The sequence below is a fragment of the Myotis yumanensis genome, unplaced genomic scaffold (genome assembly GCF_028538775.1).
Source record: "Myotis yumanensis isolate MYYU_CA2020_CCGP unplaced genomic scaffold, mMyoYum1.0.hap1 SCAF_2, whole genome shotgun sequence".
Lineage (NCBI taxonomy): Eukaryota > Metazoa > Chordata > Mammalia > Chiroptera > Vespertilionidae > Myotis > Myotis yumanensis.
Window position 1 is genome coordinate 77,346,037 of NW_027223753.1, and position 144,179 is coordinate 77,490,215.

At 39.5% G+C, this 144,179-nt stretch overlaps 3 pseudogenes; 1 reads left to right on the forward strand and 2 right to left on the reverse strand.

Annotated features, from left to right (window-relative positions):
• Positions 1–14,607: 14,607 nt before the first annotated feature.
• LOC139002458 (small ribosomal subunit protein eS26-like) lies at positions 14,608–25,174 on the reverse strand (annotated as a pseudogene).
• Positions 25,175–33,608: 8,434 nt separating this feature from the next.
• On the forward strand, positions 33,609–109,745 carry LOC139002459 (CREB-binding protein-like; annotated as a pseudogene).
• LOC139004697 (small nucleolar RNA SNORA2/SNORA34 family) lies at positions 65,292–65,405 on the reverse strand (annotated as a pseudogene).
• Positions 109,746–144,179: the final 34,434 nt, after the last annotated feature.

Genomic DNA, 144,179 nt, shown 5'->3' on the forward strand with positions numbered 1-144,179 from the left:
ATTGGGACCAGGGCAAGCATACATGTGCTGTTATCTGACAGGTATAAAGCCGTGGTTTCCAGCTTGAGTATGCTGCAGGCCCTGAGAGCCTTGTTAAAACACAGGTGGCTGGCCCTCGCCCCCAAAGTGCCTGATTGAGTCGTCTGGGCTGGAGCCTGAGAATTTCCATTTCTCACAAGTTGCTGGGGGGGGGGGGGGGGGGTGCTGAAGCCCTCTTTCAGGGCCACATTTCGAGAACCACTAGCCTAAATGAGTCACAGAATTGTGCAATTTTGAAAGAACCCACTATGATAAAAGAGTGTCCTTTTTGCAAGAATAGCTGCAGTGGTTCTCAACCTGTGGGTCACAACCATCAGAAAACACATATAGCATATCAGATATTTACATTACGATTCATAACAGTAGCAAAACTACAGTTACAAAGCAGCAACGAAAATAATTTTATGGTTGGGGGTCACCACAACATGAGGAACTGTATTAAAGGGTCTCGGCATTAGGAAGGTTGAGAACCGCTGGTAGAAAAAAAACAATGGTTACTGATTGAACCATCCACTCTAGGAATTAAGTGAGACTGAGAAACTATTCTTAAATTGAATTATTTCTGTAATATAGCTTTTAAAGATTGTTGGCTTGACCTATTTAGGAGCTCGAAGTGAGTAGCCTTCCTGAGTTACGTAGATGAAGCTTGGACATACTTGTTTTCTGATATTCAGATACATCGAGATCCGCTTCACTGAGTTTTCACCTTGGCCTTCTTAGTAACTGTACCCCTTTCATCACTTACCCTATGCTTTGGTTTCTTCTGGAGTGTTCTCTTTCTCCGAAATTATCAACACGCTCCTTCTCCAAACACAACTCCTGAAACAGAGACATAGAGATTTTCATGAAATCTTAACTGTTAAAAATGAAATCTTAAGACTCCACTTATCTAATCATTTAATATAATCGAACATACATGTATGCCTATGTTTAGAGTCTGTATTTGATCTTTGTGTCATCAATATGTTCATTTTCCCCTGTTCCATTTTCAATTGCATATGCTATGAAGGAGACATTTTTATTTTTTAAATCCTCACCTGAGGATATTTTTCCAATGATTTTTAGAGAGAATGGGAGAGGGAAAAGACAGAGAGAAACATTGATGTGAGAGAGAGACACATTGCCTGGCCAGGGAGGAGCCTGCAACTGAGGTTCGTGCCCTTGACTGGAACCGAACCCAGAAACTTTCAGTCTGTAGACTGACGCTCTACCCACTGAGCTAAACCAGCTAGGGCTGGGGGAAACATTTTAATTCTGACTTTCATAGTGTCTCATATACAGCCACACAGAAATCGATACATAAAAACAAATTATTTTGATGATGATGATGATGATGTCTCATTGTAATGGCTTAACATCAAGTTAGGCTCTGTTTACATGCTGCTAAAATATGTGGATAAAAATATATCTTCTGTATAAAGTCACATATTATGTTAGCCATTTGACCATGGACATCTGCCATGCTAGTTTTGAAACAAGTAGCAACTTAAATTACAGGAGAAATGTTTCTCGTCACATTTTTATATTTAGTACGATAACATGTAGCTAAAAAAATCATATATAAATCATTGTGTAAAATAAAAGAACACTTAACATTGGTCTTTTGCCTCGTAGGCATCTCCTGCTGGAGGGCACTCCTCTAGGGGAGAAGGGAGCTTTCCCAGTAACCAGCTCTGTGACATTGGGTGTTGAGGGTGGAGGGCATTGTTGTTGAAATAGGCTTTCTTAAGTGAGTCATGTTACCCTTCCCTCATTGACAGTATGATGGGTGGATGATCTTTATGGTTCGTTCTGGATTACGTATATAGTATTTGCTTTTGTTTACTTAAGTCACATAATATGTACACATGCAAGAAGGTCAGCATTAGCTTAAACAGGTCACTCTACTAGTATTATGATAATATTGTCAGCACCTTTTAAAATTATTGTGATCTCCTCTACATATGTTGCAGTCTCTTTGGATTTGTGGAAAATGCTATGTTGATTGTTTTTCATTATAAAAGAGTCAATTTCTTTGAGCAACTGCTATGTCTACCTGGGCATTCAAGTCATTGAGGATACATTTAATGTAGGGACAGAGCAGACTTTCTTTACCCTTGCCGTTATCCTATGTCACAGCTGACTGCTTTAGTGCCAATAAAATGCTAAGGGCTCTGGTTTTTACTGGGCAAAGCACTGAGAGGCAAAGTCATTCCTATTAAATATTAACATCATTTACTAAGAATATAATTAGAAATAAAATAAACTAGCATATAAAATTTGTATCTTAATCATCCTCTGCTCTTGTTCAGGTGTTGAGAGATCATTCTCTTGGTCCTAAATATAATTAGGGTTTTAAAGGCATTAAGCTATCATCACGGAGGGGCAGTGGACATTTCCACAGGTATTTAAGAGTCTTGAACTTTTTGGAAGTCAAGTGAAGAGTGTAATAAGAAATGTGTGTGAGTATGTGTGTCCCTGTATTGTGAGCCCAGAAAATGGAAGTGGGAAATCAGATGTAAAACAGAAAGTAGAAAATGAGAATAAATAAGACTCTAGAGTATTTTCTAGTTCTGAAATAAAACCACATTTTGAATCCAATAGGTCAATTATATGTGAATATAGCATAGAGGGCAGATATCCAGATATAACAGATTTTACTCTCCAGAGAGAAGGGGGAATTAACCAGATTAGAGGCCTCTGGAGCAGGGGTATTCATTAGATAACATGGGTAAAGCTTAAATTCATTTATTCTGCTGGACTATTTACCAGTTCTCTGCTGGTATGCATTTGGGCTGTTTCCATTTACTTTTGATATTACAGTGCTGCTGTGATCATTAGTATGCTTGTTTTCTGGTGCGAAGGTGCTAGATTATCTCTAGAGCACCTCCAGATTGTGATGCATTATTAATGTCTACTCTGTCTAGTTTCTAATTTTCATGAACAAAATAATAACCCTAAGCTGATTTCCTGCGTTTGAATAGTAGAATTGTTAGGTGAAGGATATATAGCTCTTCAACTTTGCAAGCTAAATGCCAAAATTGTTTTCCAAAAACTATATAGTCCTATCACAGTTTAAAAGAGTTTCTGTTGCTCTGTATTCTTCCTAACATATTGAATTGCCAGAATTTTAAACTTTGTCAGTTTGAGGATGGCAAAATTATACCTCATTCTGGTTTTTAATACATTTACTATTTTAACCATTTGTAAGTGTACCATCCAGTAGTGTTGAGTATGTTCTCATTCTTGTGGGAAACTGATCTCATGACTTTTTCATCTTGCAACACTGAAACTCTATACCCATTAAGCAACTCTCTATTTCCCTCTCTCCCCAGCCCTTGGCAACCACCATTGTACTTTCCATACCTTATGAATTTGACTACTCTAGGTACCTCATATAAAAGAAATCATACACTATTAAAGCATACTAGTACACATATCAAACAACTCATACATTATCTTTTGTGACTGACTTCATTTCACTTAACATAATGTCCTCAAGGTTCATCCATGTTGCAATGCGTCAAAATTTCTTTCCTTTTTAAAGACAAAATAATATACCATTGTATGTACATACACATTTTTAAAAAATCACTGGACATTTAGATCGTTTCCACCTCTTGGCTATTGTGAATAGCGCTGCTCTGAACCTGGTGGGGCAAATAGGTTTTGTGATCTTGCTTTTAGAAGAGGAATTACTGGATCACATTGCAATTCTATTTTTAATTTTTTGAGGAACAGCCATATTGTTTTTCATAGCAACTGCACCATTTTACATTCTCATAAAGGGTGCACAAGTTTTCCTATTTCTCCATATCCTTGCCAACATTTGTTACTATCTGATTTGCTGATAGTATCAATCCTATAGTGTATCAGATGATATCTCATTGTGGTTTGGATTTACATTTCTCTAATGATTAGTGCTGTTGAGTATCTTTTCGTATGCCTGATGACAATTTTTATATTCTCTTTGAAGATATGTCTACTCAAGTTCTTTGCCCATTGAAAAAATTTAAATTTATTTAAATTAAGTAAAAAGGTTCACCCATTTCTCCCACCCTCCACCCACTACATCTGGCAACCACCAATCTGCTTTGTTTATCTATGAGCTTCTGGGTATTTTTTTTTGTATGTTTGTATTTTTATTTTTTTAGATTCCATATATAATAGAGATTACATGATATTTGTTTTTCTCTAATTTATTTCACTTAGTATAATGCCCTTGAGGTCCACCCATGTTGTCTCAAATATCAAAGATTTCATTCTTACTTTCATGGCTGAAATATATATATATACACAATTTCTTTGTCCATTCAACCATTGATGGACCCTTAAATTGTTTCCATATCTTGATTATTGTATATAATGCTGCAATGAACATAGGGATGCATATATCTTTTAGAGTTAGTGTTTTCCTTTTCTTTGGATAAAGACCCAGAAGTGTAATTGCTAGATAATATGATAGTCCTACTTTTAAAATTTTGAGGAACTTCCACATTGTTTTCCATAGTGGCTGCACCAATCTCTATTCCCACCAACAGTGCACAAGGGTGCCCTTTTCTTCACATCCTCACCCTTTTTGACAGGTGTGAGGGGACTTGCCATTGTGGTTTTGATGTGCATTTACCTGATGATTAATGGTGTTAAGCACCTTTTTCATGTACATGTTGGTCATCTATATATCTTCTTTGGAAAAATGTCTATTCACACCTTCTGCTCATTTTTAAATCAGATTTTCTTTGCTATTGTGTTGTGCAAGTTCTTTACATATTTTGGATATTAGCCCCTTGTCAGATATATGATTAGCAAATATTTTGTCCCACTTATTTTGTTGATGGTTTTATTTGCTATGCAGAAGCTTTTTTGTTTGATGTAGTCCCCTTATTTATTTTTGCTTTTGTTGCTTTCATTTTTGGTGTCAGATTTAAAAAATTATTGCCAAGACTTAGGTCAAGGTTATGGCCTGTGTTTTCTGGTTTCCTTTCATTTGTCTTTAATTCATTTTGAGTTAATTTTTGTGCATTGTGTAAGATAGATACTGAGTTTTATTCTTGTGCATGTGACTGTTCAGTTTTCCCAATGTTTTGAAGAGACTATCCTTTCCTCATTGTATATTCTTGATTCCTTTATCATAAATAAATTGTCCATATATGCTTAAGTATTTTGCTGGGCTCTCTATTTTGTTCCGTAGATCTATGTATCTGTTTTTATGTCAATACCATGCTGTCTTAATTACTATAGCTTTATAATATAGTTTGAAAATCAGGGACCATGATGCCTGAAATATTGTTCTTCTTTCCAAGATTTTTTTGGGTATTTGGGATCTTTTGTGACTCCATACATATTTTAGGATTGTTTGTTCTCTTTCAGTGAAAAAATGCCATTGGAATTTTGATAGGAATTGCATTGCATATGTATATTGCCTTGGCTAGAATGGACATTTTAACTATATCAATTCTTCCAATCCATGAATATAGATTCTTTCTATGTGTCTTCTTTACTTTCTTTCATTAAAGTCTTGTAGCTTTTAATATACATATCTTTCACCTCCTTAGTTAAATTTATTCTTAGGTATTTTGTTCTTTTTGATATAATTATAAATGAGATTGTTTTCTTAAGTTCTCTCTTTTTTTTACTTTGTTATAAATGTACAGAACTGCAACATATTTTTGTGTATTAATTTTGTACCTACACTTTCTTAATTTGTCTATTTGCTCTAACAGTTTTTTGATGGAGTCTTTAAGGTTTTCTAGATATATCATATTATCTGCAAAAAGTAAAAATTGTACTTTTTTCTTTCCAATTTGGATGCCTCTTCTATATTTTTCTCACCTAATTGCTCTGGCTATGACTTCCAATATTATATATATATATATATATATATATATATATATATATATATATATATATATACTAGAGGCCCGGTGCACAAAAATTTGTACACTCGGGGCGGGGGGGGGGAGGGGGGGTCCCCCAGCCCTGCCTGTGCCCTCTCGTAGTCTGGGACCCCTTGGGAGATAACGACCTGCTGGCTTAGGCCTGCTCCCGGGTGGCAGAGGGCACGCCCAATCCCTAGGTGCAGCCCCTGGTCAGGCTCAGAGCAGGGCTGATTGGGGAGTTGAGGTGCCGCCCCCTGTCATGCACAGAGCAGGGTGGATTGGGAGGTTGCGATGCCACCCTCAGTCACGCTCAGGGTAGGGCCGATTGGGGGGTTGGGGCACTGCCCCCTGTCACACTCAAGGCAGGGGAGATGGGGAGGTTGCGGCGCCACCCCCTGTCATGCACAGAGCAGGGCCGATCAAGGGGTTGGGGCGCTGCCCCCTGTCACTCAGAGAGCAGGGCCGATCAGGGGATTGGGGTGCTGCCCCCTGTCACTCACACAGCAGGGCCCATCAGGGGGGTTGGGGCTCCATACCCTGTCAGACACAGAGCAGGGTCGATCAGGGGGTTGGGGAGCTCCCCCCTGTCATGCACAGAGCAGGGCCCATTATGGGGTTGAGGAGCTCCCCCGTGTCATGCACAGAGCAGGGCAGATCAGGGGGTTGAGGAGCTCCCCCCTGTCACTCACAGAGTAGGGCCGATAGGGGAGTTGGGGCACCGCCCCCTGTCACACACAGAGCAGGGCGGATCAGGGGGTTGGGGTGCTGCACCCTGTCACACTCAGGGCAGGGCCAATGGGGAGGTTATGGCTCTACCCTGTCATACACAGAGCAAGGCCCGTGGAGGGGGGTTGGGGCGCCACCCTCTATCACCCACAGAGCAGGGCCCATCAGGGGGTTGGGGTGCTGCCACTGTCACACTCAGGGCAGGGCCGATGGAGAGGTTATGGCTCTACCCTGTCACACACAGAGCAGGGCAGATAGGGAGGTTGTGGCCCCGCCCCCTGTCACACACAGAGCCACAGGGCAATCAGGGGGTTGGGGAGCTCCCCCCTGTCACACACAGAGCTGCAGGGCGATCAGGGGATTGGGGAGCTCCCCCCTATCAGGCACAGAGCAGGGCTGATCAGGGGGTTGGGGCGCCTTCCCCTGTCACAAACAAAGCAGGGCGGATAGGGAGGTTGGGGCGCTGCCCCCTGTCACACACAGCGCTGCAGGGCGATCAGGGGGTTTGGGCGCTGCCCCTGTCATGCTGATCCCGGTGCCGGGAGGCATATTACCCTTTTACTATATAGGATAGAGGCCTGGTGCATGGGTAGGGGCTGGCTGGTTTGCCCTGAAGGGTGTCCTGGATCAGGGTGGGGGTCCCCACTGGGGTGCCTGGCCAGTCTAGGTGAGGGGCTGAGGGCCGTTTTCAGGCTGGCGGGTGACTGAAGCTCCCAACTGCTCCTTTTTTTCTTTTTTCTTTTTCTATTCTGGGCCAGCTTTAGCTCTGAGGCCTCGCTGCTGAAAGCAGGTTTCTGTATTTACCTTCTGTATTTGATACAATGTTGCGGTCTGGCTGGCTGAAGCCCGGCTGACTGAAAGCCGGTTTCTGGGGTTTTGTTTAGTTTCTATATTTGCAACATAGTTGCTTAGAGTTGCAGCTGAGAGGCCGGCAAGTTAGGCGGGGAATGTTGGAGTCTGCCATCACTGGAGCAAGCAAGCCTCCCTGTTCACTTCAGTGCATGGCTGCCGGCCGCCATCTTGGCTGACAGTTAATTTGCATAAGGATATGCTGATTAGCCAATGGGAAGGGTAGCGGTCGTACGCTAATTACCATGTTTCTCTTTTATTAGTGTATATATATATATATATATATGCGCACATACACATACACATTATATATACATATATATATATATATATATATATATATATATATAGTAATGGTCACTTAGGCTTTTATCCTATCTAATAAAAGAGAAACATGGTAATTAGCCGTACAGCTGCTACCCTTCAAATTGGCTAATCAGGGAGATATGCAAATTAACTGCCAGCCAAGATGGCGGCCAGCAGCCAGGCAGCTTGAAGGGAACAGGGAGGCTTGCTTGCTTCAGTGACGGAGGAAGCCAAGCTTCCCCGCCTTCCTTGCCTGCCTCTGAGCTTGCAGTTTGAAACATTGTATCAAATATAGAAGCTAAACAAAACCCCAGAAACCTCCTTTCAGTCAGCCAGGCTTCAGCCAGCCGGACTGCAACATTGTTTCGAATACAGAAGGTAAACAAAGGCCAGAAACCTGCTTTCAGCAGCCGAGCCTCAGAGAGAAAGCCGGCTCTCAGCTCTAGTGACAGGCATAGAAGGTAAATAAATGCCAGAATAAAAAAAAGAAAAAAGGAGCGGTTGGGAGCTTCAGTCACCCGCCAGCCTGAAAACAGCCCTCAGCCCCTCACCCAGACTGGCCAGGCACCCCAGTGGGGACCCCCACCCTGAAGCAACAAGATGGCGGCTAATTTGCATACTGAAGGCAGGCGGCAGCAGGCAAGGCTGTCTGCGGTCTGGGACCTGAATCTGTGACCCTGCCGGGCGGGCGACAGCACTTGAGGCTGTGCACGGTCCTGGGACTCTGATCAGTGAGCCTTCACAGCGGGGACGCAGGCATCAGCGCCCAGGAGTGACTGCACAAGATCCGCCTCCTGGCCCAGAAGGTGCAGGATCGCAGGGACAGCCACCGTGGCGGGCCAGACTGACGTCCTCCTGGCCGCACCACGGGGGTTTGCAGATCTGCAAAGCCAGAGGCCTCCTGTGTGCACATACCCCCCTGGCGTGCGAACATCCCCCAGCACACTGTCACCCTCCCACGCCTGCAACAGTTGCAAACCAAGGCATGCACAAGTTCCCCCCACCTCTCCACCGCACTTCCATCAACCCGGCATGCCTAACACCCCCACAGGATGTGCACACATCCCCTCTTATGTGCTCTCGTCCTTTGGAGAGTGTCTGGGTGTTCTGGGTGCTGAGAGTGGGCGCTTGTGAGATGACAGTGAGAGGGCGGAGTGGTGATGCCCTGTTCCCACAGAGGCCAGTGCAGCTACGAGATCACCTCTGGGGAGTTAATGCAGGTGCTGAGGCAGGAGCAGGTGCAGACAGACACACCTGGTGGGGGCGGGCAGCCCTTGCTGAGGTGCCTTCAGTCAGCGTTCAAGATCAAGAGCCCAGAGGCAGAGAGGAATTCCGTCCTCTCAGTGAAACAGTAGGATAGTCGGGGCGACTGTAGAGGAGGAATGTGCACTTTGGGTGCCAGCACCCATGAGTGAAGGCTGCCCTGACTGAGCCTTGCTTGGGGCCTAGCGCACTCCTGCTGGGCAACGGGTGAGAAGACGTGCTTTTCCGAAGTAATGAGAGAAAACATTGATTCTCCTGCTGCCCACGAAGGTGGAAAGTGAAGTGGGGAGACATGTGGGGAATGAGCAAGGTTCCCTATCTGGGGGTTCCAAATCTGCAGTTGGTTTCTTTCACCACTGACTAGAGATATACAGGGTGTCCCCCCAAAATGTATACACACTTTGAATACCTACTAATTCCAATGGTTTTAAGCATAAGAAAGAAACAACAATGGAGCTGTTATCTGTTAAAAGTGTGGGCACAAACAGGTAGTTGGACATTCCCTGAGGGGTCTCAGATTGGAGAGGGTGAAGGCCAGACTGAGGGGCCCCTTCTCTCCCCCTACCCCAGTGCACGAATTTCGTGCACCGGGCTACTAGTATATATATAAAAGCCTAAGTGACCATTACGACTGAATGACTGAAATGACCAGAATGACTGGTCGAGCAGTTGCTATGACGTGCACTGACCACCAAGGTGCAGATGCTCAATGCAGTAGTCGCCCCCTGGTGGTCAGTGCACTCCCACAGCCAACCTGCTCTGGCCAGCCAACTTCCTGTGGCCTCCCCTGGCAAGCCGCCCCCCTGACGCTGGGCAACCTCCCATGGTCCCTCCCCTCTGCTGGCCGGCCTCCCAGTAGGCCCCAATCAGGGGGCCAGCTGGCCAACCTCCTGGGGCTCCTTCCTGTGGCTGGCTGCCCCCCCCCCCCCCAATAGGCCTTAATCACCTGCCAGGCCAAAGGGACCCCACCTGTGCATGAATTTGTGCCTCTAGTGTTGAATAAGAGTGATGAGAGTGGGCACCCTTGTATTGTTTCTGATTTTAGAGGAAAAGCTTTCAGCTTTTCACCATTTAGCATGATGTTAGCTGTGGGCTTGTAATATATGACCTTTATTATATTGAGGTATGTTTCCTCTATACTTGCTTTGTTGAGAGTTTTTATCATAAATGGATGTTGACAAATGCTTTTTCTGTGTTCTCTTTAAAGATATTTCTATTCAAGCATTTTGCACATTTAAAAAATATATTTTTATTGATTTCAGAGAGGAAGAGAGAGGGAGAGAGAGATAGAAACATCAAAGATGAGAGAGAATTATTATTATTTTTTTTAAATGTATGTTAAATGTTTATTTCTTCATCCATTTAGTTGAAAGCTTATAAATCTTTTTTTTAATCTTTTTTTTTTTGCTAAAAGTATTACAAAGGGTATTTCATATGTGTCCTCCCCCCCCCGCACCCTTGACAATCCCCTGCCCTCCCTTATCCCCCAGTGTCTTATGTCCATTAGTTATGCTTATATGCATGCATACAAGTCCTTCGGTTGATCTCTTACTCCCCTCCCTCCTGCCCTCCAACCCTCCCTGGCCTTCCCACTGCAGTTTGACAATCAGTTTGAGGCAGCTCTGCCTCTGTATCTATTATTGTTCAAAAGTTTGTAATGGTCTTTATTATCCATGAATGAGTGAGATCATGTGGTATTTTTCCTTCATTGACTGGCTTGTTTCACTTAGCATAATGCTCTCCAGTTCCATCCATGCTGTTGCAAATGGTAAGAGTTCCTTCTTTTTTACAGCAGCATAGTATTCCATCGTGTAGATGTACCACAGTTTTCTAATCCATTCATCTACTGATGGGCACTTAGGCTGTTTCCAGATCTTAGCTATGGTGAATTGTGCTGCTATGAACATATGGGTGCACATATCCTTTCTGATTGGTGTTTCTGGTTTCTTGGGATATATTCCTAGAAGTGGGATCACAGGGTCAAATGGGAGTTCCATTTCCAGTTTTTTGAGGAAACTCCATACTGTCTTCCATAGTGGCTGCACCAGTCTGCATTCCCACCAACAGTGCACAAGTGTTCCTTTTTCTCCACATCCTCTCCAGCACTTGTCGTTTGTTGATTTGTTGATGATGGCCATTCTGACAGGTGTGAGATGGTACCTCATTGTTGTTTTGATTTGCATCGAGAGAGAATTATTGATCAACTGCCTACTGCATGCCCCAAACTGGGGTTCAAGCACACAAGCTGGGCATGTTCCCTGACCAGGAATTGAACCATCACCGCCTAGTTCATAGGTCAAGGCTCAGAGACTGAGCAATGCGGGCCAGGAACTTTGCCCATTTTTTAATCAGGTTATTTGTTTAGTTTTTATTGTTGATTTCATTGAGTTGTAGGATTTCTTTGCATATTCTTTATATTAACCTCTTATCAGCTATATGATTTGCAAATATTTCCCCCATTTTATAGGATGCCTTTTCACTTTGTTGATTATTTGATGAAGAAGTTTTTAATTTTGATATAGTCTGATTTATCTATTTTGACATTTTTTTGTCTGTGCATTTGGTGTAAAATGGGCATTTTAAAATTAATGGATTTGTTTTGGTAAGGAATAATATGTATTTGTATTCATGAATGAGATTGGCCTTTACATGTTCTATCTTATGCTTTCCATTCCTGGTTTTGTATCAAAATTATCATAGTATTTTTAAATGACCTGAGGATAGTTTTTTCCTTTCATATTTTCTGAAATATTATGTATAAAATGGGAATCATCTGTCCTTGAATAATGACTAAAACTTACCTGGGCCTGGTGTTTTATTTATGAGAATACTAGAGGCCCAGTGCATGAAAATTCATGCACTCGGGTGTGTGTGTGTGTCTCAGCCTAGCCTGCACGCTTTCACATTCCAGGACCCTTCAGGTAGGGTCCAGTCTAATCACAGTATGACTCTGGTTCCCCAGAGCCTGTGGGCTGCAATAGGGACCAAGGGACCAGTCTGGTCGCAGCATGGCTTCGGTTCCTGGAGCCTGCAGGCGGGGGGAGGGACCCAGAGGCCAGTCCAGTGGCAGCATGACTCTATTCCCACAGCTCCCTTCCACAGCCACGCTGCAGGCAGACGGGGCCCACGGATCCCTCCTGCAGCCACGCCGTGGGCAGCCAGGACCCAGGACTGACACCCACCACGCTGGCCAGGACCCTAGCCTGGTTTGGTTGTCTGTCCAGATGTTTAGGTCATAATGGACCCTCGCTCTTTATATATTAGGATTTTAAACTATTGAGTCATTTTCTTTAATGATTTTATTTATTTATTTTATTTATTTTTTAAATATCTATTTATTTATTTTTATTTAATGATTTAAAAACTATTTAAATGGCCTTTTTCTTTTAGAGTCCATTTAGTAAGATATATATTTTTTTTTCTAAGGATCTATTTCAACATGTTTGGTAAAGTTGCTAATATTCTTTTAGTTTTTTAAAAATGTTTGCTGTATCTATAGTTATGCACTCTTTTTATTTCCATGTTGTTTATTTATATGCTCTCTTTTATTAGTGAAGCTTGCCAGAGGCTGTCAATTTAATTATTCTTTTCTAAAAGGTAAGCTTGTGTCTATGGTCCTTTATTGTATTTTTTCTTCTATTTCATTAATTTCTGCTTTTACTTTTATTACTTCATTCCACATACTTTGTCTGAATTCTTTCTATTCCTTAAAACTCCTTATATTGTCTGCTTAATTCAGTATTTTTCAGTCTTTCCTTCCTTGTAATATAGATATTAAATGAATTAAATTTTCCATGTAAATATTTTACTGAGCTACTGAAAAGCATATTTTTATTTTTAAGCATAAGAGCATTTCAACAAGATTTCTGTTAGTATTGCTTTTTGTAACTACTGATTCCTACATTTTCATGAAAGAACATTTCAGATTTTTGCAAGTGATCCACATGTGGTTTAAGAAAATTAGTATTTACCAGTTATTTGGAATAGTTTTATATAATTTATAATATTGAGACTTTGTGTTCTATATTCTTATTCATTTCTTCACTTGTTTATTAATGAGAAAGGTGTTTTGAAATCTCTTGTTATGATGTTTGTAAACTTACCATTATAATTCTCTAAAGTTTCATTTTATATACTTTGAAACTTTATTTCAGGTACATTGAAGTTTAAATTATATGTTTTGGTGAGTTGAACCTTTTACACTATTGTGTGTGTATCTCTGGAATGTTTTTTGTCTTAAAGTATGTAGTTTCTGACCTTTTTTTCTCTTAAAGTATACAGTTTCTGACCATAAATAAATACAGCCCAATGCATGTTATCTATCTATTATCTATCTATCTATCTATCTATCTATCTATCTATCTATCTATGCTATGTACACTACAAATATCTAGATTTTTTAAAATTTTAGTCTGAAATGCCCTGGCTTTTAACATGAAGTTTATTCTTTTTGAAATGGTTGGAACTAATAATACATTTGGATTTTTGTTCTCATGTATCCTCTGCTTAATTTCTATGCTGGTATTTCTTTTTATTGTAGTGCTTAATAATCTGAAATTAATCTTTTTCTCATCCAACAGTCATATGAGAATATTTGGACTCCTATTACATTTTTATTATCTCAATTGCCATTATTTTCTAGTGGCTTTTTTTTTTTTTATAAACCCCACAAAATAGATATTATAGTTGTACTAGAGGCCCGGTGCACAAAATTCATGCACAAGGGTGGGGGGGTCCCTCAGCTCGGCCTGCACCCTCTCCAATCTGGGACCCCTCGGGGTATGTCTGACTGCCTCTCGCAATCCGGGACAGCAAGCTCCTAACTGCTCACCTGCCTGCCTGCCTGATGACCCCTAACCCCTCTGCCTGCCTGCCTGATTGCCCCTAACCACCTCTGTCTGCCTGCCTGATTGCCCCTAACTGTTCCCCTGCTGGCCTGATCGCCCCTAACCGACTCTGCCTCGCCTGGCACCCACGACCTGGGCTTTCCTCCCTCTGGCTGGCTGCAGGCACCCAGGACCCAGGTCAGATTCGCCTGGGCCGGCTGCAGCTGCAGGGGATCATGGGCCAGTGGCTTTGCCCGGGCCACCGTCACAGGCGCCCAGGACCGCGGGGCGGGTGGCTTGTCCCTCTCCCAGGCCACAGCCTGTCTGGTCTCCATTCCTCTCTTGCGAGCTCATTTGTGCCTGGCTAGTCCCCATTCCTCTCTCCCCAGTGTTAGAGTGTCTGAGCAATTAGGGCATGACAGTGTGAGGGCATGAGGGTGTGAGGGTGTGATGACCATTTGCATATTAGCTTTTTATTATATAGGATATTTTAAGTGTCTTTTTAAAAATTGTCAACCCAAATTTTCTACTTTCTTCTCTCACCTTTCTTGTTTTTCAGACTTCCTTTTTTGCTCATTTTATATTTTCTGAATTAAATCTTACAGGTATGACTTTATTGAGCCTCTATTAATAGTACCTACTCAATATTTATTTTGTCCATGTTCTTTATTTTAAAGGTATAATTTCCATTTTATTTTTTTTCCAGAGAACTTTTCTTCAGTCCTGAAAGACTTAGCTCCTTACAAGGGCTTTGGTGGAGGTCCTGGGGCAGCATCCAGAAGTCTAAATAGAGGTGGGGTGTTCAGTCCTTAGGGGCTACCTGGGAATGATTCCTGACCACCATGCTGTGAATGACACAATTCACCTAGTGGTGGAGTTTCACATGCAGCTTGGGAAGTGCTTAGGGATGAAGACACTAGCTTCGGAAATGTCCCTAATAGCTGAGGCCTCTACTGTGTTTCTAATGATGAACTCCTTAGTGGCCTTGTCCTTGGACACACATCTAGCGCAAGAGAAGCAGTGAACAGGCTGCACATGGCCTCGGCCTTTTTTGGCACAACTGTTGTTCCTTCTTTTCTTGGTCACCTTGGAAGCAGGACATGAGCAAGGCACCCATGTTCTTAAATTATAATAACTTGAGTCTACATCAGTGATTTTCTACTGGTGTGCTGCCAAATTTTAGTAATTAGTTTACGTACCATGAGATGAAAAAGGTTGAAAATCGCTGTTTATATAGAAATCTAGGTTGATGGTTATTTTTCCTTAGCACTTTTGCTATTATTTTGCTCTTTTCTGGCTTCTGTTATTAAAGTCGGCTGCATGTCTAATTTTTATTTTTGTCTCTGTTCTTTTAAGACTTTCTTTTGTCTTTGATGTTGTGCAGATTTTTGTATTATGTCCAGAGATGAATTTTTCTTTATTTATTCTGCTTTAGATATATTAGAAATTTGAGAGTTTGCATTTTTAAATTATAAAACAAACCTTAGCAATATTTAAAAATATTGACTCTCCCCCATTCTTCTAGTTATTTTTTCTAGTATGTCAATTATTGAATGTTAGGTTATTTCTTTTCATTGCCCACTCATTATACTAGCTCTTTCATATTTTTTTCCTCTTTATTCCTCAGGGCTTTTTCTGTATAATTTCTCCAAATTTACCTTCTAGTGCACTAATTTTGGCTTCAGCTTTGTCTTTCCAGCTGTCTTGTTTAGTAAATGTTTAATTTCAGTTACTATATATCTTATTTCTATAGGATATATATATATATATATATATATATATATATATATATAGTTATTTTTCAGATACAGCTCATTTTGATAGTCTTATTCTTTTGAAATAATTCCAATGCTCTCATTGTTTCAACATGCTAAATATAATTAATTTATAGTCAATTCTGTATCTGATAAGTCCGATGTCTGTTGTTTTTGTGGGTTTGCTTTTGTTTGTCCAAGTGTTAGTTCATGGCTGATACAATGTGGTATTTTATTTTTAATTGTGGGTATTTAACTTTTGATTGCAGATGTTCCAGTAGGCCTTAGTTGAAAATGGTTCCTCTAAATATGGATTTATCTTTGTTTAAACCAGGTTCCTGGAGTCACTAACAATGAAGTATTCTTTAAAAATGATTTTTAGCTTGTTCATATAAATAGTATGAATTCTAGTCCAAATGATACATGAGTATTAGTTTATGATTATGAAGTCTTAATGAGGACTTTCCCCCCTCTATCCCAAGTCAAGAAACTAATAGGCAAATTTCAACTCCATCTTCCTATGTGTTTTTTTTCCCTCTTAGTTTACTGTCTTTGCTATCTGTTTATAGGAGGATCTAATCTAGCATCTATTCTGGAAAGCTACAGTGGGCTTGGTCTCCTGATTTCCATGAAAGAATGGAGCTATATGACATAATGGTTGGGCAGATGGCCCTTAAGACCATTGCTAATTTCAGTGCTTGGTTAACTCTGTATTTAATATTTCTAGATGTTTTCAGCCTTTCGGGATAGCCATCAAAAGCATATATGCATAACCCCTAGACACAGACTACTGGGAGGTGATGCCCAGAAGGAAGGGGGTGTGGTGGGGGATAGGTAGAATTGGGGGAGAGGATGGGAACATTTGTAATAGTGTCAACAATAAAAAAGTTATTGAAAGAAAAAAATGGAGCTCAGTTATATAATTATTTAAAATATATATTAAAATAAAACATTTTATAATAATAATTTGAAAATTATTTTCTAAACATATTACTATTGTTTCAATTTAGGAAGATAAAGGGCTAAGAATCTCTAACGAGAGAAAAAATCAAACTTTTCCCAATTTGCTGACCACAGGAGGACAATGCACTTAGAATTATTACCTGGTCAGGAAAACCAAATCAATATTCTAGTTTTGAGAATGAAATTTTTAACTTGAGTATTTTTTTTACCTTATTTCCCTTATAGTGGCTTAGCTTTAGTATACTTAATGCATAGAACAAAGGGAAGGAATGTAAGAAAACCTGAATGTCTTGTTCCCTTAAAACTGACATTAACTAAAAGACTGTATATCATCACACTGGTTTTCAAGTATTTTCAAATGTTTGTGTTTATTTATCTACTTGTGAAAAAAAAAGATTACTTATAAAAGGGATAGTACTTTGGCAGTAAAATAAGAGAAATCAGCTTTCATTCTAGGGAAATGGTGTATATATCTGATTTCCTTTTAAGCAATTTCAGACTACTGGATATATGTATAATGGTGGCAATTTTTAATCATTGAAAATAATAACTTCATGTTTTTATTAGTCCCTTGGCTTTACTAGGACATTTAAATAATGCTTTAGTTAATAGTTTTGTTGTTTTTAGTGAGAAGGAAACAATATTTTTCTATTATTCAATAAAATCATACTGCCTCTTAATGATCTGTTATCAATGTGTTTCTTGTCTTCTTTTATTCTGCATAGTGTCTGCCATTTAGAATTCAGAAGATTAATGATTATTTTTAGAGAATTGATCATAAAATTCTAGTTTGGTTATATAGCTATCATCTAATGCTTTATTCTCTATAGTCTTTTAGAATGAGCATATTTTTAAAATATATTTTATTGACTTTTTACAGAGAGGAAGGGTGAGGGATAGAGAATTAGAAACATTGATGAGAGAGAAACACTGATCAGCTGCCTTCTGCATACCCCCTACTGGGGATGTGCCTGAAACCAAGGTACATGCCCTTGACTGGAATCAAACCTGGGACCCTTCAGTCTGCAGGCCCACACTCTATCCACTGAGCCAAACCGGTTAGGGCTAGAATGACCATATTTTTAAGCTTGTGCTCATTTAATAGAAATACTATTTGGTTTAGAAGATAAAAATATTCATATTTATTATTTACAAAGGTAAAATGCAAAACTGTAGTGAATTATTTTATAGCTTGGATTTAGTGCCTTATTTTTTCTCACTGCTATGAGAAAGCTAGAGGCCCAGTGCATGACATTCGTGCACTTAATGGAGGGGGGGGTGGTCCCTCATCCCTCAGCCTGGCTTGTGCCCTCTCGCAGTCAGGGAGCCCTTGGGGGATGTTTGGCTGATGGCTTAAGCCTGCTCCCAGCAGTCATCATTAGTGCTGCTGGGGAGGTGGGCTGCTGCATTCCCTAGCTGTCAGCCTGGCTTGTGGCTGAGCACACTGGCCACCAGGGATCAGCTCCTGTGTTGAGCATCTACCTTCTGGTGGTCAGTGCACTTCATAGTGATTGGTCATTCCACTGTTTGGTTGATTTGCATATTAGCCCTTTATTATATAGGATAGCTTTGTAAATGTCTGTGTCTCTTAGAGTGTGTACCCTGGGGTCAGTATGGGGATGCCCTTACTTTTGTCTGGGTTGGAAACTGGTCAGTGTGTGTTGTGGGGATTCTCTGAGTCTCAGCTGTTTTGCATAAAATATAGCTTGGATTTTGGTTTTATGTCACTTGATAAGAGTACATATTATCTTATTTAAATATTGATAATCTGCAAGATTGTTAAAATACACAGGTTTTTAAATTCAATTTCTGTTTGTTTCTTTTGTGAATTATCCCACTTTTTAAAAAAATCCTCACTGGAGGATATTTTTCCCATTGATGTTCAGACACCATGGAAGGGAAGGAGGGGGGTAAAGAGAGAGAGAGAGAAAGAGAGAGAGAGAGAGAGAGAGAAATATCGTCATGAGAGAGACACATTGATTGGTTGCCTCTGCCTCCCGTACGCATTCTAACCTAGGCCAGGGATGGAACACAAAACCGAAATACGTGCCTTTGACAGGGAATCGAACCGGAGATCCTTCTGTCTATGGGCTGATGGTCTAACTGAGCAAAACTGGCCAGGGCAACTACCATACTTTTAGTAGAATTCACAATAATATTTTTCTTCAAAGAAAGAGGTACATCAAAATTATGTGGCTTTTAAAAAACTTACACTTGATTAATTTGGTTCCTCAATTCTTTCCTATTTGAAAAAGCATAAATGATGGACATAATGGGGGTACATAGAACAAAATTATCATAAACCAGAACAGCATAATGCATTTAATAATCCCTCAGAAATAAAGTCCTACATAATGTACAAAAGAAAGTGGTCTTAACTAAAATATAGCCATTGTGAACAGAAATTGGGTTCAAGCTGACAAACTCATGGTCATATTTCTTTATGATAGTGGCTGAGAGGTGGAAGGGAGAAAGTGGAAGGAATAATATGAGCATATCATATCATAAACTGATATACTAAATCCAATGTTAATAACCTTTAAAGAGTCTTAAACTTAAGAGATTGGTCCTTTGACATTTGATTTTTTCATCTTCTTCCTCTTTATTTCACTGGTTTTAACATTGGCTAGATTTCAGAGTCACTAGAGTAATTTTTTAAAATTAAATATGACACTCCTCTACTATTGAATCATAATTTTTAGGATATCTGCATTTGTAAAAACTCCCCTAGATGAATATGATTATTATGGAGCACTGGTCCATTTTCTATTAATACCACCTAAAATCTCTTCCTTGTGTTTGTACATGAGTTCATGTCAAAATAGCAATTAATTCACAATATTCCATTTCCCAGTTAACTATTGATATAACCTACACAGGTAAGATCTTGCCAGAGAGGTGAAATACATATTAGTAAATCATCTCCAAAATAAGGAATAAATTGAATTTTTGATGAATTCTGATGTCTAAATAGATGTAGGTGAGGAAAGTCATAGTCCTGACTTTGAAAGCCTGCAAAGCAAATGCTTCATGAAGGACTAAGAGGTATCATTGATTATAGCAAGTTTCTACATCGCTTCCTGTACATTTATTGCTCTTGTCAGTTTTCTAAGTAGAAAATACATTTGTGACCTTCATACAAAGCCCTGATTAACAGGAAGCTTGTGCAGAAAATGCCCTTTTTGGTATAGCTCTGTATATATGGAACTCAGTCATGAGAGAAATACATTCTTGGAAAAATATTAACTCATATTCAAATAGTTTTGTGTTCTTTTTAAAAAATGTATTCATCTGGAACTTGTTAGCATTTCAAAGGAGAGAAGTCACTCACTAATTAGTATTGGAGGTGGTGAGAGAAATAATGTATGTGTGTGTGTGTGTGTGTGTAGGAGGAGATAGAAATTAAGGAAGAGTAGACTTTTTCTTTATTTAATTCCCATGCTCCCACACCACTTTTCTCAGATTTAATTTTCTTTGTGAGGAACTTTCTCAGATACAATAATAAGATTTTACTTTTTTCTACAAAATCTGATGTTCATTTATTTATTTGATTTACATATAATGCAGAACTGCTTTGTTCTCCTATCTAAGTCATAAGTCTACTAAATCTTTGATAAATTTAGTCTATTTTTTCTAGATTTTTGAATGTGTAATAGATCTTCTAGAACTAATGCAGTTTATTATGCAATAAGTTCTAAATTAAGGGACTCTCTAATAGTGCACAGTGACAAGATGGAGGGAGTTTTGGTGCCCTTTAGAGTGGGTTCAGAAAGTCCAATGAGGAATTATCTGTCAAACTATTTTATTTAAAAAGGAAAGGGATGCCAGCCAGACCTGGCAACAAACAAACGAACAAATAAAAACAACACAGCAACATAAGTGCTGTGGTGAAGGTGAAGCAATAAGAACTCTTATGCATTGCTGGTGGGATGGAAACTTTGGAAAACTTTTACCAGTCTCTAGTAAAGCTAAACATGAAAATACCTTATGATCCAGTAATCCCACTCTTACGTATACACCCCCATACATTTCTGCTTATGTATGCAAGAATATGTCTACGACTTTTCAAAGCTGCCTTGTAACGGGTCAGATATATTTCCCAAATGTTCATCAACACATCAACATTCAAATGAATAAGCAATTGTAATATACTCAGGCATTGGAATAGTATGCAACAATAAAAATGAACAAACTACAAATACACAAAAGAATGGATCAATCATAAAATATAATACTGAGCAGAAGACATACATGATGGAATATATTCTATCTGAATTGAATTACATCAATATAAAACAGGCATAATTCAACCATATTTTAGGTATGCATAATTATATAATAAAACCTTAAAGAAAGACAAAGATATAGATATGCATTTCAGGAATATTGGTTACAGATGTAGGAAGGGAGGATTTATATTCAAGAAGGGACAAGTCTGGGATTCTGTTATATTATGTTTTACCATGAGAGTGTGTTGTGTTGCTGTTTATTTCAATAGTTCATTAAAGTGCATATTTGTTTTATGCACTTTTAAATGGACAGTTGACCGTTGAACAACACAGGTGTTAAGGTCACTGACCTCCCACAAGTTGAAAATTTCCCTGTAACTTTTGACTCTATAGTTGGCCCTGTACATCTGTGGATTCAACCAACCATCGATGGAAAACAGTATTTTCCATTACCGTATGAAATCTATGGTTATGAGTCCACAGAGGTTGGGAATCTGCAGTTGGGAATGGGAAAATATTGTTCTCATTAGTATTTGGTTTAATCTACAGATGCAAATCTTGCAGGTATGAAAAGCTGACTATATTTAATCTGCCTGTAAGTGGACCTTCTTAGTTCAAACCCCTGTTGTTCAAGAATGAGCTGTGTTGTATTTGACAATTTAAAATAAAGTACTTGAACTATTTTTAAAAAGGAAATTAAGGGACAACCACAGGTGTTGATGTGAAGAAAGTTTCAGGGTCTGACTTGAATTTACAAAAGAGAGGACAACCTCTGCTAATTGCATTTTGCTCTTTGCCCATCATGCTGGGTCTTATTATCACACATGAGGCCAGCTAAGCACGCTGAGGAGACCCCCTGCTATAATTTCAGGGGTGAAATGAGGTTGGAGAGGAAGCTTTAAGTCTGAATCTCATAATTTGGGCCAGGGTAAGTTAGATGCTATGGTTACTACAGCATCGCTGTGTGTGTGCACGCCTGTGCATGTGTGTGTGTGTGTGTGTGTGTGTGTGTGTGTGTTCATATGTTAATTCTATTCTAGTGTAATGAGGGAAGTGCTGGAATTCAGCACCAGCCAAATACCTAGTGTGCACTTCAACCCCTAAGCATAATGAATGTAAAATGCTGGTAGTAATAGATAGATTGAAAGAAAAACGCCTTCATCTTGGCATGCTAGAGATTTGCAATTACATTTGGATTCTCAAAGTGCTGCTTGATTGGAGATTAATGTGTGGGAGGATTGACCTTTCTTGCAAGAGCCATTGTTTTTGCACTAAATGTGTGAAAAACAAATTTCAAATAGCTGCCCTATTGAACTTCTCTTGTGATTCATATTATCACCCTTTTAGATTTCTCAGCAACAATGGCACTTATTAAACTCATCGGGTCTTTTTTTCTTCATCTCATCTTCTAAGCACTTTTGTTTTTCTTCCAGTGGATAGAATTTTCTACCAACAGAAAGCTTAATTTCTTCACATTTCTCATACTGTCACCGTACGATTTTCTGATTTACTTGTGCTAGAGTCCCAAGCATGTCCTTTTTAGAAAATCAAGGAAGCTTTTGGGATCATTGCTATAGAGGTTGTTCACTAATTCCTAGGGGAGAGGCCAATATTTTATTTTCTCAGCAGTAGAATTGATTGGTTATATATTTTCTAAATAGATCTTTCTCCAGCCTTGTTTTTTTTCCATAATAAATGTTTCCTGTATGGTGCCTTGTATACAATTGTGATGGTTTTTCTTGTTATAATTCTCAAATTGCAACATGGTAGATCTGGGTTTGGGTCAAATTCTTAACCTCTTTAAAATTATTAAGAAAATGAAAGAGAAGTGATCTCACTGAACCTCACTTTGAAGAATCTATGAGGAAAAAATGATCCAAACTACTTTCCACACTATTCTGTAGTTCCAGCGTGGCTCACTGTATTTTAGGTGCTGTTGTGACTTGAGGCTGGGATGGAGTGTGAGGGAGGTAAATAACAGTCTTCCAAATCAGGGTCAAGCAATTACTGCTCTTTATGTTTCTGAGGTTCCTCTGTATTTTATGTAGGCTAGGATGTCAGTAAGCTTCTTTTCCGTTATGTAAGCTGTATTTAATCTTATAACAACCTTGATATGTGTAGCTGATTTGACTTATTTTAAATATTTGGGAGATATTTAGAGCATTGGAAACTTCCTCTTCAATAGTAATGAATGCAAACAGAAAAATCAAACCTTCATAAGAGAACTTTTACCAAATCTAATCAACTAATAAACAATAATATACCCCATAGTATGTTGAGACATTTTGAAGTTAAATGAAATCTTTTTAAAAAATTAATTTTAGAGAGAAAGGGGGAGAAAAATATAGACTGGTTGCCTCCCATACATACTCCAACTGAGGATCAAACCCACAACCTTGGCATATGCCCTGACTGGGTATCAAACCCACCACCTTTTCGTGTACAGGACGATGCTCCAACCAACTGAGCCACACCTGCCAGGGCTAAGTGGTATATTTTTCTGTCTCACAGGACCATTTCTTTTTTGAAGTCTGGAATGGGTAGAAGGAATGTAAAAAAGCTTTAACATGTTTAAATTTTAATTCTGCAGTTTAAGGTTCTTAAAAAGCATTTCTGAAGGCTTTCTGTTTCAGTATTTCATCTGTATTATTCACATAATTTTAAGAGCGCACCAAAAAGTATATTATTCTAATAAGTACATACTCATTTTTTCCCTAGAAGCTTTATCTTTGAAAATCAGTTTTTGTGTGTGTGTTGTTTTCCCTAAGGCTGACTTGTAAAAGCAACATTCTCATAGTCAGTTTCCTTTCTTTTCATAAACCAGTTGGGGAGAGATTTTGTCAGTTACCCTGCATTTAAAAATGGCTCCTTGTTCCTGAAGAAGCACATAGACAAGGGCACATACTGACTTTAAACAATCTTATGAGAAAATTGATGGGACATTTGAACTATTAAAAAATCATCTCACGGGGTGTTTATAGAGACTCTTATTCTGAGAATAGATAGACGTATGCACACCCTTCAGTGTCACTGGGGAGTCTGAGTAACATGCCATCCAACCGGACAGTGATGACTTGTTACCTGGTGGAATATGAGACAAAGTGACCAACTTCCTGTGATACTTTTGCTGCTCTCAAAAAGCTGCCTCCCTGGATGGTGGCCTTTGTCATCTGTTAACTTGTCTTACCTTGGAGAGGAGACAGGGGACCCACCACTGCCATCAGGTTGTAGTTCATCCTGGCTCCATCAAGATGTTTTCCAAGTCAGAAGCTAAATGCTGACCGACACACTTGAAACTTTCTCAGTAAAAACATGAACGATAAAAGGTGGACCACAGAAGAGAGAGAATATTGGGGAGAATTCATGGGCATTTCAGCATCAATTGAACACATTTGAAACCTGTGTGAAAAACGTGACCCCTAGATTGAGTTAAGGACAGACATTGGGGAGATGCAGAGATATACAGCATATGATGTGGGGAGAGCGGTGGGTTATGGGTATGTAGACAGTGAAGGGAGATGAGAAATAGACTCAGAAGAGCATCTTCTAACCTTGCTAACATAAACTTTGTTAATTAAGAATGTAAAGATGCTTGAAATGATGCCTCCCACTCCATGATTCAGTCTGATTTCTCTGGATAATGTGTATACAGTGGTGTGGGTGACAGGGCATGTTACATAGGAATACACAACAACCTCACAATGCTGGCAGGATGAAATTTAGTAGGTAATCTTGTTGGGGCTAGCCCTGTTTCTGTCCCTGTGTGTATGTACATAGAGTTAGATATCATACACACACATCTACACACGTGTACACACAAAGAAACCACTTGGTGGTGACACACAGGAATTTTCCAGATGCTAAAGAAAAGTGGGCAGAACACACATTCATACTATTCATCATATTAGTCAATGGCAGGGTGGCTGAGCCATGGGGTCTGCTCTGTGTCTAGGGCTGAATTTTCACTGGTATGTCTGTGGTGAGAAGCTTAGATTGACTAGTGACCCATCTCAGCCTGTGCAGCTGACTAATAAGTAATTGTCTTATAACCAAGTGTTGAACTCTATCCAGGCCTGTGGATGGCTAGCTTATTTTCCTCTCCAGAAGTTCAAGGCTCAAACAAATTTATCTTTGCTTTCTATGATGCATAGAGGAATTTAAAGACAGCTGCTGAAAGCCTGTTGGCAACTTGATCTGGAAGGAAGCACAGTAGGTCCTTCGAAAGATGCTCACTCTCTCTGTGCCCACTGTGATGTGTGGGTCCTGACTCTGTAGAGGAGCAATTTGGCAATGAAGAAGGAATTTCGGTGAAGAGGGTGCGAATGATTAGATGGAGGTGTGAGTTTTGGTTCTTCTGCCATAGGCCCTGGACCCCTGCTGGCAATTGCAGCACTGATTTCTTGCTGCAATTCTGTGGCTATAAAACTGAGACCTAGGAATAATGAGAGAAGGGAAACCATTCATCCCCTGCTTTGTATGGTAGCAGGCAAAAGTTGTGCTTGACCACTGGGACGCACTGGATACTGTTTTTCCTTAGAGCTACAGAAGATGCTTTATTTTGAGTCATCTTTGAATCTACAATTTTGCCTATTCTAGTGTTGGATCTTTAGAACAATCCAGAGTTAATCAGTCTTAAGCAGAATATTGAAATGAATAACATTTGTTTGGGGGGCTTGTTGCTCCCTTGTATTTACGTTTTAATTTTTAAATGCCTTTTACTCTGTTTGGTGTTACCTTAATTTCTCAGATGACTAATCATTTCATGTAGCTAGGGATCCTTCTTCAAAGTAGCCAAAAACATCAGATAACAAAACCACAGCTCTTTTAGGACACAAAGATAGCTGAATTTCTCTATAAAATCTAGAAGCATTTGCATTTTAAAAATGCGGATCCAGTCGCTGAGAAAGCCAGAGGACCAGACCTGTAATGACAGATTGTTGTATTTATTTTATGTCTGGGTAAAGGAGATATTTGGGGTCAAGGAAAGTTTCCTGGATCACACCATTTTGGCACTGTCTTATTTACTTGTAAGGTCAGTTCCTAGTCATAGATGTGATGTATTCCAATGAAAGACATTGCTCTGCAAATGAAATGAGGGTATCAAAAGTACCTGCAATTTTCCCACGTTCAAATGAAAGTTACTCTTCATCATCTAATTTTGCTTTTCATTTTATCAGCAACCTCTAAAATGCTTTCCAAGGGTTATTTTAAATTATGATTAATTACAGGCAGGCATTAAAGCCATTTAAAACAGCTTGGGCCTCTTTGAGGCTGGTAGTTCTAAATAAGGAGATCTTGAGTGGTTGCCATTGCAGTTATCACCACCACCACCATCATCACCGTCACCATCCATAATAACAGTTTACATGTAAATGGTACCATTTCCCAGAGAGGTCAGCGTCTGATAATTTGATTGCTCTCACAACATCTTATTGATGACAGAGGACAGTTGTGGTTTACGAAATCATGGTAATTATCATGCTTTACATTCTGGCTGTCTATCCTTGCTGATGCCTCAGCTTTCTCTCCTTGCCCATTTTCTCTGTCTACAGTTGTGTAGCCACAGCTCAGTAAATGGAAGGAACCACGCAACCTTGAGTCTATGCAGAGCAGAGCTATCCGTCCTCCATCAGTTGCCACTCAGCCTCATCTTGGGAAACAATACACTTAATCTCAGTTCATCCTCTGTTTGTTGTCTCACCCTTTTTTCTTCAGTAATTTTCCAATTTCTTTTGTTCTCTCTCTTCTCCTAGTATTCCGCTGCCTCCCCCATCTCCATTCTCTGTACGTTTTCTGTTTCACCAGCCAATTCGGATCTCTGTTGTTCCTTAGTCTGTCCTATCTTGGAAGATTATACAAGATAAACTAGTCACAATGGAGATGCATGTAGGAAACAGCTCTTTAACTTTTAAAAGAGGGGAAGGATATACCCTGCTCAGTTTTTAGGGTACATGTTTTTTTTAATTAATTGATATTTTTCTACCTTTGGTGACTATTAGCATGTATTTGGCCACTTAGTTAGGTGGAAGTGACTATTTTACTTTCTAGTTCAGCTTCCTTATCCTCCCTCCATTTAGGTTCCATCAAAATTAGAATAGAAGGGGAGATCTTGAGGGTTTCAAGGCATAGCTTTTGGGGTGGGTAGGTAAGAGGAAGAATTGAAGCCTCTGTGATGGTCAGGTGCATGCATCCAAGCCAGTAGAATAGTAGCCAATAGCCCATGCTGGTTGAGCACATGCTCTATGCCAACCACTATTGAGAGCACATTACTTATACTAACGTAGGAGATAGGCATGGAAAGCTCTTAATTATTAAATTTCCTGTATTCTATGACGTCCTTAGTTTCTGCCTTTTTGTATTTGCTTTATTTCTCCTAAGGTTCTTCATAAAAAAATTTTCCCCCATGTTTTCAAATTCCTCATACCTGAAATATAAGGGTAAGGATTCTCCCACACCTTGGGCAGGGTTGAGAAGGTTGCTATTACAGTGGGATGGCATTCCCATGAAGGGCAGATTAAATTGCAGCATTAAAACATTAAATTGGGTAATAAAATGAGTCTTTCTTGGTTTAAAATGTTCTTTTTAGTCTATCTTTTTTTTTTTTGTATTTCTGAAGATGTTATAAAAAGAATCATTCTTTGGTAAAAATTGAATTTGACTAGATTCTGATAGCCCTGGGGAATTTGGGAAGAATTGGTATCCCTTGAGCAAAGTTTCTGTGGTGCTGGGTGGTTCTGACTGCTGGCTGGTCTTTATTCTGGTCACTCTCAAAACAAAGAACTTCTTCCAGGCATATTTTTTGGGAGATATATTCATTTTTGAGGGAGGAAAACATTTTTTAGATGGTCAGAAGTTTGCAACAACCTCTTGTTTTTTGAGAAATGGTATATCTTAAAACTAAAAGGAAACAAAACTACACACACAAAACCACACAACAAAAACAAACAGAAGCCCAGAGTACTTATAAAATGTAAGAATTTTTTTCACACGATAGAAACTTAATTCTCTTGGCCTTTACTGAGGAGATGTTTTGATGTTCCCCTCTTTTTTCAAAACAACCTTTTATATTCCAGTGCTTGCAAAAAATACCTTTGATTCTCCCTTGGCCTCTTTCACTGAATTGGAAATTTTGGTTCCATTCTCTTAGCAGGTAAATAGCCGTAAAACCATTCATGGTTCTGTAAGGGTAGAGAAGAGCTGAAAAGCATTACATATGTTCCAAGTTACGAGAGGCCACTCTTATGCTGTTTTCAAGTGGTTCCTTCCCCTCCCTCCTTCTATTAAGGGCTCAGCCACAAAAGAGCTTTAATCAGCTTCATTGATTTAAAGCTAATTTGCACTTGGCTTCAAGGTTAAGGTCCACAGCACAGGCTGAAGACCTTTAAAGCAGGAGTCAGAATGAAAAGCCTTAGGTATATCATATTGTCTGCTGTGCATAAGAATGACAGCTCTTGATGGCTGAGAATTAACTATTGGGGAAAAAGGCACAAAGCCAGTTTTTCTTCCGTGTTAATATAACCTCTGCTGGCCAAGTAACACAGCCTTGCTATCAACATTTCTGCCTCATCATGTAAATCGATAGAGCTGGCCGAAAATACTTTGGTATTGTGATGTTTGCAGCCGTCAATTTCTGCTTCGTTTCAGTTGGATTTCAACCTAATTGCCAAACTGATTCCATCTGTAATAACTTTTAACATTTATTTTTCCCAAAGGGAAAAAAAATGTCTTGTCTGTATTCTGCAATTAAGAAGGTGATGAAATATTCAATGTATGTCTACACTCTGACTAAATTCTTTTGTTAACTTTATCAGATAAACTATAAAATATTAACCAGGCTCACTGTTTGAGCATGTGCAGATGGCATGATATTTACCAGACATGTTTTCAATACACATTTAATTTTATAAATTGAATTAACTATTAGATGGCTAATTTTTTCCTCTCTTTTCTAAATTGATGCAACAAGCAACAGCATTGTTGGCTGTATGTACTATACTAGAACATTTGCAGATAATTACATAAACTTAGCTGTGTATATAATAAATAACATTTCCTGCAAACTTAACCACATGAAATCAAATCAAGCAGAAATAATGCTATTTTCTAAGCAAAATTATGCTGACTAGCAATGTGCTGGTTCTTCACAGGCGCTCTCTCTTTCTCTCTTTTTATTTTGACAGTTACGTTTTTCAAATTTTCTGGAACATTTAAATAGGTAAGTTAATTTTACCCACCTCTCTTATCCTTCACACAACTGGCCTTAAATATTCATAGCCATATCCTCTCTGCTATTCCCAAATATACCAATTTAAATGGACACATAATACTTCACTTCAAGCAGATTTTCTCAGAATGTGGTTTGGACTGAATAAAGACCAAATTCTTAATCATGATATAAAGCTATTTTTAATGAAGCACCATGTACCCTCCCTTCTAACTAATGAACAAAAGGCTTGGTTATTGATGAGCTGGTAAAATATCTAAATAGGTCTGCCTAGCTGAGCACAGGTTCTTACAAAGCTATTCTTCACTCAGCGCCATCAAGGATTTCATGATCTATCTAGTAAGGACAAAAACATGAAATGAAACAGTTATAATTCAGTGTGATACATGTTATATGGAAGGTGCCCTGTAGAGATTAGAGAAAGAAGGGAGTACGGCTAATTCTGGGAGTCAGGGAGAAAAGTGATGGAGGCGATAAAGAGTTAGCTGAGATTTAAATGGTTGTCCATGTGGACCAGGGTACAGGAAAGGACACTCTAGACCAGTGGTTCTCAACCTTCTGCCCCTTTAAATACAGTTCTTCATGTTGTGACCCAACCATAAAATTATTTTCCTTGCTACTTCATAACTGTAATGTTGCTACTGTTATGAATCATAATGTAAATATCTGATATGCAGGATGGTCTTAGGTGACCCCTGTGAAAGGGTCGTTCGACTGCCAAAGGGGTTGCGACCCACAGGTTGAGAACCGCTGCTCTAGACAGAGAGAACAGCCTATTTGAAGTGATGAATGTTTGAATACCATGACAGATGTGTGAAAATGCAAAGACTGTAAAGGAGTAGTGGGAGAAGGAGGGTAGAAGAGGAGAAATAGGAGGCTATCTGCAGTCCCGACTCTGCAGGTGGTATGAACAGGTCCTGTTGATGTCATGATTCTGTCTGTGGTCCATGCCACCATAGGAACAGGACTGCTGGAAACTATGTGACATCAGGCAAACAGGGCTCCGTGGCAGCACAGAGGCAGGGATGGGGGTGACTGGATTCCTGAGGTCCCCAGAAATTACTTAGAGAGCTGCATCTCAGGATCAGAATGGAATTCAGCTATGTGCAGGATGGGGAGGACACGATATCCAAAGCAGTTCATTTTGAATATGAGACCTTATTTTGTACATGAGTCGGTGAGTAGTGACTCAACATCTACAGAAATATATATCATATTCAAGTTTATACCAACTCCAAAGCTGTGGAATCATTTAATCATGTTTCACTTTGCACTCACTGCCTCTCCCATTAATTGACTGTGTAAACATAATTACTTGAAGTGTTACATAGTATAAAATGATCACTTCCAGAAAAACAGAAAAGAATTCTACCCATGACCAGGAGTTTGTGGTTAAGCCCAGAGAATTCAAGGGAGAGGTGAATAATGATTTCAATAGCTTTTACTGGAGGTGGGGACACAAAAAATGAATACATCATATTTCAAATAAGAAAAGCATTTTAAATTACTCAAAAGAACACAATTTAGCATTAGAGGGGTTGACTGTAGATGCAAAAAGGGTACTTATAACACTGAGGCAATATCATTGCATGTACTTTTCTTTATAATATATCAGTCCATAGTAAGGTTGACAACCCACTTCAATTTGTTCATGTAAGTTAAACATAAAACACATGTTTCATAGATAAGCTGAGACAATAATGATGGGTTAGCTCAAGGGAGAGAAGGGAGATGAAGCTCAAAAGACACTTGTGTAATAGAAGTGCAACACAAAATTGGGTTGAAGCTAACATTTGTTCACACAAAGGAGCAGCGATGTACACAAGGACTGAATTTTCAAAAAAGCAAAGAATGAGTTTGGGGAAACATTGTTTTAACATCACTGCTTATTTGCAGCATGTTGCATTAAAACAATAGTTTTTAATTCCCAAGGTAACTAATATGATCGCCTACTACCACATTTAATTTACAGAACATTATTGGCACCATCATCATTATCATCCTCAAGGGCAGCCTCAGGCAAGACTGCAGAAGACCAATGCTCAGCACCCCCAGGCTCCCCTTTCAACCCTTCTCTGCTTTAGCCATGGCTGCCAGCCTGCCCACGTGGGCCTCAGAGTTATTACCACCTCCCTCACAATCCCCTGTGGACATCTGCTCTAGGAAAAGCAAACAAATGTATTCACACTGTGGTGCTAAAACATGAGAAGATTAATTTTAACTCTGTGCAGAGCATTCACATTATCACTATGGGCTGAGCCTTTAACTAAAGGAAAGACATTGACTTGCATGTTGAGGCTTAAACTAGTTCAGAGAAGAAACAAGCCTGCAGAGATTGATCTTTCCTTCAGCCCCGAGCTCACATTATGGATATAGTCACCTGCTGTAGCTACTGCCTTTGTCATCTCTTATCTGTATTATGACAACAGTCTTCTGGTTGGTCTTTTTTAAAAAAATGTATTTTATTGATTTCTTACAGAGAGGAAAGGAGAGGGATAGAGAGTTAGAAACATCGACGAGAGAGAAACATCGATCAGCTGCCTCCTGCACACTCCCCACTGGGTATGTGCCCGCAACCAAGGTACATGCCCTTGACCGGAATCGAACCTGGGACCCTTGAGTCCACAGGCCAATGCTCTATCCATTGAGCCAAACTGGTTAGGGCTGGTTGGTCTTTTCATTTTCAAGCTTTTCACCATAACAGGGCCTAGAAAGCTAAAAATTTATAGAAGCATGATGTCAGAATTATATTTTAATTACTAACTCATTCCTGGTGTTTGTAAATTGTTTATCAAGTCAAATTGGAATGTTTAACCTAGTAATAGTTAAAATTTTTTTTTAACCACTGAAAATATACCTTCTCAGTGGGCTAGTCTAACTTATTTCTCAATAATTTCTCTACACTGTCCAAGCCAACACTTACCCACTAAATCTGGAAGTTCTTCTATACAGTCATGCTCTGCATAATGACAAAATGACCAACCATATATATGACAGTGGTTTCATAACATCATAATGTAGCTGAAAAATTCATATTGCCTAGTGACTTCATAGTCATCAGAACTTGGTAGCAGAAGGCATTACTCAAGTGTTTGTGGTGATGCTGGTGTAAACAAACCTATTGAGCTGCCAGTCATATAAAAGTCTAGCATATATAATTATGTATAGTGCATAATACTTGATAATGATAATAAATGACTTGTAGCTGGTTTATATATTTATTATACTGTACTTTTTATCATTACTGTAGAGTGTATTCTTTCTACTTATAAAAAAGCTTGTTTTAAGAGAGTATGTCATGTTTCCTTTTTAGCTTGATTTAGTCTCATGTTGTTTGGTTCATCATGGCCCTTAAGCATACAAAATCCATTGCTAATGTTGCCAATAAGAGGACACATTAAGTGATTGACCTGGAACCAAAATTAAGAGTGAATAAAGACTACAAAGGTGGAAAATCCGTGATGGTACTTGCTCACCAGTCAGGCATGTCCCATTCCACCATAGTTGCAACCTTGAAGAACAAGAGCAAAGTGATAGAAACTATTAAAGGATCTGCTTCATTAAAGACAATGAGAGGAACAAAAATTTGAGAAGGGCCTATATCAGACATGAAGAAACTTTTAATGACCTGGATTGAAGAGCAGACACAGAGCTGTACCCCTCTCAGCATCATGAGGATCATTCTCAAAGCAAAACGTTTGTTAGCGATATTGAAAGAAAAAGCTGGGTGGTTGATTAAGAATTATTATTCATTCCATCATGTGAAAGTGAATGGTGAATCTGCTAATGCTGATGCGAAGGCAGCTGAAGAATTTTTGGAAACTCTAGATAAGCTGATTGTGGAGGAAAATTACTTGCCAGAGCAAATATTCAATATTGATGAAACCTCCCTATTCTGGAAACAGACACCTGAAAGAATTTTCATCCAAAAGGAGGTCAAGTCAATGCTACATTGCAAGGCTTTTAAGGACAAGACAATGGTCTTGCTTTGGGACAGTGTTGCAAGCTACAAATTGAAACCCTTTGTGGTCTGCACAGTGAGAACCCCAGGGCCTTCAAGCACATCAATAAGCACACACGCCAGTGAACTAAAGGAGCAATGAGAGGAGTGTAGAGAGGGGATGACTCAGGTCCTCTTCCAAGGTGCCCTCCTGAATTGCTATGCAAGTGAGATGGAGAAGTACTATTTGGAGAATAACATACTTTTCAAGATTTTGCTTATTGTTGATAATGCTTCCAGGACATCTTCCTTTTATTGGTTATCTTCATCCCAATATCAAAGTGAGGTTTCTCCCTCCAAACACCACCTCTTTGATCCAAGCAATAGCTCAAGGAGGACCTATTTTAAGGTCTATCACCTAAGGAGGACTTGGTTTAGGCTATTGCTTTAACTGAGGAAGACACTGGTGCACTTCTGGAAGGCTTATAACATTGGTGACTGTGTCAAGAACCTTGCGTGGGTGTGGGGTGATGCCAACAAGGAGTCTACTATATATGGAATCTGGAAGGGTACACTCAAGCGGTTCATCTATCACTTCCAAAGATTTTCCAAGGGTGAGGAGATTGCAAAAATGAATAAGACTGTGGTTGAGACAGCAAAAAACTTTAACCTGAGTGTGGATGAGGATGACATTGAAATCCTCCTAGCGGTGATTCCTGAGGAGCTGAGTAAAGAGGAATTGTTGGAGCTAGAACAGGAACACATAGCTAACATAGAGACAAGAGAAAAGGAAACTGCTGGAGAAAAAAAAAGAACCCCAAGTAAATTCACAGTGACTGGGTTAGCAGAAGCTTTTGCAAACCTCAACAAGCTCCTTAAAATGTTTGAAAAACAAGGAACCCAACACCAAAAGGTTTTCATGAATAGAAAGAACTATTCATGGTGCATTAACTGCTTATAAGTATCTAGGATGAAAAAAAGAGACTGCCCAAGCAAAGCACCATGGACATTTTTCTGAAAGAGTCACATTTCTTCAAGAAGGGCCTCAGGCAGGGCCTTCAGGAGATGTTCCAGAAGAAGGCACTGCTCCTACAGGAGAAAAGATGTGGAGGTGGAGACAGTGATATCGATGATCCTGACCCTGTGTAGGCCTAGGCTAATGTGTGTGTTTGTGTCTTAGTTTTTTGCAAAAATGTCTAATAAGTGAAAAAAATAAAATAGTTAAAAATAGATAAACGCTTATAGAATATGGATATAAAGAAAGAATATAACTTTGTACAGTTGTACAATGTGTTTTGTCGTTAAGCTAAGTGTTATTACCAAAGAGTTGAAAGTTAAAATGTAAAGTTTTATAAAGTAAAAAAAGTTACAATAACTAAGGTTAATTTATTATTGAAGAAAGAAATATTTTTAAAAATAAATTTACTGTAGCTTAAGTATTCAATATTTATAATGTCTACAGTAATGTAATGTTCTAGGCCTTCATACTCATTCATCACACACTCACCCAGAGCAACTTCCAGCCCTGCAAGCTTTATTCATAGTAAAAGCTTTATGCAGGTATACAATTTTTAATCATATTTACTGTATTTTTTACTGTACCTTTTTATGTTTAGATACACACACACTTACCAGTGTGTTACCACTGCCTACAATATTAGTACAGTAACATGCTGTACAAGTTGGTAGCCTAGGAGCAATAGGGTATGTCATATGGACTAGGTGTGGGGTAGGCTATCCCATCTAAGTGTGTGTCAGTGCACCCTGACATTGGTAAAATGACGTATTTCTCAGAATGTATCTTATTATGAAGTGACACATGAGTATAGTTTCATGCTTGCCATTCTCTTTCCTCTAACCTGTATCTGTTTTTTCAGAATATAGTCTCAATTTTACTCAGCCATCTTTTCTTCTTAACCATGCCCATCCTGACCACTCACATTTCCTGTACAATTTTATAGCTTTCTGCAAGTTTTAAGGCTTTTTATTAGCTATTTCCTGATGCATTGTTTGGATGAGCTATTGGCTTGCATGCCTTAGTAAATGAGGAATAACTAACATCATCATGACTGCTTCCTTTTATAGAGCCCTTATTACATGCTGATATCTTTTGTACATTGTTAATAATTCTACCAGGTAGCTATCTTTATTCCTGTTTCATAAATGAGAAAACTGAGGAAAAGAGAGGTTAAGAAACTAAATTTAGTTAGTAAGTGCAGAGCAGGGATTTTAGTCCTACTCTCTTTGTTGAAATACTGCCTCTCTATCACTTTCCTATTATTCGCATGGCACTAGTCTATGTAGGGGAAAGGCTTGCTTTTGTTGTCAAGAATTTCTTTTATGAGTCTTGAAAGCCTAGTAAACATGGCTTTCTTAAGACCTGCTCTTTAAAATTAAAAACTTAAGATTTAGATACTATTAATGTGACAGGCATTTGCAAGCACTGCTTAATTCACCTCACATCAGTCTCTGGTCACATGACAGTAATATAATTTCGCCCGATTATAGCCACAGAAGAAACTGACAACCTGATGCCCTGGGAACTGAGTCCTACAGTTAAATTCTCCAGCCCTCATTTTGAAGATTTATGCTATCGTGTTGTTAAAATGTATTCCATAGCATCAAAAATACAAAATCATTCCTGGTAGTTATACATTTCTACTTATTGGCCACATATTTATGTACAAACTTGTCTGGGTAAAGCGTAGAATAGACTAGGAGATAAAATTAAAAGGAATAAAATATACTATAATTGCATTTGTGGCCAAGGGACCTACATTATACAGCAACCAGCGTGTAATAGTGTACTTCATGTTCCATGATTTACCTTGCTGATAATTGCTTTGCACTCCTAATAAATTAACCCACAGAAAATCCATTCATCTGCATTTTCTTTTTATGCAGAGCTAGAGAAAAAAGGACTAGTATAGCAATTTGAGTGGCAATCATGCACTGATTGTAGAAAAGAAAGTAGCATGGTGAGAGTCTTAAGCATTCTGAAAGCATTTCTCTGTAAGAAAAGAGGAAGGGGAAAAAAAAGAGAGGGTTTTTGTTAATTAAGTTCTGTTTTTCTGTATTATTTGTGATGGAGAATGTATTATATTCTAGCTCAAAAATCCTTGTTTAATACAATATATTTCCAGCCAGATATTTTATTTTAATGTTATTAATTTGTTTTCTTTAAATATTCATAGAACGTTCTCATTGTTATGTTTAGGATTCCTGGAAGGAAAGACTGTGTAAATATGCTATTGCATTCCTATGGGATTTCTTCCATAAATATAATTTCATAGCAAATCTCACATTTTAAGCTGCCCATTCTTTTGTTAGATTCTGTAATCAAAATAATTTTAATACTGTTTCTACTTTTATTCTAATATTTTATGAACTTTCAATATTTTATGTTCTGCCTTGTGTCTTGATATCACATAGCTCACTTGATCTTCATGGTACACATGGTAGAGTGGAAAGGACGGGGAAGGAGTGTGAGACAGGATTTCTAGTTTCCCCCGCCACTACATTGGGTATAATATTGGCCTTATCATTTTACTTATCTGGATCTCAGTTTTCTTTATCTTAATATAAGGGGTTTATAGGAGATGACCTGTAGGTTCCTTTACAAATTCCAGGATATGCAAAAAAGCACACTGTGGGTGATTAAGGTTCACAGAGCAAATCACCTTCCCAGCTTCACAAAGGTGGGTCGGTGGGAGGAGGACAAGAGCTAGCTCTGCTTCAGCAATGTGCAAACGTAACACCCTGACTGACCTGACTGCAGGAAACAATTGCAAATGCTCTTTAGTATAGTTTTTGAAAAGGCTGTTTAGATGCATCAATGAACTAGCAAGAAAATAAGAATTCCATTGGTGTAGTATTGTAAGATGAAATACAGGAATTTCAGAAAAACAATGAAAAATTTTTTTTCAGTATGATATTGCATGGGATATCCTTCTACTAAAAAGTTATTTGCTGTTTATCTGAAATTCAAATTTAACTGGACATCCTGTATTTTTATTTGCTAAATTGGACAGTGACAGCAGGAATCTAAAGAAGTAAACTAGAACTGAACCTACTTTTACAATGAAGGTATTTGTTGAATCCAGATGACCTTGAACTTTGACTTCTCTATTGCCACAGAGAGGGGAGGGGAAGGGAATCTAATAGGAGATCCATTGAATAAAAGTAGGACCCCAAAAGGCTACATCCTCACTGTGGAGGTAACTAGAGTCAAACTTGTCCATGTACTGGATTGTATGTGTGAAAGAGGGTAACATTGATATTATAAATTTTTCCCATCTCAAGCCTTAGTGTTGGCTGGAGGAAAGGTAGGCAGTCCATCTTGAGAGTTTATATCCGAATTATATACCTTGATGGTCTCAACAAACTCAAATCAATAATTTAACTTAATTTTAGTTAACAAATGACTAGTCCTCTGGGAGAAGCAATGACAAATCCCTTGGGAAAATATCACATTCAACCTAGTTCTCAAAGAATTCCTATATATTAACATTCAAGGAATATAAGCTCACATACAAACATAATAAAACATACAAGGTAATATGACACTATGAATGAGAGTCAGCAGAAACAAAGGCTGGTAGAATACTAGAGCCATCAAATATTGGAATTATCAGACAGAGATTATGAAATATACACCATCAATATGCATAAGGAGATATAAAGGAGGTTGAAAATGAGCAAGAGTCTTAACAATGATCAAGTAGATTTTTTAAAAAAAATTCAAGTATAATCTTTAGAAATGAAAAATATGTAATTTAAAATTAAATATTCAAGCAAGATTATGTCTATACATAGTAAGATGTATAATTTTATGATATATCTAAAGAGTATTTATAATACAGAAAATGGAAAATAAGAAAGATAGTTTAAAAGAAATTGGAGTTCTTAAGGAAAGGAGAGAGCAAATGAAGGAGAGGCAATCATTGAAAAAATAATGGCTGTGAATTTTCCAGAACCACTTAAGGTCATCAGTCTTCAGTGCCAGAGACCATAACAAATGCTACGGGATACTTAAAAGAAATCCACCCTTTAGAGGGCAAATTCATGACACCAGAGACAAGCATTAGATCTTAAAAGTGGACAGAAAAAGATTATATAAGAAGAAGTAACGAGTAGTTAACAATATCATAATAACTATGTATGGTACCAGGTGGGTACTTGAAATATTGGGGGGAGCACATTGTAAAACTGCTATGCTGTACACCTGAAACTAATCCTATATAATAAAAGGGTACTATGCAAATCGACCAAATGGCAGAACGACTGGTCGCTATGATGTGCACTGACCACCAGGGGGCAGATGCTCAACGCAGGAGCTGCCTCCTGGTGGTCATTGAGCTCCCACAAAGGGAGCGTCTCTCAGCCAGAAGCCCTGAACTGGGCTCAAGGCTGGCAAGTGCAGTGGCAGTGGTGGGAGCCTCTCCTGCCTTCGCAGCAGTGCTGGGACGTCTGGCTGACGTCCTGGGGAGCGGGCCTGGGGAGTGGGCCTAAGCCATCAGTTGGACATTCCCTGAGGGCTCCTGGACTGCTAAAGGCACAGGCAGGGCTGAGAGACCCCCACCCCCAAGTACACAAATGTCATGCACCAGGCCTCTAGTACAAAATAATGTTGAATGCAGACATTACAAAGCATTTTTTATTGAAAAATAAAAAATAACCAGATAAATAATAGTCAAAAGAAAGTTGAGATAGTTCTATTCATGTCATATAAAATGGCCATTAAGTAAAATAGTTAACTGGTGATAAAGGGTGAATATGCAATGACAAAAATGTTTAGTTAGCCAAGCCTATCATTATGGTAGGAGATTTAAAATTATATTACTTAGTAATTATTAGATCAAGCAGATAAAACAATCACTAAAGACAGAGGAGATCTAAAGAGCAGAACTAATAAGTGTTAACCATGAACCCCATATATATCTCAAGTATTCATGGAAAAAAAATTGACTATATATTGGGCCATAAAATAAGGCTCAACAAATTTTAAAGGATTAAGGTAATTCAGATAATTTCATTGATCAGAAAATAACTGCATTAGAAACTGAGAATAAACTACAACCAACCACAGATATTTGAAGATCAGGGGATATAATTAAATCATGGATTAACTGAGACATTATAATAAAATTAGAAAATATTTAGAACAGAACAAAAGCAAAAATACTATACATCATAACTTATGGGATAAAGCAAAATTGATACTTAGAGGGAAGTTAATAGTTCTAAATGCTTACATTAGAAAAGAAAAATACGGAACATTAATGAACAAGAAAAAACTCAATATAACCTAAAAGTGTAAATCAAATGGAAATTATAATAAATGGAAAACAAAAGCATAATAGAATGCATAAAATGAAAGATTTGTTCTTTAAAAAGACTCCAGTGGCCAAATTGACCAAGAAAAAAATAGCACAAAACTAATAATTTAGGAATAAAACAGGCCATTACTGCAGAGTCTGTAAACATTCAAAGAATAATGAACAACATTATTCCAATGTTGAAGACATTAGAATTGGAAAAATTCCCAAAATATAATTTACCATAGTTAATACAATAAGAATAGATAATCATAATTGTACAACTGTGAAAGAAACTGATTCAGTAATTAAAACCTCTCCTCTAAACACACACACACACACACACACACACACACCCCAAACGAAACACTATTCCAGATGGTTTAGCCAATGAAGTTTATATGACATCAAAGGATTTAAGGAATAAATTATTCCAAGTCTATACAAACTAATATGGGGAATAGAAAAAGCCTCATCTTGTTCATAAAGATGAATACTTCCTAAACAAAATATTGAAAAAGTGACTCATATAGTAAATAAATAAGATAATACATAACTAATCTGGCATTCTTTCAACTACAGGGAATGCAAGACTGGTTTTACATGAAAAAATTAACTTGTAATTTATTATATAGTAAATAAGAGAATAATATATTATCATTTCAATAAAAGGAGAAAAAACTTTTGATAGAGTTCAGAATTTATTATACTTATAGCAAACTAAAAGTTGAGAAAGTTTATATTTAATAAATATATACTATCAACAGGTGAATGAATAAACAAGTTGTGCTATATCTATGCAATGGAATGTACTCATAGTAAAAAGTAATGAACTACTGCCCTGGCTGGTTGTTACAAATTGAACATAATTAAAGCATAGTGATTAATCACAAAAACAATATGTAATTATGTATGTGTTTTCTGATGGTCTTAGGCGACCCTTGTGAAAGGGTCATTTGACCCCCAAAGGGGTCGCGACCCACAGGTTGAGAACCACTGCCTTAGACAGACCCTCACATATGGACATCTGATTTATGACCCAGTTGGCATTGCAGGACACCAAGGAAAACAAATTTTTCCACAAGTGACTCTAGAATTACTAGTATATTTGTACTAGAGGCCCAGTGCATGAATTTGTGTATAAGTGGAGTCCAGTCGGCCAGGCCCCAATGAGGCAAGGCCTGTCGAGAGGAGGAGACAGCAGGAGGTTGGCTGGCCAGCCTGCGCCGATCAGGCCCGATCAGGGCCCGGCCAGCTGGGGGGAGGATCTGCGGGTGATTGGCCAGTAGGCCCCACCCCCGATTGGGGTTGGGGGGGGCAATTAGGAGTGGGGCCGGCTGTGGGGAGGGGCTGTGGGTGGTGAGCTGCCAGGCCCCACCCCCGAAAGAGGTGGGGAGGCTGATCGAGGGTCAGCAGCCGGGGGAGGGGCTGCAGGAGGTTAGCCAGCAGGCCCCATCCCCTATTGGGGTAGTGGGGAGTGGTCAGGGGCGGAGCTGGCTGGGGGGAGGGGCTGCGGGCTAATTGGGGTGGTGGGGGCCCATCGGGGGTGGGGTTGGCTGCAAGAGGTTGGCAGGCCGGCTCCACTCCCTATTGGCGTGGGGGGGCAATCAGGGGCAGGGCCAGTTTGGGGGAGGGGCCGAGGAGGTTGGCTGCTGGCCCCACCTCCTGATCAGGCTGGTTTGCTGGCTGCAGTGGGCGTCATAGCAATTGGTTGTTCCGGTCGTTCCGGTGTTCCGGTTGCTGGCTTTATATATATATATAGATATATATATATATAGATATATAGATAGATAGATAGATAGTGATATAATGAAATTAGACTTCATAGTTTAGACCAGGGGTCCTCAAACTTTTTAAACAGGGGGCCAGTTCACTGTCCCTCAGACCGTTGGAGGGCCAGACTATAGTTTAAAAAAAAACTATGAACAAATTCCTATGCACACCGCACATATCTTATTTTGAAGTAAAAAAACAAAACGGGAACAAATACAATATTTGTATTTGCATGTGGCCCGCGGGCTGTAGTTTGAGGACCCCTGGTTTAGACCATACACTGACAGCTATTCCAAGTTGATTAGAGACCTATGTGCAAGGCAAAACTGTGAAACTTTTAGAAGATAATGTTGGAGATGATCTTTACGATCTCATTGTAGGGACAGATTTCTTTAAAAGCAAGCAAAAGCACACCATTGCTTAGTGGTTAGATCATTGGCCCAAGTACCAAAGGGTCGTGGGTTTGATTTGGGGTCAAGGACATGTACTTGGGTTGTAGGTTCTATCCCTGGCCCAGTCAGGGCCCTTGCGGGAGGCAACCAATCAATGTGTCTCTCTCACATCGATGTTTCTCTCTCTCTCTCTCTCTCTCTCTATATATATATATATATATCTTTTCCCCTTCCCTCCCATTCTCTCTAAAAGTCAATTTTAAAAAATCTTTAAAAAAAAGAAGCAAAAGCACAAACTAAAAAAAAATTTGTTTTTGGTGAAATTTGTTCATATAAACATCTCCTAGAGAATGTGAAAATGCAAGCCTCTGAATGAGAGAAGATATTTAGCATAGAGTCAAAAATAGATTAGAATTCAGAATAAAACACAAAAATACATACAAACCTGAATGAAAAAGGTAAACAACCTGGTACAGCAATGTACAAAAGTCTTGAATGGGTATAGAAGAAACTTGAATTGTCTATAAACAAATGAAAATATGATCAATCTTATTAGTTTCAAGGAAATTCAAATTAAAACCACAAAATGAAATACCATTTCATAGTCAGCAGATAGGCAAAAATTAGGAGGTTGACACAAACAATTATTGATTAAGGCTCTGAAGCAACCAGAACATTTATACACACTGTAAGAGCAGTGTACATTTGTACAAGCACTTTAGACAAGCATCACTGGGCATAATCTAGTAAAATTGATGATATGCATATCCTACAAGCCAGCCAGTCTACTTGTAAGTATATATTCTAGAGAAATTCTTTCACCAGAAGAAAGATAGAAAAATATTTAGAGTGGTAATTTTTATACTAGCAAAACACTGAAGCAATATAAATGCCCATTAACATTAGCCTGGATAAATACATTGTGATATAATCATACAAAGGACCAATGTATCCGCATACAGTACATAGGACAATGAAAAAGAATGAGCTGCAACTATAAGCAACAACTTAAAAGTATTTCAGAAATGTAATGTCAAGTGAAAAAAGCAAGTCACATAAGACTACAGATAAATACAAAAAAATCCATGTTCCAGAATATGCACAACTAAGCAATACATTGTTTAGGCGTGCAAAAGGTGTGGGGAAAGTAAAAGAAACCACGAGCATGATCAACATGAAACTCAGGAGAGTAGGTACCTTTGAAGGGAGAGGAAGGGGGGGGGGGGGGGTCCAAAGATAATGGTAATGCTCCAGTTCTATAACTGAATGGTGTATACATAGATCTTAATTTTACTGTGATTCCTTGTACCACAAATATTTATAAACTAGAGGCTCGATGCATGAAATTCGTGCAAGGGGCTCGGCCCCCGCAGCTGTGGTGGCTTGCCTCGGCCCTCGCAGCCCTGGCTTTGTCCAGAAGGTCGTCCAGAAGGACGTCCGGAAGGTCATTCAGCTATCTGGTCTAATTAGCATATTATGCTTTTATTATTATAGATGCTTCCTTGTGTCTAGTCCATATTTAAAAAGATAAAGAGCACATTTCTAATCCCCGTTGCAGTGTTCATACTGGTGCACTGTGCACGTGGTCACTGGCTTTTCTCTACTTTGTGTACAATAGAGTGATTAATCACACACACATATGCTCACATTATTGTCACTGTATGATAGTTGCCTGTCAGTTCTCAATCACCCAGCTAATTTGCCAAATGCCTTCCAAATGCAAACCTTTTTATTACTTTACAAGCCAAGTTTCACTGTGTTCCTTGAGAATTAAAAACATAATTAAAACTGGAGTCACAAAAAAGCCCCCTGTAATACTAAGGGAAAAGGAATCTTATGAAAAATCTGAAAGAGCTAGTTGCTAGGAGAGTACGTGTAATGGTTAGAGGTGCAGGCTGGAGGTGCAACACCTGAGTTCTAATTTTGCCCCACTATGTATTAAATGATTGACTTTTATTTACTTTCTGAGTGTTTGATTCTACATAATGCTAAGGCAGTAGTGAGGATTATGTGGGCTGGTATGGGGACAGCATTTATTTGGATGCCTAGTAAAACTTAGTTATCAGATAATTGATAACTACCTACATTGTTATTATTTTTTAATATGTAGATTTTACATTTACATAATATTTATTAGAGTTATATAAAACTAACTATATTATGCAAGTTAGCATATAGAACTATGGGAAGTAAAATTATACTTTTAAATTAGCTTTTATTACAAGAGTAATAAAAAATTCCAGCTTTCATATGCTTCAAAGGGCATTCTGTTATTTTCTGGGTAGGAAGTCAAATGAATAGACCTCATTTCCCATCATTGCCATGTATTTTCTAGTATCAACTGACTTGACCTTTTATAATCTCACTAGAGGCTGGGTGCACAAATTCGTGCACCAATGGGTTCCTCTGCCTTGCCTGCAGGATAGGGGTGAAACTGGCTCTCTGACATCCCCCAAGGGGTCCCAGATTGCAAGAGGCCACAGGCCAGGCTGAGGGACCCCACTGGTGCACGATTGGGGCTGGGGAGAAACGTGGGAGGTTGGCTAGCTGGGAAGGGACTGCAGGAGGTCTCCAGGGTGTGTCTGGCCCATCTCACTCAGTCCGATCAGCTGAATCTCAGCAGCAAGCTAACCTACCAGTCAGAGCATCTGCCCCCTAGTGGTCAGTGCACATCATAGTGAACAGAGCGGCCTTAGCATATCATTAGCATATTACGCTTTGATTGGTTGAACAGTCGACCAGTTAACCGGACACCTAGCATATTAGGCTTTTATTATATAGGATTTTTCTCACCTGAAATATGATAATTATGATGGTGTTGGTGCTGATACTTTCTCTTAATATTTCACTGTTGCTTTTTTTGTGACTCTCCAATGGGATAAAATAGAAGAAAACTTATTTAACAAATATGTTATTATTATTATTAAATTCTAAAAAACATTTTTGGTACATTCTCTGTGATTTTCCAGGAACAAAAAGGCAAGTGCTCTAGTTTTCAATGTGTGTGATTATGTTTTCATGACCTCTGGTCATTGCCGTTGAAGCTGCATCAAAGTGGTTGTGTAAAATGTCACATAGCAACTGTCCCATCTGCTTAGCAACAGAAAGAGGAGAAGTAACTAAGCATTAAAACAGAAAACTTATAGAAAACTAGAGTTAAAAGAAGCCTCAAACCCTAAACCTATTAAATATTTTTTCCTTAAAAAGCAAAACCAAACCCTGAAATTGTTGCCTAAAAGAAATTATACCAAGCTCCCTAACAGGACTGAATTCATATTTGTTATGGACGTCACCGTGTTATTCCCTTAAATGACAAAACTTTAAGGTGTTACAGTAATTTGACCATTTCCTTAGCCCCTACAAGATCAATGCGAGGAAAGAGGAATAAAACACGCTATAGGAGAAAAATTCCTGTGTGGCAAATTGACTTCCCAGAACATCAGGGGACAACTTAGTGCTCTGTAAGAAGTGATTTATTAAATGGTGTTGAGAAGAGCTCATTTACCTCATAGCAGCAAGTGGTTTGCTACAAGAGAATTACTCACCCACTTTAAATACTATACTTTGGAGTAGATTCATTATAGGCTTAGTCATCTTGGAGCTAAAGTAACAGTCCATGGCTGCTGTAGTGATGGATAATTATGCTATCTAGCCTGGCCAGTGTAGCTCAGTGGCTGAGCATCAATCTATGAACCAGAAGGTCCTGGTTTGATTCCCAGTCAGGGCACATGCGCAGGTTGCAGGCTCCATCCCCAGTGTGGGGTGTGTAGGAGGCAGTCAATCAATGATTCTCTCTCATGATTGATGTTTCAATATCTCTCTCCCTTCCTCTCTGAAATCAATAAACATATTTTTGAAAATTATGTTATATAGTTGCTCTATTAGTCTTCCAGCTGATGGACCACTGTTATTAACAGGTTTGCCATCTCTTTTGATATGGATTAAGGAGTTTTAAAGCATTTAAAGGTATTCTTCAGTTAGTACTTTATTCCATGTCTAAAACAACATTAATTGTAAGGTGTGGAAATAGAAAAAATGTTGTTCATTAAAACCTAACACAAGGTTTACATATTACTTAAGCATTTTTATTTCATACTAGTTGAAAACTCTTTTAGACTTATTCAGATATAGATGTCTTAATTGCATATTACTCTTATACATTCATAAAAAGGAAAGTAGAAGTAAAGTATATTGATTAAGGTATTCCCAAAATATTTTCAAATTTCAAGTTTGACACTTCTGTTATTTTCTAACTCAGAGTCATTTATATCCAGGCTTTCTCACAAAATGTTTTTCTCTGGGCATGAAGAGGCCTGGTCAATCACCATATATTGAAGATTATTTCACTGTTGTCACTGGCATTAAGATTTTTAATCCCTTAGGCACCATTTCCTCTCTAGTTAATGGAAATGGTGTGTACTTTGCAGGGGGGGTTGTAGATAAAAATTTGTATTTAGAGGATCTAACTGAGGGCCTGGCACATAGTAGTTGCTTAAAAATTATAGCAGTTGCCCTAACCGGTTTGGCTCAGTGGATAGAGCGTTGGCCTGCGGACGGTCCCAGGTTCGATTCTAGTCAAAGGCATGTACCTTGGTTGCAGGCACATCCCCAGTAGGGAGTGTGCAGGAGGCAGCTGATTGATGTTTCTCTCTCATCGATGTTTCTAATTCTCTATTCCTCTCCCTTCCTCTCTGTAAAAAAAAATATTTAAAAAAATTATAGCAGTTATTATTATTATTATATAGGCAATTGTGGACCATCAGAGAATTTTTCTTCTAAAACAATGAGAAGAAAAACTGGTCCAGATGAGGGTCATAGGGTATGTAGTATTCCCAATCAAACTCCAAATAACTGATGCTGAATAAAATCAAGTCAATCTTCTGGGGCCACAAATGGTTTTTGTGGTTTTTCGCTTAAAGTTAGGCTTCCTGGGGCAGAACAAACATCCAGGTGATTATTTTTCTTGTGAATTGTCATTTAGGTGTGTCTGGACAGGGTGGTGTCATTCATAAGGTATGTGGCTCCATTAGAAATTTCAGCAGGACTGACTTCTGTTTTCAAATATGGAGGGACTTTGGTGATGGCAAAAATCACCAGTGCTTTAGGGTAATGATTTTCAACTGGTGTGCCACGACACACTGATGTGCTCAAGAATTTTTAAGACATGCAATACCTGACTATTTGGTCAAGGGCACTGATCTCTTTTCCCTTAGATTGTCAAATAAAAAAATAACAAATCAACACAATAGCCATCTGCTGTGAGTGAATCAAATTATATGTGGGGGTTTTTTGGTCAGATAGGCCAAAAATGTATTTTTTGGTGTACTGCAGAATTTTAGTAATTAGTTTATGTGTGCCATGAGAAGTAAAAGGTTAAAAATCACTGCTTTAGGGCCATCAACCCATAGGGCAAATATAAACAGAGAGGAATTTTACAACCATCATCGCTAATCTTTTCGAGTCCTCTGAGGCAAGTAGTATCTTTTTTATCTCATCAGTGAGCCATACAACCATCATCGCTAATCTTTTCGAGTCCTCTGAGGCAAGTAGTATCTTTTTTATCTCATCAGTGAGCCAACTAAAACCTGGAGAGATAAAGAAACTTGTTCTGGTCCTATACTCGGGGGGTGGGGGGACAGAACTAAGTGGGACTAGGATCTTTCGATTGCAGAGTTGGAGGTGGTCCTTTCTGTAGTTTGCCAAGTCTTACTGGTCCCTTTTTATGCACTATTAATTATATAAATGAAAATAAAAGCTTGTTGCTTAATGTGCATTTCATTCATTATAAATGATATTGGTATTTTCATATTGATATGTGTATTTCTTTTATACATTTTCTATTTCTTGTTTTTGCCCATTTTTCAATGGATATATTCATTTGATTATTGATTTGTGAAAGCTTTTCTAAATTAAGGAATTGCAATGCATATTGTATATATTTTCCTAGTTTGTTATTTATTTGTTTTTAAATCATATTTATGTTGCTCTTGGAGTTCCTTTTTTTCTCCTTTTTAAGTTTCAATGTGTGGAATTAAGCAAGAACTTTAGATTATTTTTTCATAGAAATAACTGTCTTTGATAGGTTCCACTGAGTGGCATAAATTAAATATACTACTATAATCTTCAAAATCAAAATTAGTTAATCAAAAGTCTTCTGTCCAGAAATTTTTTTAATGTAGCGTAAGTATTATGACCAGTGTAATATGACAATAGTTTTCTGAAATGACATTGTGATTCAAAATAGTTGTGTTGAGGCATATATATTAGGTTTCTAGGTGGTAGCTATTGAACTTTCCTTATGTAATTTTATCTATTGGCCATGCTCTTCTTCCCCTCTTCATTCAACTTAGAACACAGCTCAGTCTGGGATTGCACTAATAATAGCTTATCCTATATAATAAAGAGCTAATATGCAAATGGTTGTCCTGCCCTTTTGCCCTCGCGCTGGGGCCGGAGGACCTGAGGCCAGGCCAGGGGACCTGAGTCTGTCCCCCTGCCCCCCTGCACCAGGCCAGGGGATCTGAGGCCACACTGGGGGGCCTTAGGCTGCACCCCCTGCCTGGTGGGGCTTGATGGGAGACCTTGAGGTTGTGCCCCCTGCCTGGAGCCCGGCTGGGGGACCTGAGGTTGCACTCCCTGCCCTGCAGGGCTTGACCGGGGTGGAGCCAGCTGGGTCTGGGTCTCACACGATTTTGAGGCGCACACAGGTGGGCGGGGACTTGACTCTGGGTCCAGTGGCATGCCCCAGACTCTGACAGGAGGGAGATTTTCATATACATTTTACTAATTTTCTTTCATCTCTGACACTTCTATTATAGAGAAAGGGAAAATAGCAATATTAAAATATTTCCTCTAATTAATTTCCTTTTAATGTGCACAAATCTCGTGCACCAGGCCACTAGTATTTAATAACATCCTACACTGTACCTAGTATAGTAGCTTATCAAAAATGAACTCTCAGTTTGTGAATAATTCAAAGACCATAAGGTAGTAAAGGAGAAAAATCTTTTGTTTTTAGTTTTAAATAAAAGCAATCTAAACTATCTATATATATAAAAAGCCAGGGTCGTAACATCCAAAACAACCGAAGGCTCAACTGAATGCCAGGCTGCGCGCACAGCAGGTAAGCGGGCTGAACTGCTGACCTCTTGGAGAGAGAGAGGCAGGGCTGATCAGCAGTGGCAGTGGCTGCTGGCAAGGCCCGGAGAGAGAAGCAGGGTGATCAGAAAAGCAGGGTGATCAGACCCTGCTTCTCTCTCCAGGCCTCACCAGCAACCAAGCCTCTCTCTTCCAGAGGTCAGCAGTTCAACCCACTCACCAGCAGCCTGGGTTGGCTGCTGATCAGTCCCACCTCTATGATCAGGCCCGGAGATAGGCCTGGAGATGCTGACTGGCATAGAAACCGACCAATCAGAACCAAATCTGGGTGAACTTTGAAGGCAGAACCTAAGGTGGGGGCTGAGGAGTGGTTTTAAGGGCAACAGATGTTTGGTGTAAGGTGTAAGAAAGTGATTCAATTTTTTAATGACCAGTTTGGCAGGATAGTACATATGGCTGGCTATCAGTCCAGATATAGGGATTATGTGTTTTTGTCTGCCAAGAGCATCTCCTCCTGCTGAAAAAGGCCCCCCCCCCCATTTAAGCAATTCTATCCTATATAATCTATCTATACTAATAAAAGGGTAATATGCTAATTAGACCAGGTTGACCGGCCATCTTCCGGATGTCTGACTTCCTTCCGGACAAAGCCATGGTGGTGGGGGCTGAGGCAGAAGCAGTTAGAGGTGATCAGGTCGGCAGGGGAGGGCAGTTGGGGGCAACCAGGCAGGCACAGGCAGTTAGGGGTAAGATCAGGCTGGCAGGGGAGGGCAGTTAGGGGTGATCAGGCAGGCAGGCAGAGAGGTTAGGGGCCATCAGGCCAGCAGGGGGGCAAGGTAGGGGTAATCAGGCTGGCAGGGGAACAAGGTAGGGGTGATCAAGCTGACAGGCAGAGGAGTTAGGGGCAATCAGGCAGGCAGGCAGGCAGATGAGTTAGGGGTGATCAGGCAGGCAGGCAGGCGAGTGGTTAGGAGCCAGTCATCCTGGATTGCAAGAGGGATCCCAGATTGGAGAGGGTGTAGGTCGGGCTGAGGAACCCCCCTCCATGCATGAATTTTGTGCACTGGGCCTCTAGTGAAAATATAAACCTAACAGCACATCAGGGGTGTATTAAAGGATTAGAGCTCTAAATAAGTTTCAAATTTGGATTATTATTCAGATCAAGACAATGAAACGTGCTGAGCTCAAAACTGCATAGAATTTAATCTCATTTCCTGAACAAGTTTTTAGCAGTTTTGAGAGCAGATTTGACCAACAATGTGACTTGCAGACCTCCAGTTACAGTGGGCAAGACTGACAAGGTCCGAGCTGCTGGGCTCTGAAATCCATTGCCATGTTTGTGCTGAGACCATCTTTCCCCCTGACTTCCCCCGGGTTGAGTGTGGCAGAGAGAGACCAAGGCAGGCTCCTTCCTGTGAGACACAGAACTTCACTGATGGGTAACTTGGCTTAAGAACTTTCCTACTAAGAAGCCTTGCCCAACTTTCTTTAGACCACATGGCAGTCTAGGATGTTTCCTTTTCTCTCTTTTTCTCTTGGGGTCAGACATGTATTCTGGTCTGATAGTTTCCCATCTACTGACGCTCTTGCCCCATTTTCTCTCATTGGGCATTTCCCTTAATTGAATTGTTACATGCTTAATCCTGTTGTTGGCATCTGCTTCCTAGAGGACATAGACTATCACAGAAATTGCTGGACAATTTTCTTATTTATTGAACCAGAGACATGGATACATGGTATAGACTGACAGATTTCAGAGGAGAGGTGGTGGGGTGGACAGGATGAAATAGGTGAAGAGAATAGCTGAAAACATACATGCATAGCCCATGGGCACAGACAAGTGTGGTGAAGGCCAAAGGGAGGGGAAGGTGGGATCTGGGTGGAGGGAGCAAAGATAAGGGGAGGAAATGGGGGACATCTATAATAATGCCAACAGCAAAAATAAATTATAATTTAAAAAATTCTAGATACTTTATTTATGATTCAAAAATGCTCTAAGATTCTTAGACTTCCTTCTTCAGTAAATTACATCAGGGTACATGCACATAAAAGCATGCATGCAATTATAGCAGATACATGAGAACTTTGTAAACCATTCACAGCTCCTTTGAAAGTCCATCACACACCTGGTCATGTATTCTCTCAATACATTCTGAATACTCTGATAGTTGTCATTGATAAACATTAATTATGTTCTAAAGACTTTCATTTTCTCCTTAAAATGCAGGCTGCATACCTGTTCATACCTTGAGGTGATATTCAAATTATTTAACAGTCAATCAGGACAACCACAAGCCTCTACAACATATACAGATTCCCACCCTGTTCATTCTTATCATCTTCTTTCAATGAAACCAACAATAACTCTTAACTTATACACTTTCCTAAATTTTCATTAAGAAATATTTAATAACTTTTACTAAATGTCAACAAGGTATGTGGCCTTGGATAGGGAAAAACATCAGAAAAAACCCCCCACAAAAATGAAAGACAAGAAAACTAGCAGTAAAGAGCTCCTCCTAAGAGTTAAATACAAGCATGTCTTGCATGGTTTAAGTTTGAGCAGTGGTTTGCAAACCACTATTCTTTAAATAGCCAACAAAAGGTTTTCAAGGCAGCCATTTTTAATTGGTCCAGTCCTCATTCATATCTTTTCAAAAACCCTAACAATTTGTGTTGAACTGCATGTCTACCTTCTTGTGTTCCAACTCTTTGGTTCACTTTGTTGTCTTTCCCATATGGTTCAAAAAAGCACTATGCATAATGCTTTTCTCTAGCATGCCCTTTGATTCCCAACATTTTTCAGAGGGCCTTAGCTCTATAACCATTACCTGATCATGGTGCTTTCATCTAGGATTAGGTTTTGCACTTCTATTGATCTTCCTCTATGGGGTTGAATGTAGTAAATGAACCTCCTAGCTCCCAACAAATTTGCATGTAATTGCCTGTCCAGTCCTACCCACTGAATACCGGGCTGGAAGAATACACTAGCATTAACAGAGCCAAAATGTTTTTCTTTCAAAGGCTCCGCTTCTTTGTAAAAGTGGCATATATGGGAAGAATCAGAAAGCTTTCTCAAGATTTGAGAAAATGGTGAGGTTGGGGGATGTCTGGAAATTATTTCCATGCTATCTAAATCATTATAACCTCACATGCACCATTTTGAATAAGTCTAGAGCTGGCATTAGCCTCTTTTTGACCACTGGCATATTTTATCCTACGGTTGTATATCCCCGAAGAGAACTGAAATACTTTAATGTCCCTTCTCATAACATTAGTTTCTTAAGATGGGTTTTACAGAGGAGTGATAAAAATTTTAGTCTTGAACTGTGACTTCGATGGATATAATGATCAATCACATTTAAAGGGTTATTGTTGAATATTTTTGAATCATTTTTTTTTATTTGAATCAGGCTACTGTTTTATTTAATGTGTTATATGCACCCTCAAACTTCTGATCTGTCACAATGAATAAGATAGGGAATTTTAAAAGAAGATATAAAATTTACTGTAGAAAGATGTCTAATTTTCATACTTTTCATCACAGTCAGTTACTAAAATTCAGAACTGCCTTGTGTCAAGGCTTGATTTTTAATTTGTTTTGAAACGATAACTCTGTCACTATTTGTGTGGTATTCTCCTCATTGACTGTCTCTTCCCAATACAACCATTTTATGTAGCACAGACTCTATTTGCTTTTAAAAGTTAGTAATGAATTTAGTAAACATTAAAGGAAATAAAGCTTAACCTTCTCTGTTGTAATTTGAAACCCACTGGGATGTCATAGCTAGGGTCTTGGGACTTCTTTCTTCTAAGTAAACTTTCTTATCCTTTTTTGGAGAACACAGGAGCTCTGCATTCTGATGGAATACTGGTATGTGACTGGGAGAGGGGTCAAGGGTGCTATCTTTTTTTGTCCTGTTAAATCTGATAAGTTGATAAGGGCAGCAGGCTCAAGACATGCCTTGGAATGATCAAGACGATTTATTTGAGAGAAGGTGTTGTTTGTGAGGCAATGTTGAAAGGATTTTTTAATTGTGCTAATAAATGAAGTTGAAGGATATTAGCACTGACAGGAATCCAGCTGTATGTAACATCGTAACATCATAACTTTTTATACCATTCCTATGGAAGCGGCAATACTAATGTTAAACTGAGTTATATTCTTAAGCTTCCTACTCTGGACTAGTTCAAAAGGCAATATATTAACATCATATCACAACATTCTATTAGATATGAAAAGAGATATCTTTAAATTAATTTAGAATGAAGATTTCAGAAAATAGAACAAGTTCTATTGTTTTAGACCATATCATTATCCCAATAATTATTTTTGTCATTGTTACTCTATTAGTCATGTTAAAAGGAGATCATATGACTAATTATAATACTACCAGGCACTGGGCTAAGTGCTATATGTGTCAATTTATTGGATTTTTATAAAAATAGTGAGAATATGAAGTATGGAATAATTCTCCATCATTTTGAAAGGATAAGACAAACATGGCAAGAGGCAGAAAATGCCCAGCTCTTTGAAATGAGTTCCACACAGTGGGGTTTAGATGCATCACAACTGATATGGAAGTAACTAGCAGAATTACTGCTGGAAATATTTTGAGAATTTATGTGGGAGTGAAATACTATAAGATAGAAGATATTGACTAAATCCGTATAAAGGAGACAAAATATATGATTTAAAGTTACTAACAGGAAACCTGGAAACTTTCTGTAGTAGGTCATTAAAGGGGTAGTTTATGGAGGAATAGTTACTAGGAGCCAGCATGGGTTCACCAATAGTAAGTAATATCAAAGCAGCTTACTTTACGTAAAGTAAGGAGAATTTTGGAGATGTAGTATATTTGTATTTCTGGATTTGAGTCAAAATAACAATGCATGCTTAAAATTCTCAGAAGTTTTGCATGTGCTTTGAATCAATTCTTTTCTAATTTTTTGAAGTCTGATTCAGTAAATCTCATCTGGGTCCAGGAATTTGTATTTTTTTAAAATGTATTTATTCAGCTTCACTGAGGTATAATGACAAATAAAATGATAAAATATTTAACGTGTACAATATGATGATTTGGTACATGTATACATCAAAAGGATGCCCTAGCTGGTTTGGCTCAGTGGATAGACCATCGGCCTCAGACTGAAGGGTCCTGGGTTCGATTCTGGTCAAGGGCACATGCCTGGGTTGTGGGCTCGATCCTTAGTAAGAGGCATGCAGGAGGCATCTGGTCAATGATTCTTTCTCATCATTGATGTTTCTATCTCTCTCCCTTTCCCTTCCTCTCTGAAATCAATAAAATGTAAAAAACAAAAACAAACAACAGGATTCCTCCAACTGAGTCAATTAAAACATGTATCACCCACAAATTTACCACCCTTCTTCTTCTTCTTCTTCTTCTTCTTCTTCTTCTTCTTCTTCTTCTTCTTCTTCTTCTCCTCCTCCTTCTCCTTCTCCTTCTCCTTCTCCTTCTCCTTCTCCTTCTCCTTCTCCTTCTCCTTCTCCTTCTCCTTCTCCTTCTCCTTCTCCTTCTCCTTCTCCTTCTCCTTCTCCTTCTCCTTCTCCTTCTCCTTCTCCTTCTCCTTCTCCTTCTCCTCCTCCTCCTCCTCCTCCTCCTCCTCCTCCTCCTTCCCTTTCCCCTTCCCCTTCCCCTTCCCCTTCCCCTTCCCCTTCCCCTTCCCCTTCCCCTTCCCCTTCCCCTTCCCCTTCCCCTTCCCCTTCCCCTTCTTCTTCTTCTTCTTCTTCTTCTTCTTCTTCTTCTTCTTCTTCTTCTTCTTCTTCTTCTTCTTCTTCTTTTTAGACTAGGCAAGTCAGGGGATCCTTTATGTTGAAGGGTCCTACCAGGAGCCCTTGATAAATTTAAAAGTAGGACCGGATAGGGAGGAAATAATATTTCTGGTTGACTCAGGAGACCACCCTTCTTTTTTGATGAGAATAATTAAGTTTTACTCTTTTAAAATGTTCAACTACACAATAATGTTATCAATTATAGACACCATATTTTACATTAGATCCTCAGACTTTATCTTATAACAGAGTTTATACCCTTTTAGCAACCTCTCCCTCTTTCCCCCATCCCTGAGCCCCTGGCAGCCATTTTTTACTTTCTGTTTTGTTTGTTTGTTTGTTTGTTTTATAATTTCTAGCCTTTTCTTTTCTGATTCCACATATAAGTGACATGTGGTTTGCAAATATTTCCTCTGATTCCATAGGTTGCCTTTTCATCTTGTTGATGGTTTCTTTGCTGAGCAGAAGCTTTTTAGTTTGATGTAATGCTGTTTGTTTATTTTTGCTTTTGTTGCCTTTACTTTTAGAGTCAAATAAAAAACTCATTGCTATGATCAATGTCAAGGAGCTTACACCCTGTGTTTTCTTCTAGGAGTTTTATCATTTCAGGTCTAACATTTTAGGTCTCTAATTCACTTTGTGTTGATGTTCGTGAATGATATAATGTGAAGGTCTGGTTTTATTCTTTTACATGTGGCTATTCACTTTATCAACATCATTTATTGAGGAGGCTATTCATTTCCTGTTGTATATTGTTAGCTCCTCTGTCAAAAATTATTATGCATCTATGTGTGGGTTTATTTATGGGCTCTCTATTCTGTTCCATTGATCTATGTGTCTTCTTTATGCCAATATCATACAGCTTTGTGATATAGTTTGAAATCAATAGGTGTGATGCCTCTTACTTTGCTCTCCTTTATCAAGATTGCTTTGGCATGCTTTGCTGGTTTGGCTCAGTAGATAGAGTATTGGCCCCTGGACTAAAGGGCCCTGGGCTCAATTCTGGTCAAGGGCATGTACCTAAGTTGCAGGCTATATTCCCGGCCATGGTTGGGGCATGTGCCGGAGGCAACCAATTGATGTGTTCCTCTCACATCCATGTTTCTCTCTGTGTGTCTCCCCCCCACCCTTCCACTCTCCCCCCCCCTCAAAAATAAATGGGAAAAATATTCTCAGGTGAGGATTAACAAAACAACAACAAAAGATTGCTTTGGCTATTCAGGGTCTTCATACTTTTATACAAATTTAGAATTTTTTTCTTTTATATCTGTGAAAAATACCATTGGAATTTTGATAGAGATTGCACTGAATCTGTAGATCACTGTGGGTAGTATGGAAATTTTAACTATATTAATTCTTCCAGTCCATGAGCATAGAATATCATTCCATTTATTCAAGTCTTCTTCAGTTTTTTTCATCAATGTCTTATAGTTTTCAGTGTGCAGCTCTTTCACCTCCTTGACTCAATATACACCTAGATATTTTATTTTGGTTGATGCAATTGTAAATAGTTGTCCTAGTTTCTCTTTCTGATAGTCCATTGTTAGTGTATAATAATCTATTTTATTTTTCTATTTTGATTTAGTATCCTGAAGCTTACTAAAATTTTTAATGAGTTCTAAATGTTTTTTGGATGATCTTTAGGGTTGTCTATCTACATTAATAAAAGAGAAACATGCAGATTGGTGTCACTCCACTATGCCCACCAGCCAATCAGAGTGACTATGCAAATTAACCCAACAAAGATGGCAGTTAATTTGCATACGCAGGCGTGGGCAAAGACTGAAGACTGAAGAGGCTTGGCATCTCTGCTGCGGCCGGACCAAAGGCCTGGGTCCCAGGTGCCGGAGGAAAACTGGCACCAGCAGCCAGGGGAAGGAAGGCCTATTGTGCGAATCTTCGTGCAACGGGCTTCTAGTATATAATATCATGCCATTTTCAACTAGTGACAATTTTCCTTCTTTCTTTCACAATTGGATGGCTCCTATTTTTTTTTATTGTCTAATTTCTCTTGTCTAAGACTTCAATATTATCTATAATAATCTATAATAATAAAAGCATATTATTATATTATAAGACCTTCCAGATGAAGCCGGGGCTGCGAGGGAAGCTTGGGTCCTGGGTGCCAGAGGGAAGCCGGTGCCAGCAGCTGGGGGATGGAAGGCCTACTCTTGCATAAATTTCGTGCATTGGGCCTCTGGTGTTGAATAAAAGTGGTGAAAGAAAAGACTTTCAGCCTTTTACTCAAATTTCTAATTCAAAGCCTTAAAATATAAAAATTCTAGAGGAAAGCATAATTGTAAATATTCTTAGCTTTGAATTAGGTGATTGGGATTTTTTGTTTGTTTGTTTTTGTGTATGTGTGTATGTGTGTTTTAGATATGACATCATTGAAAGCATTAGCAGCAAAGAAAACAATAGATGAATTGGACTTTATTGACATTTAAAAATATTATGCTTCAAAGAAAATATTAAGAAAGTGGAAAGGCAAGCCACATAATGAGAGAAATTTGCTAATCATGTATGTGGTAAAGGACTTGTTTCCAGAATAAAAAACTCTTACAATTCAATAATAAAAAGACAAGCAACTGAATTAAAAGATAGGTTCATTAAAACATATATATTTTTTCCTAGGCTATACTTACAATAAATTGGTATTTTTAAAAATTTATCTTTATTGTTGAAAGTATTATAAATGTCCTCTTTTTAAATCAGTAACCAGATTTATTATATCACCTCCCTCACACCCCTCCCCAGGCCTTCAACACCCTATTGTCTGTCCATGGGTTATGCATATAAGTTCTTTGGTTAATCTCTTCCCATCCCCTTCCCTCTGAAATAAGTTAGTCTGTGGTTAACACGACAGTCTGTGCACTGGAGGGAGGGTCCCAGGTTCGATCCCAGTCAATGGTCTACACCTGGGCTGCAGGTTCCATCCCAGCCCCTCCCCACCCTCCCCTGTCAGGGCCAGTACAGGAGGCAACCAAGGATGTGTCTCCCTCACCTAGATGTTTCTCTCTCTTGTCTCTCTATCCTTCCTCCACAGTGCCTTCCACCCTCTCTCTAAATTCAATGGAAAAAATATCCTCAATCTTTGGGTAAGGATTAAAAATAATAATAATAATTAATAAATTTGTATTTTGAATGACATTTTCACTTGAAGTGATATAAGATAGATATTATGAGCACTTCAGACTACATATGTTGAGAAACATACTTTCCTCACTTGGTCACAAATTTTAAAGGTGCTATCTCAAGCTTTCTGTGGATGTCTACTAGACTTTCCAGTTAATAAATCTTGTTAAGGTGTTGCTAGTAACAACAGCAGCAGGAAAAACAGTGCCTTTATTTCCCTCTTCTTAAAATTAAACAAACAAAACCCTAGCATTTAAAAGTTAAATAAATTCTAACTCATGACACAATTATCAAATTAATTTCACATAGAAAATTCATTTTTGTTCTTGATTTTTGTGTGGTCCCATTCTGTTAAGAGTTAGTAATTTTCCTTTACTTGCTTTGGAATTGCTAATCCATAGGCACCATGGAAAGCCTAATATAGAGAATCATTTTATTTGTTTCAAACAGGAATTTTTATTACCACAGCATCTGTTACAAATTGACAATAGATGGTAACAGAGGTTTTTGTACAGCTCCTACTCTACTGATCCTGTGCACTGGATTTGGAAAAGACCTATTATAATATACTTCATATGTATAGTACATTCATATTAAAGCTCACAATCAGGAATTTCAAAATAAGCTGACTCCAAGGTAATCAATTAATATACTTTAAACAGTGCACTGAAGAATTTCCAGTAACCAGATTTATTATATCATGTGCATTACAATGAAATCACATAACTGTCAATTATATTGCTTCATTTCATTAGCAGAGAGGCCTGATATTTTTGTATAGCGAACTGAGAATTTATGGCACTTAGTATGCAATTGTACTATAAATTGCTTTATTTTTTAAAATGCCTGCTTGTGTCATGGTATGATTGACATTTTGGCAGGACTATGCAGAACTCTGGAAATAATGTTTATTACTTAACTGGTGCAAAAAAAATGTTTCTTGTGGAAAAAATGGTAATTGCTTTGGAAACATGTATGACTTCATGGTAATGGCTGGGTAGGGGATCATTCTGAACTATCTTTATATATTTTCATTAATTACCAAAAATATGTGCTTGTGCATTCATTCACTGTACAAATATTGTATGAATGCCTATTAAATACCACATACCGGAATAAATACTGTATGTACTGTGGTGAATATAACATACCTGGTTACTGCCATTGGCAAACTAATAGTTCTGTAGAGGAATGAGAAATAAGCAAGAAGGCATGGTTGGTGTGGCTCAGTGGTTGAGCATTGATCCAGGAACCAAAAATCATGGGGTTCGATTGTTTGATTCCCAATCAGGCACTTACCTGGGTTGGGGGCTTGATCCTCTTAGGGGGCATGCAGGAGGCAGCCGATTGATAAAGTTCCTTATCGATTTTTCTATCTCTCTATCTTTTCCCCTTCCTCTCTTTCTTTCTAAAAATCAATAAAAACACATTTTTAAAAAAGAAATAAGCATGAATGTATCTTTATGTACATACACACGTGCAGGTATTGATTACCAAATGGGTTGGTGCTAAACCAAGATTTAAAAGAACATGGCGAATATAATTAATTCAGAAAGACTTTAACTCCCTCTATCAAATAAGGAATATAAAAAGGTACAGGAAAAAGAGAATGGGGAGAAAGAAGGTTTGCACAGACCTTTGTGTGTTCTGTGAGTTCTTCCCCACTTCAACTCAATAAAAGAGACCATTTGAGTTCAGTTCTTCAAGTTAATAAGGCTTTCATTCAGACAATTCTGGGAGTTGGCATATGTTCCTTACAGTGGGGAGACCTAGTGGATGGTCTATTACCTAAGAAATGTAATAGGCATGACATACACCGCTGGCTCCCATGGGACACCTTGAGCGGGAAGTGACTGTAGTATACAGCCTGCATTACCTGGTATTGCTGAGACAAATGTATGTTTCCTTTGGACTAAATTTGAGCCAAGTGAGAGACAATATCAGCCTGGAATCATCTGAAATTCTGTCTAACAGCAGATCATTCCTGAAGAGGCAAACTGACTTCAACAAACAGAATCTATTTAATTTAATCTATATCTTGATTTCAGAGGCAGAGATTATGGGAGTCAATATTAGTACATCACCAGCTTCAAAAGAAACTATAGGTGAAAGTTCTCCCAGTGAGGGGACTTTCCTAAGAACTCAAGAAAGGACCCATGAGAGAGGTACCTCTGACCACCTGCCTGACCCAGAGAGCAGGATGCCAACTCACAATACTACCAATAGAGTGAAAACTTACCTTTCTTCTTTCCTATGTTCAGTGAAGGAGTCGGAAACCACAGATGGGCCAGAAAAAGTAAAAGGGAAAAGTTACTTGAACTTCTTTCTTTGAATTTCCTTGTATTTACAGATGGAGTTAATAGCACCATACCATAGAGTTATTCAGAGGTTAAATGTTAAATGGGATAAATATATAGGAGCTGCTTAAAACAGTGACTGATGTATATTACGTAGTATGCAAGGATTAGGTATCATCTTAAAAAGAAGCAGTAGTACCCAGATACAGTATCAAGGAAACAAAGGAAGGATGGTTTCAAGGAGTGTCAAACATACAAGAAAAATGAGGGAGGTCAACAGATGAAAAAATAATGAGTTAGTCCCAAATTGCTTCTGTTTTGGACTGCAATCTGGACACACAGACCAGGTCTCCAAGGTCAAAGGGAGGTAAAACTGTAAGAAGTAATTCAAACAGGGAAGGAAACATAATAATATACAGTTCTTCAAAAGGTTCATAATTCTGTATTTAATACACGATCTCAATGCTCCACACTGGTTTTCCTCTGGAACTTTAAAAGCAAATTTGGCTTGACACAAAACAAATATTTTCAGCCTTATTCAATTATTTTGCCTAAAATAATTATTTCCCTCTCTTACTGTAAACACTAACTTCCAATGACTAAAGTACAACATTGTTAAAGAGAAAGGGTGCTGCTTGTCTTTGTTAAATGATAAACATAGTAGCAGGAGCACATTGCCTTAAATAAATCCAATATTCACCGCCACGCTTGTTCATCCTTAGAAGCACCCTATTGATGTCATCACGTAGAGTAGTTGTTTAGAATGACTTTTTAGTAGGTGACTCACTCCCATTCCCATTCAGCACTTCCCCATGGAGTTGTGGCTCCTGGTGTAGGAGCGGGGACTGCACAACTGTTGGGAGAAGAGATATGTAGTTTGAAAAACTCCAAAAGGGTTCTGTAATGGGTTACCCACTTCCTCGCACTTCCCATACATCAATCAATGTCCCTCTAATCCCACTGCCATCTCTGTACACACTTGGGAGACAGATGGTGAGTGTCCAAGATGACATAATGAATTAATGTCTTTTTTTAATGTTAAGAGAAATGAGATTACTACAACTCACTTTAATAACATTTTTATTAAGGTATAATTCATGAAGCATACAAGTTACTCATCTAAATAGGACAGTGGCTTTTAGTATAGTCACAGAAATGTGGTACCACTCCCATGGTCAATTTTAGAACGTTTTCACCAGGGTTTCAAAGAGAAACCCTGACCCTGTAGTTATCACCTCCTACCCACTTTATCTCCGTCCCCCACCAGCCTTTAGCAACCACTAATCTACTTTCTGTCTCTGTAGATTGCCTATTTTGGAAATTTCATATAAATGGAATCACATAGTATGTTGCCTTTTCTGACTGGCTTCTTTCTCTTTGTAGAAAGGTTTCAAGTTTCATCCATGCTGTATAATATATCCGTACTTTGTTCTTTTTATTGCTGAAAAATATTACATCATACGGACATTTTTGTTTATCCATTCATCTGTCGATGGACATTTCAGACATCTTTTGTCACTGAATTTCAAATATATGATGTACCAAACCATATCATCAATTTAATTTTGGATGAGATTAATGGATTACTGCTATCTGTACATATACTCAGCTAACTCAAGAGACTGATGCAACTTGGAAAATGTAAACAATGATGGACATGTCAGCATAGCCGTCCCTGAGCTGTAGGGATCATCAGTTCCAATTGCTAAGGAGCGAACATGGAGCAGCCACCCTGGGATGCATTAGCTGTGCGGAGGAAATTTCCAGGGTTCTCGGGCACTGGAGTCAGCTCCCCTGTTCCTACGCTGCTGCTAACTAGCATTGACACTTTATTTGCAGACTGAAGAACAAGCAAGGTTTAAATCATCAAGGATTTTTAAAAGATGGATTATTTACTACTTATATCAATCATTTTAAACTGGAGCAAACATCTCTTTTTAAAAACATAGCATCTTTTAAACCTCTGCTAAAATATTAAGGCAAATAAGACTTTTTTTTTTTTTTTTTGGTCTTGGCAGTGTATACATAAACATGCAATGCCTTGCTTAAATATTCATAGACTCCCAGTTCGCAGTACAATAACTTAATAATAAAATATTTTGAAGAGGGAACGATGCTGTGGCGCTCGCGATACCACTAATGGATTTGAAGAGGATGCTAATGCATTGTAGGAGGAAGTGAATTGCGCTCTCGTGTGTAAAGGAGGATTATAAAATATAATTATGAAAAAGCAATAGTGGCAGGCTTGAGGAAGTTCTGTTGATGTGTGGGTACTACAAACGACATGTTTTGTTGATGCGAAAGAAGGCTTAGATGGATATTTACTGTGCCGGCAATCTTCTCTATCCGGAAACATGGAATGCATTATAGAAACGGCCGTTTTGCAAACTCCAGAGTGAAAATTAAATAGTGTAAGATGGAGGCTGACAAGACCCATGCAGCCTCTCATTTCGAATAACAGTTGTCTAGGAAAGCTAAGCTTTCATATCAAGAGCTTCATGAAGTCACTGGGGGGAAAAAGTGATATAACTGGCAAGGGAGAAGAAAAACTTTTTTTCTGTAAAAAGAAGCTTAAGGAATTGAAGGAAGTTAACTCCTGGTATCTTGCTGGGAGTGGAGGCAGCATGAGGACTTTCTGAGTGCCACTTCCTGGGTGCAGCATTGACAAATTGTGGGTGTCAGTGGGGGCAACGACATGGGGGCACACAGTTAGAACCTTGACTTCTTTTTAAATTTCCAAATCTAACCTATTTTTGAAATATTTTAAAACAGATTTTTATAGAGAGAGGAAGGGAGAGGGAGACAGAGGGAAACATGAGGAGGCAGGGAAACATGGATCAGCTCCTACTGTCTGCCCCCTAGTGGGCATGGAGCCTGCCACCTGGGCTTGTGCCCTGACCAGGAATCAAACTGGCAACCTTTCAGTGCACCGGACGATGCCCCACCAACTGGGCCACACTGGCAAGGGCTCTGACCTATTTTTTTCCCCTAAGGCTCTGCCTCTTCAGGCAAAATAAAGACATGTTCTTAGAATATTGATCTGATACTGAAAAAAAAATGCACAATACCCAATCATCAATATGTGTAAAAACATCAAAAAGAGGGATCTTAATTGATATAGTTTAAGTGTCAAGCCATAACCCCTTCCCTTCATGGGAAATTCTTAACCACATGCTTAAAGCTTGGTGTTTTACTCCAATACTTTTTTTTTTTTTAAATGTATCTTTATTGTTGCAAGTATTACAGATGTCCCCTTTTACCCTAGCCTTTAAACAAGGGGTATATGTGACATAGCAGTAGAGTTCATTTTTCAGAAGCACATTAAGTAAATGAGTGTTGCCCTTTAATGGAGAGATTTGGGAAGATAAATGCGTGTTCAAATAATTTTGACATTGTTTAAAACATTTATGAAATGCCATGTTTCTGTAAAGAAATTGTTTAAAAAGTATGAAAAAATTCAAACACAAACTATACACACACCAAGTTTAAATAGTTGCTAATATTTGCCATAGTTAGTTCAGATCATCCTTTCTCCCTCCCTCCCTCCCTTCCTCCCTCTTTCTCTTTCTCCCTACTCACTTCTTATACAAGGAGAACTCGACTGATACCCAAGTTCTCACCATAATTTCATCTCTCTCCTTCCTCAGAGGAAGCTACTCTTGAGAGACTGGTATGAACATTTTCCATGCATTTTTAAAGAGCAGTTTTAGGTTTACAGCAAAATTGAGAAGAAGGTACAGAGATTTCCCACATCCTCCCTACCCCACATATGCATAGCCTCCCCATTATCCATATCACTCACCAGAGTGGTATTTTTTTTTTTCTTTAAACAAAGATGAACCTGCACTGACACATCATAATCAGCCAAAGTCTCCGGTTTACCTTAGGGTTCACTCTTGGCATTGTACATTCTATGGGTTTGGATAATGTATAAAGATATATATCCATCATTAAAATATCATATGAAGTATTTTTACTGCCCTAGAAATCCCCTTTGCTTTGTCTACCTGTGTCTCACCCTGGAAACCACTGATCTTTTTATCTTTGTAGTTTTGTCTTTCCCAGAATATCATATAGCTGGAATCATACAGTATGAACCTCTTCGGATTATAATATGCATTTAAGGTTCCTCCATGTCTTTTCATGGCTCATTTCTTTTTAGTGCTGAATAATCTTTCATTGTTTGGATGTGCAAAGTTTATTTATCCATTCACCTACTGAAAGACATCTTGCTTACTTCCAAGTTTTGGCAGCTATGAATAAAGCAACTATAAACAGTCTGTGTGCAGGTTTTTATGTGGATGTAAGTTTTTAACTCCTTTGGGTAAATACCAAGGAGAGTGATTTCTGGTTCCTATGGTAAGAATGTGCTTAGTCTTGTCAGAAATGGCTAAACTGTCTTATCAAGCAGTTGGACCATTTTGTACTCTGGATGTTCCTGTGGCTCCACAGCCTCACCAGCACTCGGTGTTTTCAGTGTCCCCCAGTATTTTGAATGCTTTTTAACACTTTTGAATGTATGCATGGATACCTGTATTTACGCTGTGATTTAAAAATGCACATTTTTGGTGTTCCTTTAAAGGTCTTTTACAAGTTGCTTTTTTTTTCTCTCAACACTATGTTTTAGATTTATTTGTATAGAATATTTAAATTGCTATATAGTATGCCATTGTATTAATGAGCCATAGTTTTTAATCAATTTTGCTCCTGAAGGACTAACTATAAATATGAATATACTTCATACGTTAACAGCTATTCAGATTTTTATAACATTTTATTTATATCATTTGTTCACTTTTTGACTAAAATTTTTGTTTCTTGATTTTTTAAAGAGAAATTATGTCTATGTTCTGGATAGTACTAATTTGTCAGTTATGTGTGCTATAAAATCTCCCAATCTGTGGTATTTTTGTTTGTTTCCTTTTTGTTTAAAGAGTTTTATTCACATTGAATTTTTTATTATAATGTTCTCAAATTTAGAATCTTTTATCTCCTGTAGTTTTGTGTTTAGAAATTCTCTTTCACCCTAATATATTGATCTATTCCTTTATATATTAGGTCTAATAATTGCAAAGTTAATAATTCATGTTGAGGTCTTAATTTATTTTTGTGTGTGAATGTGTGTGTATGTGTGTGTGTGCACGCACACACGTGTATGAAATGTGGGGTAAAGATCTAGTTGTATCTCTTACCATGCAAAGCTAATTTCCATCACCATTTTATTAAATAGTCCATCATTTCCCAAGTAATATGTAATGCCGTCTCTGTCATACACTAAGCTCATATTCAGTATAATCAATAGCCTGTTTCTAATTGAGTAAATAAATAGAAATAAATTGCTAAGCGTTATAAGTGTGTATGTTTAACTTTTCAAGAGATTATCAACCAGCTTTTTATGGTGTCTGTATAATTTTTCATTCTTACCACCAATGTATGAGAGTTTCAGTTGCTCAAAATCCTCACCAGCATTTGGTATGATCAGTTACCTATTTATGGATTTTTTTTTTCAGATGTTTCTTTCTAATGAACTGACCATTACATTTCCTAAGTTCTGAAATGGCCAACAGACCTCAGAAAGACATTTCTTTAGGCTCCTGCTTATGGATTTTTAATACTAGCCATTCTCATAGGCAAGTAGTGGTATCTCATTGTGTTTCATGTTTTTGTTTGCCATCTGTATATATTTTTTGATGATGTGTCCAAAAATTTGTCCATTCTTTTATTGTTTTTTTATTATTGTTGAGTTTTGAGAGTTCATAATATATTGTGAATACAAGTATTTTGTGAGATATGTGATTTACAAATATTTTATCTCAGTTGGTTTGCTTTTTATTCTCCTAAAAATATCTTTCATAGATCAAAAATATTTAATTACTAGTGTCCTGGTGCACGGATTTGTGCACATTAAAAGGAAATTAATTAGAAGAAATATTTTAATATCGCTATTTGCCCTTTCTCTATAATAGAAGTGTCAACCAAATTCATGATCAACAATGACAGATCGAAACACACATGTGCGGTTGGCTCCAGTGAGAGCTTTATATGTATTGTGCATGAGTGAGTCAACTTAGCCTTTTATAGATATAGAATAAACTTGCTTAATTAGACATGCTTTCTGATGTAGCTAAACTTTTTCCAGCCCAGTGAAGCACCCCAACTTCTCTTTCAGGTAATTGTCAGCAACACAGCAGTAAATATCAACAAGAAGCAGATAATTATTGTAGATCACGCAGGGAGAACAAAGGATAAAATATTTAACTGCAGCAATGTTTGACTATATTCTGCGCAGTGAGAAAACCTGAAGTCATTGTCAAGGTCCACCATTTCTTACTTCTTTTCAGTCGGGTTTTTTCTAAACTTTCTAAATCTCCGTTTTCCAGTTAATGAAAAGAAAATAGGATTCTACCCAAGTCTCCTATCTACCTACTCCAGGACTTCTGTGAGGATCAAATGAGATGAGGCACATAAAAACACTTCACAAACATTTGGTTAAAGTGTAAAATGTTTGCACTGGCTATAAAGCAAGTCATGTTCCTGGACTGAAGAACTACAAGGAGGCTAGTTGCTAGGGAGAGGAAGCCGCGAGTTGCTATGTAACTTCATTACCTGGCACCTACAGCGACCGTTTCCGGGTTGGGCTGTGGGCTGCATTTTGCATCATGGGGTCTTGGCAGCATTGGCTGCGATTTGGTGGGGTGTCGCTCCAGGGTGGTGGCAGGGCCTGTGTCCCACTTGGGGGAAGCTGAGTGTTGGTTTGTTGGTGCCAGGTTCATGGTGACAGCCAGTGTATGTCATGGCAGCTCTTACGTTGAGCGTCTGCCCCATGGTGGTCAGTTAGCATCATAGCTACCGGTTGGACAGTCGATGGACACTTAGGCTTTTATATATATAGATAATAAAGTTCAATTTACCATTTTTTTTTCTTTTATTGATTGTTTTAATGGTATTATGTCTAAGAATTCCTTGCCTAACTCAAGGTTAAAAGACTCTACCCCCCTCACCCCCTCATGTTATGTTTTTAAACATGATAGTTTTAAATTTTACATTTAGGCCTATGCACCATTCTGATTTAATTTTTATAGTAGGCATATGATAGGAATAGGTAGATGTTCAGGTTTTTTGTTTGTTTGTTTTTAATCCTCACCAGGGGATATTTTTCCCATTGATTTTTTTTAGAGAAAGTAGAAGGGAGAAAGGGGGCAGGGAAAGAGAGAAACATCAACATGAGAGAGACATATTGATTGGCTGCCTCCAGAACTCACCCCAACCAGGGCCCAGGATTGAACCAGCAACCCAGGTATGTGCCTTGACTGGGAATGGAACCCGAAACCCTTTGGTGCATAGGCTGATGCTCTAACCACTGAGTACACCAGCCAGGCCTTTTCAGGTTCTTTAATATAAACTAGAGGCCCAATGCACCTTGAAATTCATGCAAGAGTAAGCCTTCCTCCCCACAACTGCCAGCACCGGCATCGCTCTAGTACCCAGGACCCAGGCTTCCCTCCAGCTGCTGGCAGGCACCTGGGACCCGGGCTTCCCTTGCAGCCCCGGCTTCGTCTGGAAGGTCGTCCAGAGGACTGCTGGTCTAATTAGCATATTACGCTTTTATTATTATAGATGTTTAATTATTTTGAAACACTTGCTGAAAAGACTGACTCTATCCCATTAATTGCCTTTGTACCTTTGTCAAGTTCAATTGGCCATATTTGTGTGGGTCTGTTTTGATATATATTGTTTGATACCTGTAGCTGTATAGTAGGTTGTGAAATTACATAGTATGAGCTCTCCAACTTTTTCTTTGTCATAATTGTTTCAACTATTCTAATTCCCTTGTGTTTCCATATACATTTTAGGTTTACTTATTGATATCTCTAAAATTTCTACTATGATTTTGATTGAGATTATGTTAATTTATAGATCAATTTGAGGAAAAATTTCATACTAACAATACTGAGTCTTCCAATACATGAATATGACATATCTCTTCATTTTAATAGATTTTATTTAATTTATTTCATTAGTATTTCATAGTTTTTAGCATATAGATCCTGCACATATTTTGTTAGATTTATATAAAAGTCTAAATGGCACTGCTTTTTAATTTCCTCTTCCAAATGTCCATATGCAGTGTATAAAAGTGTACTGAATTGCACTGAATCTATGTTTATTTGAACAGAATTATCATCTTTAAGATATTTAAACTTCTAATCAATTAAGTTGGAACATTTCTCTTTTTATCTAGGTATACTTTATGTCTTTCAGTAATTTTTCTCTTAGTTCTTTATAATCTTGTGGCAATTACAAATTGTATCATAATAAGATTTTATTTATAATTGTTTGTTGTTGCATAGAAACACTATTATATTTTGTATTTTAATATTATTCTCAATAGCATTGCTAAACTCTGTAAGTCAGCACTGTTCAATAGATATGAAATATGAACCATATAAGTAATTTAAAATTTTCTGGTAGCTACATTTAAACACACAGAAAAAAAAAGATGAAATTAAGTTTAATAATATATTTTCTTTAATATAATATATACAAAAATTATCATTCTAACATAAATCAATATATAAATTACTAAAATATTTTATTCTTTTTATACTATTTCACCAAATTTGGCATGTATTTCATACAGATCTCAAATTGAATGATTAATTTTCAATGGTTAAAGTAAAATATAGTCTGCTAAAACAATGAGAATTCTACCTAAATAATAATATTTAATAAAATAAAATTTGTATTGCTTCAGTTTTAAATTTTATAGTCAAGTTAATTAAAATTGAATTAAAAATTCTCTTCCATAGTTGCACTAGCCACATTAGACACATGAAGCTAGTGGCTACCTTAATGGACCGTGTAGCTCTAATTAGTTCTAATATTTTTCATTTTTCTTTACAATATTTGGCTTTATTTTAACATTTTCTTTTCTTCTAATTTTCTTGAGTATATTCTATTGTATATTTATTCCAACTGGATGATTATTTTATTATTTTTCCTTTTGCGTTAAGATTATAATTTCCTTCAAAGTACTGCTTTACGTATGTCTCATTGGCATTCATTTTAACATTTGTTCTAATTCTAATTTCATATCTTCTATGACTCATGAATAATTTAGGAGTGCTTTTTCAAATTTCTAAACATATGAGATGTTGTTTATGCTAATTTTTCCTCTTCTACTGGTTTTGAAAATAAATGTTTTGTTTGTATTTTTAGTGATTACCCCTAAAATTTGAATAAGAAAGATTTAAACTAAAATTATTTGTTATCTCAAACTTTTTCAAGATAATAATAGAGGCTAATTTATTTGCAATCACCCACCCCTCAGTGTCTCTTTCAATATGTGGGTAATTGTTGCACAATGTTTTAATTTATACTTCGTCTTTATTACATACCACATTTGATTATTATTTTTATAAAGTAAATGCTTGCTTGCTAATTTATATGTTCACTATTGTTTCTCACATCTCACTCTTTCCATATGGACTCAGTTTATTTTTTCATAAAATATGTCTGTTAGCACTTCTTTCAGTGAACATTTGTAAACAGTAAATTTTCTTAGCCTTTTTTGGGAACAAAATGGTTTAGCTTTCTCTCATTATTGAAAAACTAGAGGCCTGGTGCATGAAAGTTTTGCCCAAGTTGGGCCCCTAGGCCTGACTGGCAATCAGAGCTGACTGGGGTCTTCTGGCTGCCTGCCAGGGCCTTCCTTCATTCTGCACCGTCCCCTGGTGGTCAGCACATGTCATAGCGAGCAATTGAACTCCCAGTCTTCAGATCGAAATCCCATGGGGACACTCTGCATATTAGCCTCTCTCTCTCTCTCTCTCTCTCTATATATATATATATATATATAGATAGATAGATATAGATATAGATAGATATAGATATAGATATAGATATAGATATAGATATCCTATAAAATAAAGAGGCAATATGCAAATTAACCCTCACTCCATCACACCATCACAAGATGGCTGCCTAGGAAATGGAGCTTTTGACGCTGACTGGCATAGAAACTGACCAATCAGAACCAAATCTGTGTGAACTACGAGGAGCCAATGGCTGCCTAGGAAGCGGAGCTTTTGACACTGACTGGCATAGAAACTGACCAATCAGAACCTAATCTGGTTGAACTGTGAAGGCAGAACCTAAGGTGGGGGCTGAGGAAGGGTTTTAAGGGAAACAGCTGTTTGGTGTAAGGTGTAAGAAAGCAGTTCAATTTTTTAATGACCGGTTTGGCAGTATAGTGCATATGACTGGCTATCAGTCCAGATATAGGGATTATGTATTTCTGTTTGCCAAGAGCATCTCCTCCTGCTGAAAAAGCCCCCCCGCCCCCCATTTAAGCAATCCTATCTTATATAATTTTTCTATACTAATAAAAGGGTAATATAAGGGTAATATGCTAATTAGACTGGGTCAACCGGCCATCTTCTGGACGTCTGACTTCCTTCTTGACAAAGTCATGGTGGTGGGGCCGAGGCAGAGGCAGTTAGGGGAGATCAGGCAGGCAGGCAGAGAGGTTAGGGGTGATCAGGCAGGCAGGCAGAGAGGGGTTAGGGGCAATCAGGCAGGCAGGCAGAGGCAGTTAGTGGCGATAAGGCAGGCATGCAGGTGAGTGGTTAGGAGCCAGTGGTCCCAGATTGTGAGAGGGATGTCCAACTGCTGGTTTAGGCCTGATCCCACAGGGGGTCCCCGATTGGAGAGGGTGCAGGCTGGGCTGAGGGAAGCCTCCCCCCCCCCCCCGTGCACGAATTTTGTGCACTGGCCCACTAGAGTGTGTGTGTGTGTGTATATGTGTGTGTGTGTATATATGTGTGTGTGTGTGTATATATATATATATATATATATATATATATATATATCCCACATTCAAAGACTATAAAATCGTGTTGTTTACCCATATCTTCAGAAAAAAAATCACTTCTACTGCTGTGGTAAACAACCTGCTTCCCTATTTATAATGGTCTGGCCCTCTAGCAACTTCAGCATGAAATTATAGCTAATTTGCCTACAAATGTCAGGTGGTCATAATAATCTGGCCATTCAGTGTGTATATGTGTATCTACACTAATAAAAGAGAAACATGGTAATTGGCGTACGACCGCTACCCTTCTCATTGGCTAATCAGCGTATCCTTATGCAAATTAACTATCAGCCAAGATGGCGGCCGGCAGCCATGCACTGAAGCGAGCAGGGAGGCTTGCTTCCTCCAGGGACTGCAGACTCCAACGTTCCCCGCCTCACTTGCCGGACTCTCAACTGCAACTCTAAGCAACTATTACTATGTTGCAAATAAGAAGCTAAACAAAACCGGCTGTCAGTCAGCCCCGGACCGCAACATTGTATCCATGTTTTCAGCAGCGAGGCCTCAGAGCTAAAGCTGGCCCAGAATAAAAAAAAAAAAAGAAAACAAGGAGCGGTTGGAAGCTTTTAGTCAACTGCCAGCGGGAAAACAGCCCTCAGCCCCTCAGCCAGCCTGGCCAGGCACCCCAGTGGGGACCCCCACCCTGATCCAGGACACCCTTCAGGGCAAACCAGCCGGCCCCTACCAGTGCACCAGGCCTCTATTCTATATAGTAAAAGGGTAATATGCCTCCCAGCACCGGGATCAGCGGAGCAGCGAGGCTCCCGGCACCGGGATCAGCGTGACAGGGGGCAGCGCCCAAACCCCCTGATCAGCCCTGCTCTGTGCCTGATAAGGGGGGAGCTCCCCAATCCCCCGATTGCCCTGCGGCTCTGTGTGTGACAGGGTGCAGCACACCAACCCCCTGATCCGCCCTGCTCTGTGTGTGACAGGGTGTGGCGCCCCAACTCCTCCCCCCCCCACGGGCCCTGCTCTATGTGTGACAGGGTAGAGCCATAACCTCCCCATTGGCCCTGCCCTGAGTGTGACAGGGTGCAGCGCCCCAACCCCCTGATCCACCCTGCTCTGTGTGTGACAGGGGGCAATGCCCCAACTCCCCTATCGGCCCTACTCTGTGAGTGACAGGGGGGAGCTCCTTAACCCCCTGATCGGCCCTGCTCTGTGAGTGACAGGGGGCAGTGCCCCAACCCCCCTGATCGGCCCTGCTCTGTGAGTGACAGGGGGCAGCACCCCAACCCCCTGATCGGCCCTGCTCTGTGCGTGACGGGGGTGGCACCGCAACCTCCCCATTGACCCTGCCTTGAGTGTAACGGGGCGGTGCCCCAACCCCCCAATCAGTCTACCCTGAGCGTGACTGAGGGTGGCATTGCAACCTCCCGATCCGCCCTGCTCTGTGCATGATGGGGCTGTGCCCCAACTCCCCAATCAGCCCTGCTCTGAGCCTGACCAGGGGCTGCACCTAGGGATTGGGCCTGCCCTCTGCCACCCGGGAGCAGGCCTAAGCCAGCAGGTCGTTATCTCCCGGGGGGTCCCAGACTGTGAGAGGGCACAGGCTGGGCTGGGGGACCCCCCCCCCCAACGAGTGCACAAATTTTTGTGCACTGGTCCTCTAGTATATATATATATTAGAGGCCCGATGCATGAAATTTGTGCAAGGGTAGGCCTTCCTTCCCCTGGCTGCTGGCATCACAGTCCCAGCTGCTGGTTTTGCAGCCCAGTCCCCCACCTGCACTTACCTTGGCCTGGCACTGCCTGTGTTCACCACCACATACCCCTGGTTCCTCAGTTCCCCAGTTCTGCGGAGCCCCCCCACCCCCGATTGATCGCCCCACAGAGGGTTGCCTGGGCCTCCCTCTGTGGGGCGATTGCGGAGCCCCCGATTGATTGCTCCGCTGGCCAGCGGCCTGGGCCTCCCTCTGCAGAGTGATCATGGGGTGACGGCGGGGCCCCTGATGAATCGCATTGTGCCCACCTTGGCTGACCTGGTTCCAGTGCATGTCATAGTGTGGTCATCTGAAAGGTCATTCTGCTGTTCACCCATTTGGTTGATTTGCATATTACACTTTTATTATTACAGATAGATGGTTAGTTGGATGCAAGTTCATGTGTCACAATTATTTTCTATAAATATTTTCAATGTATTGTTTCATTGTTATGTGTCCTTTAGTATCTATTGTCTATCAAATTTTTGTATCACTATAGATAATCTATTCTTCCTTCTTTTGGCTTTTAAATTTGTTTTCTTTTTAGTATTCTTTGGTTTCACAATAATGTGTCTAGGTGTGCATTTAGTTTTATTTACTCTGCTCTAGAGTTACTAGACATACATCCTCAGTATAAAGATTTATGTCTTTCATCTTTTCTCAAAATAAAATTTCAGCTGTTATCTTCTTGAATATTTCCTCTCTTTATTCTTTTCTTTTGGAACTTATATTAACCAAGTCTTGGAATTCCTTGTTTTATCTATTATGACTCTTCATTGCTTTTCTTTGTGATATTGTCTTTTATCCTATCAATTTCCTCAGATCCATATTTTAGTTCACAAGTTCTCTCAGCTATTTCTAATCTGTTATCTATTGAGTTTTTAACTTCTGATATTATATGTTTTCATTTGTTTAAGTTCTAATTGGATTATTTCCAATGCCTTATTTTTAGCCTAAGTAGCTTGACAATTAGATTTTATGCCTCTAATTATTTTACTTATTTATGTTTGCTTTCTGAATATTGTTCTATAATCTGAAATCCTTGCAGTTTTAATACAGCTTAGTCTTGCACACGTTGGATTGATTTCCCTTGTGTTTGGTAATTTTTCATGGTGACCTTATCTTTTAGGTGGGATTTATTCTTTCCATGAGAATCCCTTGGTCTGACTTTTGGAAGTGTAGGTGCCCTAGGACTACCAGTAGTTCATGATCAAGCTTTGTATTAATTCTGGACCATGTGGTAATATCTGACCATGATGAAAGTATATTTAGGTTTGTATTTTCAAGAAGACTTTTGTTTGTTTGTTTTACCCAATCTGCCCTGGTCTTTCTTGTCCCTTCCCTATGTCTATTGGTATATTTTCCCCCTTGTATACCCTCCAAGGAGTGAACCTTTAGGAGCTACATTCCCCACCTTTTTAAAAAATCATGTGGATACTAAAATCCAAGTGAACAAGATAGAGCACGCCCATGTACTTCCATTTCTATTTTGAGTCTTATTTTTTAAAATAAGTTTTTTAAAATATATTTTTATTGATTTCAGAGAGGAAGAGAGAGGGAGAGAGAGACAGAAACATCAATGATGAGAGAGAATCATTGACGGACTGCCTCCAGCATGCCTCCTACTGGGGATCAAGCCTGCAACATGAGCATGTGCCCTTGACCAGAATTGAACCTGGAACCCTTCAGTCCACAGGCCAATGTTCTAGCCACTGAGCCAAACTGGCTAGGGCTTTAAATAAGTTTTTAATGATTTTTAGAGAGGAAGGGAGAGAGAGAGAAAGAGAGAGAGAGAGAGAGAGAGAGAGAGAGACCAATGGGAGAGAAACATTTATCCTGCACATCTCCCACTGGGGATCGGGCCCTTAACCTGGGCATGTGCCCTGATCAGCAATCGATTTGGTGACCTCCTGGTTCATGAGTCAATACCCAACTATTGAGCAACACCAGCCAGATGTGTCTTTTTTATTTTTGGCTTCTAGAGCTTACCTTCTAATTCTCGAAAGCTCAGTTAAGCACTCAAAAGGCTTTTTAGTTACCTTTTGCCCACTGTTTCTAAGCGACTGGATTGGGTGAGCTCTCAGACTTATTTGGTCATATTGCTAGAACTGGAAATCCTGCAGTCATTCTTTTGAAATAGATTTCAGAGCACTCTTATGATCTGCAGACTAAATAATCTTATTAGTAAGTAGCCATATATTATGTGCCCAGGTTTGCAGAGGTTCAAATAACAGCACATAGGGACAAGCCACTCAATTTGCCTTCACTTTATGACTTGAAATAGGGTTTTACGAGAATAAAAGGAATAGGACATATATTTTTCCAATGTACACATGCAATGCTGTCACATTATACAGAACCTGTGACATTAAGCAGGCCAAATATAAAAACTCAATATTTGTGCATTTCCCCCTGCATTTGAATAATGAATAATTCTGACTCATAAGAAACAGAATGAGCCTGTCACATTTTAAGCTACACTTTTGGCTGACCCAGGGTTTGGAGAATCCTTGTCTTTCTTTTTCTCCTTCTGTGTACCCTTTCTGAGATAATGTGACATGTGGCTGACAATGATTTAAATAGGACTTAATCCGAACTCATCTTACTCAAACTCTGAGATCCTGGATTTTCTACTTGTGATGGTAACTTGCACACCTGTGGTTCAGGAATGGAGTCTCAGGTGTGTGTTTGGTTGCCTGAAATGCCAAAAGAAGTCAAAAGCTGCTCATTGCACATGTAGAATCATTACCATACAATTTTGTTTTAAAACAGTTCTTAAAATGACTAAGAAATAAGAAATAAGGAGTCATAACAACCAGAAACATTCAACTGTTAGTATGTTAAACATTTGGCATTGTGCAAGGCGGTGTGCTTGTACTGGCCTTCAAGAGGGTCTTCTGTTCAAGCGTCACTCTTGAGTAACAGGTGCTGCCACCTGACCGCTGAAGTGCAGACCATGGTCAGGAAGGCTTCCTGAGAGGCTCTTGTCAATTGGCCATGAAGAGACAAGGCACAGAAATGGAGAAATAAGCATAAAGCTTCTTACTCTGAACAAGAATAGCACCTGTAAGACACTAAACAAGTAGGACGGATATAACCCGTCAATCTAGGGTAAGGCAGCTGCATAGAACCAAGAGGAGACATAGCCAGGTACAAACTCAGAGGCTTCTAACCTTAAAATTACAATCCATTTGTACCTAGCATGGTTAAAAATATGTAACTCACAAAATCCTTGAAGACAAAGACTGTTTAATCTATTTTTGTGTTCTTCCTGTCCAGAAAAATACTTTATGTACAGCAGCAACTTGTTAAGTGTGTTTAATTAAATAAATGGAAAGAAATAGGTGGGTGGAGACAGTGCCCCATTGTACTTAATGTGTTATAGTTCTTAGATCTTACTATCCAATGTCTGTCTGTCTTCGTCCATACTTTCAGAGTTCACTAATTGTTCTATTTTATTATTATCCAATATGTTATATTTTTGTTGTAATGTATTAGCTGTGGAATTGTGGGCAAGTCACTATTTTAATCCTAAATAGTCTAACCAGCTGGCTAATCTGCTTTCACCTTTTACTCTTCTCATAATTATCTGCAACTGGAGGAAATTTTACTATTTTAAATAGATACTACCATCCACTTGGTAGAAGTTACCTGAATTGTAGATAGGACATATTTTAAAACTCAATTCTATAACAGTGACAAATGTACCACATTGATCTAGAACTTGTGTCTTTAAGATGCAGCTTTCATTGCAAGTTAATATAAGGGAATAAAGACTGGCAGGTATGGCCTGAGCACCGACTCAATAATCTGTACAAGGCTTTGTCTATGTGAAAACAATTTAATCTCATACTCAAAGAGTGACACAGAGATATTGATAATGTCACTTCCCCATATTTATGGGACACCCCCTAGTGTTCTCAGTTGGATAGGGGAGTTGCTGGTTCTTCATTTACTGCCTTTCAAGGTGTTTCCGTTGGGAACTAATCGATGTGATATGCATTTTAAGTTGCTTTTCCAATGAAGCAATGGCTTAAACATACTTACCCAAACACTTTTGTCTTGTTTGTGGCAAAGGGCTGGCCAGTGTTTCAGCAGGCACCTATAACAATGAAAAAGAGGTTTTCTTGTTTTTGTTTGTTTTGTTTTGTCTTCTATGAAGATAATTGCTTACTAATCAATCAAGTTCCCATTTTCAACCTCATTTTCACCACAGTGTCCATGACTATATATATTTATGATGTATGTGCAGTTATTCATCCATCTAAGTTCTAGTTACCTATTGATTTTATCCTGTAGTATAAGCAATCTTTTATGATATAAGAATATAAATGTGATTCGACAATGAAGGTAGACATTAAAAAGAAAAAAAACAGATATATCTAAGATCATTTAGAGAAACAAGAGAAATTAAACAGAAACTTGTGAGTAACTGACCACTGTAGCTGAGACTAAATTTGGCTCTGTGTGTTTCACAAAAGACAAAGCAGAATATAGACGTGGCACAAAAACAATATAGAAAACCCAGTGGATTAGGTGTTATTTATTGAATAGTAATCAGGGAGGCTAAAGTTATTTTAGAAGGAAATTACAAAACAAATTCTGAAAGGAATCTATCATTTGGATCTTTATATAAGAGATAGTAGATAGCATGATAAACAATGCATTCAGTTATTTTGAAACAGAGTCCTTCCAAAAATGGAAACTAGTATATCCTATATAATAAAACTCTAATATGCAAATCGACCAAACAGCAGAATGACTGGTGGAACTACTAGTCACGCACTGACCACCAGGGGGCAGACGCTCCTGCGTTGAGCATCTGCCTCTTCCTCCCCCTGAGAGGGAGGTGACTGGCGGTGGCAATCAGGGGGTGGGGCCAGCTGGCAGGCGGTGCCAGGCCGCCAGCCAAAATGGAGGACAGCAGGGGCCCACCGATTGCCCTACCCACTGGTCACCCCACAGATGGCCCTGACTGCTGGCCAGGCCTAGGGACTCTACCCTATAATATTGGGAACAGTCTCTTAGATTTAAAAATTAAAACCTGGCAAGGCTACTCTAACACTGAAAAAACAGGATGATGCAGCAATGACGTGCATGGACTCTGGCTTGCACATTTTGTGGTCAGCCCTGATTCTGACACTTATAACTGTGTGACAAGCCAACTACTTAACTTCTCTCTGCTTCAGTTTTTTCACCCATAAGATGGGGGAAATGGTACTACTGCCTCAGAAGGATCATGTTATTATGTAGTACTTTTTATAATCAGGGCAAAAAAATGTAGCTGCCCATACAACAGCAAGGTGCCTTTCACCTGTTTGAAAGGTATGGTCACTGGTACATGCAGTGTCCTGGATTGTGAGAGAGGCGTCTGACTGCTGGTTTAGGCCCGACATCCTCTGAGGGGTCCCAGATTGCAAGAGGACGCAGGTTGGGCTGAGGACCCTCCCGCCTGTGCACGGATTTCATGCACTGGGCCCTCCACCCTGATCAGGGGCAGGGCCAGTTGGACAACCACCTGTGGCCCCTCCCCCTGATGGGCCACCACCACCCTGATTGGCCCTCCCCTCCTCCTCCTAGTCAGCTCTGCCCCTGATCAGCTCCCCTACTCTGACCAGGGGCAGAGCCGGCCTGCCAACCACCCATGGCCCCTCCTCCAGGCTGCTGGCCCCTGATCAGCCCCTACCCCATTCAGAGGCGGGGCCAGCTGGCCCACTGCCTACAGCCCCTCCCCATGGCTGGCACCACCCCCAATCAGCCCCCACCACCCCAATTGGCCACTGGCCCCTCCCCCAAGCCATCTTCGCCCCCAATCACCCCCTCCCACCAATTGGGGGTGGGGCTGGCTGGCCAACCTTTCATGGCCCCTCCCCTGGCTGCTGACCCTCAATCAGCCCCCCCACCCCATTTGGGGGCGGGGCTGGCCAGCCCACAGCCCCTCCCCACAGCCAGCCTGCCCCCAATCAGTCCCCCTACCCCAATTGTGGGTGGGGCTGCCGGCCAATCACCCTCAGCTTCTCCCCACAGCTGGCCCGGTTCTGATCGGCCCCAATCGGGGTGGCCGGCTGGCCAACCTCCTGCCATCTTCTCCTCCTGACAGGCCTGGCCCCAATCCTCCCTGATTGGGGCTGGGCAGGCCGCAACCCACCTGTGCACGAATTTGTGCACTGGGCCTCTAGTAATAATAATAAGTGAGGATGAATAAACATATAAACATACATACAGCCAAAATTAAACAAGGGTAGTAAATGTTAAAGTAATAGTGATAGCAATAGTGAAATTTTAACTTAAAAATATTGACCAACCAATCAACAAACTGCACACAAATCTGTTATAAAGACACCAAAGAGTATCCTTATACAAAATAAAATGGAAGAACAGTCTTTCAAATGTCCTGTGTATCCTTAGCAGGAAAGCCAAATTTTTTACAGCAGCCAGTATAGAGTGAATCCTATTTTTGGCAGCATGCTGGGTACTTTCTGAGCATTATTTCTAATCCTTGCAACAATAGCAAGAGGGAAAGAGATTTAATTTCATTTTACAGATGATGAGCATTGGCCATTCCTGGTGAATAGTTCTTTTGGGACCTCTAGCAACACTGTAGCTTTCTATCGATAGGTAACACAGTCAAACCCAGAGCTTTCCTTGTACCATTAAACCTAGCAATTGGCATGGACTTCTTTTCTTCTTGTCGGCGCTGATGGGAAAAGAGAGGTTTGCTAACGCCCAGGCCTCACCATGTATACCAGGCATTGGCAAACCAGAGTTCATGGGCCAAATCCCATTCACCTCCTATGTCATATGGCCTGGGAGCTTTTACATTTTTTTCAATGGCTGGAAAATGTCAAAACAAGAATGGTATTATATGATATGTGAAAAGTGTATGAAATTCAACTTGCATGTCCCTAAAAAAATTGTATTGAAACAGATTCAGGCTTACTCATTCACATGTTATTTATGGCTGTTCTGGTGCAACAGTGTCAGTTGAGGAGGTGCAACAGAAACCCAATGGTTTGCAAGGCCTAACATACTTACTCTCTGGTCTTTTACAGAAAAAGTGTGCTGAGGTCTTGTGGTAGACCGTAAATTCTTGGAGGACAGATTAGATTCCCCAGAGTCTAGCACAATATCTACACAGCAAACTCTAAATATAGGTTATGTAAATGGATGAATGAGTAAATAAATAATCTAAAAAGCTTTCAAGAGCTGTCTATTCCAAATTTCCTCTGCAATTTATTTTTGTGCGTTGCTTGCAAGAAATCTTTAACCAGATCTGCCCACTTCAAATTGGTGGAGTTAATGTGATATTATTTTGAACTGAAATATCCCTTGCACATTAATCAATCTTTCACCTTCCACTTGTTTGTCTTGTCATATTCACACCATGTGAATATATTTCCCATTCTTTTACTTGGAGATACTTTTATACAGGTTGCCATTGTGACCATTCATTTATCTTTTCTAGGACAGTGTGATTATATATATATATCAGGAAGACAAGGACAGGGCAAAGATAGGGAGGCTAAAGGTTAGTTAAGGCCTAAATCAAGCTCCTGGGGTAGATGCCAGAGAGGCAGGAGCTCAAAGAGGATCCTAGTAGACTTTAGGTGGAACTTGCGGTGTGGGGTGAGGATTCAGGGTACATGTGTAAAGGAAAAACTATTTTTCTACCTCTCACATTGCTTCTAACACCAAATGTCTGGGTTTTCCACACCAGGCCATTCAGTTTTCTATGGACACAAACTGGGTGTCCTGCAATTCAATTCAATTCTGACAGAACCTGGAGTTAGCACAGTCCCTCAGGTTGGAAGCTCAGTCCCACAAGACTGGTCCCCACTTCAGATGCCAATCAGAAATCTAGACCTCTTATATTTCTGACTGACCACCTATATATTGGGGGGTTCTCATGCTCCCCCTCTCAGGTTTGATAATCTGTTAGAATGGCTCACAGACCTCAGGAGAGCGCTTTACTTAATACTACTGGTGTATTATAAAGGACACAACTCAGGCACAGCCAAATGGAAGAGGCATAGGGCAAGGTACAGCAAGGGGAGCAGGGCTTCTGTGCCCTATTTGGGGGGTGCCAGCCTCCCAGTACCTCATTGGGTTCACCAACCCAGAAGGTCTCACAACCCCAGCCATTTGGAGTGTATATGAGGGTTTCATTATGTGGGTGTTATTTTTTTTTTATTTTTTATTTTTTAAATATATATTTTATTGATTTTTTACAGAGAGGAAGGGAGAGGGATAGAGAGTTAGAAACATCGATTAGAGAGAAACATCGATCAGCTGCCTCCTACACACCCCCTACTGGGGATGTGCCCGCAACCAAGGTACATGCCCTTGACCGGAATTGAACCTGGGACCCTCAGTCCACAGGCCAACGCTCTATCCATTGAGCCAAACCGGTTAGGGCTATGTGGGTGTTATTGATCAAATCATTGGCCACTGGTGACTGAACTCAATCTCCAGCCCCTCTCCCTCCCCAGAGGTCAGGGGTGGGGCTGAAGATTCCAGCCCACTAATCACATGATTGGTTCCTCTAGTACTGCATCCCCACCATCCTCTAATAAGCACCTCATTAGCATAAAGTGTGATGTGTTTGAAAGAGGCTTATCCTATATAATAAAAGCCTAATATACAAATTGTCCCCTCCAGAGTTCAACCAACTGGGAGTTTGACCACTCACTATGACATGTGCTGACCACTAGGGGGCATTGTGGAATGAAGGAAGGCCCTGGACGGCAGCTGGCAGCCAGGGGAAGGAAGGCCCCCGATCGGCCCTGATCGCCAGCTAGGCCTAGGGACCCTACCCGTGCACAAATTTCGTGCACTGGGCCTCTAGTTATGAATAACAAAAGATGCTCCTCTCACCTCTGTACTAAAGAAATTCCAAGGCTTTAAGGAGCTCTGTGCCAGGAACCAGGGACAGAGACCAAATATATATTCCTTATGTCCCGATATGACAATGGGGTGTGGGAAAGATGTGCAAAGGGAGGCAGGGAGCATGGAGGGAAAGCTTTGATCTGTGAGGATTCTGTCAGGCCTGTCCTGTCCTGTGGTCACGATGTTTGAAGGACAGCGGACATAGGTTGTAGGCCTGTGTTTCATCCACCCAGACCACAGACCAGCTGTGTTTTTGCCTCCAGCTTGTCACCTTAGTATGCACTAGAGAACACCTTGTCCACACTTGCAAGTTTGGTTCCAGGAGAGTGACCAAAAGAGCGGGGGTGAGGGTGGGGGGAAGGGAGGTGAAGGGCATGTGAATGAGAGAAGCCCATGATGTTTTCAGCAGGGACATTTTTACCTGAGTTTCTTCTAGTGATTTCAAGTCCTGGTCTGTCTCCCCGAGCTTCCAACCGGCTGTCTGCACTGACGTGCTTTGACGCATTGGTGTACTGTACAGGGGGTGGCTCATTTAATCAGCCGTGGTGCCGCTCTTCACAGAGAGCATGACACATGGGACAGATTTATCGCCAGACTCTGGGCTCTATTTTCCGCTGCACTGTGGAACCCCGGCCCATTAGTGAGAGACGGAGTGATGTTTATGCATGAGGAGAGGCCGTTCGATTGGGCAATTGCAGCCTGCACCACCGGCAGAAGCACAGCTCCCACTTATCAAGCGGGGCTAATAGGGGATCTTCATAGGCACCGCAGAATCAATCCTCCGTACATGGCCCTCTGCTACAAAAATAATTGCTGCTCACCGGTGGTAAAGATCTCAGCCGTGTCAGGGCCTAAATGGTGAGATGGATGTTTTACCACTCCCGGGCTGGGCCAGTTCTCTAAAAAAACCCAAACACTTCCGGCCCGAGAGCGTGATGAGATGTTTTCCAGGTGAAATCTGGAGCTGTGCTGATTTGCTGGTTATGTGGGTGGACCTTTACTCAGTAGCTACCTTTGTCTCTAAAGACTGTAATTAGCTGAAGCAACCAATGCACAGCTTGGGGTCCAGTCTCAGGTTCTGCAATTTAAATGTACACGTAACCATGGACAAGCTATTTCTTCTTTCTGAGCACTGGTGTCTTTAGCTTTAAAATAAGGGAGCTGCGTTCTAAACATTTGCTCATCTATTAAACAGGTATCATGTTATAATGAAAATGTGTTTGGTTTGTGTTTCCATTTTTTTTTCTTCCCTAATAGATTGTGATCACATCTCTGATGTTATTTCAAGAGCCTAGTCCAGTTCTTGGTACATGCAATTTGGGCTCAATATGTATTTTATTTATTAAAAATAAAATTTTGTGATTCTATAACTATAAATAATTTGTGTACTCATTAAACAACAAAGCAATTCCTTGGATGATGCATTCTTCTACTGGCAAAATTTAGAAAAAATTTAATGGGATTCAATGTATTGCATTAGTAGCATTGATATTGTTACCTTATTATAGTATAGTATAGTGTTTTTAATTTAAAAAGACTTATTGAGCACTTACTATTGGCAGGAATAGTCAGAGAATTCAGAGATGAACTTGATTAATAGATTTGGTAGAGATTATCTTGATCTGTGAAGGATTGGTATGCTTGGTGAATAGGCGGAGTAAAAACATAAAATCATTGTAGGTGAGAAGAAAATAAATATGGCTACAAAGTGTGGATAGTATAGACCAGCAAAGTCATGTGTTGATTGCAAACAAAGTTTTAGTTGGAGAATGGAAGGAAACTGGGTTAAGTGTGGGGGCCAAGTGATGAGGGTCTTGCTTGAGACTCAGGTATAAGTTAGACCTACTGCAGTAAAAACAGGGAGCCACAGGAATTAGTGGTCCTTTTAGAAAAACAGAATGTCACAGTGAAAGCTGGCTTAGAGAAAAGATACTTAAAAATGTTTACCTAATTGAGAAAAACAGATGGCATCTGATACTTTTCTGTTTATCAGGAAGCTCAGCTCCCACCCGCTATGAAATAGCTACATTTACATTGATGCTCCAACTTTTGTTAATGAGTTGGATGTTTAGAAAAATTATATTCATTATTCTACCACTTCATCATCTGATGGACTCATCTTTTACTTGCTCCTGGGTTCTCTCTGCATGTGTTCAAGTGTTTGGTTTTTGTGATGGCTACTTTTGTGTCAATTTGACTAGGCTGTGATAGCCAAATGTTTGGTCAAACATCAGTTTGGATGTTGCAGTGAAGTTGGTTTTTAGGTGTTATTGACATTTAATCAGTAGACTTTGAGTAAAGCAGATTACCTTCCTCCAATAAGCTGAGGATCTTAGGAGAAGAGACTGAGGTCTTTGAAGAAGAAGGTATTCCATCTGGAGACTGCTTTGGACTCTGGCTGCAGCATCAACTCCTTCCTGAATCTACAACGTGCCCACCTATTCTGTAGTTTTTGTACTTGTCAACCCCCATAATTGTGTCAACCAATGCATTAAAATAAATCCACACACACACACACACACACACACACACACACACACACACTATTGACTCAGTTTATCTGGAGAAACCTAATCCAGATGTATTTTTATAGGTAAGCTCTGATGCAATACTTTTAAAATCCAGTTGATGAACCAGAAGTCACTGTGCCATATTTCCTGCCTAGGTCCCAATCCCTCTGTTATCTGTGCTCTCAGCCTTCAACTGTGTGGTGAAAGAGAGCATATATTTCATCTACACTGTTATGCTTTTTCATTCCTGGAAGTGAAATTATATTGGATCCTTACTATCATATGGATCAGAAATACCACTATTATGAAAGATGCTCACTTCACTTTGGTACTGAAAGATATTTCAGCCAATTTAGTGCATATTAAAACACCAAAATATAACTGTTAACACAATAGTTTATTTATTATCACCTCCTCCTTCTCTTTCTTTTTTGTTTGTTATTAAAAATATTTTGACTTATTCCTACTCCCTCTTGTTGCCTTCTCCCTTTCACCTCTTTCTAGAACTCACTTTTTCCAGAGATGTAAAAGTAAAATGGATACTGTGTCCAAATGTTCTATGTTTTCTTTATGCCACAGAAAGCTTAATTTAAGTGCAATAAAAATAAAAACACATTTGAAGAGTCTGCTTCAGAGTAATCTTCTGTCTTTTGAAAGTAGTGAAAGCAGATAGTAAGCATACTAAAATAAGAGCTGTCACGCTGTTTATGCCAGCATTTGTAAACACTGGCCAGCTAGTTCTTTTCTACTTAGAGCTATTTTGGCTACAGCCTTTCTTCTCTGTTTTTGACCATATAAACTCATTGCCTTGGATTTTGCTTGGAGCCATGTGCCTGATTACAGATCAAGAGTTACTGCTCGCGAGTAGGATATACTTTGGGATTTTTGCTTGTCAACTGATTAGGTTTTATTTTCCCCACTACACTTTTGCAATGTTGAAGTTAATACCAGTGTATATTCACTGCAAAAAACCCCAACAACCCAAAAAACTAAACAATTTCAGCCATAATTCAATGGCATATAAATAACAATTGTTAGCAGTTATAGTATGTCTTCTTGTAGTGTGTGTGTGTGTGTGTGCGCGCGCGCGCCCGCGCGCACTCCCCTGTATGTGTGAGAAAAGATCTAAATTGCTTTTGGGAAAATAGTAGTCTCACATTTTTTAATACTGATACAATAAAATTTTATCTGATTATGTTCTTACTCATTAGGGTTGAAGTGCAATCAGTTATCTTCAGCATTTTCTCCTTTTCTTAGGCTGTAACAGAATAGCAGTGTTTCTACAATTCAGGAAATTAGGAAGAGCCCTTCAGTTTACTTAGAGCCTGTGTCTCCCAGGTCCCCTCATCCTGTTCCATGTGGGGACCTGCTATGGACCTGGCGATCTGGGGCTTCATGTTCTCTTTCCAGTGGCTCTCCCACACACCCCACTTGGCGGTCCTGCCATCTCCAGCTTATTCTTCAAGCACATTAAAACTTGCCACCTGGACTCTCTCTCTGAAGGTATTTGCAACCTTCTTGTCCTTTTCTCACAATCCTGGGGAATTCCTCTAGTCTTCTAACTGCTGCCTGTCCATCCCCAAATCAGGCGACAGTATCCTTTAACCCTCAGAAATACCCAGCCTTTCTTTTTTCTTATTCATTTGTATCACAACATTTAAAGGCTCATCCAAATAGCTCCATGTCTATGATGGTCAGGTCCCAGGCTCTTGGACCCAGCATAGATCATTTAGGTTTCCAGGAGTAAGAAGGTTCCAGTTGTGACATTTAGCCTCTGGAAATTCATCCCCATGGATGTATAGAAAGCTTCTTCTACATACAGCATAAGATAATAGATTTTAGTTTTCATATACTAGTACTATTGCACTAAATGCCAATGCCTCAACTTGTTTACATAGAAGCAAAACATTATTAGAATAGCATTATAACTATGTTTCTCTCTCTCTCTCTCTCTCTCTCTCTCTCTCTCTCCTCTTTTAACTAACATTATGACTATTTTCTCATGCAACTTTTTTTTTCAATTTGCACTGGGCAAAATAAATGGGTAGATCATCAGGGTATTAGCTGGTATATGTCCAATAAACATGCACTCTTCACCCAGGTTATCACATATGCTTCAGTAAAAATTAACATAAACCCATTTGGTAGAGCACCTAGCCCTACTAGACAATTGGGGAAATACCAAGTTTTCTGTTTCTGAACTCTGCAGGAAGAGTTCAGAGCACTTGTTTTGTACTTTGCTTAATTGACTTTGTTGTGTCTGATTAGTTTAATTATTCACAAACAGAATTTAAACCAAAATAATGTCCATTTCCTTTTCCTCTAATTTTTCCTATTCTATGGTAGCTAAAGACCTCTCGTGGACCTCTCCCCTTTGAGAGTGAAACTTGTTTGCTCTATCCTTGAATCTCACTAGTGCTGTGATGGCCCAAGTTATAGTGTGTCAATTCTGAGTCTAGTTTTTCTGAGGACTAGACGCTGTCATTTTTTCTCTCTTGGGATACCTGCTCTTGGATACTATCCTTTAGAGCCCAGCTCCCATGCTGTGATATGCTCAAGCCACTGAGAGAGGTATTGTGCAGGAATTTCCATCTGATGCTCATCTGAGCTCCCAGCCAACAGCCAGCATCAACAGGAGCCATGGGAGCTATCTTAGTGCTTCTGGGTCAATGGTCCTCAAATAACTATAGGCTTAGCCAATGTCAGAACTGCCTAGTCAACATACAGAATCTCAAACGATAAAAACATCTGTGGTTATAAGTCAATAGCTTTTGAAGTGGTTTGTTATAAAGCAATATGAAAAGGGAAATAAATTATTTGGTCTCAATTGGCTATGAACATAGTTAATTATCTTTACCCTCACACCAAGTCTATTATTGGTTTCCATATAGTGGGGCCATCTTCATAAAAATAATTCTGTTGCATAAATATTTAGAGAACCTACACTGTGCCAGGCAGATTGTTAAGTTTAGCGATAAAACAAAGTCTGAGTCAGCAAGAGGCAGAGAGTTTAGCACAGAAAACATATATAAATGAATAATTACTACCTTGTGATAAATTCTGTTTCAAAGATGGTTTTATTAATTTCACAAATACTTGAGCAGTTATTATCAATACATCCCAGGTATGCAAGACATTGGAATGGATGGAAAAGAAGTTCTTATTCTGTAGGAATTTACCACCTAGTGGGAGAGACAAAATAAAAACAGATATTTTTGCCCAGCTGGTATTGCTCAGTGGTTAAGCATCGGCCTATGCACCAAGAGGTCACTGGTCAGGGCACGTACCTGAATTGCGGGCTAAATCCCCGATGAGGGGTGTGCAGGAGGCAGCCGATTGATGTTTTCTCTCATTGATGTTTCTATCTCTCTCTTCCTTTCCTTCCTTCCCTCTCTTTCTAAAAAAAAATCAATAAAAATATGTTTAAGAACAAACAAAAAACACACAGATATTTTCAATATAATGTGATAAGTGCTAGGACTGAAACATGAAGTGGTTGGTAACTCAGTGATATTATGTGCATATTGCCCAGCACAAAGAATGGGATATAAAAGATGCTCAAAGTATTTCATATTCCATCCTCCTCCTTTGATTGTGTGACAGATTATATAGTCTATAGACAGTTAGAACATCATTTGCCATCCTGCATGCCCTTTGGCCATGTGATCGTAAAGCCCCTCCACCAGAAGGAAGCATCTCATTGCACTCCCTGTGAAACTGGGCTGGTCTTTAGGACTCACTTGTAACCAACAGAATTTGGTTGAAGTGATCCTGCCTGACATCTGAAGCTGGGCCAGAAAAGGCCCAGCTGTGTCAGCCTTGATCTCCTGAAATACTCATTTATCAGTTGCTCCACCTCAGAGGGCTTTTTCTGGACCCAGCTGTGATAAGTCCAAGCCACATCGAGAGACTGTATGCAGGCACACTGGTTGACAGCCCTGGCTGAGCCCAGTGTTTGAGGTCATTCTTCATTCGGGCATCAGACAACTGAATGAAGACGCCTCTAGTTCATTTCAGTTTCTGCCCTGTCTAGTCACCTTCAACCCACTGGAGCCTTCCAGTTGCTTTGGAGCAAAGACAAACCATCCCCACTATGCTCTGTTCAGAATTCTGATCTGTGGAACCCATGACCATAATAAAAAGGTTGCTATTTTATATCACTGAATTTGGAGTGGGTTATTATGCAGCAATAGATAATCAGAACAGATGGGTTCCAAGAAAGAACCAATTTTCAATGAATTATATTACAGTATTTTTTAAAATATATTTTTATTGATTTTAGAGAGAGGAAGGGAGAAGGAAAGAGAGATAGAAACATTGATCAGCTGTCTCCTGCATGCCCCCTACTGGGATGGAGACTGAAACCCAGACATGTGCCCTGACTGTGCCCTCCTGGTTCACGGGCCAAGGATCAACTACTGACCTAAGACACTGACCAGGCTATATTTTTAAATATAATTTATGGTGAAATTCTGGTATTTATGGATGAAGGAAATTCTTTTAGTTAACTTGGGAACTGAGAAAATATTTAGTCACTAATTATTTTCTGAACTCAGGTCACAGGAATTTGGGAGTCAATCCCTGACTGAAATAATTTTCCACATTTAAAAGTTGAGTCTACTTGCTTGAGGAATACTTCACTTCTTCTGATAAGGACTACGTCTCTTCATCTTCAGATTTAGTGCAAATGGAAATGTTGAAGAGACCTGATTTATTTGATATTCATATCATAAATCTGTGAGACACAACCTTTTAGTCAGTGATGAGTGGGAGAATGGCCTAGCATATTCAGAGGCACTGGCTATCTAAAATGTAATATGCTTTCTGGCTTTTAATCACTAATTATCATTTATAGGAAGAAGTTGTCTGTATGAAGAGGAATTGGAGACAATGCAATATTAAACTATAAAGTTTGTCTACTTTAGTCAATTAGTCCTACCACTCATTAACAATTAAACATGTACATTTCTTAGATTGGAAACCTGAAAATTGTGTAAGAAAGATACTCATTTTAATTATGTGAATTGAAAGAGGCAATTTTTTTTTTTTACTATTTTTCTATCTTACAGTAATTGAGAAATCATTAAAAATTGGAATACAGTTCTATTAAACTTAAAGGAGGAAAAAAGAGACTGTGTTAATATCCAAAACATTTCCTTTCTTAGACCGTAGTCTTGACAGATGAGATAATTAAATCTGAGTCTGTGTGGTGGTAAAATAGGTGACACAGAAGGAAAACAAGAAGGTGCAGTAAACGGTTAATTAATGAATGCCAATTATATCTCAGACAGAATTGAATAAATGTCCTAGGAAAGTGAGAGGACTGGTGGTTAAAGGGAAGAAGTGGAGCTAGAGGGGACAAAAGGTATTTAAGCTTACTGTTCCCCCCCGTGCTAACCAGGTGCTGCTGGGCCTAGACCAGGGCAAAAAGAAAAGGAAAGGAAGAAATCTCCTGGGACCATTGTATTTTTGGAATCTGAACATTCAGACAGTGAAAGCTTGCTGTCTGCAGAGAAAGCATATTTCTTGATTCCCAACTTTCTGATTCTTTGCAAATGGGAGGAAGCACAGACTGTAATAGATTCCAGATCCAGGACATCTTTCTGGGTCTCAGACTTGATGGTCTCATCCTCATTCCTTCCTGTTCAATTCTCAGATTTCTCTATCATTTTCTTTCATACCTTCTGCTGGACAGCTAATGCATTTTTGTAAGAACCCCTCAGGTTTTATCTGAGTTACCTAATCACCCATTTTTTAAAAAAGACAAATGTAAAGTTACCTCCATCCCTTGTTCCCTCCAGGTAGTTCCCAGTTGAGCTCTCTCAGTCTTTCTAGATGAAGAAACACATGGCGAGTGTTGCTTGAGGCATGAAAGGTTAAGCCAATTTAGGATTTAGTTTATGCTAAAAGTGGGTTAGAATATATTGAGACTTTTCTATGTAGCTTTTTGGGATATATACACACACCAAAAATAAGCAAATCAAATTTTCTCAGGAATATTTTTATAACAAATTAAGGAAGGTTTTAATTTAATATTAAATTTTGATAATTCTTTTAAAAAATATATATTTATTGATTTCAGAGAGGGAGAGACAGATAGAAACATCAATGATGAGAGAGAATCATTAATTGACTATCTCCTGCACACCCTACACTGGGAATAGAGCCTGTTTCCCAGGCATGTGCCCTGACTGGGAATCAAACCATGACCTCCTGGTTCATAGGTCATCCCTCAACCACTGAGCCACACCAGCCAGACTGGATTTTTCTTGAGGAGATAACACATGTCTAAGTATTGGTATGTGAGCATGCACATTTACAGTATTTTTGTTCCATTAAAAACTTTCTTGAGCTTGCTTGTCAGTTCAGTCACCAAGCTGCACTAAGCTTTGCTAATTTTGTGAAACTTGGAATTGTGTTTTGCCACTTTAGAGATAATCCCTGAAAGCTTCCTTCTTGTAGATGGCAATAAATCATTCTCCCCACTAAAAGCCTCAATGTCATTTGAAATTTATTACAAAGCGCGGGTAGTGGACTTAAAAGCCATTTCATGTGTCTTATTACTTCAATCATCTAATTTATGGGTTTCAGCTGCATTTGTAGTTGGAAAAAGTATTTTCCTTCCCTGATCAATATGAGTCTGGTTTTGCATTCATTCCCACTAACCTCCCTGCCCGATTGTAGCCACTACGTCTCTGAGACTTTATAGCGGCTGCAGTCATTCTCCTGGTTCCATCATTCAATGCAATGCAGGTCTGAAATGGAAAGAAAGTGCCAACCAGGCTGATATAGATGGACTCAGCTTTACCAGCTCTTAGCTGCACTTGTCAAATGATATCTTACTTATTATTAGTTGAGCAATCTTGCCCTAGGAAAGGGGAAACTGTCAAAAGCCCCCCTGTTTAATATGTACATCTTTGTCTTTGTGGAGAGAGTCTGAAGGACGCCAATTACACACAAATGAGGTAAGCTTAAATAATGCACACTTAATACACATAATGGTAAGGATCAGGTACTCTTTATGGCCATATTGGAAGCCTTTTTCCTTCCACAATAAATAATGTCTGTTCCCATATGCCAGTTATTCTCATCCCCATAATGAAAGACAGTATTAATGGATTCACAGACTGAAGAGAAATGTAGAGGAACCCTTCCTTATAGCAGGCTGGGGTTTCATGAGAAAAACACCCACATGGGTGTAATAATGATTGAACCCCTGCAATGTTCAGGCCTAGACCTGTAAAGACCTAGTCTTTGATTTTCATCAGGATCATTAGAAAAACCAACTACTGTATTCTTTGATTTCAATATCAGAAAAATAAGATGAGCAGCCAAATATTCCTATCCTGGATTACCATGAATACATCTAACCCTATTGACCTTAATTTTCAATCCATTTAACCTCATGGGAAAATTCTCTCCTATACAATTGTTATATATATATATATATACATATATATATATATATATATACACACACATATATATATATATATATATATATATATATATACACACACACACATATATATATATAACTGATTTTTTACAGATAGGAGGGGAGAAGGATAGAGAGTTAGAAAATCTATGAGAGAGAAACATCATCGATCAGCTGTCTCCTGCACACCTCCTACTGGGCATGTGCCTGCAACCCAGGTACATGCCCTTGACTGGAATCAAACCTGGGACCTTTCAGTCCGCAGGCTGACGCTCCATCCACTGAGTCAAACCGGCTAGGGCTACAATTCTTAGTCAACACTGGGAGGTGAACAATGTTTTGTCTTTTTCACCCAAATATTCCCTTCTTTGCTCCTCTTTCTTCCCTCCCTAAAGGGGTCTATATGGGTGTCCATCCTCCCCTATTCTTCTGTGACCAAAACTGGTGGGTTGCCTCCAGAATAGTCCTTTCTCTTTCCTTTATTGCTTGCTGGGAGAGCTTACTCCCACCGCAAATGCTGAAAATGCCTCGTATTTGTGTTCTCATCCCTCTTGCATCTATGACATGGGCCTGAAATCCAATCTTTGTAAAAGAGACTAGAGGAGATGTCTAGTAGGGGCTCCTAGAAAACATTTTCCCTAATAAGATAGGCACAGGGGAGGAGCTATACCCTTTCTCATGATATGGTCATGTCCCCTGTGACACCTGGGACCGCTCTAATGTCTTGCTAACATGGAGAATGGCAGAGTGAAAAGATAATAGTACCTGGATTATTGGGAATTAATTGCCCAATACCAGGAACACTTAGGGGGTGGGATCGGCCAGGGAGAGGTCAATGAGGGGAAAAGGAGATACATGTAATACTTTCAACAATAAAGAATTTAAATTAAAGATAAATAAATTAATTAATTAATTTAAAAAGGAAAAACAATGTGCTTTTACAGAGGCAGGTGGTGTTTAGTTAGCAGCTTGGCCAAATACTCTGGAATTTCTAACTCTGAGATGTGTATACTTGTCTCTAAAATTTGAGGGATACTGTTCCTTCTTGTTGGAGCTAAATCAACTCTAAAAGCTGAGAAGTTAAGGCAGGAACTCCATGATTCATATCCATCCGAAGTTTGCTCATTGAAAACAACTGTGGAAACTAAAGGTAAGATTCATACTCTTCAGATGTAGGAACCTCTACTTTTTCTTTTCTTCTTTAGGTGAATTCTCATCCCAATATAAGGAATTCACAATTCCACAATTATTTGAAATGTTAGGAAGCACTTTTTAAAAAGTGAACACTGAGCACAGAAGAGTCTGCATAATAACATAATATAATTAAAATGCTGAACAATTTCACTTATGAATAAATGCAAACATTCAAAATAAAATATAAACAAATGAATCATGCAACACGTTGAGAGAAAAAAATCACCTTGACTATGTTGTGTTCCTGCCAGCAAGCCTATCTAATAAAAGGGCAATATGCAAATTAACCATCACTCCATCACAAAGATGGCGGTGCCCAGTCCTCTCAGCCCCACTGGAGTCCTCCAGTCCGGGGGGGCAGCTGCTGAGAGCAGGCAGGGTGAGCGGCCTGTCAGAATTCTTGCTTCATTGCTGTAACAAGTACAATAAAAGTTGGCTCCAAAACAGCCCGTTTCTTGGTGAGTCCAGGCAGGAGGGGGTCCTGAGAGCTCTTCTGCTGGCTGCTCAGGAAACAGCACTGTTGCTGCTGAGGGAGTCGTTGGGGAGGAGGTGGTAACCACCACTGCAGAGACAGAGCAGAGGAGGTGGGGGAGCCGGAGCAGAGGAGGTGGGGCTGTCTCTGCTCCTGCAGGGGTGGCAGGTGAGCCGCAGTTCAGAAGCCTCCGGGAGTGGTGGCGCCAGGCTATCCAGTGCTGCGTCCAGTCCCTGAAGCATGCCCGCCAGTACTGCAACACCAACTGCCCGCAGCCATCCTGCCAGAAGATGAGGTGGGTTGTGCAGCACACCAAGGGTTGCCAGCACAAGACCAATGGAGGTTGCAGAGTGTACAAGCAGTTCATGGCCCTTTGCTGCTACCATGCCAAACACTACCAAGAAAACACATGCCCCATTCCCTACCACCTCAACATCAAGCAGAAGCTCTGCCAACAGAAAACACAGCACTGCTGGTAGCACATGTAGCTCATGCACCAGCAGATGCCACCATCAGCACCAGCACCGTGCCTCAGCAGAGTCTGCCTTCCCCTCCTTCAGCACCACCCTGGCCCCCCACACTGCATTTCAGCACATCCTGGACACCACAGCCCCCAACTCTGCCCCAGACCTCACCTGTGAGCATGTCACTAGCTGGCTTCTCCAGCATGGCCAGAACTCAGCCCCCCACCACAGTTTTCACTGGGAAGCCCACTAACCAGGTGCCAGCCCCACCGCCCATTGCCCAGGCCCACCTGCAGCAGTGGAGGCGCCCGGCAGATTGCACGTGAGCTGCAGCAGCAGCAGCACCTGTACTGGGTGAGCACCAACAATGGTATGCCCCTGAGGCACAGTGACCCCCGAGAGCCAGATGGCCCCCATGGGCCTGAATGTGACCCAACCAGGTCAGTGGGCCTGCTATTCTGCCCCCCGAGCCCCGGCAGTGGCAACCGTCACCCATCCCCCAGCAACAGTCCATGTGAGGCATGCCCAGACCTGTGATGTCTATGGAGACCCAAGGTGCAGCCACCTCAGAACATCTCTCCAGGTGCCCTGCAGGACCTGCTGTGGACCCTGAAGTCTCCCAGCTCCCCCAGCAGCAGCACATGCTCAACCTCCTCAAGTTAAACCCTCAGCTGATGGCAGCTCTCATCAAATAGCACACATCCAAGTATGTGGCCAGCCAGTCTGGCCTTCAGCTCTAGCCCAGCCTGCTGAATCTGAACGCCATGCAGGCCAGCGGGCCATGACCTGCTTTCCCTCTGCAGCAGCAAGCAATGGGAGGCCTGAACCCCCAGGGTCAGGCCTTGAACATCATGAACCCGGGGTGCAACCCCAACATGGCAAGTATGAACCATGGTACAGAGAGATGCCATGGAGCAGCAGCAGCAACATTGCGAGAGGCATGTCCGACTGTTGGTTGTGGTGGGGTGTCACCTTCCCCTAATCACTGGGTCACCTCCCACCCTTGAGGGCTCCCGGACTGTGAGAAGGGGCAGGCTGGGCTGAGGGACACCCCCTCCAGTGCATGAATTTCATGCACCAGGCCTCCAGTTTAAGAATAGTTCAGCCTTAGCTGGTTTGGCTCAGTGTATAGAGTGTTGGCCTGCAGAAGGGTTCCAGGTTTCATTCTAGTCAAAGGCACTTACCTCAGTTGCAGGCTTGATCCCTGGTTTTGGTTGGGATGCATGGGGAAGGCAACTAATTGATGAGTGTCTCTCTCTCATTGATGTTTCTCTCTCTGTCTCTCCCCGTCCCTTCCACTCTCTCTAAAAATCAATGGAAAAATATCCTTAGGTGAAGATTAACAAAAAAACAAAAGAATAGTTCAAAATTAGTAAATATCTTAAAATAATTCTCATTTTAAACTGGAGAAGAAAAATAACATAGGCATTCCCTACACAAAGAAAAAAGGTATTAGAAAACATTTTGTATCCATTCTTCATAATAAGTTTTTTTTATAAACTAGAAATAATGGGGCTATTCTAGTGTAATAGGAAGCTTTCAGGTGTTAAAGAACAAAAAGGTAAAACTTGAAATTCTCTGAGAAGGAAATATGGTATATGTAAAAAGTAAGAACTTTACTGCCAAAAATATAGATTTGCATTTCAATTCTCCCACCTGCAATGAGTGAGACTTTAGGCATATTACTTTAATCTCTTGGATTTCAGACATTTCATATGAAAAATGGACTACAAGTGCTACCTCAGGAGGATTAATATGATTAAAAACACATGTAAAGCATCTAATATATACTGAATTTTCATAAATGCTTGCTTTGAAAAACAAAACAAAAAAAACTTATATGGGGATTTACCCACTCGAAAGTAGACAGGAAAAAGGAGGAAACATCTGAATATAGATTTAGTGGAAGTCAATACATGTTCAAAATTCCCTCTAAATAATCCAGTGGCATGGATATTTCCTCCTTTTGATACTTCCAGATAAGATCTTCAATGATAAGAAAGTAAAAGTTTCTGATACATCTCAACAGAAAGTTGACTCTTCTTTGCCATTCCTAATGATTCAAAAGAAGATACATATTGTCTGAGGATGTGCCTGCAACCTGTTTACGTGGGGTCCAGGACATTCTCCAGACAATACAACATCATTTGTCTTCCTGCGTTCTCCTTCTCCATCTTTCTGTTTCCCTGGCCTTCTGTTTCCTCAATCAGGCACTCATAATTCGTAGAAGACTGAAGGAGCAGTTAATTTTTTTTCCTTTCTCCCAAAGCTCTCTTCTGAAATTGCAAATTAGTTTCCAAAACATGGCTCTGTAATTTTCCTAAGATTATGACCCTATTTATCTCAATGCAGCAATGAACGGAGGAAGGAGTAGAGACCAGCTCAATCCAGGTGTCCATGTTGAGTTTCTGCATGTTCACATTTTGTGAAACCCAATTATGTGTTTTATGTTTTCAATAGCTTCAATCTCATTTTGCTCAGACACCTTATCACATCAGTAAGTTTCTCAAAGCCAACAGGGATCCAAGAAATTGGGCTTCTGAGAACCCTGAGTCTAAGAAATGTCTTCATTTGACAAAGACATTTAGTCAATTTCTTCAACAAATATCCACAATGTTGTCTGGATATGTTAAAAGGAAATTAATGGCCACATTCTGCTTCAATTCCTTCTAATTATCCTATAAATTCAAAATGGATAATTTATAGTTTTTATCACTTTGTTCATCACATCATGTGATGAATAGGTCTTATAAAGTTGACAAAACACAATCTCTTTCTATAAACTATGAAATGTAAACTGTGTCCACCAACCATCAGTCTTGACCAGGATACAGTGTTTTGTTTTTATTCTAGGTGCCTCATCTCTTGCATGTGAATTCAGCTTTTCTATATTTAGGTCAAACTTCTCATATTTCTTGCTCACAGGCATTCCAGTTAAAGATGATCTTGCATGCTAAAATTATTTATTATTATTTCTTGCTAAAAATTGTCAAGCGGACCACATACAGAGGCCTATTAATAGAAACAAATTAGTGGTATCAAAATAATTATTTCTCATTATAAATAACAGGGAGTTTAAGGAGTGCATAAAAAGAAGAGGGAAGAAAATAGCAATTGTCTACAGTTCTACCATTCAGAGGTAACTTTTCTTGACAGCTTGTTTCATTTGTTTCCCATCTTTTTTGCAGTGTACATATTTGAGATATGTGAATATATCTATGAATCTATACCTTTCTATTTATAGCAGAAAGAGTGGGAAGAGGGCCTGTCTTGGCTGTTCTCAAACAATAAATCTTAGGTTGCTGCTTGCTTCACCAATTCACAAACAAGCACCAGGTTGTTTATCACGTCTTCACTATTTTTTAAAATTCATTTTCCATTATTTTATTAGGGGCTCAGAAAATCTTAGAAATCAGCCTTATAATTTTCTTCTAAATCTCCTACTATGTTAATAGCTTATTTATCTAAATGTTTTATGAAAATAGAAGTTAAAATGCCTAGAATTACATACTTTCCATGTAAAGAAGAGAAATACCCTCAACATATTGTGTAGACAAATATTTTCCCTAATTATTGAAACATCAAGACCTCACAAATTTAAGAGCTAGTCCTTAAAAATGATCAAGTTTAGCCCTGGCTGGGTGGGTCATTTAGTTGGAGTGTCATCTGTATAGCAAAAAAGGTTGCGAGTTTGATTCCTGGTGGAGGTGCATACTGTAAGCAACCGATAGATGTTTCTCTTTCTCTCTCTCTTCCATACTCTCTCTCTAAAATCAATAAGCATATCCTCAGGTGAGAACAAAAAAAATGATTAAGTGCTCAACCAATGTGGCTCAGTGGTTGAGTGTTGACCCATGAGCCAAGAGGTGGCTGGTTTGATTCCCAGTCAGGGCACATGCCTGGGTTACAGGCTCAATCCCCAGTAGGGAGTGTGAAGGAGGCAGCTCATTGATGTTTCTATCTCTCTATCCCTCTCCCTTCCTCTCTAAAAATTCAATAAAAACATATTTTAAAAACAGTCAAGTTTAACTTTCCCATATACAGATAAAATGAAAAGTTTATTTCTAATTTTTGTGGCTTTAGTAATTCTCTGGTAATTTCTGACTTAAATCCAAAACACAAATTACAGTAAAAGAATGGTTGTGAACCCCCCTATTATGCATTGTTCAAGATGCAACACAAAGATGCATTGATCAAGAGATTTATCTTATCTCCAGAGGGCTTCCTTAAGTAATATATTCATTTCCACTGCCAATACCACTCTCTCCTCTCAGGTTGCTTGACTCTAGCTTATAGGAACACTGAATTAAGGCATAATGGCTAGGGACAGAGATTCAGGTAAAGGCAGTCCTGTAGTTTGGAGTACTGCAAACGAGGAATCACTTATTATCTTGCCTTTTTTCTCTTGGTAGTATGGCAGAAGGTTTATATAGTACTGTATAAAGGATATATTAAGTAGATAACAAAAAATTTAAGGAAACATTCCTTAAGGTAAAATCAAATTTTGAAAGCAATCACCAACTTATTTAGAATAAGATAATAAAAATTAATCAAAAATTATTTAAGAAGCCATCATCTTTTGAGTTCTATTACTTCATCAGTAAATACCTTTTTATTTTGAAAATATTAGGTATGAGAATGAATTTTAACCCTAAGTATTTCTAACATCATTAATAAAGTATTTTAATTTGCTATAATTTATATTTAAACACGCAAAATAGTATCACATATTTTAACAAGACAAAGGCAACTAAGTTATAATCCAAACACTTAAGAAATTCAGGAACATATAACTAAAAGGAGATTCCTACCCCATTCTCTTTTAGTTTTCTTTCTCATGGCTTAGTCATATTTCCATCTAGAACAGCTAGACTGTATGTTAGATTGTTTGTGAAATACCCTCAGTTATGTTAATATTAATGAAATAACACTTTAAAATATCACTATTTGGGAATTTATGAAAATTTACATTAAAATTCACTTCTAACCAATAGGTAGTAAAACACTTGCTAAATAAATTAATCTTGTAAACAGGCTTTTAAATGACATGTATTCCCCAAATAATAGTCCATCTTCTATCTGCCAAAGCACTTTGAATCTTGGCCATATAGTATTTAGCCTGGTGTATTGTAAACATTTGTTTGTTTACCTTTCTCCTCTAATGGACTTACTGGACAACTTCTTATTTGTCTTCTTATGACCTAGCATAGTATCTAATACAAAGTACACATTCAATATACATTGGTTTACTTGAATTAAATGCTTACTTTCAAGCACTTTGGAAATAGTGTGTGTATATATCAATAATAATAAAAGGGTAATATGCTAATTAGAACAGACATCTTCCAGACATCATTCTGGATGTCCTTCCTGAAGAAGCTGGGGCTGGAGGGAAGTCAGCCTGGGTCCCAGGTGCCTGCCGGCGGCCAGAAGAGGGAAGCCCCAGTCCAGAGTGCTGGAGGGAAGCCAGTGCCGGAAGCTGGGGAAATGAAGGCCTATTTTTGTATGAATTTTCATGCATTGGGCCTCTAATATATATATATCCTTATTAATAAAAGCCTAAGTGGTCATCGTGCTGTGATGCCATCACGCTGACACAAGATGACTGCGTGCACAGCCGGTGCACTCAGGTGGGCAGGGCTGAGCTTGATGCTGCATATGCAACAGGGAGCCTGCCTGGGAGTCCCACATCCTCCCAGCTGGTGCACGGAGCTGGGTGGAGGCAGGTCCCCCGACTCTGTGAGGTGAGGCCTGCCCATGGGTCCTTCGGGGCTTGCCTGGGGGTCCCCTGGCTCTGCGCAGTGAGGCCTGCTTGAGAGTTTCTTGGCTCCACGTGGTGAGGCTTGCCTGGGGATTCTGGGGGTCCTGCTTCCCAGGTCCATGTGGCAAGGAGGTGGGACCCCTGGCTCCAGCCTACCTCTTCGGGGCAATCCATCAAAGAGCCCCAGATGGGTGGGCGGGGCCTACCTCTTTGGGGTGATCGATTGTGGGGCTCCCGCACTGTGACAGGGCACAGGACAGCGTGTGGGATCCCCCCCAAGTGCATGAATTTCATATATATATATATATATATATATATATATATATATGAATGACACCATAATTAAGTGAGAAAAGACCAACCCTAATAAGTTGGTACTTTGATATCCTATCTAATAATAGACAAACATGGTAATTGACTGTACCTTCGCTATGCTTTCCATTGGCTAATCAGTGCTGTATGCAAATTAACCGCCAACAAAGATGATGGCTAATTTGCATACTGTAGGCGGGGCCGGCAGCACACGATGCTGCCTGCAGGACCCGGGCCACGGACTCCTGACCCGGCGAGGTGGGGCCGACAGCGTGCAATGCTGCCCATGGGATCCGGGCCTTGGATCCGTGACCTGGTGAGGGAGCAAAGCTTCGGAGAAGGGAGAGAGCCGAGGGCTAAGAGGCGAAGGGAGGGAGCAAGGCAGCGGAGAAGGGAGCGAAGCCCACCTCAGTGGACTTAGCTCCCTTCTCTGCTTTGCTGTGGCCTCAGGAAGCCCTATTCTTGCAGGAATAGGCCCGAGGAAGCCCTATTCTTGCAGGAAACTTCCTGCAACGGGCCTCTAGTCCTATATAATGAAAGGGTAATATGCAAATTGACTGAACGGTGGAATGACCAGTTGCTATGATGTACACTGACCACTAGGGGGAAGACGCTCAATGCAGGAGCTGCCCCATGGTGGTCAGTGAACTCCCATAGGGGAAGCACAGCTCAGCTAGAAGCCCTGAGCTGGGCTCACAGCTGGCAAGCACAGCGACGGTGGTGGGAGCCTCTCCTGCCTCTGTGGCAGCACTAAGGATGTCTGACTGCCAGCTAGGCCCACTCCCCTGCAGGCTCTCAGACTGTGAGAAGGCAAAGACTGGGCTGAGGGCCCCTCCCCACCCTGAGTGCATGAATGTCATGCACCGGGCCTCTAGTGTTAATATAAAATAATTTTTCTCTATTTACAAAAGAGAGAATTGTATATAGACAGATCTGGCATCCACTTTGGCATTTACTTGCTGCATAACTGGACAAATTAGCAAACCATTATGAATCTTGGTTTTCTCATATATGAAATGTGGTTATTAATTATACCTTTCTCACAGACTTGTAAGGGTTAAATAAATTTATATGTGTAAAGAGTTTAGCATAATATTTGCCACGTAATAATCTCTCAATAAATGTTAAGAATTGGACATTCTACTTGCATCTTCAGGTTAATTCATTTATACTTTCTTTTTTTCTTTTAACATTTTTTTGGTGCAAAATGGTTAGTAATTAGAACATTCATATATCATATTAAAATATTATTCACATAAGAAATTTCTAGTTTATGAATGGGAGAAGATATTTGCCAATGATACATCCAATAAGAAGATAATATCCAAAATTTATAAAGAACTCATACAACTCAACACCAAAACACCAAGCAATCCAAGACAGTTCTGGGAGGAGGGGACTGAGCAAAAAAGACGAAAAAAAGAAAAAGAAGTCATGGACAATAGTGACAGTATGGTGATTTCATGGGGGAGGGGTGTGGGTGGTGGTGGAGCAGGATATATGTGGGATAATGGTGATGGAAAAAAAATAAAAATAAAAATGGGCAGAAGACCTACGTAGACACATACAGATGGCCAATAGACATATGAAAAGATGTTCAATGTCACTAGTTATCAGAGAAATGCAAATTGAAATCACAATGAGATATCACCTCACACCTGTCAGAATGGCTATCATCAATATATCAACAAACAACTAATGTTGGCGAGGATGTGGAGAAAAGAGAACCTTTGTGCACTGTTGGTGGAAACATAGACTGGTATAGTCACTATAGAAAACGGTATGGAAGTTCCTAAAAAAAAAAAAAAAAAAAATGGAACTGCCTTGTGACCTAGCAATTCCACACGAGGATATATATTCAAAGATGCAAAAATTAATAATTTAAAATAACATATGCATCCCTATGTTTATTGCAGTGTTATTTACTATAGCCAAGATATGGAAGCAACCCAAGTGCCCATCAATAGACAAGTGTATAATGAAAAAGTGGTACATATATACAATAGAATATTACTTGGCCATTAAAAAACTGGAATCTTACCATTTGCAGCAGTATGGAAGGACCTAGAGGGTATAGTGCTAAGTGAAATAAGTTAGAGAAAGACAAATACCATATGATTTCACTTATAGTGGAATCTAAAGAGCAAAATAAATAAACAAAACAGAAACAGACTCATAGATACAGAGATCAGACTGATGGTTGCCAATGGGGAGTTAAGGGGTTCAGTGAAAAGGTGAAGGAATTAAGAAGCACCAATTGGTAGTCACAAAATAGTCATGGGGATGCAAAGTACAGCATAGGGCGTATAGTCAATAATATTGTAATAACTATTTATAGTGCTAGGTGAGTAGTTCAAATATCAGAGGACCACTGTATAAAGTATATGATTGTCTAATCACTATACTGTCCACTTGAAACTAATGCAAAAATATGGAATGTGAATTGTAATCTATAGATATAAAAGCCCAAGTGACTGAATGACTGGAACGACCAGTTGACCAGTCACTATGACGCACACTGACCACCAGGGTGCAGATGCTCAATGCAGGAGATGCCCCCTGGTGGTCAGTGTGCTCTCACAGCCAACCTCCTGTGGTCCCTCCCCTCCACCAGCCAACCTCCCGCAGCCCCTCCTCCCAGCCGACCAAGGGGGAGGGACCACAGGAGGTTGGAGGTTTGCCCCAATCAGCCTCAATCGCCCCCAGGTCTAGGGACCCCACCCGTGCACAAATTCGTGCACCGGGCCTCTAATTGAAAAATAAAATTAACATAAAACAAACAAAAAAACCCCAACTAATTTGATCTGGTTCTCAGAAAAGAAATGAGTACACCTTAAATTTAGCATACATTAAAAGAGAATTCTCATTATACATAAACTTTATATATATTATATATATTTCTATATGAGACAATTTTTTCTATTTCTAGGTATTTGATGTTTTCTCAGATAAGACTATAACTATTCTTTTTAGAAGCTGCAAAAAAATTGCATAGAATGACTATACAACTGTTTTTGTTCTTTAGTGGTGATTTTGGTTATATTTTCACTCCAAAATATTTTTAAAAAATGTTTTACATTTTCTTCTACTTTTTTGAATTTTTAAAAGTACACTTAAATAATCAGATACTCATTTTGTGCATGCTGAAATGTCTGGCTGGTGTAAGGGCTGAGAATTACTTTATGTCACTCTAGTTCTTGTTTCATAACGTGTGTATATATTTAAAACACACAGGGAAGCCCTTTACCCAGCAGCCACTTTGCCATGGATTCATAGTCAAAGATATTCTTGTCATTGAATGGGTGAATGGAAACAAGATTTCTAGGTTGGTGCTAATGTGAATTGTGGTGCCAGATCACAAAGTAGAGCCAAAAAAATTATAAAAAGATAAACATTCCAATAAGAATAAAATTGAATTATTTTCCTTAGAGATTTTTTTTATTTATATAAATTCTTACTCTTAGTCTGTATAAATGTGGTCCTCCTGATCACAATAAGCAAAGCAACTCTTCTATTATGTGTTGAGGTTTTTGGAAATTTCCTTCTTTAAAATATATGCTTTAAAAACAACTTCTGCTGGTTCCCCGGTCAAAATTATAGTTGCTACTTTCTTCTGCCTCAGTATTGCATTCATTAAACCTAAGTGAAAATGATGCACACTATGCTTAAAGGCTGTCCTATACTTTTCAATAGCTATTTTCAAATGTTTTTGTTTAAATACAAAGTTGGTAAAATACATTTTTAAATAGCTGGAGTTGTTTGTGTATAGACTATGGTTACAGGAACATTTAACTATGGAACTATTACCAAATAAAAGCCATACAGTACTAAGTTTTCTTCAATTGTTACTAATAGGATACATTTCTTTTTATATAATACTATGAATAGCTGCAGTTTAAAACACTAACATGTTAATTGTTCTAAATTGTGCTGGTGTATATTATGCTATCTGTTCTTCTTCTGTCATGGTTAGTTTTTAATTTTTTTAATGTTAATTTAAAAAAAATAAAATTGTGAAAAATGAAAATGTGAAATAAAACCTTTTGTTTTTATGTGAAAAATTCTTTGTTATCCCAGAAAATAGAAAACAGCTTCACATGGATTACAGAAAAAAAACACACTCCATTAAAGCCGCTTCTGTTTTAACCAATGTATTCCATGAGCCTTGCTAACAAAGACAAATGAATAGATTTCTGTTTTCTTCTTTTCTGTGGAAATATGGCCAATGGTAAAATGGCCAAAATTGTATAGAAAAGTTAAAATGAAGCCTGGACCCCAGACAACTCAGGCTGGATTCAAGCTCCATGTAACTTCACAGTGGCTGAGCCAGAGCTTAAACAATGAGATTGAGATGGATAAACTTGAAAATCTGCTTTACAAAATTTACTCAAATAGGAAATTGGAGGTAAAGCAGATCTCAGACTGCATTTCCTGGGAGCAAAATAATGCATTATTTTTCTAGGGACAGAGTGCACTAGGAATTTATGCGATGGACAGGGAAGATTCTAGAATGAGAAATTATATTTCTTAAAACTCTCCAGAGACTACTGCAGAATCATGTGACCTGAATAAGTCATTCCATGCATCTCCTGATTTCCAGGAAAACATATTTCTATGCTACTGCAAGAGGTGACATTTTATTTTCTCCATAAAAGAGTCTCTTAGGAGGTTATTTTATAGTTTCTCTCTCAGACCCCTTCCAAAGACTTTTTCTTGGTCCAGACAGGGTTCATATCTCTTATAAAAGATGGAGAGCAGGTAGACTAGCTTATTCAGGGTTTGGGGAATGTGTGAGAGAGTAATTTAAAGTTTTTCCTTTTATCATTGTGTGTGGGTAAAGAGGGTCAATTGTATGGTGACAGATAGAAACTAGACTTTTGGTGGTAAATATGTGATTAGTGTATACAGCAATTTCAACCTTTTTCATCTCATGGCATACATAAACTAATCACAAAAATTCTGCAGCTCACTCAAAAATATAGCTCGCAACTCAAAGCAAAAAATCGGCAGAGAGACGGCCCATATCTTGAAAAACTTGTTAGTCGGGACACTCCTAAGTCAAGGCCCCACTGTATTCCTGAATGGTTTGTATATGATGTCACCAGGACAGTGTGATGACTTTATATATATATTAGGTGAATAGCTTGAATTACGTAGGAAGTTTCTCTGTCTTCCTAATTGTACACCTGGCATTAGATACAAACCAATATGAAATATCACATGGTGAAATATGTACCTTTTTATCAACTTGTAGATTTGAGTTAGGAAGATCATATACCATCAAAACTTCCCAAGGAAGCTCCACAATATAATTGGGCATTCCTAATGACAAATGGCTGAGAGCCTTGCTATTTTAAATTGCATTTACTGACTAGTAGAGGTATCATAGATGATGAAGATGATTTCAGTACTGTGTAGTGATGGTATAATTTAGTACACGGACTCACAATTGGACAAAAATTCTAAAACAGGCTCACGGTCAGTTCAAATAAAAAAAATCATGGGCCTTAATATGGTCATGGAACTTCTTGTCTCCAATTTTAACATCAGGGATTCCTTAATTTTTGCTTGCTTCTATGTTTTAGATGACACTGTAAGCAGTTGGTGTCCCAGTGCCATCTGGCACATATAGCAAACATAGATTCATTACCATATGGTGAAATGCCAGTGGAACAAAACAAGGTTCATTTCATCATAACTTGCTGAAACATAAAAGTAAAGACATGGCTGACATTAGGGAAAGTTCTTCATATTGGTGAGTTCAATACTGAGGAATGCCTGCTCTACATCATGGAAGTGAGTTACTCATTTGTGTGTGTAGGGTAAAGTCTTTGTATCATTATATTTGTTACTCGTGGCCTGGTGCACAAAATTCATGCATCGAGGGGGCGGGTTTCCTTAGCCCAGCCTGCACCCTCTCCAATCGGGGACCCCTTGGGGGATTGCCGACTGCCGGTTTAGGCCCGATCCTCAGGATCGCGCCTAAACCGGCAGTCGGACATCCATCTTGCAATCTAGGACTGCTGGCTCCTATCTCCTCACCTATCTGCCTGCCTGATTGCCCCTAACTGCCTCTGCCTGCCTGCCTGATTGCCCCTAATCCCTCTGCTGGCGTTCCTGGTCACCCTTAATTGCCCTCCCCTGCTGGCCAATTTGGTTCTGATTGGTTGGTTTCTATGCCAGTCAGTGTCAAAAGCTCCACCTCCTAGGCAGCCATTGACTCCTCACAGTTCACCCAGATTTGGTTCTGATTGGTCGGTTTCTATGCCAGTCAGCATCTCCAGGCCTATCTCTGGGCCTGATCAGAAAGGTGGGGCTGATCAGCAGCCCCCAGGAAGGCTCGGAGAGAAATAGAGGTGCGGCTGCTGATGAAGCTCAGAGAGAAAGAGAAAGGCAACAGCTGATCAATAGCTGCCACGGAGGCTGAGGATCAGACCCTGCCTCTCTCTCTGCGGGCCTCTCTCCGGACCTGATCCACAGCCCCCTTGGCAGTCAGTGCTGGGTTGCTGCACTTTCACCAGAGGCAGTCAGTGCTGGGTTGCCACAACAACCCAGTACTGACTGCAGGACTGACTTCCGGTCTTCAGTCCAGCCTTTGGTTGGTCATTATGGACCCTGGGTCTTTGTATATTAGGATTTTAGTTGGTGGTTATATTTATTTTCTATTGCTGTAAAAATTACCACAAAGTCAGTGATTTAAAACAACGCCCATCTTGTGATGCTTATCTGTTATCTCATGTTTTCTGTCAGAAGTTTGGATAAAGTACAGCTCAGCTGATTTCTCTACTTAGGCTCTCACAAGATTAAAATCAAGGTGATGGAATGTTGCATTCAGATTGCTGTCAGAATTCAGTTCGTTTGGTTGTAGGACTGCTTCCATACTTGGTACTTGAGGATTCCTTACTGGTGGTCAGCTAGGAGCAGCCCTTAGCTCCTAGGAATCTCTCTGCCACCTTTGCATGTGCCCCTCTGCATCTCAGAACCAGAAATGGGGTGTCAAATCCTTTTCCCACCTGGAATATCTCTGACCCTCCTTTCTATTGTGTCACTCTGCTCCTAGCCAGGGAAAGTTCTCTGCTTTTAAGCACTCATGTGATTAGATTGGACCCCTTGGATAATTCAGGCCCCTCTCTCTACCATAAAGACTTCTGCAAGTCCTTTTTGCCATGTAAGATAACACATTTGGTATTCCAGGGTTAGGGAGGGTGTGGACCTCAGGTAGGCCTTTGTTCTACCTACCACAGTGATTATCAGAATTAATAGTTTATTATTTATTAACTAGAAGCCCGATGCACAAAGATTCATGCAAGAATAGGCCTTCCTTCCCCTGGCTGCCGGCACTGGCTTCCCTCTGGCACCTGGGACCTGGGCCTTTGCTCTGGCCGCCACCTTCTGCCTTTGCTCCAGGCTGGAGCTGCCTCCCACCTTTGCTCTGGGCCAGAGCCACATCCCGCCTACTCCTGCCAGCTCTGTGACCACCACCCAGAGGTCGGCCCTCGGTGGCCAGCCAGGGCTGGCTGGAGGCTTGGCTTCCTTCGTTGCTATGGCAACGAAGGAAGCCAAGCATCCCACCTGCTCTGGCTGGCTCTGTGGCTCTGGCCGGCACCACCATCTTTGTGGCTATGAGTGCCGCCATCTTTGTCACAGAGTTACAGTTAATTTGCATATCACCCTTTTATTAGTATAGACTAGAAGCCTGGTGCACAAAATTTGTGCACTGTGGGGGGGGGGGGGGGTCCTTCAGCCTGGCCTGCACCCTCTCGCAGTCCAGGACTCCTCACTCCTTACCACCTGCCTGCTCGCTGCTCCTTAGAGCTGCCACAGAGGCAGGAGAGGCTCCTGCCACCACCACTGCGCTTGCCAGCTGTGAGTCTGGCTTCTGGCTGAGCGGCACTCTCCAGTGTGGCAGTGCACTGACGACCAAGGGGCAGCTCCTGCATTGAGCGTCTGCCCCTGGTGGTCAGTGTGCATCATAGTGACCGGTCGTTCTGGTTGCTCCACCATAATGGTCGCTTAAGCATTCATTATATAGATTATAGTTACTTTTACCTCTCTCTGTCTCACTTCACTCTCTCTTTCATTAGATAACTGGATAGATTAAGAGCTTTCCTATAGCTTTCTGTAAATTTATTCTCTTATAATTTTTTCATCAAATATGTTTTAGGCATTTATTATTACACTAGAGGCCCGGTGCATGAAATTCATGCACTCAGAGGGACCCCCTCAGCCTGGCCTGCGCCCTCCTGCAGGCCAGGACCTCTTGTTCCTTACCGCCCACCTGCTCACTGCTCCTTACCGCTCAGCTCGCTGCTCCTTAGTGCTGCCACGGAGGTGGGAGAGGCTCCTGCCACCACCACTGTGCTCGCCAGCTGTGAGCCCAGATTCTGGCGGAGCTGTGCTCCCCCTATGGGAGCGCACTGACCACCAGGGAGCAGCTCCTGTGTTGAGTGTCTGCCCTCTCGTGGTCAGTGCGCATCATAGCGACTGGTCATTCCACCATTTGGTTGATTTGCATATTAGGCTTTTATTATATAGGATATGGAAATCCAAAAAATGAGGTCCCTTGAAATAGTCTATTCAGGATTTTTACTTCTCTTCAGTAATTTATATTATTCTAGAAAACTATCCATTTCATTCAAGTTTCCAAGATTATTGGTAATTTTGAAATGGTCTGTTATAATTAAAAAATATCTTTATTTGTAACTACATTTATTTATTTGTGTTTTATTTTGAACTTTGTTATTATTTCATGTTTTTTTAAAATATATTCACAAAAATATTTTATTAGTGTTTTAAATGAGGCACCAGTGTTTTTTTTAGTCAATTATTATTATTTTTTGTATGCTTATCATCATTTTGGGTCTTTATCTTTAATTCCTCCCATTGCTTTTATTTGGGTTTATTTTGTTGTTTCTGTAGAAACATTAATTTATTTAATCTCTCTTGTTTCTAATATCTAATTAAAATATAAATCCTTTAGAAGTTTACTTTTGTGAGAGTTTAAGATAGTAAAGTTTCTGAGTGCTTAAGCATATTAAAATAGATTTATTTTACTTTTGCCCTTGGATAGTTTATTTTTACTTTTTAAAAATATTTCTTTATTGATTTTTAGAGGGAAAGAGAAATAGAAACATTGATGAGAAAGAAACATCATCAATTGGCTGCCTCCTGCACACTCCCTACTGGGGATTGAGTATGTAACCCAGGCATGTGCCCTGACCAGAAATCAAACAGTTGACCACTTGGTTCATGGGTCGATGCTCAACCACTGAGCCACATTGACCTCGCTATTTTTACTTTTGAAGTCTTATTGTATAAACTAGAGGCCTGGTGCATGGAATTCATGCACGGGTAGGGTCACTAGGCCTGGCCAGTGATCAGGGCCAATTGGGGCCCTCTGGCTGCTGGCTGGGGCCTTCCTTTGTTCCACGCCGCCCCCTGGTGGTCAGTGAACGTCATAGTGAGCGATTGAACTCTTGGAATCCTGGTCAAACTCCCAAGGGGACACTTTGCATTATATATATATATATATATATATATATATATATATATATATATATATATAAAATCTCCACATAGATGCCTAGCAGCTAGCAAATCCTTTTAACCTCTCTGTTAAGATGTATCCTGGTTTTTAGTACAATTGAGGACTACTGCAGAAGTGTTTATAACAGGCAATTTTGGAAACACAGAATAAAACTCAAATACATCCTCTGTCTCATCCCGCCCCTGTCATTTGAGCAGGTAGATTGCTCCACAGCGACCAGGTCCAGTGTATCTGGGACCCCAAAATCTGTCCTAGCTCCCTGGAAAGGAAGCCGACCCAACTTTTTGAAGTTTGTGGGGGAAGGGTATGTGGTTAATGGGCATCTCTTTTTTTCAGCTGTGACTGGTGCAGAGCAAGGGGCTGCATCCTACCGATTGGAGCATGTGGGAAATATCCTGCCTTCAGAATGTATAAAAAGTAAATGTCTTGTTACCAAAGTGGAGAAATTTATGAAACAGTTAATGACAGAGAAGCTTCTTTTAGAAGACGCCCCTTCTCACTACTCCCAGACATGCCTCCCTCGGACTGACGACAGGCAGTGTGGCCTCCTACTCACCAGATCTGCCTCGGATGCTGGTAGGACCAGAGATGGGGGCGTGAGAGTGCTCGCTGTTGAGGCTTTCAGCTCCAGAGGGTGTCTGTTTGGAGGAATACTGGTAACAGATTTTGTTCTTTCCCAGCCTTCTACAGGCAAACCATATTCCCAAGCAAAACAATCATTCTTCAAAAGACTCACAATGTTCATGTTGGCCTCCGGACTGGAAGTGGGTCTTCTCCAAATTCCCAAGGAGAAGAGGCTTAGGGCGGGTCTGCTGCTCCTGATCAACCAACGTGGCCTTTCCCCGCCCCAGCACCTCTCCCTGAACCCACTTCCCGCACACCTAGGCTAGGATACATCTCGTAGGAGGCGGCTTCAGTGCCAGGGCAGTGGTGACCAGGTCCTCCAGTGCTTCTCATTCTGGGCTGCAGTCTGATGTCTCCCAGTGCCCCAGCCTCGGACACGCCCCGAAGTTGCCCGCATCACCGGTCACCTCAGCGCAGGCCCCAGCAGCCCGGGTACGGCCCACCCAAGCCGGCTGCCCTGCAGGCTGGCCACCATGTCCACTGCTGCTGGTAGCTCTCCGCTGCTGCCGCTCCAGGCACAGGACACTATAGGCACAGCCATCTTTGTCACAGAGTGATGGCTAATTTGCATATTATCCTCTTATTAGATTAGATTCCAGGTTCAAAGTTTTCTCTTAGGATTTAGAAATATTTTTTCCTGCTTTCTTGCATTTTGTGATACTAATAAAAAATTTTATGTCATTCTGATGCTTATTTCTGAAGCTTCTATTTCTTTTCTCTCTGGTAGATTTTGATTTTCATTTTTATTATGTTTGTGCTTCTGTATTTTGAGTGAGGTTTAATATTTATTTTCCTTCTTGGCACTTAATGAGCACTGTCAACCTAAAGACTCATGTTTTTTTCTCAATTCTAGAAAACAATTCATCACTGTTTTTTCTAGAATTGCCTCTCTTTTATTCTTTCTATTGTTTTCTTCTAGAAATATCAAACTCTGGTTGTCTACTCCAAATGTTTTAAGTTTTCTTATTAGCTTTTCATCTTTTTATCTTATTTGTGCTACATTTAAAATAATTATTCAGTTCAATCTCCCAAGTGATTATTACTGTAGCTAGTATCATTTCTCATTTAATTTATTTAGTATTTATTTAGTGAATATGCTACCAAAGTCAATAACTGAAACACATACATTAACTTACATATGTTATATGTGCCTCTCTTATCTTGTCTCTCTGTTTCTCTAACCCAACTGTCTTAAGTTTTGTGTTTATTTTTCATTTGCTTTTTTAAAAGTTTGACTACACATAAGACATACTCCTAAAATAAATGGGTTAGTCTACTTATTTTTGTAGTTTATTATAACTTGTGTATCTAATCTCCTGAGACTTAGTTTTCATTCATTAGTAAGGTTCAGGGTGTTTCTGTGAGAGTGTTTTTGGATGAGATCAACGTTTAAATCCATAAACTATGTAAAGCAGATTTCCCTCGCTAATGTGAGTGAGCCTCACCCAATCAGATGAAGGCCAAATAGAACAAAAAGCTGACTCTTCCTTAAATAAGAGAGAATTCTTTCCTGCCCAATGGCCTTTGAGCTGGGAGATCAGGGTTTTGTTTGTTTGTTTGTTTGTTTGTTTGTTTTTGGTGTGTGTGTGTGTGTGTGTGTGTTCCCTTCCTGAAAGGGGATTCTTGGTATGAAGTGACACAGAACTTGGTTGAATTGTGTTCTAGTGTTTTGTGGAAAGTAGAACTTGTGACTGTAAACTTGGATATTTAGCTGAGGAAATTTCTAAGCAAAATGTTGAAGGTGTGGGCTGGCTTCTCCTGACTATTTCTGGTGAAATGTGAGAAGAGTAACACAAATAAAAGGAATTGTTAAGACTTGAGGATTTGGAAAATTTTCAGCTTATCCATATTGCCAAAAATGAGGAAGTTTGTTTTAAAGAGTTCCTTAAGGGTGTGGCTGAACCACCTTTGATAAAGAGATTATTACCATGGGTGTGAGCTGAGATTTAATCAGTCATTTCAGAAGAAGCCAGGAATAGAGATGAGATTATACTAGCAGAAACACTGCCAGCTGTTACAATAAGGGTCAGAAAAAAATAGAAAAGAATGAAAGAAGGTTGTCAGATTTATTAGATTCTACAGAACCAGAAAATAGAGCTATCCCACTGTGAACATGTGTCAACCTTCAAGGAAAGGCAAGAATGCCCCAGAAGATGATTCAGAGATCAGCAGGGCTGCCATTCCCAACCAGGGGACAGGCTAGTTCCACCTCAGTTCCTAAGAGTTAGGCCTCTTTTTTTCCAAAGGCCAGGATGCTATTGCCCAGTGCCTCAGGGGTGCTGCTGCCCTCACAGAGCCTTGGAGGGCAGAGCATCAAAACAAAAAGATTTGTTTTGGAGCTGTTAGAGCTAATGGAAATTGTTATGCCCAGATTTCAGGATCCCCAAGAAACCACATCAGGGAGCCAGCCAGTCCGATGCAAAAGCATAAGAGTCTTTATTCGAGCTAGCTCGGCTCCCCCACCTTGCCGACGCAGCGACAGGAAGCAGAGAGAGATGACTCTGTGTGGAGACGGGTTTTATAGGGGGGGGTTGGAGTAAGGGGAGGAGAAAGGACTGTGCTCTGCCGATTGGCCAGGCGCAAGTTGGTGTCTTGTTCCTGGGTGTGGCTAGCAGAGGCTTAGACTTCCGGGAAGAAGCTCCTTGCCAAGCACATGGCCAAGGTAAGATGGAGGGCGTAGCCCTTACCCTGGGGCAAGATAGAGGGCCTAACCCTTACCCTGGGGCAAGATGGAGGGCGTAGCCCTCGCCCTTTCAGAAATCTGCCTTGATAGGCTTTTCTTCTTCTTCCCAATTTCCCCTTTTGGAATGGGAGTCTCTCTCCGATGCCTGTCCCACCATTGTATTCTGGAAGCACATTACTTGGGTAGTTGCACAGGTACACAGCTGGAGAGGAATTTTGCTTCAGGATGAATCATACCTGGAATTTCACTCATATCTGATTTATAGGATACTTAGATAAGACTTTGAACTTTAGACTTTAGATGTGATGCTGGAATGAATTAAGACTTTTGGCCTAACCTGTATAAAATCTCCTCCACACCCGGGCCCTTAATGATGGAGCTTGAAAGTATCTCCTCCGCCACACCATAAATTCAATATGAATCATTTCCATGTGTATTTTACATGGTTGATCAGATTCAACTAGAGATTTCCTGGGAGCTGGACAGAGGAAAAGGACTCAGCGTCTAATATGCGCTTTACCCAGTGCAGAGGCCACCCCAAACCTGCCCTTTGCCAGGGAGACAGAGCAGGACTTACCTGGGAGCTAGAGCAGTGGTCGGCAAACTCATTAGCCAACAGAGCCAAATATCAACAGTATAACGATTGAAATTTCTTTTGAGAGCCAAATTTTTTAAACCTAAACTATATAGGTAGGTACATTGTTATTAACTTAATTAGGGTACTCCTAAGGCTTAGGAAGAGCCACACACAAGGGGCCAAAGAACCGCATGTGGCTCGCGAGCCGCAGTTTGCCAACCACGGAGCTAGAGTAATGCAAGCAATATCCTCAGGAAGCTACTGTTGTAATGTACCCCACGAATCACAGAAGGACGCCTCAAGAAATTGAATTAAAGAGTCACATTTATTGCAATCTGGGACTATGAGGGGCCATTCCTCAAATCTCATAGTGATAAGATGGTGGCAAAACCAGACTTATATAGGCAAAGATCACAAAGGTATTGATTATATCTCAAGGTTTGGAATGAGGAACCTGGTTTGCAAAAAAGCAGTTTACAGAAGCAGAATTAAGCATGTTAATTATAGTTTTGGGTCTCAGGGTCACTGAATTGACAGAAACAACTTATCTAGAGCCCTTGGGTCTTGAGACCACTGAGTTGCCAGGAACTCATTATCTAGAGCCATAGAGGTAATTTAGAGTAATTGTGCTGTCCTGGTCTTGGGACCACTGAGTCAACTGGAATGCATTATCTGTGGCCACTAAAACAATTTAGGATAATTGTGCTGTCCTGTTTCCCAGGTACAGAAGAATGTGCTTTCTAAAACCAGTAAGATAACAATCAATGGGATAGTCATTCAGTCGAATGGGATGATGTATACAATTCAGAAAATCAAAATAACCTGTCCATTGTTAAACAAAGCAAATAGGTACGATACTTCACTACTGGAGGTTGTGCTCCACTAAAATGAAGGACTAAATGGAGAAAAAAGAAGACATAGGATATAGGAAACAGAAGACACAACACAGGAGGAAATTGAAGTGATGCCCTGACAACTGTGCACTAGAAATAGAAGGCTCCAGGAGAGACTCCTTCAGAGTCATGAAACTTGAACACCCTCTTCCTCTATCTTAATCTAACTTCAGGAAAAAAAAAAAAAAAGCTGAGCAGGAGAAGTAATCATAGTATACACTGCCATTTTTCCCCAGGATATGAGTACCTATAATAAAAACAAATGTATTTTTTAAAGAGTACAGTATAACTATATTTGGCATATAAAGCAATGGGAAGTGTGATGGAGTGGGGGAAGGAATGGGGGAAGTAAAATAAGCAAAATCCTTATTTTTCATTAAGGGAAATAAATAGATAATACCTAAACGTGAAAAACCATGAAGTAGCAATATAAATATTTAATGTAGAGAAAAGAAGATAAATATCAAGATAACCAGTTGAAAGATGAAATGACTGCCTTTGAAGAGGGGAATATAGCCAAGGGGAGGAGTGGGAGTTTTGCTGTTCCAGTGCAAAACTCTGACCACGGACCCAACTATTGGCCAAAGAAATGTGAACATTTTTCCTCCACATTCATTTATGAGGAAATGGGCCAAAATCTTAGAGAAGACAGTTTTTAAAGCACACAAAAATTAAAAGTTAGGTTTGAAGTTTCACTGCGTGGCTGTGATAAACATATTTGCAGTTGCTGTCATTAGGACATTAAACTATGAGTTAACCATAGCCCAAGGACATGTGATTGTATGTATATTAGGAACAGAAAACTATTCAAGGTACTTAACCGAGGTGAATAATCTGGGTGGTATAGAAACCTACCAGTCTGAGCGAATTATCTCTATTTAGTTATTCAGATCCCCACATTTAAACCCAGATTTTCAAAGTAAGTCTATAGCTGCTATGTAAAACAGTATGGGGGCTGCACAAAAAATTAAAAATAGAATTACCACAAGATATAGCAATTGCACTTCTCCATATATACACACAAAGTAATTGAAAACAAGGTCTCAAAGAGATATTGGTACACCCTATTAACATTGTGATGAACATGTGCATTACTCACAATAACCAAAAAATAGAAGCAATCCTAGTGATAATGGGTATACTAAATGTGGTGTATACATATAATGGAATGTTATTCAGCCCTTAAAAAGAAAAAAGGAAATGGTGACATATGCTACAATGTGATGAATCTTAAGGACATTATGCTAAGTGAAGCCAGTCACAAAGGAACATATACTGTATGAGTCCATTTAAATGAGTTACCTAGAATTTTAAAATTCATAGAAAGCAACAGTAGAATGGTGGTTGCCAGGGACTAGGAGGAGGGAAGATGAGGGAGTTAACCATATAGTTTCAGTTTTCAAGATGAAGAGCTCCAGAGATGGATGGTGGTAATGGTTGTACAACAACGTGAATGTGGTCAATATCACTGAACTGTATACTTAAAAATGGTAAATTTTATGTTATGTGTATTTTAACACAATTAAATAAACCAGTTTAGGGAAAAAAAAAGAAAAAAAAAAGAAGAAGACTTTTGGACTGTGAAATGAACTGAATATATTTTGCATGTCAGAAAGACATAACTTTGGGGGGACCAGAGTGGAATATTATGAACTGAATTCATATATGAATCCCTAAACACCAAATGGGGTTCTATTTGGAGTAAGGAAGTAATTAATATTAAAGGAGGTCATAACAATGGGGCTCTGATAGGATTAGTGTCTTTAGAAAAAGAGACACCAGCGAGCTCTCTCACTGTGTGCCCGGGGTTGTTGGGACAAAGCAGCTGCCTGAAAGCCAGGAAGAGAACTCTCACCCCCCAAAAGCTTTGCCGGCCCTTGATCTGGGACTTTCAGCCTCCAGAACTGTGAGAAATAATATCTGTTTTTTAAATGACCCAGCCTGTGATATTTTGTTATGGCAGCCCACGTCGACTGTTATAAATGGCAAGGGCACAGTTTTATGTAGTGTTTTCCTAGTTAATGTAATTGTTTTATTACATTTCAGAAGGAAATTTAGCTATTGTTTTTAGCTATGGAAAAACTAACACATTTGTTAAATCCAGTGTGAGTTCTTTTCTTTTTTTTGTTTAAAGTATTACATATAGTATTACATATATCTCCTTTTCCCTCCATTGACCTCCCCCGGGTGAGTGATTTCTTTAAAGAATTCTAAATACAGTTCACTTGGTTTTCCTGATTCTTGATATATTTGGACTTTTTTCATTTCTTTCTACTTGTGCCATTTTTCTTTTCTCTTACCATCTTTGTATTTAGTATTTTAAATCTTCTTTCTTCTCTAAGTTTTTTCTCTCCTTCAACTATATACACTCTACTTTTATTTTTTTATTGATTTCCATTGAAATTTTACCATACATATTTAATAAAGCAAAATCTAAATGTAAAAATATCTTTATTTTCATCCTGTAGAAGAGATAATCTTGTCTTTTCTTTCTGTTGTTCAATACATTTTCTTTGTTTTCAAACCTTCTAGTTCTACTAAGGGGGGTCTTAGGGAATTTCTTTTGACTTATCCTATTTGGGGAAAGTCATGCTCACTAGATCTGTGGATCCATGTTTTTCATTCTTTCTGAGAGATTAAATATTGCCTTTCCCCATCCCATTCATGCTGTCTGTGTGGGCTGCAAGTAGACTTATGTTGGTCTTTATCATTCTACTAGAGGCCTGGTGCATGAAATCCATACATGGGGGAGGGGTCCCCTCAGCCCAGCCTGCACCCTCTCCAATCCGGGACCCCTCAGGGGATGTCCGACTGCCAGTTTAGGCCCGATCCCGGGGATCCCTCTCACAATCCAGGACCACTCGCTCCTAACTGCTCACCTGCCTGCTTGATCACCCCTAACTGCCCCACTCCCGCTGGCCTGGTTGCCCCATGCAGCCTGCTGTTTGGTTGTTACTGTTACTGTAAAGGCGTCCCAGACAATTTGTGTATTCCTCTATTATTAGTGTAGATGTTTCAAACTCTCATGTTTTCTTATCTCCTTATTCCTTTTTGCTACATGTTGAATAACTTTAGGGGTAATATATCTCAGTTTACCAGTTCTCTCTTTCTGGCATCAAACTGATGTTTAACTCAACCACAGAATTTTTGATTTTTACAAATATATTTTTTATTTCTAGAAGCATTTTCCCTAAAGTTTCTATTGCCAATACGTTTTTGATGAATACTCAGCTTTAGAGTGAATATTTTAAAAAATTATTCATGCAGCTATGATATATATCCAACTTATTAAACACCCAAAGTTTTTGTGAGTATAAATCTGTTATTTCTTGTTTATGCTGACTGATGCTAATAGCAGTGATTTTGTTAATTTTGTTTGTGAGTTGATTACTTGATCTAAACTGGGGTGAGTCCTTCAGGACTTACACATTTATTAAATCTAATGTGACTCAAAGAGTTAGAGAGAGAGCAACAAGACCCTTTTTTCTGAAAACATTGAGTTAGTCCACTTTTTTATCTTGATTGGTGTTATAGTGAACTTTTTCTATTTATTTCTACTTGCCCCATTGTTTTTTCCTCTTACCATTTTGGATTGAAAAAAATTTTTTTTTCCTCAACCGTTTCTCTTATTTAGAATGGTACATTCTATTTTTCATCTATTATTGGTTATCACTGAACCCTTACCATCCATATCTAAAATAAAATCCAAAGTTAAATAATACCGTAACCTAGATCTGAAACAACACATGAACTTTAGAACACTTTTCCTCTGATTGTCTTCCCTCAGACTTACCTATATTCTATAGAGTTTCATTACATCAGCTCCTCTCTGGCTCCCCAGTGCTTTAGGTCCCTTATGCTCCAGCACATATTCTCCACCCTGGGGCCTCAGCGCCTGGCTCCCTGGCTTAAATTTGTGTATTCTTAACCGGACTCCTGAGCTGTCACCCCACCTCAGATGTTAGCCTCAGAAACCCTAGGCCCTGCATGCCTGGCTGTGCTCATGTTTATTTCTCTGAGGCAGTGATGGCGAACCTTTTGAGCTCGGCGTGTCAGCATTTTGAAAAACCCTAACTTAACTCTGGTGTCGTGTCACATATAGAAATTTTTTGATATTTGCAACCACAGTAAAACAAAGATTTATATTTTTGATATTTATTTTATATATTTAAATGCCATTTAACAAAAAAAAAAAAATCAACCAAAAAATGAGTTCTCGTGTCACCTCTGACATGCGTGTCATAGATTCGCCATCACTGCTCTGAGGGCTTCCCTGGAGAACACTCCCACCTTTTGTAAGACCAACAATACCTGCAAGAGTAAGTTATTTCTAGGATCTAGTTACTGTGAGAAGAGGAATCACCCACAGCAATGACCATTTGTGATACACTAATTGTGAACCTTTGATTTTTATTTCAATTGTTATTCCTCTCAAATCTAAGATATCTGATTCAATTTTTACAAGAATTTATACTTGTTTCATAACCACTACTCTTGTTTCATAAACTACTGTTAATTTTTCACATATGCAATTACAGTGAGTAAAACAAACAAAACTCTCTGCTTTCATGAGTTCATTATCTTAGTAAAAGAAAATGGTGGATAACATTCATAGAGTGCTTAAACTGTATCAGGTATTAGTCAATACTAATATTTTCCACATTCTGTAAAAAACAAATAAATATTTCTGTCTTTACTTACTATCTCCCTGGATAGTAAGATATGTATTTAAAAATTATTTTTATATTGCCCTACTATTTCTATTCTTTCATGGTTAAATTATTCCACAAGTGAATCTTGTTTTCCCTCCTTTATATTAGATTTCTGGATGTTTGGTGTTTTGCTGCAGTATTTGCACTATGTCAGAATGACTTCTTCTTGGCCCATTATGAATTATAATGACCTCCTTAGGAGATCACCTAGTAGCAGAACTAACCCAAATCTCAAGAACTTAAAAAGTTCAAGTTTTAGTGTGTGTTTGTTTTTTAAGTTCAAGTTTTAAATAACTCTTAGAGTATAAACAAACAATGGTATATTTGATAAAAATCTCCTGTAAGCACATGTGTGTGCACACACACACACTCATATATACATATATGAACATATATATGCATATGTAGCAGCAGCATCTTTTGAAAACTTTGTTCTCTTTTTACCACTGTAACTTCCTGTTTGTTTTCTGTATTGAGGTATGTCTTTCTAATCTGTAGAGATCTTCTATTTTGATTTTCAAGCATAAATATGTATTTAGTCATTTTTTTATCTCTTTTCTATCATTTCTACCAGTTTTGTGAGAAAAGAGGAGATTTCATTCTGTGCTTAATCTGCCATCTTAAATAGGAAATTCAATTTAGATTTCATATGTCATTTTAGAACCCCTAATAAAAAGTTTACCGGTGTGTTATCGATAGTTTTTTCTTACATTTTTTTTTATTAGAAGTTTCCTCTACCTTTATGGCATACAGTACCACTGTTTCATTACTAAAACATTTCCTTGGGTTTTTTGAATAATAAGTAATCAGTAAGTAAAACTACTGAAGATCTTTATAATTAATTCTATACTCAGTCAGGAATTATAGCTAAGAAAACCTCAAATACTTTTAGTCTTAAATGCATAAGAAGTGGGAAAATAGTTTTATTACTACTACCATTTAGTGCTATTAAGTGCCAGAAGTATAGAGCACGCCTATTCAAGGTCCTATGTGCATACCAACTATTTCAGTGATAGAATGAAATCCGCTCAGTACGTGATTCCTCTGAAGTAGGATGAATACCATCAATTTTTTAATGGATCCTGAGACACACGCTTTCATTTCCCTCACATAGATAATGAAAGATGTACAGATCCCTGTGGACCACCTTACCTCTTGTTATTTTCTGTTCCTTCTTCACTGAAGATGCCTCTCTACAAATTTGTACTCTGAATAGGAACCTCCAGTTCACTAAGTAGCCACCTTATAGTTGCACGTTATTCCAGCTGTGCCAGCAACAGCTGTGAACCAGAGAAATGCATATCATCATAGAGCTTATGGAGCTCAATATGTTAGTTCTGTTTATTCAAAAGACCACCTGTGCTCCTGGGGAAATTGGAGAAGTTCCAAAGAAGAATGAAGATACAGCAGACAGTAATGACACCTTCAGAGCTGTAAGCCGAAGCATCATTGCTTTGGGTTAAAAACAATGTGACAGTCCTGTGGGAAACTTGACTTCTAATAGCGATAGCAGAGCATTTTTGTTTAGAATATTAATTAGCAAGTAGATGGCTAAACGCCCAGTTTCTTTTTCTCACATATAGGCAGGGTATGAAGTCATGACTATCACTGAGAGGGAAAACTTGCATTGATATGTGAGAGGGAATGCTCCCAGTTGTCCATTTTTTTAAAAGCTATGTTTTTCCATGTTTCCTTTAACATTTGTGGAAGTTGTTTTATTGGCCCTGAATACAGAAATAAAATTCTCCTTTTTCTTGAATAGATAATCACTCTGTCTCCTCCAAGTTATTGAGGGAAAGTGCATTACCTTGGGGCTCCTCATAAAACCTACCCATCAAGAAGTTCACTGTTACCATGATGATTCCTGATCTCAGGGAGAATACTGGTCAGAAAAGTTGAGTAATGAATGAAAGAGTGATGCATTATGATACCTGGTGCCCTTATACTACAGACTGCTGCAGAGGGAAAGAGCAGGATTTGCCTGACAGGATAAATAAATTGAACCGAGGCTCAGAGTAGGAAAAATACAAGTGGTCTTTCTTTCCCTGTCTGAGTTGTATTCGTGATGAGAGTGAACTGCAGACTTATTCTGCCATAATAATGTGGCATCGCTCCCCAGTGGTCGGCAAACTGCGGCTCACGAGCCCCATGCAGCTCTTTGGCCCCTTGAGTGTGGCTCTTCCACAAAATACCGACTTCTGCGCATGTGCCAAGAAGTTTCAATCACACTGTACATTCGCGCCTGCACGTGGTATTTTGTGGAAGAGCCACACTCAAGGGGCCAAAGAGCCGCATGGGGCTGGAGAGCCGCAGTTTTTCAACCACTGCTCTAGGCAAATAGTATTGGTTGTGGTAAATCTTCCTTCAACTTTCTGCTCCATTAAAGACTCTATGGCAGTGGTTCTCAGCCTTGGCTGCCCATTAGAATCACCTGGGAATCTTTTTAAAATCCTGATTTCTGGAAATTCTGTTTCTTTGTTATGGGGTGGGGCCACAACATTAGTAACAAAGAAACAGAATTTCCGGAGGATGAGGCCCAGAAATCAGGATTTTAAAAAGATTCCCAGGTGATTCTAATGTGCAGCCAAGGTTGAGAACCACTGCTCTATGGCAATCTTGAAGGCATCCCTTCGATACTGTAATGTCTGCCCTGACCCAGACACTCTGGTAACTTTTTCCAGGTTGTTTCTTTCCATAGCTTCTCAGTGCAATGTAGGCTCCCAGAGCAGTTCGTGATTATTTTACATTAGAGAAAACAGCTACTTGGGACTGAGTTGATTTAGAAATTGCTTTTTTAAAATCTCTCCAGAACACACTCTTCATTCTGGCTTGCCTAGCTTTGTTATGAAAGCATAAATATAGTGCGGGGAAGCAGAACTTCCCAAATAATGTGACATGTTTTCTGCCCAGGATCTTTCCTACTCTGCACTGTGGTATGCTACTACAATTCTTGCAGAACCCATGGGCCAATTCTTAAATGAGGTGTGGTAAAGGTGCAGGTTATGAAAGGGGATATTATACATAAATGTATTTGTTTCCCCATAAGAGTCCAGGCTATATCTTTGCCCAAAGCCAGCAGAACATCAGGAAAAAAGAATATAGCCTCAGCAGGGTACTTTAGTAGAAGGCAGAGGGCAAACATACACACGATTACAGTGTAATGTAGAAAAAAAGTGTGAAAAATGCATAGTGGCAAGAGACAAAGCTCTTTGATTTTGAACTGTGTTATACAAACATATATATTTCCTTCTTATCCTCACTTCCCCCCTGCACTTTTGATATAATTCTTGATGCTATCAGAGACACTGCCTCACAATGAGTATTTTCGGGGATTGCATTCTGGGTTGGCTGGGCTGGCTGAGTATTCTAGTTGTGGCTAGTTTATTGGTAAAGAAAAGGAAATGCCTGGACTTGCCTACAAGAAATTTCCCAACTATTCTTGCAGCTGGTCTACCTGAGAGCAGGTTTATAAGCCAAGATCTGGTGTGCGGTCAGCAGTGGTTAGGAGATCCTGCCAGTGAAGCCCTCTTAGAAAAGAATTCCACACCTGTGTTTCAGGAAATAAAACTCCCATTGTTAATTTCTCCCTCTCTATCTTTACTAGTGTAATATGCAAGGCATTAAAAAATTAATTGGGGTCCTGAACTTTTTGTTGCCCTACATTCTTTCACATATGAAAAGTGAGAAGGTACATTTCTCTCCCCTTTAAGAAAAGGTAAGATATACAGAGCTACTGAAAAGAAAGATGGTCCAGTGGCCAGCAGCACTAGCATCACGTAAAAGCTTATTAGAAACAAGTGCCCTGGTGCATGGATTCGTGCACATTGAAAGGAAATTAGTTAGAAGGTGGCTGGCTGGGCGGGACTGGGCGAGACAGGCCAGACACGCCCTGGAGCCATTGTCCCCAGTCCCTCAGCGGTTGGTCTCACCTGGGGTGGCGCCGGGGCTTGAAGGGTGTCTGTGGAGTGAGTGGGGTCCCTTCGGCAGGTGGGGTCCTTTGGCCTGGCCTGCAGGGATCTGGCTGAAACTGGCTCTCTGACATCCCCTGAGGTGTCGCAGTTTGCGAGAGGGCGGTTCTCGGGTGATGCTCCCCGGAATCGGGTTCCCTTCTCTATGGTTCCAGGATGCGTCACCCAAGAACCACTGATGCCAAGTCACTGTAGCTCGGCAGCTTCTGCATTGAGCGCCTGACCCCTGGTGGTCATTTAGCATCATAGCTACTGGTCAGATGGTCAGATTGTCACTTAGCCTTTTAAATATATAGATGTACATTCTTGGGCCCCACCCCAGGTTTACTGAAGCAGAATCTCTGAGATGGGCACCAGAAATCTGTGTTGTAATAAGTTCTCCAAGTGAGTTGTATGAATTCTACAGTTCGAGGAGTGGAGAGGGAGGAGAGATAGTCTATGTGTTTTGAGCCCATCCAAGTGTATTTTCTGGATTGTCTCTAAGAGAAGAGGGCAGTTGGCAAATGGTGCTCATTTCCACATAGTGTCCCAGTAGGTGGCAGAACCTCTGAGGTGGTGCCTGGGATGTCTGGAAAGAGATCACCAAATGTGCGACCTTGAGAGTGGCAATGAAGATCCTGGATGCTGACTTTGGCTTAAAAAACATAAATATTGACACCAGGGCCATTCAACTATTTGTGGACACATGAGCTTCCATAGTAGCATCTCTGGGTGAGGCTACCAAGAGTGGAAAGTCAGAGGCTCCCTCCTTAGGGTTTTAAGACTGTCTCAGGCCAGGGTTCTCAGATAATCCCAGGAAGAAGGGGCAGGTCCCTGTATTATGCCTTAGGTTAGATTTTCTTCCACTTTTGGCACGTAGGGAATAAACAAGATTTAGTCCAATTTCAAAAACAAAATATACACTTGGTATATTGTAAAAACCAGTCATAGCTATAACAGAAGGAAGAAATAGTATTCAAAAATGTCAAATATGAAAATGTCTTGTTCCCCTTATGTTTTTAGTAAAAATAGAGAATTCATATATCTGATATCCCCTGAGACTGCCCCGTAGGAGGCGTTTAGTAGATTCTTTCTAGTTAACTAGCTGGCAAAAAGGAAAACACACATTTCATTTACTTGTTTCAATATGAACATTGCTTTTAAAAGCACTTATGGCGAATAAAAGAAAATGAAAATGACATGACTGCTTGGTTTAAAGTTGACCTGCAGAAATCATCATGCACTGTATCAAAAAGAGGGCAGGACTGAACACTTGGCTTTGACACCTCCCTCTGCCCCTTACTAGCTATGTGACCTTGAGCAAGCAACTTTATTTTTCTATGGTTTGGTTTCATTGTTGTCTTCTAAGGCAGTGGTTCTCAACCTTCCTAATGCCGCGACCCTTTAATACAGTTCCTCATGTTGTAGTGACGCCCAATTTCATTGTTACAAATTGAACATAATTAAAGCATAGTGATTAATCACAAAAACAATATGTAATTATATATGTGTTTTCCAATGGTCTTAGGAGACCCCTGTGAAAGGGTTGTTCGACCCCCAAAGGGGTCGCAACCCACAGGTTGAGAACCGCTGGTCTAAGTGATCCGGAAACATTGGCTTAGTCCCTCCTGTAAAAACTCCAGCATACTTCAGGTCTTTGTTCGTTGTGCCATAACTTTTACTAAAATGTTTTTTTAAAATATATTTTATTGATTTTTTACAGAGAGGAAGAGAGAGGGATACAGAGTTAGAAACATCGATGAGAGAGAAACATTGATTCAGCTGCCTCTTGCACGCCCCCTACTGGGGATGTGCCTGCAACCCAGGTACATGCCCTTAACCGGAATCGAACCTGGGACCCTTGAGTCTGCAGGCCGATGCTCTATCCGCTGAGCCAAACCAGTTAGGGCTACTAAAATGTCTTATTGAAATTGTAGGTTGTGAATATTTAAGCAGCCATAATTCAGTTTCCAGTTTTACTAATGTTGGGAGAACATTAAAATATTGACATTTGTTATGAGGAGAATAAGGGTTAGCTTTTTTTTTTTTCCCTAAGTGAAGATTTTTCTATAAGAGAAAATTTTCAAAAAAAGAAAAAAAGAAGGCCCGGCCTGCATGACTCAGTGGTTGAGCATTGAGCTATGAACCAGGAAGTCACAGTTTGATTCCTGGTCAGGGCATATGCCCTGATTGCCAACTCGATCCCCAGTGTGGGGCATGTAGGAGGCAGCCAATCTATGATTCTCTCTCATCACTGATGTTTCTATCTCTCTCCCTCTCCCTTCCTTTCTGAAATCAATAAAAAAAAAATTTTTAAAAAAATAAGTACTATGAAGGAGTTGTGGAAATTAGGAAGTCAAGTGAGAAAGATGTTGTCCAAATGGGTTTAGACTCAATGCTGAAGTTTGTTTTAAATGCTTCTGTAGCAAAATCTGAGTGTGAACAATATGAAATAAAATGAGTGAATATAACATGTTTTAGAAAATAAATTTCAAAAAAGGAAACTTTAAAAGGAAGCAAAGATCTCCCTGAGCTGCTCATCTGCCTAACTCTTCTCAATTCAGAACACACATTGCTCTGCACAAAAGGCTCCCAGGCTGAGAATATCAGTTCGTCCCGCAATAGATGGAGAAGTCCTGTGGAAACCAAGTCCAGCCGAGGCTTCCCGGCCTCTGACCCTCCTAAGCTGCACACCTCAGCTTGTGATTTGGCTGCTGCCCTTCTCTGAGGGCACAAGGTTGACTCTGGAGCCTATAAACTGTACCTTCATGGCTTTGTGGATAAAGATGAGTTACTTTCTTGAATTAAGTTTTCCTTTTCTATCCTCCAATTCTATAGTTGCCTAAATCACATAATCTGGTACTTGATTGTCACAGAATATAATCCAAATATAAATATAAAATGATGCCTAATTTATTATTTAGGCAATCCTTACCATTCCACCTACATAACTTTTTTCACATCAAAAGTTATATTTTATTTTTACTCGCCCTACCACCACCAGAAACTCGAGTTGGTGCTCATAAGAGGGTGTAGAGAGGGGAAATGCTCCAAAAGCAGGTTGATAAAGCGATTGTATCCATAAAGAACCAGCATAATGTTCCATGTCGCATGGTTACCCAATGTTAATGTGTACTGATGAGCACTAAGGTGATAGAGGTCTTTTTTTAAAAATGAGATAAGAGATTCAATAGAGCATTTTAATGCAGCCTCATCTCGCTCATCCTCAATTATTAAGTCTACGTTCGCTACTGTTTTTAAAAATGTGCATGCAAATGGCATCATTAGTCTATAATTAATGCTCCCCGTCCCTGGGAGCTCTGCAGTGGCCTCTGGGTGATGTGAAGGACACTGTCTGTGTTGGCGGCCCTGTGTTCTCACCCCGGTTATTTACTGTGTGCAGAGCGTGGGCACTACGTGGGCTTCTGTTCCCGGCCATGCTTCAGTGCTCCCTTCCAGTGAGCCGGCAGTACAGTCAAATTTAAAGGAATCCTGCTCTTTCAAAGAGGTCAATACAAGTGTTCGGAGAATATTTTATATTTTTGTTGTGCCTATCAGACACCTTCCTGTATAGAATTGAATCAGGGCTGTTGTACATGTGGCGGGAAGAGGGGGTGGAAAGTGTCCAATCACAAAGGCTCAAACTTGTTAGCATATGATTTTGCATACAATTTGCATGTTAATGGACTGATGTCAAAACATAGAGTTATCTACCTGTCCCTGTTCCTTCCTCTCTATTGTCAAGATGGGCTGATTAGTCTTATTAAAATGAACTCTTAGGCTTCTCCCCGCCTTAACTGCAACAAAATTAAAAGCTGCCACAATGACAGAAGATGTTGTAAATAGTTCTGATTCTGCTGGAAGATCTGTCATGTTGATGGTAGAAAGCCAAAGTGAAGGAGTCAGTTGTACAGATGAAAATTTCAATTTGTGAGATGGGAGATTGATTGTTGTTAATCTTACTCTACAAGCATAGAGAGTTTTTCTTTTCTTTTCATTGTCCTAAAGCTCCAAGGAACTGCAATTTGAATGCTCTGTCACTTACCTCTTCTAAATGGATTTATTTTAAACAAGCCAACAAACAAAGTCTATCATCCATATGTAAGAAGTGCTCATGTTTCTGTACAGCTAAATATTTCAGATGTTAAGAATGAAAAGAAATGAAATGAAACACATATCAAGTAGAAAATTCTAATGAAGAGCTTATTTTCCAAGGATGACATCCTAGACATCATTTTGATGTGTACAGTGAAGGTTTGTTAGTGGAAGGTATTGTCCTCAAATTAGTAGCAGAGAAGACACTGCATCTGGAAATACTTGCTAATAAGGGTGAGATGTTTGATTTCAAAATCCAATTAATTAGCTATCTGGTCTAGTTAGATCTGGTGTGTACAACCACACACACACACACACACACACACACATACACCACTCTGTGGTAATTTAAAAAAATTATATTAGGGAAAATGGCTTTGTTTCTGTATTATTGCTAAGAGATTTAAAGTTATAATTTAAGATGATAAGCGCTCTTCAGGAATACAAAGAGATATAATGAAATCACTGCCTTCAGCTATGATCTAACTTGGAAGAAAAGTCAAATTTATGTAGCTAAAATTTTACAGACCATAAATGCATGAATCAGAGGAAAGCAGTCAGGATATTACAGAAAGTTCTTCATGAGTCTCAGGAGGTAGAAAAGACAATTATAATACCATCCATTTATTAATTTACTCATCTAATATTTACTTATTTATTTTTAATTTATTTATATTTTTTGTTAATCTTCATCTGAGGATATCTTTTCCATTGATTTTTAGAGAGAGTGGAAGGGAGGGAGAGAAGGGGAGAGGGAGAGAGGGAAAGAAACATCAATGTGAGACACATGGATTGGTTGCCTCCAGCACATGCCTCTACTGGGGCCAGGGATCAAACTTGCAACCCATGTATGCACCCTTGATCAGAATTGAATCCGAGACCCTTAGGTGTACAGGCCAACACTCTAACCACTGAGAAACACCAGCCAGGGAAGCTAATATTTGTTGTTGTTGTTGTTGTTAATCCTCTCCCAAGGATATTTTTCCATTGATCTTTTAGAGAGAGTGGAAGAGAGAGGCAAAGACAGAGAGAAACATTGATGTGAGAGAAATACACTGATTGATTGCCTCCTGCCTGCACACCGACCAGGGCTCGGACTGGGGAGGAGACTGCAACTAAGCTACGTGCCCTTGACTGGAATCAAACCTGGGACCCTTTGGTATGCAGGCCGATGCTCTATCCACTGAGCCAAACTAGCCAGAGTGGCAGCTAGTATTTATTGAGGGACTATGTATTAGGCACTATGCCTGCTGCTGAATATCAGCAATGAGTGGGACACAGGACCTGTTTTCTAATTTAATAATAACGAATAAATCCTTTAATTTGTATAGTATGAAAGGGTTTATGGAGGGTTTTTTTTTGTATTTGATTTTAATTATATAATCAACATAACCTTAAGATAATATTTATTACCCATTCTTTTAATGAAAATCCTTTCATAAAGGGAAATGAGTTTTCATATACCCTCAGAAATCAGGAGGGGACTTGAACTCTGGCCTTCTGACTTCAGGTCCTCTACCATCTCAAGTGTACCACAATAGAGCAATCTCACTGGAGTAAGATTTCACGTACCCAAGAAGTAGAAAAGCATCTGGAGAATTTGGTAAGACTGTTATTGCAAACTCTTAAAGAGTAGGCTAAAAAATTTGGCAATGGGCACCATTAACATTTTAATGAAGGGATCTCTAGAAGGAGAGCCCTATCTTAATAAAATTATTCCTATGGAGGTATGCAGAGTTAGGACAAGATGGACAAATTGTTGGCAACAAATCAGCCACTATCCCAACAAAAAGTGACAACCTACTTTACCCAACACTGATTGAGTGAGCTGACCTTCATGGCCAGAGGTTACCAGAGAAATGGTAAAAAAAAAAAAAAAAAAAAAGAAGCAAATATAAGAATACTTATTAAAATAAGCGATAAGATTGATGACTGCTTGGATATGAGATTAGGAAAAAGGTAAGATTAAAGTTGGTATCAAAATTTTGAACCCAAGAAGTTAGGAATTGAAAAAAAACTAAGAGCAATTGGGAGGAATCTTATTTTAGGGATGATACTATGTCTAGTTTGGAGTGTTAAGAAGGAAATGATATGTTCAACAGTTAACACAGTTGTCAATGGATGTCAAAGGCCTGTGTTCAAGGAAGAGGGTTAGAGATGTTGATTTGAGATGCTTTTTCATAGACCTCACCATTTCCTCAGTGGAAACCTTGTTGTTAGATGAGAACTGGAAAAAATGTGGAGAGTTGAATAAGCAGAGGGCTAAGAACTAAATGTTGTCCAAACAACCAGAGTTATGCCTGTGCATGCTTCAAGTAGATAATGAATATGATCTTGGACAGAGGAATCACCATAAGAAATAACATTTCTTTTGGATCATCCTGGGCTTCCCCTGTAGGCCAAAAGAAATAAATGCTTATCTAAGAGCCAGAACGTAGAATCATGACATGCCCTAATAATATTAGATAAAGTGTTTGTGATATAATAAAAAAATAATAATTTTTTCTTTGTCCCTAGTTGCTGGCACACATCTTATAAAACTCTGGAAATCTCCTGAGTGATAAGAATATCTTTTGTATGCTAATGAGATGACACCTACAGGAGCCCCTAGGTAGTTTCCAGATGGGGATTGGTAACCAGAAAGATCAAGCTGTGATTAGAAGGTTGGAAATTTCTGCACCTCCCTCTCTCACCTCCTTAACTGTGTGAGGAGACAGGAGCTGAACATTTAATTCAATGATTTAATCAATCATGACTACATAATGAAACCTCCATAAAACCTTCTAAATGATGGACTTTGGAGAGCAGCTGTGTTAGTTACACATAGAACTGCTGGGAGGATGGTGTACCTGGAGAAAGCATGGGAGCTCTGCATCACCCCAACTCCTATATCTTGCCAGGTGCTCCTTCTTTTTGGCTCTTCTTGAGTTCTATCTTTTATTTTATTTTATTTTATTTATTTATTTTTAAATATATTTTATTGATTTTTTACAGAGAGGAAGGGAGAGAGATAGAGAGTTAGAAACATCGATGAGAGAGAAACATCGATCAGCTGCCTCCTACACATCTCCTATGGGGTATGTGCCTGCAACCCAGGTACATGCCCTTGACCGGAATTGAACCTGGGACCTTTCAGTCTGCAGGCCGACACTCTATCCACTGAGCCAAACCGGTTTTGGCGAGTTCTACCTTTTATAATAAACCAGTAGTAGTAGTAAGTAAATAAAGCACTTTCTTGACTTCTGTGAGTCATTCTAGAAAATTATTGAACCTGATAAGGAGGTGGTGGGAACTCCTGGATTTGTAGTCAGCCAGGCAGAAGTGTGAGTAGCCTGAGCACCCCATTGCCATTGGTGTATGAAATGGGAGCAGTGCTGTAGAATTGAGTTCTTGATCTGTAGGGTCTGATTCTAACTTAGGTAGTTAGTGTCAAAATTGAATTGAATTGTTAGGCATCAGTTGATGTCAGAAAATCAGAGAATTGATTGGTGTTTTACAAAGACACCACACATTCTGTGTCAGGAGAATAAAACCTCTCCATAGCCCCACAGGGTGCTGAGTTGATCAATAATATTCACCAGTTCTGGGGGTTCCCTATTCTCAGCTGTCTGTCTTGACCAATGGAAGAGTTATCTGGCTCTTGGTCACAAATTGCTATAGAGAATTCACATAGAATAGTATATTAGAATGATTTCTGAAAATAAGGTTCTAGTAAAATGTGTGGTGGCAGAAATCAATTTTGTGTATAAGGAATGAATCTATAGTTGGAGGATATGAAGGCCAGATAGATCACTTGTTTGAAAAGCATTGGCAGAAAAAAAGGAACTAGATGCTCAAAGCATCCCCAGGCATCCTTGAGTCAGCTGACTGATTTGGGTATCCTTTTTGGGGAATTCTTTTTCTTTTGGTTTTAGCTGTATTTTATTTTTATTGTTGGCAGTATTACAAATGTCTTCTTTAATATGGTTGAGAGTGAATTGTAAGTTTGATTGGTATGAAGTGAATTCATCCAGCATAGGAAAAAGATTATAATTAAGAATTGTAGTAGGTATGCAGACAACCAGGACGGTGTGCCAACAATCCTATATAATAAAGAGATATGCAAATTAACCCTAATGCCCTCACAGGATGGCTGTCTACAACCAGGCCGGCAGAGGGGTTAGTGAGGGATGACCAAACGACTGAACAAGCAAGCTGTGTGGGGAGACCAGGCCAGCAGGGGGGCCATGAGGGGTGACCAGGTCAGCAGGGGGGTGTTGGGGACGACCAGGCTGGCAGAGAAGGTAGTTGGGGTAAACTATGCTAGCAGGGGGAGCAGTTGGGGGCAACCAGGCCTTCAGGGGGGCAATAAGAGGCGACCGGTCCAGCAAGGGGGCAGTTAGGGGTGACCAGGCTGGCAGGGGGGCAGTTAGGGGCAATCAGGCTGGTATGCAGAGGCAGTGAGGGGTGATCAGATCAGTGGGGGGGAGGGGACAATTAGGGGCGACCAGGCAGGCAGGCAGGTGAGCGATTGGGAGCCAGTGGATTGTGAGAGGGATGTCCCGGATTAGAGAGGGTGCAGGCTGGGCTGAAGGGATTAGTCCCGCCCACCCTGCATGAATTTCATGCACCAGGCCTCTAGTAAAAAAATAAAAGAATTTTCAGGCATGTAAAAATGGCAAACTTCAATTTTAACTCATAGAATTTGTGTAGACTTGGAAAGGATCATAGGGATTGTCCAACTAAACCTGTTCATTTCACATCTATAGCTGGAGTCGCTTTTCTAGATCTCATGACTAGAGATTTGGAACCTCAGTCCTTACATATTCCCTCCCCACTGCTTTTTTGATTTTGTATGTGGCCATTATGCTTCAGGCCACTTGAATACTGCCCATTATCTCACAAACTTTCCATCTCTGCTTTTTATCATGGTGTTTCCTATAGTTGTTCCACTCTGTTCACTTATTTCTCTGTATTAAATTCTATCCTTCTTTTGAGATTTATTAAAAATGTCTTGCTTCCCCATGAAGACTTCTCTGAAGACCCTTCCTAATAGTTCTCTCTCCTGCTGAATTCTTAGAGCACATCAACTCATTCTTGTATTATTCTTATACATGAGGTCTTTTCATGCCTGGCTAGAGTATGAGTGCCATTCAAGGAATATGCCTTATATATATTTGCTCTAGCCATATGATCTATGCATCTTTCCATATGGTCCTTATTTCTATACTAGGGGCCTAGTGCACGAATTTGTGCACCTTGAAAGGATCTGTGGGCCATGAGGTTGCCGTAGGCACAGGGGCAGGTCTTGGCCCATCCTCCAGGCCCCTGCCCAGCCCCTCCCACCACAGCCCCATGGTCCCCTGTCTGCTGACAGCCCCACTCCTGCTGCCACTGCTCCCATGTGCTGATGGAGCCAGCCCTGCTCGCACCTGCTGATGGCACAGAGCAATTGGGGCCGGTGCCAGCAGGGAGTGGGAGAGGGGCTGGTGCCGTCAGTGGGTGGGAGTGGCAGCTGCTCCCCTGATCACCCCTCAGGAGCAGAGGGAAGTGAAGAAGCAGCTTGCACCCTCAGATGGCACAGAGTGATCAGGACCAGCGCTGGGTACCACGGTGCGTGGGAGCAAAGAATTTTCAGTAACCACCAGAGGTTCACTCCAGCGACTGGCATCCCCACCTTGGTCTGGTGCCCCCAATCACCTACTCCACCATCCCACCATGGCCATGTTCTGCATAAGCCCCCTGGTGGTCAGGGCACGTCATAGCAACCGGTTGTTCGGTTGTTCCAGTTGTTTTGCCATTCTATTTGCATATTAACCTTTTATTGTATAGGATATTTTTTCTTGATGATGATAAGAGGTGTTTTTGTTCTGACTTATTTTAGCACTAGCTAATTAAACTGATCTCCTTCTTACTTGTCTTCCTGAACCATCGCCCATGTAAATCCATGTTACAGAAAGTACAGGATATGTGAATAAAAATAACAGGAAGTGAAGAGTAAATGTCAATTGCTTGAATAAATTGAAGACTGGTGTTAATTTAAGGCCCAATTAGTAGGAACTTCCTCTAGACAGAAGCTTATACTTAAGTTTATAAACTTCTCATAACAAGCATTTCTGAAAAGGCTTACTCTCAGAAGAACATATTTTACTGACTATTCTTTGGGCTATATTAATATATTTCATAGAGAGCTGAAAAATCATGTCAGCTTGATTTACAGGAGTGTGTCTCAATACTAAAAGCAACCTTTTTTAAAAGAAAAGGAAGGCTGCTAGTCTGATGTGGTTTTAGGAATACAGGAAAAGCCCTCTTCCCACCCATCCCTCCTGGCACCCAAAATACCATTTCTCACTTGATTATTGATCCTAAAAATACTATTAAAATGCTGCAATAATTTGTTTTAATTTTTATTTTTAATCATCAGGTTTTTTTTTGGTTCATTAGATTCCACATATGAGTGAGATCATGTGATACTTATCTTTCTTTGACTGGCTTATTTCACTCAGCATAATACTCTCCAGGTCCACCCATGCTGTTGCAAATGGTAAGAGTTCTTTCATTTTTATTTCCGCATAGTATTCCATTGCATAAATGTACCATCGTTTTTTTATCCACTCATCTGCTAATGGGCACTTAGGCTGTTTCCAAGTCTTAGTTATTGTAAATTGTGCTGCTATGAACATAGGGGTGCGTATATTCTTTCTGATGAGTGTTTCAGGTTTCTAGGATATATTACTAGACATAGGATGACTGGGTCAAATGGGAGTTCACTTTTAATTTCTTGAGGAAACTCCATACTGTTTTCTGGCTGCAGCAGTCTGCATTCCCACCAGCAGCATACTAGGGTTCCCTTTTCTCCACAACTTCCCTAACACTTGTCGTTGGTGGTTGATTTGTTGATGATAGCCATTCTGACACATGTGAAGTGATATCTCATTGCCGTTTTGATTTGCATCTCTCAAATGATTGGTGACTTTGAGCATGTTTTCATATGTCTCTTGGCTTTCTGAATGTCCTCTTTTGAAAAGTGTCTATTTAGGTCCTTTGCCCATTTTTTAAATTGGATTTTTGCCTTCCTTTTGTTAAGTTGTATGAATTCCCTATAAATTTTGGAGATTAACCCCTTATTAGGTGTACTGTTGGCAAATATGTTCTCCCATGTAGTGGGGTCTCTTGTTATTTTGATGATGGTTTCTTTTGCCATGCAGAAGCTTTTTATTTTCATGTAGTTTCATTTGTTTATTTTCTCCTTAATTTCTATTGTCCTAGGAGATGTATCTGTAAACATATTGCTACAAGAGATGTCTTAGATTTTGGTGCCTATGGTTTCTTCTAGGACTTTTAAGGTTTCACATCTTACATTTAACTCTTTTATCCATTTTGAGTTCATTCTTGTGTATGGTGTAATTTGATGGTATAGTTTCATTTTCTTGCATGTACCTATCCAATTTTCCCAACACCATTTATTGAAGAGACTGTCTCTGCTCCAATGTATGCTCTTGACTCCCTTGTCAAATATTAATTGAGCATAGTGGCTTGGGTTGATTTCTGGGTTCTTTGTTCTGTTCCATTGACCTATATGCCTGTTCTTGTGCCAATACCAGGCTGTTTTGAGTACAGTGGCTTTGTAGTATAACTTAATATCTGGTATTGTGATTTCTACAACTTTGTTCTTCTTTCTCAAGATTGCTGCAGCTATTTGGGGTATTTTTGGTTCCATATAAATTTTTGGAGTATTTGTTCTAGGTCTGTGAAATATGTCATTGGTATTTTAATATGGATTGCATTGAATCTATAGATTGCTTGGGGTATTACAACATTTTAATGATGTTGATTCTACCAATCAATGAACACCGTATATTCTTCCACTTGTTTATGTCTTCCTTTATCTCTCTTTTTTTAATGTCTTGTAGTTTTCAGAGTACAGGTATTTAACTTCTTTGGTTAAGTTTATTCCTAAGTACCTTAATTTTTTTGTTGCAATGGTAAATAGGATTTGCTGAAATAATATTAAATTGCAGGACACATTAGATAAAACATCAAAAAGAAAACATACATTAAATACCTCTAAAGAGGTAACTGGCTTAAATTTAAGCCACTTTAAGGTAGACATTAGTCTTTGAAAGCCAGTGGGCGGAGAAAAAACATTATATAGAGAAGATGGGATGGAGACTGCTGAAAGCTCTAAAGAAAATTTTATGCAATGGAAAACTGCTTTGCTTAATAATGCACACCAAGAATGAAGTAATAATTCTAGGTCTCCAATTCTCAGTTCCAATATGCTTATTCCATAAAGTAAATAAATATGATCCATAGACCCAACTTCTTTGTAAAATGTATCCCAATTAATTTGCAACTACTAAGTCTCAGGCTCTAAAAGTGTTCTCCCAATACAAGATTCAGATCTTGAGACTACAATCTGGTTTTCAACCATATACATGAAAACATATTTTCCTTTTTTTAGAGTTAATTCCTAAATTGCTGACCAAGTCACTTAAAAGTGATGCAATAATAAACTTCTAAAGATAGAAGTAATAAAGATTTCCTTTCTTACTTCTAGAGCCAATAAAGGGTGTAAAATTCCAATTTAAATCCAAAGACAACGTCGATATACAAGGAGTCAAAGGTAAGGAAGATGTGCTAGTCTCACATTCTTTACTCCAAATTAAATGGTCTAATTAATATACCCTACTAATGGGAGTACTGTTTCACAGTTCAGCCACCTACAGATATGATGAAGCAGCTGTGTAAAAATCAGGTTCAGGAGGCCAATGTGAAAAGATACACAAAATAATTCCAGAGCTCCTAGGAGTTTTAGGCATCTCTGTTCACAAATTTCATGACATGAAAACAATATCAATTTATGTTGCCTATTATTTTTTAACTAGTAGCCCGGTGCAAGAAATTCGTGCACATTAAAAGGGAATTAATTGCCCTAACCGGTTTGGCTCAGTGGATAGAGCATCAGCCTGCAGACGCAAGGGTCCCGGGTTTGATTCCAGTCAAGGGCATGTACCTTGGTTGCGGGCACATCCCCAGTGGGTAGTGTGCAGGAGGCAGCTGATCGATGTTTCTCTCTCATCGATGTTTCTAACTCTCTATCCCTCTCCCTTCCTCTCTGTAAAAAATCAATAAAATAGATTTTTTTAAAAAAGGGAATTAATTAGCAGAGATATTTTAACATTGCCATTTGCCCTTTCTCTATAATAGAAATGTGAGAAATGAAAGGAAATTAGTAAAATGTATATGAAAATAATATATAAATTTATTAATAAATAAACAGTAACAAAAGGATATAACAACAACAGAGGCATGATATAAAAACGACAAAACATGATATGAAAACAATAAAAACATGATATAAAAACAACAGTGATGCAAACAATGACTGATAAAGTGATTAAACTTATTCTAATATCTCCCTGTATACCACATTAAGAGTGAAAACACTTTTAGAGTGCTTGACTAATTTCCCTTGTGATGAAGTACTTAGAACTTTAACTGTAACATCACATGCTCTTCAAACTCGAGAGAAAGCAACATATAACTGACCATGTGCAAAAATGGGTTCAGGTAAGAACATGCCTACTCTGTCTAGAGTTTGTCCTTGTGATTTATTAATAGTCATCACAAATGCTGGCATCACGGGAAACCGTCATTGAATCAATTTAAATGGGAAGCCAGTGTTAGATGGGGACAAATTAATTCTTGGAATCAGAACAGCCTCTCCCTCTGCAGATCCTGTTAATACTTCAGCTTCGATAATGTTAGGTTATAATCTTTTGATAACAAATCTGGTACCATTACAAAGACCCCATTTACTATTGAGATTTCTCAATAGCATGATGACTGTACCCACTTTCAATTTTAATTTATGACATGGCATTCCCAAAGGAGTAATACTATTCAGAAATTCAATGGGAAATTTTCCCTTGTTTCTTTGTTATGGGGTGGGGCCACAACATTAGTAACAAAGAAACAGAATTAAAACTTTATTGTGGGGAACCACTACAGTGTTTTGGACAGGTTTAAGCCTTGGACTGATGAGAGGGCACAGTCCTCTCATTGCCACGTGCAAGTCCCAGCTTGGAGGGCAGGGCCCTCCCAGCACAATTATAGCCAACAGCTGTAGTTGTAAGCTTGAACCTATGGTCGGAACACGTGGCCCCACGTGCCTGAGTGATGTGGGCTTGATAGAGTTCAGGTGCATGTAGTTGAGTAGGATTGAAACCCAGGAGAATGTTTGTAAACATCTTGGTCACGCCCTTACTTTGCCTGGTAGCATCTGCTATAGATTAAAGGCATGGCTGTGGGCGTGGTCGCTGTCTCTCAGAGAAGCAGCGTCCCACCAAGACCCAGCTTTCATTCTCTTGTCTGTCTTTTCTAAGCCTTTCAGCCACCCCACTCAGGTTCACCCTGTGCTGGCAAGGCACACTTTAGAAAGATCTGCCTCCATGCTCCCAGGGCGGGTTCCTGCCTCAAACTCCACCCTTACAGGAAACAGCTTCGGGAAACAGCTTGGGGGAGGGCGCAGCCATTGCCAAGACAATCCCTGTAGGACTGACTTCCTTCTGCTGGATGGAAGCTGTTCGTCTGTATGTGATGAACACCACCCATGGTTTTTATATAAGTAGATATGTTTTTATAGATTTTAGAGAGAGAGAAAGGGAGAGGAAGAGAGAAACATGGATTGGCTGCCTCCTGCACGCTCCCTACTGGGGATTGAGCCTGCAACCCAGGCATGTGTCAGGATGGGGAATCAAACCGGTGACCTTTTGGTCCATGGGATGACACTCAACCAACTGAGCCACTCTGACCAGGTGCCTGTTAGTATTTTTTAAACAGCCACAAAGCTGTGATTCATCTGGGAGTAGACTACTTGACAGGCTCAAGCAGTTTTCTGGGGAGATCCCTTCTATTAAACATTTGAGTAACAGTTAAATTTTTTTAAAAGATATAAACTAGAAAAACCTTATTCTCAAAGGCAAGCTTCAGTTCTTTAATAACATGTTTATTCAAACTTCTCTTTCTTTTCTTTCCTTTTCTTTTCTTTCATTCCTGCGAATATTCTTTGGCACATTCTGAATTGCTGTTGCATAGCTTTATGTAATAAAATTAGTACCTTTTTTTTTTCCTGACTGGGCTTTGCACATTTTGTCTGACCCTGGCAAAGAACTGCTTTGAAGAGCATAGGGTTGGGGCTTCCTCCCTTTCTCCGCCTTGTGCCAGGCACATTTGCGGGTGCTCCATCCTTTAAACCTGCCCTCCAACTGAGCCTTCCAGGACAGGAATCTTCTCCCTCCAATTCCACATTCTTCTTCAGTAGTTGACTGTGACTGGGAAAATAGGCGTGCAAAGCATTTCGCATTCTCTGAATGTACCACACAGTAATTCTGCTGTCTGAAAACTCTGTAATGTCAATAATTGATGCACTTGAGAAGTGGTAATTAAATTAGTTAATTATGCTGGTAAAATTACATGCAATTATGTGACTGCAGGGTATGTTTAGTAAATTAGGCTTTCCCATACTCACTATATATTGTGGTGCCAATTTTGTTCCTTGATGATTAGGTAGCTTTTGATACTTCTTAATTGATTTAATACCTGGATCTTCATTAGCCCTTGATTGCTATGCTATGTATGTCTGACATTTTTTCTCTCTGATGTTTCACTGAGATCATACATCAGGGGAAAATATACATACATGCTTGGGGATGATACATATGTGAATATATGCACACATTTTTCATTTAAAATGCTTAGATGTTAGAATATCACCTCCCCCACTCCCCTTCCCCCTTCTGGGAAATAGCTAATCCTAATTGTTGATTCCCATAGAATCCAAGAACTCAACTCTTCTTGGACACTTAAAAAAACAAAAAATCATGTTTATTTATTCTATTTCTGAAATATCAATCAATACAAATAGTAGTAGGCAGTATTAGAAGGAAGCAAAACACTAGTAAGTCCAATAAAGTTAATCCTTTTACCTCTTGACCACTTTTAAATTGATCCTTTATCTGTAAGGAGTTAACTAAAAGGTTATAAATAATAGAAACCACAAAGCTGTCATTTGATCTTTAGAGGTTTGGTCCACTATGGGCCTCTGAAGTGCATTAGTAAGACTCTAGGGGGCAATGAGAGTGGTGAAAGAAACCATAGTGCTATGAATGGAGCTTATGGATAGAGCTTCCTGGTCAAGCTTTGTAAATGGCAGAAGCTGTAAGGAAGCCTGGGATTTGCTGGGTTAACCCTCTTGATGTGATAGATGAAAAAATGAAGATCTCATTGAACGCCTTGTGGATCTTCTCACAATTTAAGTCTTCTGCCCCGAGGGGCATTGGTAAAATACTCTACAATATTATACCTTTGTTCTCCTTTGTTCACTTCCTCTCAGTCAATCACTCTAAACCTTGTGCTGCCTTGGCTCAGACAGGGAGTAGGCACTTTTTCAAAAGAGCTTCTTTAACTATAAACTAGGTGTCAGGAGGCAACCTGAGTCATTTAAAATAATACAAATCCATTCTAATTATGTATATTAGAAAGTTTTTTTATTTGTTTGCTTGTTTCTTATGCAGTTAGTGTAACAATCAGCACCAGTAACTTTTCCGATATTCCATATCCCACCCATAATATAATCAGGGAGGAACCCTAACATGGAGGAGTTCTTATCTGAGTTGGAGGGAATTGGTAAGGTTGCTCACTCTTTGGGGCTTTTGCCTTCTCTCTAAAACCGGAGAGGTAGACAAACAGACACCCCACTAAATCCACTGCTAGTGCTGATTCCAGGATCATCTGGAAAACTTTATCTCTGAAATGGATAAGCAAAAACCACTTGTTATATTTCTTGTAATTTTTCTCCCCCCCCCCCCTTTAATCCATTGGTAGAGTCAAAGGAATACTAGACATAAGTGATAATAACTTTCATTTATACAATGGTGTGTCTCTGTGGATTTTTAAATCCACCCCATGGTGACAGAAAACAAGAAATAGTTCTATTTCATAATTTTTAAAAAATGTAACCCAAAAATTTTGCCAGATTTGAACAGCGAATAGATGTGTAGAATCATTCAACCTGTTAAGGAAGGGTAGGTGATACCTAATTCTTCTTGTGCTTTATGAATCCAAACTTTTAATGGAATCTGCCTTTGATCTCTTCCAGGAAGTTTTTCTTAATTTCCTTCAGGCTCGAGTCAGTACTCTCATCGTAACTCGGTGTGTTCCCGTTGCTGAATTTCTGTTTTCTTCTGTTTTTCTGGTCACATAAACACACATGACACAAGATGGTGAAATACTTGACTGGAGGTGTCCTGGTCCATAGTTGTTAAATGAGTGAATGAATGAATGAATGAATGAATATTGGCCTACAAAATAATTCTTATTGTGATCAGGTAACATTTAAACTCTTACCTCTGCAATTTGTCCCTAATAGGTATAAATATTATTAGGATCAGCTAACATGTTTTTGTTGTATTTATTACCACATGGTCTAGATGTTTGAGTGCATTCCCTACTTAAAAGCTAATACCCTTTGTAATACTTTTAGCAATAAAAAAAAAAGCTAATACCTTATTGAATATAAACTGAAAATGCTCTTGATTGTTAGGTTGAATATTTTTATTTTATTAAATTAAAATTGATGTTTACTCTTCTGGGTATATTAGCTCACAAGGATATATGATCTTTCATGTAATTATAAAACATACTCTAGTCACACATAAGCATTAGTTTAAAATACCAAATGTGTTTAAGTATCTTTCTTTGTATCTTATAAGAATAATTTATATGTATATATTTTAATGTTTTCCATTTAAATTAGTGTGGACACAGGTGGAACACAGGTAAAACAAAGAAACCTTTGCTGAATCTTACAGATAGTTGAAGGACTGGGGAATGAGGGAGCAATATGGGGAAAAGGGAGAATGTTGGGGAATTAGAGGAGGCACTAGCAGTATTGATGGAAACCCTGCTGCTTCCCATTAGCCCTGCCAAGAAGCAGGCAATAACACCACCTGTCTGTTTGGCAGCCACAGGTATCTACACATGGTTTGTGTTTATTCCTCTCCAGATTTCAAGACTTAGATTGGAGACCCACCTACTTAAATCAACAGGTGAAATCAACGTGAAGCAAAAATCACCATCGGAATTGCTGTGTGGGCAGAAGAAGAGGCAGCCAGGAGCGCTCTCCAGGCACCCTTGTGAGATTTACAAGGGCTTCTTGTGAAAAACCTTCTCTTGGCCCCGGGCTGCGGCAAAGCCAGCAAGCTCTCCTGTAAGCTGGCACTATGCCATCATCACAGATGGCCAGCAGCGTAGGCAGCAAAGAGACATGTAGGAGCATCACAAGTGAGTGCTGAGTTGAGGAGATCTCTAGGCACAAGCCTGGAGTCTGTCTGCCCATTAGTTAGTCTTGAGCTCCTGAGCAAACTGGTGAAAGGGACTATTTATGTCTGGATCTTTGTAACTCACTTCTGGCAGAAATGCCAGCACTCCCTTATTTGTGTTTTAGTATTCAGTTTTCTATTCCAACTTTGGTGAGTGTGTGTGTGTGTGTGTGTGTGTGTGTGTGTGTGTGAGAAATATCCCATGTGGGGGACAACAAAAATGGAGATATTTTAAATAAAACTCTTAGCTCACTTGGTCTGACCAATTCATTCTGTGTACTCCTGCCACATTAATCTCCTAAGGCACAGCTTGGATGATAGCCCCTCTTTCCCAAAACTTTTCATGATGATGATAATAATTTTGATAAGGATGATGATATTGATGGTGGTGATGGTCGTGCTGCTGATTGTTAAACACTTACTATGTGTATAATTTTCTTATTCCACAAGGAACCAGGGCTCACAAACTAACTTCCTATCAAAGGTCACATAGTTAATCAGTGGTTACAACTGGAATCTAAACCTCTGTCTATCTGAGTCTAGTGTAAGAACCTTAGTGGCTATACTCAATATTTGCAAATACAAGCAAATTCATCTGCTAAAGTTTCTCTAGAAATTTCTGGGTTGTTATCAACTTATAATTTACTAAAATAAAAACTTTTAATTTAACTCAAGTTTAGTTTAGCTAAAATACTTTTTTTTTTAGTTTTGAAATGTTTCTCATATTTAATTTCTCAAGAGAATGTTTGTTCTGAAAAACTAGATTGAAGTAAATAAAGACCAAGATATACCATATGTCTTAACAAAAGTACTAGATTGATTTTCTGCATCATGGTAGAGTAGGTTAACATAAAGAAAACATTTCTTATCTATTTCAAGAAACTGCCAGAATGTCTGTTTTTAATCACATGGAATTTCTATTTTCTTTTTTTATTTAAATTCTTTATTGTTGAAAGTATTACATATGTCCATATGTCTTCTTTTCCCCCCCATTAACCTCTCTCTGTCTGCTCCCACCACCCACCCCCAGGACATGCCCTCACCCCCCTACTCTCTGTATCCATTTGTTATGTTTATATGCATGCATACAAGTCCTTTGGTTGATCTCTTACCACCACCACCCCCCCCCCCCACTTTTCCACCTGCGGTTTGACTGTCCATTTGATGCTTCTATGTCTCTGTATCTATTTTTGTTCCTTAATTTATGTTGTTCATTATATCCCACAAATCAGTGAGATCATGTGGTATTTATCTTTCTCCCACTGGCTTATTTCACTTAGCATAATGCTCTCCAGTTCCATCCATGCTGTTGCAAATGGTAAGAGTTCTTTCTCTTTTATAGCAGCATAGTACTCCATTGTGTAGATGTACCACAGTTTTTTAATTCACTCATCTGCTTATGGGCACTTAGGCTGTTTCCAAATCTTAGCTATTGTAAATTGTGCTGCTATGAACATAGGGGTGTGCATATTCTTCTGATTGGTGTTTCTGTTTTCTTGGGATATATTCCTAGACGTAGGATGACTGAGTCAATTGGGAGTTCCATTTTTAATTTTTTGGGGAAACTCCATACTGTTTTCCCCAGCAGTGATTGAGGGTTGCTTTTTATCCACATCCTCGTCAGCACTTGTCCTCTGTTGATTTGTTGATGATAGCCATTCTGACAGGTGTAAGATGGTACCTCATTGTTTTATTTGCATCTTTCAGATGTTTGGTGACTTTGAGTATGTTTTCATATGCCTCTTGGCCTTCTGTATGTCCACTTTCGAAAAGTGTCTATTTAGGTCCTTTGCCTATTTTTTTTTTTTTGCATTGTTTATTTTCCCTTTGTTAAGTTGTCTGAGTTCCCTATACATTTTGGAGATTAAATCCTTATTGAATGCAACATTGGCAAATATGTTCTTTAATGCAGTGGGCTCTCTTGTTTTGTTGATGGTTTCTTTTGCAGTGCAGAAGCTTTTTATTTTGATGTAATCCCATTTGTTTATTTTCTCCTTAGTTTCTATTACCCTAGGTGCTGTATCAGTAAAGATATTGCTACCACATATGTCTGCTATTTTGCTGCCTATGGATTCTTCTAAGATTTTTATGGTTTCCTCTCTTACATTTAAGTCTTTTATCCATTTTGAGTTTATTTTTGTATATGGTGTAAGTTGGTGGTCTAGTTTCATTTTTTTGCATGTATCTGTCCAATTTTCCCAGCACCATTTATTGAAAAGACTGTCTTGACTCCATTGTATGCTCTTGGCTTCTTTGTCAAATTTTGATTGAGCATAATGGCTTGGGTCAATTTCTGGATTCTCTGTTCTGTTCTATTAGTCTATAAGTCTGTTCTTGTGCCAGTACCAAGCAGTTTTAGAACACTGGCTTTCTAATATAGCTTGATAACTGGTATTGTTATCCCTCCAACTTTGTTCTTTCTCAGGATTGCTGTGGCTATTTGGGTCTTTTTTTAATTCCATATATATTTTTGGAAAGTTTGTTCTAGGTCTGTGAAATATGTTGTTGGTAATTTAATGGGATTGCATTAAAACTACAGATTGCTTTGGGTAGTATGGACATTTTAATGATGTTGATTCTACCAATCCATGAACATGGTATATTCTTCCACTTGTTTATGTCTTCCTCTATCTCTTTTTTTAACATCCTGTAGTTTTCTGAGTATAGGTCTTTTACCTCCTTAATTAAGTTTATTCCTAGGTATCTTAATTTTTTTCTTGCAATGGTAAATAGGATTTTTTGTTTTGTTTCTCTTTTTGTGAGTTCATTATTGGTGTATAAAAATGCCATGGATTTCTGGGTGTTAATTTTATATCCTGCTATGAGCCAAATTCATTTATTAAACCTAGTAGTTTTTTGATGGAGTCTTTAGGGTTTTCTATGTACACTATCATGTCATCTGCGAATAATGACATTTTACTTCTTTTCAAATTTGGATGTCTTTTATTTATTCTTGTCTGTCATGGCTAGCACTTCCAATAATATGTAGAACATGAGTGGTGAAAGTGGGCATCCCTGTCTTGTTCCTGTTTTTAGGGGAAATGGTTTTAGTTTTTGCCCATTGAGTATGATGCTGGCTATAGGGTTTTCATATAAGGCTTTTATTATGTTGAGGTATGATCCCTTTATTCCCACTTTGCTAATAGTTTTTATCAAAAGAGGGTGTTGTATTTTGTCAAATGTTTTTTTTGCATCAATTGATATGATCATGTGTTTTTTTTCTTTCAAGCTGTTTATATGATGTATCACGTTTATTGATTTGCAGATATTGTACTAGCCTTGCATCCCCAGAATAAATCCCACTTGATCACGGTGTATGATCTTTTTAATGTATTGTTGGAT